Here is a 144,179-nt window from a genome sequence, read left to right on the forward strand (position 1 = left end):
CCCTTTCATTTTAGACACTAGCTAACACTAGATGAAAGAACAGAACATTAAAAAATTCTGCATTAAAGTCAGCAGAGTTTAGAAATCCTTCTTTGTACTTCTGTTTAAAACATACTTCTATACTTTTTAGTGTCTATCAATAATTATGTTTTGCATCAAGTATTAGAGATTTTATACAGTGATATTAACACCTAGCCTAAAATTATAGGCTCCTGACTATAATTTTATTACTATTAGATAATAGTAAATATTCTAGGTTACAAATTTGGTATGAAAAATTTTAATGAAAACATTAATCATACAAAAATTAAATAGCAAAACCATTTAAAATGACAATTCAAACAGATTTGGCTTACTGATATTTCTCTATCAGCTTGTTTTCATAAGAACTGATTACTTCCAGCTGAAATCTACTTACAGGATCATGGTAAGAAGAAATGAGAATAAGTATATAAAGCTCATAAGCCCTGTGCTCAGCATCTATTGCTCATATATACCAGGTTTTTTAATTATTACTTTGAAAAGACACATACAAGTTTTACAAAACATGCCAAACTTCAGTTAAATGCTTCTTACACAAGAAATAGCCACATGTGAGGAATCTAGCCTGGCTTTTTTTAAAAAACAATTATATTTTCCTCTGAGGTACCTACTACATAAAAATTTATTTCAATAACTGATAAAAATTCCTCACTAATAAACCAATTTCTAGAATCTAATTGTATAGCTTCATGTTACAATTTAAGAGGTCTTTTAGAGAATAATTAAAGTACAAAGTTACATGATCAAGAAAAGTACCTTTTAATAAGTAACGAAAACATTGTGACATATTCCTTTTGCTGCACATATGGCTCAGTTTCATCTTAATTTTGCAAAGAAAGTTGGTTTGAAATAGGAAGTGAAACAACTATGTTAACACAAGGAAGCACAATGAACAACTGACATGTTACCCGGCCACTGGCTGTGGCTTATGAGATATTTTACCATTTCAGTCATGCTTTTACTATTAAAAATGTTATATTGCCACTTCTAGTATGCTAATTAAGATAAAGCTTAACATTCTGTCCTTTTAACAACAGCTGGAAGAAAATACAGAGATGAATGTGAATAGATATGTTCTACAGTATACACTTCCTAATATTCCAGAATGAACAACTTCTCTAAATCCAATCTGAGGGATATTAACAGATCAAAAATTTTTAAGCCCCATCATGGACTATGTACCATGCAAACACTAAAACCACAACTGTACACGCTGGAAGGAGATAATATTTGTATTTCTGCCATAGCGTTAGCTCAACTGCCACTTCATCTTTTTTCCTGTTCTTCTTCCGACGACCTTTCAGTCTGTTTTCAAAAGCCTCCAGTTCAGCCTAAATCAAAAACCAAAACAGTATCATTTTTATTAAATTCAATACATACATTGACTTGAAATTTTCCAGATGAAAATAAATCAATGTGCCAAATGTTTTAATAGTAATGGTATGTAATAAATACAGTGATTTGATTTTTTTAAAAAACTCTATCCATTACAGACTGTATTCAACAAATTCAGTTTAGGTAAGCAGAAAGGGAAATGGGGGAGTAACAAAAGAGATTATTTCAGACAGTAAGCCTGACTTCGACATTATTTATTTTTATTTTTATTTATTTACTTATTTTAAGATTTTATTTATTTATTTTTCAGACAGAGAGAGAGAGAGAGAGAGAGCGCGCGCACGAGCACAAGCAGGGGGAGCAGCAGGCAGATGGAGAAGCAGGCTCTCCACCGCACCAAGCAAGGAGCCCAACATGATCCCAGGACTCTGGGATCATGACCTGAGCCAAATACAGACGCTTAACCGACCGAGCCACCCAGGCATCCCTATTTATTTACTTTTAGTTTTTTTAAAGGTTTTATTTATTTGAGAAAGAGAGAGCATAAGCTGGGTTGCGGGGGGGAGGGACGAGGGAGAGAGAGGGGTAGACTCCCCACTGAGCAGGAAGCTGGATGACAATGATGACCAGGGGGCTTGATCCCAGGGCCCTGAGATCAGGACCTGAGCTGAAGGCAGATGCTTAACCAACTGAGCCACCCAGGCTCCCCTGACACTATTTAAATATACAAACATCTGATTAAATCAGGGTGCCCTAAATATAGACATTAATTTTATACTTCAACACCATTAATCTGTTGGGTTTCTATAATATACAGCTTCTAGCAAGTACTAAGAGATGCCCAGTGAGATAAAAATACCTATAATTCTAGTTTTTTTACAATGCTGATAATAAACATTAATGGCTTGTATGAAAGAAATTCAAGTGAGTAGGGGAAAAAACTTCCAGATTATCTTTATCAAGTATATTTAAAAACAGAGTAGAAATTCTTCAGGGGAAAAATGCTTCATGCTTTAAACAAAATGACACTTTTAGAAAGCAGAATTATATAAAAACTGGTCCTAAAAAAGGATAACTGGATGATACTTATTATAAAATGTGGATTTTTATTCTACTGTTAAGAAGTTACTTAACTTTATACAGGATAATGTAACATGATATACTATAGTGCATCGTAACTAAAACATGACAGTCATCAACTAAAACATATATATGTAATATCCATGCAAGATTCTGTAATTGTTTATTTAACAGAAGGAAATATAAGTTAACCCTTGAGCAACGCAGGGGTCAGGTGTGCTGACCCCACACACAGTCGAAAATCCACATATAACTTTTGACTCCCCCAAAAGTTAACTACCAATAGCCTACTGTTGACTGGAAGCCTTACCAATAACAGTTGATTAACACATATTTTGTATGTTGTATGTATCATATACTGTGTTCTTACAATAAAGTAAGCTAGAGAAAAGAAAATGTTACTAAGAAAATCATAAGAGAAAATACATTTACAGGACTGTACTGTAGACACTGAAAAGAAGCTACACAAAGGTGGACCCGCACAGCTGAAACAGATTAAACCTGTGTCATTCAAGGGACAACTGTACAAACTTCAGTTAATATATCCATTACTTTGCCCATAAACCACATTTGAAGATGCCCTAATCCTATACTTAATTTAACACAAAGAAGCATTCTTCAATGAACCAAGATGTCAGAATACTCTCAAGTTGTTGTTGAAACGGAGAACAAGATCAAAATACATTAAAAGCAGCCAAACTTGAGAACTGACACAGTAAAATAACTAATGCTTTAATAATGACCCACAGTCATCATTTATAGTTTAAATTATGTTCCATACACTCTGTTTAAAAGGTCAGTAAATAGGGAATATATTTAAAATTTCCATCCAAATGGTTTATAAAAAGGGGAAGAAGGTTCACCCTAAACTATTCCTAATACGTTAATCTCCCAGGATTCCAGTCAATCCATGTTTTAGTGTAACAGCTCTGATAACTTATTTTGGAATATTCGGCAAATCAACTTTATAGAACCATATAATATCAGAGGTCATTTCAGCCCACCTTTATTGCTACCTAAATTGTTTCCAATGTCCTCCCCCGAAGTCATACAAATTGTAATTTCCTCATTCAAAAGACAATAGTTTGCATATAATATACCCTTCTTGCTAAGTATAAGCATCTCAAAATGCAAACTGACAAATAATTATATGTCACTATTAGAAAGTTAAACCACTCTTTGGAGTATATGACCAATATGGTATTTGAGCAAACAGGATATCAGGAATGTAGTTTTGTTTTTTTTTTTTAAAGATTTTATTTATTTATTTGACAGAGAGAGAGCACAAGCAGGGGGAGCGGCAGGCAGAGGGAGAGGGAGAAGCAGGCTCCTCACTGAGCAGAGAGCCCGATGTGGGGCTCGATCCCAGGACCCTGGGATCATGACCTGAGCCGAAGGCAGACGCTTAACGACTGAGCCACCCAGGCGCCCCCAGGAATGTAGTTGTTATCTCATATATAGCAAAGAACAGATAATAATCTTGCTAATAGGAATCTAAAAGTGAAATAAGGCAATATATTGTTAAAGTAAATGCATTGGTTAGTAAACAACACTCATTTTTACAGACCATCTGCAAGTCAGCAAAAACAGAACTCAAATACTTTTAGGTGAGTGAAGACATGGGCTCCAGGAGATGCCTTAAAAATGGATGCTGCCACACTCCAACCCCCATCCACCAACCAAAGGAGGAGCTAAAACTCTTATCAGTAAGGAATGGATGAGCCTGGCAAGGAAGTAAATTTGGGAATATACAAGATTTCATGCCTTTTCAGAGGTTCAGTATACTTGAACTGAAGTGAGTGAGTGGCTAATTTTCATTTTGTAGGAACTATATTATTTTCAGTCCAGGGAACAGTTGACTGGCTCCCGGTTTATCTGTGGAATATACCTTGTGCTTGCATAAAAACTAACAATGATACAAAGAGACATAAATATTTTGTTGAGTTACCTGTTGTCTTCGTTTTTCCTCTTCAAGAGCAGCTTTGGCTTCTGCCTCTTTTATCTGTTTATAGACATTTAAAAGCGAATTAACATTGTAATCATCAAATTTTATTTAGAATTTTAACATCTTCCCACCCAGGATCCACTAACCCATAACAACTTTTGGTAACTTTATATTGGAAATTACCTAAAGACATGTAAAATGTTACACTGAGGTGTTACCAAGGTTCTAACAGACTGTGAGGTGAGGGGAGGGATAGTTGTTGTCCTTTATATAAATATTTGAGCTTAACAACTTAATAGATATGAGATTACAATTCAAAGAATTACAAAATTGCAAAATGAAAGTGTTAAAACTGATTTTTTTCTCTTGAGTTACCATACTAAGTCTACAATAAATTATTAAATACCACTCTTTTTCTAGAGTTGAAATTGACCATTTTCCACAAATGCTCTATCTGGAAGGGACCTTAGTGTTAAGTAAAATCAAGAGTTTATTCATTAATTGGATTGATGGAGGGAAATAGTGACACTAGAGGTAACCCAAACAGCAAAGAATTCCAAAATCTTATTTTGTCTTATTTTATTTTTTTTTTTAAGATTTTATTTATTTATTTGACACAGAGAGAGAAACAGTGAGAGAAGGAACACAAGCACGGGGAGTGGGAGAGGGAGAAACAGGCTTCCTGTGGAGCAGGGAGCCTGATGCGGGGCTCGATCCTGGGACCCTGGGATCATGACCTGAGCCGAAGGCAGACGCTTAATGACTGAGCCACCCAGGTGCCCCTTACTTTGTATTATTTTAACCTAACTTTCAGGAGGCTTACACTAACATTAAGATGAACAACTATGTTCTGGAGCATATATACTAACTGGTGGTACAAGGATGGAAAGAAAATCTAGTACACACTAGACAATAAAGAGCACACTTGGGGATTCAAAATAGGTCTATAAAACTAGGCTTTCCTGGGGCGCCTGGGTGGCTCAGTCGGTTAAGCATCTGCCTTCAGCTCAGGTCATGATCCCAGGGTCCTGGGATTGAGCGCCACTTCAGGCACCCTGCTCAGCAGGGAGTCTGCTTCTCCCTCTCCTTCCTGCTTATGCTCTCTCTCTCACTCTCTCTTTCAAATAAATAAATAAAAAGTCTTAAAAAAGAAAAAAATAGGCTTTCTTATAAAAGCAAAAAAGATGAGATTTTGAGTTCTTTGTAATAAGCACATAAAGTAATGCACAAAATAAATAGGAAAAGGCCATTAATTAGCACATGAAAAATGACATTTGGGGTACCTGGGTGGCTCAGCTGGTTAAACATCTGACTCTTGATTTTGTCTCAGGTCATAATCTCAGGGTTGCGAGATCGAGCCCTGTGTCGGTCTCTGCGCTCAGTGGGGAGTCTGCTTGAGATTCTCCCTCAACCTCTGTCCCTCCCCCAACCAACCCTGTGCTCACTCACACTATCTCTCTTTAAAAAAAAAAAAGACATTTAACATGACATTACCTCAGATGCTTTCCGCTTCATTTCCTTGCATGTTGTGTCACATTCTATTGAAATCTGATTTTCACGTACTTTGTTGCACTGCAATTCCTACAAATAACATTTTTTTTAAAAATTTGATTTTAAAAGATTTTTAGAGTCCTCAGAGTCCTAACTGTATGCCATAAAAAAGCAAAATATCTGACAGTTTAAGGTTATGCATATTATTTAAAAGTCATGTTCATGAATATTTAATGATGTTACAAGTATTAAATGTCTTGATTCAAACAGTGATCATTCCTTTATTTACTCCTAACTGGAAAAAAGTGAATACCATAAAATTTAAAGCATCCATTTAATAATTATTTACTAAGAGCCACTATCAATTTGGCTTCAATTTCCTTTTCATTCTTTATTTTTCTTTATTGTTTTGTGCTATAAAATGCTCCAGAGTAGTACCACCCAACGCAGCTTTCTGAGACAATAAAAATGTTCTACATCTGTGCTATTCAAAGGAGGAACACTAACTCCACACGGCTACTGAAAACTCAAAATGTGGCCAGTGAAATCGAGGAAATGAATGTTTACTACTATTTCATGTTGATTCATTAAAATTCAAATTTGGCTGTATGTGTGCCAACAGATACATGCAAGTGTGCTCAATGTCGTTAATCACCACGTAACACAAATCTAAACCACGATGAGATAATCAACCCACAATTGTTAGAATAACTATAATTGAAAAGCCAATAGATAACAAGTGTTGACAAGAACATAGGAAAAAAAAAAGAAATCTTGTACAGTGTTGGTGGGAATGTAAATTAATATTGCCAGTATGAAAAACAGTATGGAGGCTTCTTAAAAAAATTTCAAATAGATCTAATATAGGTTCTAGTAGTCTTACTCTCGGATATATATCCAGGAAATGAAAAAAGTAAGAAATATCTGTGCTCCAACGTTCACTGCATCATTATTCACAATAGCCAAGATATGGAAACAACGTATGTGTCCATCAGTGGATAAATGGATGAAGAAAATGTGATCTGCCCACCTATCTACCAATAATGGAATAGTATTTAGCCACAAAAAAGAAGGAAATCCTGCCATTTAGAGAACATGGGTGAACATGGAGACAATCAGGTTAAGTAAAATAAGACAGATATAGATAGACAAATACTGTATGATCTTACTAATATGTGGAATCTAAAAAATTAGAAAAGCTACGAAGGGAATGGAGATTGCCAGGAGCTAGGGGTGAGGTGAAATGTGGAGAAATTGGTCACTGGGTAGAAATTTTCAGTGATAAAATGAGTAAGTTCTGAGGAATCTAATATATGGCATGCTTGCTATAGTTAATAATACTGTATTATATACTTTAAATTTGCTAAGAGAGTAGAATGTGTTCTCACCACAAAGAAATGGTAACCAGGTGGTAAATGTTAATTAGCTTGATTGCTGTGATCATTTCACAGTGTGTATGTATACACAATCATCATGTGTGCATTATTTTTTTAAAGATTTTATTTATTTATTTGACAGAGAGAGAGAGACAGCGAGAGAGGGAACACAAGCAGGGGGAGTGGGAGAGGGAGAAGCAGACTTCCCGCTGAGCAGGGAGCCGATGCAGGGCTCGATCCCAGGACCCTGGGATCATGACCTGAGCCGAAGGCAGATGCTTAACAACTGAGCCACCCAGGTGCCCCCATGTGTGCATCTTAAATATATACAATTTTTGTCAATTGTGCATCAATAAAGCTAAAAAATATTCAAATAAATAAACAGCAATATGTGGCTAATGGCTACCAACTCATGCAGTTCTAGAGAACTTTCTGGAGAGCTACAAATTTTCCTCTCAACCATTTAATTTTTTAAAAAGTTTTAAAATTTTTTAAAATTGGTCTAAAGTTTATGTTTGCACTTCAATGCCTCCTTAGTCAAACAATAAAAACCTAATCTACTCTTTTCTTGATGATGTGACATCAATCCTATAATCAATTTGTGAACTATTCGAATAAGTGGTCCTTATTTTAAAGTCCTAGAATTTGCTTTTGTAGATGTTTTATCTATCTTTTTATTGCTGCCAGATATCACTTTTGCTCTAAGTGTACCTATCTATATCAAATTCTCCTTTCTTACCAAACTCTCAGATACTATTTTTTTTTAGTTTACATTTACCAGAGTTAAGATTATGTGATCATCAATCCTATGAGCAAAGTACACATACTTTAATGAAAACACTTTATAGCATGGAATTTTATTATTTAGAGGGTTTTTTCCCTCACTTTAGTTCTTCATTTTTGGCTGAGGTTGTTATAAACAGAGTCCTCCAGGGATAGTCCAGACAAAGAAAAAATAACATATACAAACATTAAAGACAAAAATAAATATTGTGTTTGCAGTTAAGTCTATCAGCCTGAAAGAGGGATCCTACCCTTCCTCATTCCAAGGTACTTATCGAGCACCTATTACATGAAAAGCACTTTGCTAGGGACAGGGGACACGATAAGAAAAATAACATAATAATGTGGTAAGTAGTAGCAGCTATTATTTATTAAACATTAACAATCATTGTGCTAAATGCTATATAAGCATTACCTCTTTCATTCCTTTCAATAAATCTACGTATAAACTCTATTTTATGGATGAGAAAACAAGGTTACAGACATCCCTAGAATCACAAAGCTTTTAGTCATGAACCTAGAATAAAGAAAACTAAGCAGAAACAGCATCTAAGTCTTCGCAAGAGAGTCAGGGGAAGGAAGACCTTCCCAAACAAGGAAATGCTTGCACTGAGTACTAGCAGGATTCTAGTAAATGGAAAAGTAAAGGGAAAAAACTTGGCATTTTACAGAAAAGAAAGAATGTCTACATTGCCACAGATTAAAAGGGAGTATAGCATATATGTTAGGGCATTTAAGTAACAGAGTCACAGGATGACTGCTGGAGGATGAGAGCGGAGACAAGCACGCAAAGGTACCATCATGGATTCTCTTGAACGCCAAGTCTGTATGTGCATACATGTTTCTTTTAAATGCATATTTCTTCCCATAAGTGATGAAGAACCATTGAAGAACTTAGATTAGGGTAATTATTATGCTGGAGGCAAGGAAATCTGTTATGAAGCTGTTCTTAAAGTCCAAGAATGAGCTGTTGCCAAAGTTCTAGTGGGTGGCGACCGCACTTGGACAGTAACATGAGATGAGAGAAAATTTGAGAGACATCTCAGATTAAAATGGCGTGACCAAGCATTGATTTTCACATAAAGATGGTCCAGTTTAGGGGCACCTGGGTGGCTCAAGTAGGTTAAGTGTCTACTCTTGCCTCGGGTCATGGTCCCGATGTCCTGAGATCAAGTCCCGCGTTGGGCTCCCTGCTCAGCCCTCTGCCCTTCACCCTGCACATGCGTGCACGCTCTCTCTCTCTCTCTGATAAATAAAATCTTAAAAAAAAAATAAATCTTAAAAAAAAAAAAAAAGATGGTCCAATTTAAATATCTAAAACCTATGGATTCAACTCCAGAAGGGGTCAGGCCTATACATTTAAATTCAGAAGTTACCTATCCTAGGAAGTGAATAGAAGCTGTGAAAATAAATGAAAAGCAAAGATCCTCAGTAAAAGCAAAAGATTCTCAATAAATATTTGTTGGATGGATGAATACAAGAGTGAATTTAAAGAAAAGAAAAAGACTAGCTTTAGGGGATGACTGTAAGAACCTGAAGAAAAAAAGGAGTTGCAACTTTAACCAAGATAGCAAAAATCAGAGGTGGACAGTGTGAACAGGGAAGTCAAGGAAAAGGAGAACTGAAAACAAGACCACCCAGCCACTGACATCGGACAACAGTGAGCCTCTTCCTTTGTAAGCTTAGATGAACAGTGTGCAGTTTGCTTCCGTCGAGCTTTCCAATCATTAGTTTTGCCCTTTTAATCCTCCATTACCTCTATCTTAAAATGAATTCTCTCCAAGTTTGTTATTTTCTAATTTTATAAGGCTATGTATGTGAAGTCTCTTTAAGGCTATGTTTTCACAACTCGATACTGCTGGCAAAAACTGTTTCATAAACAAGAGCAACAAAGGTTAATTCCGGACCATTTCTTAAACCATGAAACTCACTTTATTACTCACATTGTGTTCCTTGTACAAAGACCTCAAAGCTAGAGCATATTGATTCTATCCAAAAAGGGCACTGAATTTGATTCCAACACAAGACAAAGTTCTTTTATGAATAAATTACAGAAAACTAAATTGCCAAACAAAGCTGATTTTTAAAATATTTACAGAAACAGGCTAACAATAAAACGATTCTAAAAAATAAGATCTTAAAAGGCAAAAAGCCAAAGAACTACCAAAACACAAAGAAAATTTTTACATAAAAAAGTCTTTTCAATAACTTAAAATATTTACCTTTTTAATTCTTTTACAAGGACATCTAAGTTTTACCTTCTGGTTGCAATTAAAGGGACATTCACCAGGATGACACATCTCTTTGCATCTGTGACCACAAGGAAGCTAAAATAAAACCAAAATAAGGCAATCACATATTTACATTCTAGTCAGACTCTGCAAACTCCCCTTCCTCCACAACTATTTTGAGAGAGAGTCTATTACAATAGGGTCAATCAACCCTGGATAATCATCTAATTTTTCAACTTTTTCTTTTAGATATAAATTACTTTAATTACACAGAAATGTTTCATATTCTCCCCAGTTCCACTCCAAGATACCCAAGAGTGTATCTTGGAGTGGAACATCACTATTGTAACTAGTTATAGCCATGTGACTATGTTCTGGCCAATGGAATATAAGATTAAGTGCTTTTGTGCCTTAAAGCATTTCAAGAGCACACATCTATGTCCTTCCCTTCCCAATGTGCTTTAAATGATGACATTTAGAGCAATAATGGAAACCATGTGTCAAAGAGAAGCAGAGCTGCCTGGCTTACTTGGGTTCCTGGATGAATACGTGGAGCACAGTGACAAAACATCTACCTTCCCCGTATGGTTATATGAGAAAGAAAGAAAACTTCCTTGTCCTTAAGGCACTGTATTGTAATACAACTGCTTAGCCTTTTAATCTAAATCATTTCTCTTTGCTACTATATATCAAAACATATTATATAGATAGCCAAACGAACTCAGTAACTGCCATGATATCTACGTGGCTCCTTGTCTTTACTTATTTACTATCTTCTTATCCCAGTCAAGCTTTCAGATGAAACGTTCTGACCTTCTTTGTATTCAAATCTTATCCAAATTTCAAGAAATGGCTTAAATCACCATAGAAGCATGATAGCAGTTTGCCTATATTTGAACAAATAATAGTAATTATGTAAGAAATATATTTCTAAACTATTGTGACATTGTTTGTATGGTCTTAAACTTAAAAAAAAAGCTTAGACACCTCATAGATATCTGTCTCTCCAACCAGACTGGGAATAAAAGATACCACTAGTTACTGGTTAAATTCCAAAGTCAGGCTGCCTGCAACTGAGGGCCAGCTTCCCTGTTTACCAACTGTGAAACCTTGGGCAAGCCCCCCAACTTTTCTGTTCCTCACATATAAAACTGGGAACAGAGTAACAGAATTTTGTATAGCTGTTGTGAGGATTATATGTGCTTGATATATTTAGCTATTATAAAATATTTAGCTATATAAAATAATAAGTTAGTTGAGGGCAATGGTCTTCTATTTCTTTGTGTCTCTTATACTCATTAACAAAGACACCTTATAAATAGTAGGCATCTTAATAAACATTTGAATTCTCCAACTTTTGATCTTTATGATTCAGTAGATTCATCCTTCCAACTCTTAACTCTACTCACTTTAAAAAAATTCACAAGTTTTTTCCAATGCCTTTAGTGTCGCTCTAGTGTGCAATTAGATTTCTTGTTCTTTCATTTTTAGCTGAGACATTCCTACCAAAACTAAATTTGGACACTCAGACTACATTTTCATCAATCCCATCGTAGGGCTGAGCTGCTAGAATGAGTTCCACACTAGCATTCCTGGACCACTTCAGTTTTGTTTCTCTCTACACCTAACGAGGCCCCGAACACTGCTTAATAAGCTCAATATTTATTCACTGTCATATACCTGCCTCACAGGGCTGTTTAAAGTCTTTGTCTCCTCAACTTCATTCCCACCTTCACTCCTGCCAGTGCCTCTAGCCTGACTTCACGAAGAAGACAAACATTCGGCATCAGCTGACCACCTAGCCTCTCTTCTTCTCAAAACATGTCTCTGTAGTCTCTTGTTCCTCCTTTAACCTGTGAGGTAATTACATCAGTCATCTTCTCTAAAAGTAATTAACCACTCTACTTTACTTTCAATCAATAATTCCAAAGGGGAAAGTGACTAGGGAAGCCTGTCACAATCAATAAAGATCTTTCTGAAATTACACAGAATCATGCCTATAATATTCTATCTTTTCAATGTGTTGGGGGTTGATGAAAAGCTACAAACCACTGGTCTGGATGTTATATCTTTCTGCCTCCTAAAAGACCTCATGGTCACTCTTCACAATTTCACTACCATCTTGAAAGTCTCTCTTGTCTCTAGCTGAATCTTCTGCCTTCAAAATGTATCTTTTCTCTGAATACTGCATTTGATCCTGTTACCCCATCTAACAATTCTTCCATGAATCTCCATGCCTTTCACCTCCACTGCTGGTAGAAGATACAGAAGACATAAATTGGGATGGCTACCTGGCTCATCACAATTTTCTCATGGCCATGGCTATGCTATCTGTTCTAGTCCCCTGTCTTTTGCTGCCTGTGCCAAGGGAGCCCCTCAACCTAAGGAGATCAATCAGATCTTCTCTCCTGATAATCTGAAAACTAAAAAGAAAGAGGTGGTGGTCTGAACAGTCCTCTCAGTACAGAGCCCCCTGAGCTCCTGCTGGCAAGCCCCTGGGGGCTGCCCAGATTCTGCTCTTCCCAAAGCTTGCTGTACAGCATTTCCTTCAGAGTCTATGAACTGGTCCCCAATATCCTCCAAATATATCTTCTTTTTGTGATAAGTTAATGAAACTGATTACTCTAGCTTACAAAGAGAACTGAAATTCATCCAGAAGTATACTATGCTGGTATCCAATATATGTCCCAGAGACAAAAATATTGCCATTAATCCTGAAAAAGTATTAAAAATCACTAGTAATCAGGAAAATGTAAATTAAAATAACAAAATGTCACAAGACTGGCAAAAATTTAAAACTCTGACAATACCAAGTGTTGGCAAGGATATGTCATGACAGGAACTTTAAAATACTGGCGGTAAATTAGAAAATTTACTGATAGTAAATTGTACAACTATTTTGGAAATCAATATGACATTAAGTTGAAATTATACATTCCCTATGACCAAGCAATGGCACCACCATATGCCTAGAGAAATCTATACACACATATACTAGAATGCACAAACAAGAATGTTCACAGCAATGTTCTGGAATAAAGTATGAGTCTGGAATTGGAAATAACTTAAATATCTACCCACAGTAAAGCAAATACAATAAGCCATAGTATACTCGTACAGTGGAAACAAGACTATAGCCACATGCAATAAACACAACAAACGTAATGAAGAACAAACTAAGGTCACAAAAGTTCATACTTTTGAACTTTTAGTATAAAATTAAGCAAACAAGGTTGTTTCCAGATACAAATATAAGTAGTGACAACCATAAATATAAGCAAGGAAATAGTTACTATAAAAGGCAGATGGAGGTAACAAATAGGATTGGGGGGGGGAAACCACAGCCAGAGAGGGACTTTAGTAGACTTCTGAGATGCAACAATACTGTATTTTTTGACCTGGGTGAAGTTATATGGTGTTGACTTTTTAACTATTTGTTAAATTGTCCATATATGTATTACGTACTTTTGAGTAGGTAGTAATTTCATTGTTTAAAAAAACCAGGTGTGCAAGTATGTGTTATCTCAAAAGCCAGATTATATTCTGAAAGAGCTGAAAAGCAGTTCCAAAGGAAGCTGATTAAAATGCATAATATATAATGACTGTACCTTCATTACAGACTTCACACCAAAAAATAGAGGTTTTTCTAAAACATCCAACCTTGATATTCATTTAAAGATGAGATGTCCTACTCTTTCCACTCAACGTGGGATGGTTTTCTTCTACTCTACTCAGCCCTTAACATCATTCTGCTAACACTTGCATATGTCATTTCAAACACCTTACCAAGAACCAATACTATCTAGTTCAAAATGTCCCATTTTAATCCCAACAATTAAAAAAAGCTTTTTAAAAATAAAGAGAGCTTGCAAAACAATACTGTTTATGGATAAATACCCATCCCATCATCACCATAGCTAGCACACATATAGCACTAAGACATTTACATATACTAAGACATTTACATTTAACTCATTAATACTCAGCACTCAGAAGTGAGTAGTATTATTGCCCCCATTTTATACATGAACAATTTGAGTTACAGACACATTAAATAATTTGCTCAAGTAAAAAGAAGAAAAGCTTCACAGGGATGATAAAACCAAATTCAGAAATAATTTTTAAAAGTAGAATTGTATATGTGGGGCACAGTTTAAAGGTGCAGTTCTTCATGGTATCTTAAATCTTCTTTTTGTTCAATTCAAACCAGTCCAGAAGATATACGGAGTATATATGAGAGCATCAGTGGAGCTAGAAGGATATGTCTATACCACTTCCACAGTTCAGTTTCATTCACATTCAAACATTTACCAACCACCTAATGTGTACAAACAGGGAACAAGGGGCTGGATACAAGGATAAATATGACATAGTGCCTGCCCCCAAGAAATCTATAGTATGGGGAAGGGAGGAGAAAGTAAACAAGAATTTATCAGTACATCAGAATTTATCATAATCCCATACCTTAACTCCAAGTATAAGATACCCACTGCAGATTCAAATGACACAGTTCTTGGTTGATCCTAAGTATGACTTCATTCTATAGCTTAGTGAGTCTCAAAGCCGTAATGCCAGACCAACAATATCACTATCACATATAAGATAAGAAATGCAAATTCTTGGGCCCCTACTCCAGGCCCTCAAAATCAGAAACTCTGGGGCAGGGCCCATTAATCTGTTTTAAGAAGCCCTTGAACTGATTGTTTGAGAAGCACTGCTGTAGTCTTAACAATGTCCAGAGGCCATAAACTAGAATAAGTTCTATTAGACACAAGGATATTCACCTGTTCACTCTTAGACTGTTTCGAACTATAACAGCTACTTGGATTGTTCCCAAACTAAGTCTATTTATTTCAAGAGAGCCCAAGGATACTCCAGCAATACTAGGGCTCCAGACGGGCCTAGAGTCCAAAAATCATGAGCATGGAAAACAAATTTTTATATAAACAGTGATCACTCATCTAGTCCCACCAAATGTCGTAACATTATCACAACTGAATCATAGCCAAGGAAATGCTAAACTGCAAATTAGCAATCCCTGAATTTAATTTTGTTATTTCGAAATACAATCTCATACCAAGTTACTGAATCATTAAAAATGTAACATTCTCAACCACTTATTACCTGGAATCTGAATTTGGACAGAAGAAAATTTATTTTAACAAGGAAGAAGTCAGGATTTGAAGAAATCAGAAAATTAAATTTGAAATATCCCAATGCCCTTAGTTTCACTTATATAACAAAGACAGCGTTCTTAAAATCATTTATTGCTTGAAATGGTCTCCCTTTTAATAATCTTACATAACTTTTAAAATACTCAAGTTCAATTTCCAATAGTTCTTAAACAGAAATCCATAAAAAGCATCCAAAGTTTTAGTTAAAAGAGGAAAAAAACGAAAGAAGACAAAACCAGAGAGGGAGACAAACCATAAGAGACTCTTAATCTCAGGAAACAAACTGAGGGCTGCTGGAGTGGAGGGGGGTGCAGGGATGGGGTGGCTGGGTGATGGACACTGGGGAGGGTATGTGCTATGGTGAGCGCTGTGAATTGTGTAAGACTGATGAACCACAGACCTGTACCCCTGAAACAAATAATACATTATATGTTATTAAAAAAAAAGGAAACATTGTTAACAAAAAGGCATATTATGCATTAATTTCTGTTTTTATTTAATCAAAGAGAATGACTACTATATTTAAGGCTTTGTCATCATCTCTCCCTGACTCTAAAGAGGATGAGAGAGAAGTGCATAAAGACAAAGAATTAAAATTAAAGTGGTACTGTTAGTACACCTGTAAGTCAAAAGGATTTCCTTTATAAATGTCCAACCAAATCAGATCACTGTCACTGCCGTACCTCCAACAACAAAGGAAATACTCTGACTTTTAAACTGACCAATTATAAAAAATAAATAAATAAATAAATAAATTGACCAATCACAGATAGACCACTTTGGTTTCCAAATTATCACCAAGATAAATCACCAGTGAGGTTTTTTTTTTACAACTTTATACTCTGAACAATTTTTCTAAACTATTTTTGATACTTTCAGGACAAATACAATGCATATACAAGCATCAGAATCTTTAAAAATAAAACTTTATATATAAGTGCTTTATATTAATTCAAGATAATAATGAACCTTAAAGTTCACACACACACACACACAAATATGCTTTTTAAATATCCTACTATGGATTTACTGCCTAACTGCCTATGACCCACACAGTTCTTTATCTGTTTATATTTTAAGGGATGGAGGGGTGAGCATTAGGTCAATACTTTATCATATAAAGTATATAAGCTAGCTTTAAAACTGCTTTTAAAAAATCTTCAAAGAGTCATTCCTAGTTCTAATACCCCAAAATTTCATAAAGAGATGTACATCTACAGTTAGTATATATTACATTTTTATAGACATCAATCACATTTTCCTCTCTGGACCCACATTTCTAGCAGGTTCAAAAAGACCCAAAATAAGAAGACCAAGAAAAAAAGAGAAAATCCAGAGAAACAATGCCCAAGAAATACAACTTAAAAGGTTCTATTAAAGCTTACCTCTTTAGGACACTGATTTTTGCAACAACTAAGGAGGTTCTTTTCATTTACATCAGCTGTGGTTATCTTTCTAAAAATAAGAGGAAGTTGTGATGACATTCAAACCAAAGTCCATTTTATAGCATAATCTCTCTAAAAATAATTTCCAACATATCCATAAAATTGTTTTATTTCACTTTTTCTTGAAAAATATTTTAATTGTGTATCATCTGTAACAACTGTCTTCAAATTACTTACCTGGTCTGATAACTGAAACCTTCCAGCCTTTTATCTATTACCAATAAATCAAATGTCAAAAGGGCAATCACTGCAAAAAGGAAGTATAAAACACACACAAAATATCATCTGTGCCTGGCCTTTAATAGGTCCTACTATTAAGGGGTCCCTGGGTGGCTCAGTCCCTTAAGCATCTGACTCTTGATTTTGGCTCAGGTCATGATCTCAGGGTGAGGGAATCAAGCCTCAAGTGGGGCTCCACGCTCAGCCCAGAGTCTGCTGGAAATTCTCTCTCCCTCTACCCCTTCCCCTGCGTGCCCTCGTGCACTCTCTCTCCCCAAATAAATGGGTAATTTTTTTTTTTAATTTATTCATTCAAGACACAGAGATACAAAGAGAGAGAATATGAGCAGGTGGAGCAGTAGAGGGAGGAGAAGAAGCAGGCCCCCCGCTGAGCAGGGAGCCCGATGCAGGGCTCCATCCCAGGACCCTGGGACCATGACCTGAGCCGAAGGCAGACGCTTAACCATCTGAGCCACCCAGGTGGCCCTAAATGGGTAAAATCTTAAAAAAAAAATTTCATATTATCTTCCCCTGTAGAGCAATCATTATTCATAACTATCATCTTCCTAAAGCTTCTACATAAAAGATTAAAAACTAATGATTCAATATATTACTTAAAAACTGACACAGAAAATGCTCACCCAGATTTTTTTTTTAATTTTTATTTAAATTCCAATTAGTTACATAAATTGTAATATTAGTTTCAGGTATACAATATCATGATTCCACACTTCCATACAACACCCGGTGCTCATCACAACAAGTGCCCTCCTTAATCCCCATCACCTGTGTCACCCATCCCCCCCCCCCCAAACACCTCCCCTCTGGTAACCAGCAGTTTGTTCTCTATAGTTAAGAGTCTTGTTTCTTGGTTTGCCTCTCTCTTTTTTTCCCTATGCTTGTTTGTTTTGTTTCTTAAAGAACAACAAAAAATTACTTCGAATTGAAGAATTTAGTAAGCTTATTTTAGGAAAGCTTTTTTGGTTTGTAAGCTATCAATGTTAGATATGGATTCATTTTAGACTTGATCATTTTAGATCAGTCTGTGTGCTTTTCTATTTGCTTGGTGGGCAATTCAGGAAAAGTCACAAACACCAAGGAATAAAACGACTTTGTCACAGACAGTTGAATATAATCACAATAGACACCCTTAAGATCCCTATCACATGTAGGTCAGTATTCTCTTCCCATTATCTTTCCTCTACTTTTGATTCTTTCTTTTCCTGCTTTTATTTCCCTTTATTAGACATAACTGCCAAAATATACCGTAAGTTTAGCCTAACTAACATCAAAACTATTACCTTAAGTATATGTATAAATTAGCATAAATGTACTCTAAGGTAACATATGCAATTTTCTTAGCAAAAATTCACTTAATAATATCACAAAGTCTTTATACTGGCTCTATTTTTTTTTTTTAAAGATTTTATTTATTTATTTGAGAGAGAGAGAATGAGAGACAGAGAGCATGAGAGGGAGGAGGGTCAGAGGGAGAAGCAGACTCCCTGCCAAGCAGGGAGCCCGATGCGGGACTCGATCCCGGGACTCCAGGATCATGACCTGAGCCGAAGGCAGTCGCTTAACCAACTGAGCCACCCAGGCGCCCTATACTGGCTCTATTAAAAGTCCTATTTTCATTCTTACAGGTATGGTGCTCACCTCTGAAATTTATTTTTTTTTTAAAGATTTTATTTCTTTGAGAGAGAGAGAGAGAGAGAGAGCACAAGCAGGAGGAGTAGAGGAGGGAGAAGCAGGCTCCCCACTGAGCAAGGAGCCCACTGCGGGACTCGATCCTTGGACTCAATCCTGGGACTCTGGGATCATGACCTGAGCCAACAGCAGATGCTTAACCAACTCAGCCACCCAGGCACCCCAGCTCACCTCTGAACTTAAGAAACTTAAGACTTAATATCATTTTGTTCCTTTCACTTTATAATTAGGAACCAACTAATTTTCCAACGCCTGTATCTCTTATATCTAATTTCTATAGAAGAAATTACATGAAGCAGAAAAGAACTAAAAAAGATAATATGAAATAATTCACTGAATTGAAAGTAAATGAAATTATCATAATGAATACTGAGTCTGAAGAATTCTCTATAAATACATACACTTCATGTTTTTGGAGGACTTTTAAAAACAGATTTATTAAGGTATGATGCAGAACACAATAATGTACACATTTGAAGTGGAAAATCTGGTAAGACTTGACATATGTTTACACCTATGAAACCATCACCACAATCAAGATAACGGACATACCCATCACCCTCAAAAGTTTCCTGTGTCCCTTTGGAATATCTTTATATTGCCCATCACCTGATAGGCAACCACTGATACGCTTTTTGTTGTATAGATTAGCTTCCACTTTCAAGAATTTTACATAATCAAATCATAGAGCATTAGTCTTTTTTGTTTGGCTTCTTTCACTGAAATCTTGAGATTTCACATTTTGAGGTTCATTCATGATATTGCAAATAACAATAGTTTATTTTTATTGTTGAATTTATTCCATTGTATGGATATACTATCATTTGTTTGTTTGTTTATTTTAAAGATTTTATTTATTTATTTGGCAGAGAGAGACACAGCGAGACAGGGAACACAAGCAGGGGGAGTGGGAGAGGGAGAAGCAGGCTTCCCGCTGAGCAGGGAGCCCGATGCGGGGCTTGATCCCAGAACCCCGTGATCATGACCTGAGCCAAAGGCAGATGCTTAACGACTGAGCCACCCAGGCACCCCCTACCACTTGTTTATTCACCTGCTGTTGGACATTTGGGTTATTTCCAGTTTTGGGTTATTACATATAAAAATATTATGAACATTCATGTACAAATCTTGTATGGACATACATTTCATTTCTCTTGGTTAAGTACCTAGGAATAGAATGGTTGTATCATATGGCGGGCAGACGTACAACTTTTTAAGAAACTGCTAAACCTTTTTCCAAGTGGCTGTTTCATTTTACATTCATATTAGCAGTGTATGAGTTCTAATTCTTCCATATCTTCTCCAACACTTAATACTGTCAGTCTTTTGTCTTTTTTTTTGTCTTTTTAATTTTAGCCATGCTAACAGGTACGTAGTTGTATCTCACCGTGATTTTTTTAGTTTTTATTTAAATTCCAATTAATGTACAGTGTAATACTAGTTTCAGGTGTACAATATAGTGATTCAATACTTTCATACAACACCTAGTGCTCATCACAACAAGTGCACTCCTTAATCCCCATCACCTATTTCACCCATTCCCCCCACCCACTTCCCTTTAGTAACCATCAGTTTGTTCTCTATAGTTAAGAGTCTGTTTCTTGGTTTACCACTTGCTTTTTTTCCCCCCCTTTGCTTGTTTTCTATGTTAAATTCCATATATGAGTGAAATCATGGTATTTGTCTTTGTCTGACTGACTTATCTCACTTTGCATAATACTCTCTACCTCCAACCATGTCATTGCAAATGGCAAGATTTCTTTCTTTTTTATGGCTGAGTAATATTCCATTGTATATACATATACATCTTCACCCATTCATCAGTTGATTGACATTTGTGCTGTTTCTATAATTCAGCTATTGTAGAACTGCTATAAACATCAGGGTGCATGTATGTCTTCAAATTAGTATTTTTGTATTCTTTGGGTAAATACCTAGTAGTGCAATAGTAGGATCATAGGGTAGTTCTATTTTTAATGTTTTGAGAATACTCTATACTGTTTTCCACAGTGGCTGCACCAGCTTGCATTCCCACCAACAGTGCAAGAGGGTTCCCCTTTCTCTACATCCTCACCAACAACTGTTGTTTCTTGTGTAGTTGACTTCATTCTGACAGGGTGTGCTGATATCTCATTATAGTTATGGTATTATAGTTTGGTATGCCTCTCCCTGAGGAGAGTGATGTTGAGCATCTTTTCATGTGTCTGTTGGCCATCTGTAGGTCTTCTTTGGAAAAATATCTATTCATGTCTTTGGCCCATTTTGTAATTCAATTATCCATTTTTGGATGTTGAGTTTTATAAGTTCTCTATATATTTTGGATAGTAACCCTTTTTCAGATATGTCATTTGCAAATATTTTCTCCCATTCCATAGGCTGCCTTTTAGTTTTATTGATTGTTTCCTTTGCTGTGCAGAGCTTTTTATTTTGATGAAGTCCCAATAGTTTGTTTGGTTTTGTTTCCTTTACCTCAGGAGACATCTAGTAGGAAGTTGCTACTGCCAATGTCAAAGAAGTTACTGCCTGTGTTCTCTTCAAAGATTTATTGGTTTCCTGTCTCACATTTAGATCTTCAATCCATTTTGAATTTATTTTTGTGTATGGTGTGAGAAAGTGGTCCCGTTTCATTCTTTTGCATGTTGCTATCCAGTTTTCCCAACACCATTTGTTGAAGAGATTGTCTTTTTTCCATTGGATATTCTTTCTGCTTTGTAGAAGATTAACTTCCCATATATTTGTGGGTTCATTCCTGGGTTTTCTATCCTCTTCCCCTGATATATGTGTCTATTTTTGTGCTAGTACCATACTGTTTTGATTACCACAGCTTTGTAATATAACTCGAAGTCTGGAATTGTGATGCCTCCAGCTTTGCTTTTCTTTTTCAAGGCTGCTTTGGCTACTGGGGGTCTTTCAAGGCTGCTTTGGCTACTGGGGGTCTTCTGTAGTTCCATACAAATTTTAGGATTAAGTGTTCTAGCTCTGTGAAAAATGCTGGTGGTATTTTGATAGGGATTGCATTAAATGTGTAGACTGCTTTGGGTAATATAGGCATTTTAATAATATTTGTTCTTCTAATACATGAGCATGGGATGTCTGTTTCTTTGTGTCATCTTCAATTTCTTTCATCAGTGTTTTATAGTTTTCAGAGTACAGGTCTTTCACCTCTTTGATTAGGTTTATTGCTAGGTATCTTATGGTTTTTGGTGCAGTTGTAAATGGGACTGATTCCTTGATTTCTCTTTCTGTTGCATCATTACTGGTGTATAGAAATGCTAACAGATTTCTGTATATTTTTGTATCCTTGACTTTACTGAATTCATTTAGCAGTTCTAGCAGCCTTCTGAGTAGAGCCTTTTGGGCTTTCTCTATAGAGTATCATATGCCTTCTGCAAATAGTGAAAGTCTGACTTCTTCCTTGCCGGTCTGGATGCCTTTTATTTCTTTTTGTTGTCTAATTGCTGTGGCTAGGAGTTCCAGTACTATTTTGAATAAAAGTGAGAATGGCCATCCCTGTCTTGTTCCTGATCATAGAGGAAAAGTTCTCAGTTTCTCCCCAATGAGGATGATATCAGCTGTGGGCTTTTCATATATGGCCTTTATCACATTGAGGTATGTTCCCTCTAAGTCTACTTCGTTGAGGGATTTTATTATGAATCGATGTTGTACTTTGTCAAATGCTTTTTCTGCATCTATCGAAAGGATCATATGGTTTTAATCCTTTCTCCTATTAATGTGATGTATCACATTGATTGATTTGTGAATACTGAATCACGCTTGCTGCCCAGGATTTAATCCCACTTGGTCACAGTGAATGATTTTTTTTTTTAAATGTTGGATTCAGTTTGCTAGTATTTTATTGAGAATTTCTGCATCTATGTTCATCAGGAATATTGGCCTGTAGTTCTCTTTTTTAGTGATATCTGTATCTGGTTTTGACATCAGGGTAATGCTGGCCTCATAGAATGAATTTAAAAGTTTTCCTTCCTTTTTCTATTTTTTGGAATAGTTTGAGAAGAACAGTTATTAACTCTTCTCTAAATGTTTGGTAGAATTCTCCTGTGAAGCCATCTGGTCCTGTACTTTTGTTTGTTGGGAGTTTTTCAATTACTGATTCAATTTCTTTGCTGGTTACCAGTATGTTCAAGTTTTCTATTTCTTCCTGTTTCAGGTTTCATAGTTTATATGTTTCTAAGAATGTATTCATTTCTTCTAGTTTGTTCAATTTGTTGGCATACAGTTTTTCATGATACTCTAATTGTTTGTATTTCTATGATACTGGATGTTATTTCTTCTCATTTGTGATTTTATTTATTTGGGTCCTTTCTCTTTTCTTTTTGATAAGTCTGGCTAGAGGTTTATCAATTTTATTAATTTTTTTCAAAGAACCAGCTCCTTGTTTCATTGATCTGTTCTATTGTTTTCTTTTCTATATCATTTATTTCTGCTCTAATCTCTATTATTTCCTTCCTTCTGCTGGCTTTAGGCTTCATTTGTTGCTCTTTTTCCAATTCCTTTAGGTATAAGGTTAGGTTGTTTATTTGAGATTTTTCTTGCTTCCTGAGGTAGGCCTGTATTGCTATATTCTTCCCTCTTAGGACCATTTTTGCTGCATCCCAAAGGTTTTGGACCATTGTGTTTTCATTTTCATTTGTTTCCATGTATTTTTTTCTTTATTTCTTCTTTGGTTTCCTGGTTGGTCCATTCACTGTTTAGTAGCATGTTCTTTAACCTCCATGTATTTGTGGTTTTTCCAGATTTTTTCTTGTGGTTGACTTCTAGTTTCATAGTGTTGTGGTAGAAAAGGTGCATGGTATGGCTTTAATCTTTTTGTATTTGTTGAGGCCTCTTTTGTAACCTAATATGTGATCTATCCTGAAGAATGTTCCATGTACACTTGAAAAGAATGTGTATTCTGCTGAAAAACAAACACTTCAAATGTATTCAAGGAAAGGAAAAAGGAACTCCAGACAACTGTAGTAATGGAAGCCACCTCAATCCATATATATCCACACATCCCCCCTAAAAATCATTCAGCTCATTAATAAAATCACTCAAATCCCATAACTTCCAAATAACTAGAAGATACAAATTTCTACAAATTTCAAAATTACCTATAAGTAGAAAAATAAATACCAATTCATAGCAGAGCTATTTCTCAAGCTCCCTCAGCAAATCATTTCAGAGAACCAGGAGTGTTCCGGAAAAACTGAGCAGAAAAGAGAAGAGGGTAACTGAGCTAACATCACACCAAAAAGAGAAAGTCCACCCAGATGTGAAAAATCTTGGTAGATCAGAGCACTAACTATGGGAAGAAACTTTAAAAAGTGTACAAGAATTAAGGAGCCAATCTTGGAAAGGCAACACTCTGGACAAGAAGGTAGAAAAGTAAAGTCACCCTTTGGAGACGGTATGATGAAGGGAAAAAGAAGTAAGAAAGGGAAATTCAGGCCCTGCAAGACCAAAGAAAATCTCTTTCCTCAGTATCCCTCATTAATAAAGCAAAATTGCCATCTTCACTTTCCCTATAAAACTTCTAAAGCTAAAGTAATATTTTATTCTTAAAATTTCAACAAAACAATTTTCATATTTAAAAAGAATGAAATTTGACTTTTCCAATTTAAGAAAACATGAGCCTACAGTATAAGTGACAAAAACAAATTTAAGGGTGCCTGGGCGCCTGGGTGGCTCAGCTGGTTAAGCAACTGCCTTCGGCTCAGGTCATGATCCTGGAGTCCTGGGATCGAGTCCCGCATCGGGCTCCCTGCTCGGCAGGGAGTCTGCTTCTCCCTCTGACCCTCCTCCCTCTCATGCTCTCTGTCTCTCATTCTCTCTCTCTCAAATAAATAAATAAAATCTTAAAAAAAAAAAAAATTTAAGGGTGCCTGAGTGGCTCAGTTGGTTAAGTGACTACCTTCAGCTGAGGTCATGATCCCAGAGTCCCAGAATCAAGTCCCGCATCGGGCTCCCTGCTCAGTGGGGAGCCTGCTTCTCCCTCTGACCCTCCCCCATCACGTGCTCTCTCTCTCTCGCTCACTCTCTGTCAAATAAATAAATAAAATCTCTAAGAAAATTTAATATTAACAGGCATTTCTCAAAAAGTACTTATGTTCAAAAAATCAGAAACAAAGTCATATTCCCAAATTTAACTTCAATAAAATACACTTACAAAGAGCCCACTTTACAAACTTGGGTGAATGAAGCTGAACAAGTTAGTAAATTATGTTAGATTGTGATTAAGTAGAAAAAAATGGGAATTTTTTTCCCCTCCACATAATCCACAAGCAAAAACATGCATTTTATTAAGTGTACATATTTTTTAAGTAAAGGAAATATAGAAGTCATAGCGTACTACGACAAATGCCATAACAGCTACATTTGTAATAAAAGTCCATAATTTAAAAATTATGCCTCAATAACTATGTGCACTTCAACTTTTCATCCAGCAAAATTCTAGTTTGACACTGTTATTCGAGCAATCTGCTATTATATTTTTTAAAGCAGCGATATAACCTTTTTCCTTAAAAAATCTTATACAGAATCCCCAAATGGAAAAAAAACCAGAATTGTCTTTGAATTGTATTGTCTTTTAATTGTATTTACAAGGTGAAATATTCTACGTTTCTTTCTTCAGGTCCCTACTGGAAAATCTAGTCTTCTAACGTCTACGGGCAACACTGAATAATGTTCCTTGAAGTACTCTTTATAGGGTTCTGAATTATGAAAAGATACTAGTTAAAAATACTTACAGTAAAACAAGAATATTTCTTCAGTCCACTTACCTACATTCCACATATAGGCTTGTGATCTTGCAGTGACATTTTATTCTAAGCATCTGAACACAAGGAGGACATTCTCCAGGGTGACATGGCAAAACACATGGATGGGGACAACCCAGAGGCCGTGATTTAGAGCACCCTTCTTCACACTGAAGGCATTCTGGGCCAGCCTGATAGGTAGAAAGGAAATAAATCATCTAAGTACAGAAGTCTAACATTTCCATATATTAAAATTATAAAATTTATGTATCCCATTAAAAGAAAGTACTTTTGCAGCTCTTAGGAATACAGTTAATAAAATGGTGCACTCTTAAAAATGGTTTCACTCTTAAAAATATTCAAAATGAAAAAAATACATATTCAAAATGAAGAACAGCAAGATTATCAATATGACCACTATTCACAAAGAGTTTTATGTCTACAAACCTCATTCAATCAAACTGCTTCATCTTGAAATTGTACTTGATTGCGAGTATTCCTACTAAAAATGTAAATTAGTTCCTAAAGAATAGCCAGTAGCAGAACAAAATAAAACAGTTTGTTTTTTTATATTTTATTAATTTGAGAGAGAGAGAAAGAGGGAAAGAGAGAGAGCACAAGCAGGAGGAGCGACAGAGGCAGAGGGAGAAGCAGGCTCCCTGCTGAGCAGGAAGCCCGATGCGGGGCTCGATCCCAGGACCCCGGGATCATGACCTGAGCCGAAGGCAGATGCTTAACTGACTGAGCCACCCAGGCACCCCAAAATAAAACACTGTTAATTCATTTCCACCCAACAAACATGATCACCATCAAACTAAAGAAATCAACACTCTGTTAATACATAAATAAAAATTCCCAAAGCATGCAATGTTCTGGAGACACTGCTCTCACCTTGCCAAAGAGAAACATGCATAAAGGGGAAAAAGGAGAATGACCAGCAGTTTATGTTTTAATGTACTTCAATGAACCAAAATTACATTACATTTACAAATACATGTATTTCTTTTTTTTTTTTTAAAGATTTTATTTATTTATTTGAGAGAGAGAGAGAAACCACATGAGAGGGGGGAGGGTCAGAGGGTGAGGCAGACTCCCTGCCAAGCAGGGAGCCCAATGCGGGACTTGATCCCGGGACTCCAGGATCATGACCTGAGCCGAAGGCAGTCACTTAACCAACTGAGCCACCCAGGCGCCCTACAAATACATGTATTTCAATGTAACTCAACAAGGCACATCTCTACTCTAGGAATTTAATAATTTAACTACCATCTACCTACTAAAGAAGTTTAAAAATTATTATTGCAGGCTATTACTTATTTTCACATGTCATACATGAGATAAAGTAAGAGAGCTACAGACAGGGATACTAAGTCTTAAAGTTTAAAAATTTTGTTATCATTCCTAAGTATAGCCATGATTACAAAAGAGTGATTATGTCAATAAAAATCTAAACTATTTTTGACATGTAGGATTATGTCAATAAAAATCTAAGCTATTTTGACATGTAGAAACACAAAAAGTGTTTCAATTATGAGACATTCTTCTAAAAATAATTTCTATTTTTTATTTTTAAAAGTACATTAATTTATTCTACATTCTTTCAGCATCATATGCCAGGAATTATTCACATGCTGGGAATATGCAAAATGGGAGAGATCCCTGACCTAAGAAACTTAAATTTAAGTGAGGGAGATAAAGAACATAATAGAATGTCTTCATAAATACTCTGAAAAAAGAAAAAGCAGGTTAAGAGGGAGTAAAAGGAGCAGTAAGAAGGAAGCCTATCTGATAAAGTTCATGTTTGAACAGAATAAATAAGGGAGAGAGCCATAAAAATGTAGAGTCCCAGAGAAAAGAACACTAAGTGCAAAGCCTCTGACGTAGAACAAATTTGGAATATTCAAGAAATAGCAAGAACAGAAGTAGAAATGAGCACGTGAGTGATGAGTGAAGAGGGAGGAAAGGTAGTCAGAAGTTAGATCATTATGAAACCTTATAGGCCATCATAAGGCCATTTGGATTTTATCCTAAGAGTAACTGAAAGCTACTGATGGGTTTTGAACAGGGAGATAACACACCTGACCTACATTTTTTTTTTTTTTTACTTACATTTTTAAAAGATGAATCTAGCTGATGCAGTAAGAGAAAAGTGGGAGTAGAGAAGTTGGCTGGGAGAATATTACAGACATCTCTAGGGAAGAGATGATGGTGGCTTGGATGAGGATGTTAGTGGTGGAGATTATAAGAAATGGTCAGATTCAGGGATGTACTTTGAAGATAAACCTGACAAGGATCTTGTGAGACAAGGACAATGAAGAAAGAAATCAAGAAATGTTCCTCCCTTTAATCAGCAGAACTGGGTAAAACTGGTAATACAACTTTCTGAAATGGGAAAGACTAGGAGAAAGATAGGCCGAGAAATCTCAAAATACGCAAATATAACCAAAGATGACACACACAGTCTGTTTCACTTGTTTTTTCCTGGCTATGTGGTACACCTGCAATAATCTTTCATTTAAATAACATGAACAGAAGAACATACTGGGCTGGGAGTTAAGACAGGGATACTACCACTCTCTGATTACTACTGTCCTGTTACACGATCATGAACAAGTCACTTGACAACCTTCAGTTTCCCTATCTGCAAAAGAAGAATTATATTGATGATATGAGGCTCCTTCCTTCCAATTACGAAAAAAAAAATCACTAAATCTGTACTTGCTAAGCTATCTTCCTGGATCACTTCCAATACAGCAAGCCTGGCTGTCAAATATCTTACACAGTTCTCCTTTAAAAAAAAAGAAAACAAATTTTAACCCAGGGAACAATATTGGAATAATCCACAATAATTCCCTTATCAGTCATATCAGCTTTTAAAATGAGTTTTTTTTCTGATTCATAAGACAGCTGGAAATCCAGAGAAGACAGCAATCCTAATTTTAAGCAATAAGATGATGAGAAGGAAAGCAGAATAAACATTTGGGTTACTTTACAAATTGGAAAATAAATCTTGATAGGTAAAATTCTTTTTTTCCCATTTTATTAACATATATTTGACATTTTGTAAATTTAAAGTGTTCAACATTTACGTACTGTAATAAGATTGTCACTGTAGCAATAATTAGTACCTCTATCACATTACAAAATTATCCCTTGTTTTTAACGGCTGGAATAATTAACTTCCAATCTCTTAGTGAGATTGATGATCGTAACAAAATTCTTTTTTTTTAAATCAATGAAACATCACACATCACACACATTGCCCTTAGCAGTGATTCTCAAACATTTTTGTGCATGATCAATCACTTGGCAATCGTTAAAATACTTAGGTGAGACCTGAGATTTTGCATTTCCAACAAGATTCCAGGTGATGCCCATCACTCAGACAACACTGCATGGCAAGGGTCTATCACATACATAATTACATAAGAAATATATGTGCCTATGTGTGATTATGTACATATATTTTCTTTTTTTTTTTTTTTTTGGTACAGATTTTTCCCAAAGAGAAAAGACTATCTTCATTATTTCTTCTTTCAGTCACTCAAAAATATTTGTACTCAGGTTTGCTTGGGAAATACACACACTTCATTTGCCATCAGTCTCACACCTTTCCCCAGTTAACCACTGTTCCACTCACTCCAGTCAATGAATTAGACAATAGGGATATATTTGTTGCTAATGGTAGCAATCAAAGGCACTGCTTGTAAGAATAGCCTTAATTGGACTGAGATCTGCCAGTAAGGCCAGGGAAAGAGACCAGAACAGAGATAAGAAGCAAAAGAGTTTTGATTCCAGTCAATTCAATAAACACTTTTAAATACCTGCTATGTTGTAGGCTCTGTGCTAGAATTCAAGGTAGAAACTGCGTTAGAATTCCAGAGCCATCTGGGTCAAGAGAGACATACAAGGAGATCTTCTCTAATGGGTCTCACTTGAGATGTTACAGTAAGGAATTCATTTTAAAGAGTTTATGAATTATTTCATTTTTAATATATAAATTATAATGACTGCAAAGTAATCCCCCAAATAATGTAATTTTCACTCACTTGCACTGCCTCAGCCTTCCATGAATGGGAGATAAAGATGGACTTGTAGCTAAATTAAGAACTGCACATAACTTATAACCCATATTTTACCACAGCCATTACCCATGAAGCAATGCTGGGATAATCCAAGATAATTCCCCAATCAGTGTCATATCAGCTCTTGAAGTGAGGTTTTTTTTTTTTTTCCAACTCACTTGATGTTCTGGAAATCCAGAGGAGGAAAGCCATACAGCACTATATTCTCACTAAAGTGGTTTTGAATTATTATGTTAGTATGATCTTATAATTCCAATATCTTTTTCATTTTATCATGAGTACATTTTTATTAAGGATTAAAGCATGGATCGATGAAGAAATTATAAGCTATACATTCACATGTCTGCACATGAACGAGAATGATACTATGGAGGCTTAGGTTATCATGCTTTACAATCACCAAATCAAAGACCCAAAAAATAACAATGCAAGTGAAATTTTCAATTACAATTCATATTAATAACTTAAACATTTGTAAATTTAATGTTAGTTAATAAAAAGAATCTTAAAATTTTTGCTTATTCCTCATTAAACACACTTGCTAATAGTATTGATTCCCTGAAGAATGGAAGTCTACAAAAAAAACATTAAATATTTTTAAAATATATAATTTTTTATGTAACAAAAGTTTATTTTTTATTCACACACCATGTCAAATGTAGCCTGGCAGGGGACTCTGGCAAATCAGTCATTCTGGGACACTGGAGGATGGAGACTTAGTTTTTAACTGTATCACATGGGACATAACAACCTCCTCAATCACAGAAGTAGAGAAAAAGTAGAGTGGTTAAATGAACAGACATTTCTGCAAAGAAGACATGGCCAACAGACACATGAAAAAGTGCTCAACATCACCTGGCATCAGGGAAATACAAATCAAAACCTCAATGAGATACCACCTCACACCAGTCAGATGGCTAAAATTAACAAGTCAGGAAACGTTGGCGAGGATGCAGAGAAGGGGGAACCCTCCTACACTGTTGGTGGGAATGCAAGCTGGTGCAGCCACTCTGGAAAACAGTATGGAGGTTCCTCAAAAAGTTGAAAATAGAGCTACCCTACGTCCCAGCAATTGTACTACTGGGTATTTACCCCAAAATTACAAATGTAGTGATCCAAAGGGACACGTGCACCCCAATGTTCGTAGCAGCAATGTCCACAATAGCCAAACTACGGAAGGAGCCTAGATGTCCATCAACAGATGAATGAATAAAGAAGATGCGGTATATATATACAATGGAATATTACTCAGCCATCAAAAAAAACGAAATCTTGCCATTTGCAACAACGTGGATAGAACTAGAGGGTATTATGCTAAGCAAAATAAGTCAATCAGAGAAAGATAAGTACCATATGATCTCAATGATATAAGGAATTTGAGAAACAAGACAGAGATCATAGGGGAAGAGAGGGAAAAATGAAACAAAATGAAACCAGAGAGGGAGACAAACCATAAGAGACTCTTAATCTCAGGAAACAAACTGAGGGTTGCTGGAGTGGAGGTGGGTGGGAGGGATGAGGTGGCTGGGTGATGGACACTGGGGAGGGTATGTGCTATGGTGAGCACTGTGAACTGTGTAAGACTGATGAATCACAGACCTGTATCCCTGAAACAAATAATACATTATATGTTAATAATAAATAAATAAAAAAAACTGAAAATATCAGTTCAAAAAAAAAAAGTAGAGTGGTTAATGATAAATAAAGATTTCCCTGACTATTTTTGGAGATGAAAAGCATTTCTGCCTATATTTTCTTGGCCAGAAACTCATATGGCCTAGGAAATTCAGAACAGGACACTATCTGTATCTCTGTTTTAATAGGAGTCTTTTATATTTTATTGCTATTGAAAATACTTTTGTTGTTCTATGTTTTTATGTGCTGACGAATTTAAATGTTCAAAAATAAAATTTAATATCATTTAAAATTTGATTAGCTACATTTATTTTTCCTTGTAAAATGGCAATTTTAGAGATCTTTCAATGGATGACTTCTCATATGCTTTAGAAAATGCTTTTAGTGAATTTCACACACACATGCCCTACATCTGTGATGCTATTTACTTTATTTCCAATGAACAATTGGGAATTTATTAAAATCGGAGGGGAAGACGAACCATGAGAGACTATGGACTCTGAGAAACAAACTGAGGGTTCTAGAGGGGAGGGAGGTGGGAGAATAGGTTAGCCTGGTGATGGGTATTAAAGAGGGCACGTACTGCATGGAGCACTGGGTGTTATACGAAAACAACGAATCATGGATCACTACATCAAAAACTAATGATGTATTGTATGGTGACTAACATAACATAATAAAATAAAATTAAAAAAAAAAATTGTGAAGATTGCCTATCACAGATGTTAGGTTTAAAAAATTGCTGAGAACACTAGTAGATAGGCTAAACATTCTGTACTTGCTTCAGATTTCTGCTAACTTGGCTTTTCCACAATAAAGCTGTATCTCCTGTTAAAAAAAAAAAAAAAAAAAAAAAAAAAAATTGCTGAGAACAAATGTTCCAGACTAAAGCCAGAGATATAAATAAACAGAAGTGGAAGTGATATTATTAACTACTATCTAAACAGACACATAATTTCTGTACTTTTATCATAAAATCAAAGCCTATGTATTAACACAGTACAGTATGTTGAGAGAACATTAAAAGGCTTATTATCATGAGTTAGCACAAAGATAAAGAGAAATATACACCAAGCTGTTAAAGCTGGTTGTATTAAGAGAGGCAAGGAAGGAGAAGGGATGAGGGCAAGACGGAATAAAAAAGTCCTAACAAAATGTAAAAATATTTATGGCACCATTATTCAAAAAAATGTTCCAAGCATACTAGAAGCACATATACATTCAACCTAAGGATATTACCTTGTTTTTGCCAACGCAGGTGTCAATTTCAGTTACTTTGTGGCATTCTTTCACACACGTGTGATTCTGACAACCTAAGGTTCGTCCACATACTCTCTTACAAGAGTAAGGTCCTACAGCATGGCATGGTAGTGGACTCACCTTAAAAAAAAAAAAAAAGAAAAAGAAAATTAGCAACACACACAAAACCTTCTGGACCCATGTTTCTGAAATGACTCTATTATCATTTGAGAACAAGTTTCATAAAGGTCTAACACATTTTCATTAATAATAGTTATATTCAAAATCAAAGTAACCTATCAAAAAATCCAAAAAATGAATGCCAATAAGCAAAACATTCTATTCCCAAAAGGGAAATTCAATACAACGATGCTATAGTGACCACATATACATTGGCTAATTCCCAAAAGCACAGTATATTTTAAACATCAGCAGAGGGGCACCTGGTTTGCTCAGTTGGTTGAGCATCCAATTCCTGATTTTGGCTCAGGTCATGATCTCAGGCTCTTGGGATCAAGCCCCATGTCAGGTTCCCTGATCAGTGGGGAGTCTGCTTCTCTCCCTCTCCCTCTGCCTCTGCCCCTTCCCCCACTGGCACACATGAGCTCTCTCTCTCCCACTCTAAAATAAAGTACATCTTTAAAAAAAAATTTGCAGATAACTCTTGTACTTTTTAAAGCACTAAAAAAATAATAATTATACCTTGTCATTTCTAACAATCCTCAATAGAAGAGGCATAAATTATAAGCTTTACTTAAAATTTGTGCCTATAACTCACCTCATGCTTCCCAAGACATTCTCTGCAAGAAAAAAATAAAATGAAAACGTTACAAATTCTTCAAAAAGATTATCTAAAGCAAAGGTGCTAAGTCTACTAGTTTTATTAAGAATAAAAAATAAACAGAAGTGAAGATAGAAAACTTGCAGGATACAAAGTTAACACACAAAAGCCAATTGCTCTTCTATGTACCAGCAATGAACAATTGGAATTTGAAATTTAAAACATACCACCATTTATATTAGCACAAAAAATGAAATAGATACAAATCTAACAAAATATATACATGATCTATATGTGCAAAACAACAAAACACTGATGAAAGAAATCAAAGACAATCTAAATAAATGATGAGATATCCCATGTTCACTGATAGGAAGGTGCAAATATTGTTAAAATGTTGCTTTTTTCCCAAATTGATCTAGATTCAACATAATTCTAATCAAAATCCCAGCAAGTTATTAATAGTGGACACCAGCAAACTGATTCTAAGGTCTGTATGGAAAAACAAAAAACCCAGGATAGCCAATACAGTACTGAAGAACAACACAGTACTGACACTATCCAACTTAAAGACATACTATAAAGCTATAGTGATTAAGACAGTAGGGTACTGTTAACAGAATGGAACAGAAGAGAAAGCCCAGAAACAGACCTACATAAATATAGTCGAATGATCTCTAACGAAGGAAAAAGGCAACCGAATAGAGAAGGGATAGTCTTTTCAACAAATGGTTGGTGCTGGAATTAAGACATCGACACAGAAAAAAAATCCCAACAGGCCTTACACCTTTCACAACAGGTAACTCAAAATGGATCACAGACCTAAATGTGGAGTGTGAAACTATAAACATAGGAGAAAATCTAGGTGACTTGGATTTAATGATGATTTTTTAGATTCAACACCAAAAGCATGATCTCCAAAAGAAAAATGGTTAAGCTAGACTTTATTAAACCAAAACATCTGCCTTGTGAAAAACACTTAAATGAAAGTGCTAAATGAAAACACATAAACGAAAAGCCACAGACCGGCAGAAAGTATTTGGAAAACATGTATCTGGTAAAGGACTTGTATCCAAAATGTAAACAAAATTCTTAAAACTCAATAAGAAAGCAAACAACCCAATTAAAAAATGGTCAAGATTTGAAGAGAGGACACCTCACCATCCAAAGAAGACATACAGGCAGCAAATAAACATATGAAAAGATGCTGAACATCATGTGTCATTAGAAAACTGCCAATTACAATGAGATGCCACTGCACACCTATTAGAATGACTAAAACCCAAAACGTGGACAGGAGCATATGCTGAGAAGAACACAGGGCCACAGGCACTCGCAGTGCTGATGAGAATGTAACATGGTACAGCCACCTTGTTGGATGGTTTGGCAGTGTCTTACAAAGAGAAACTAGGCTTACGATATGATCCAGCAAAATCTATACATCAATGTTTATAGCAGCTTTTTTCATAATTGTCAAAATTTGGAAGCAACCAAAATGTCCTTCAATAGGTGAATGGATAAACAAACTGTGGTACATTCATACAATGGAATATTATTCAGCAATAAAAAGAAATGAGCTACCAAGACACTAAAAGACACAGAGGAAACTTAAATGCATATTGCTACATGAAATATGCTGAAAAGCCTACGAACCGTATGATTCCAACTAGGTGACATTCTGGAAAAGGCAAAACCACAGAGACATTAAAAAGAGCAACGATTACCAGTGGCTTGAGGGAGAGAAGGTAAGAGATGAACAAGTATAGCACCAGACACATTTAGGGCAGTGAAACTATTCTGTATGTTATTGTAATGGTGGATAGTGGATACATGAGATCATGAATTTATCAACACTCATAGAACCGTCCAACACAAAAAGTAAACCCTAATGTAAACTATGGACTTTAGTTTATAATATTATTATTATTCAATATCAGTTCCTCGATTGTAAAAAAACTGTACCTCACTAATACAAAATGTTAATAACAAGGGAAAGTATGTGTGGCAGGATCATATGGGAACTCTGTACTGTCTGTGTAATTTTTCTGTAAACCTGAAAATCACCTAAAAAAGATAAAGTCTATTTAAAAGAATTTAAAAATAAACATTCCACTTCCCTTTCCAGGGACTGGTTTAGAAATTGTCTTATGATCCTATTCTGGCCAATGAAATGTAGAAGGAGTTTTGCTATGGGGCTTCTGGAAAAGGCTTCTCACTCTTTAAAAAAAGATGATGATGGTAGAAGGCATAAACAGTTTCTGTTTTTCTTTTTGGAAACTTCCTATCTGGATGGGAGGTTGATCAGAAAACCAAACAGCCTGACGGCAAAGATGACACACTGAGGATAAAATAGAATCTGGGCCTTTGATGATGTATCATTGCATTAACCAGCTTAACCAACCACGAAGCTGCTCTACCTCCAATCTAACCGTGCAAGGCATAAACATTATTATGTCACTTTTTATTTAGGTTCTTTATAACTTGAAGCCAAAGGCACTGCAAATGATTTAACACGTATGTTCAGAATTCTTTTACCACATAGCCAAATCATGATTAAAAGTCATGTTAAGGGACAAGAAGACATGAACATTCTACTCTAAGAAAGAAATCATACTACCTGGATAGTTCATGTGACAAGTAATAATTTTAACATATACTTTATAATAATTTTATTACACATCCACTGAAAAATCATTGTTATCAGAATTAGAAGGATCTTTATGTGTAGGTTTGTCTCCTTTTTAAAATTGAGATAAAACTCACATACCATAAAATTTATACTTTTAAATGTACAGTTCAGTGGTTTTTAGTATATTCACAAGGTTATGGAACCCTCACCAGTATCGAGCATATTTTCATAATCAACAGAGAAACCCTGTAACTATTAGAAGTCACTCTGTAGCCCCTGGCAACCACTAATCTACTTTCTATCTCTATGGATTTGCCTATTTTGAACATTTCATATAAATGGAATCAAACATTATGTGGCCGTTCATGTCTGGCTTCCTTCACTTAGAATACTGTTTTCAAGGTTCATCCATGTTATAGCAGTTATCAGTAATTCATGCATTTTTATAGCTGAATGATATTCCATTGCATGGATATACCACATTTTGTTTATCCATTCATCAATCAATAGATATTTGTTTCCACTTTCTGGCTATTCATAATAATGCTCCTATTATTGTAACATTCGTGTCCAAGTTTTTTTGTGAACACATATTTTCAATTCTCTCAGGTGTATACCTAAGAGTAAAATTGGTAAGTCCAAGTTTAGTTTCGTGAGAAACTACCAAACTGCTTTCCCAAGTAGTTGCACCATTTTACATTCCCATCAGCAATGTACGACGGTCCCAACTACTCCCTATCTTCACCAACATCTTCTTTATTTTAGCCTTCCTAGTGAGTGTAAAATGACACCTTAACATGGTTTTGACTTGCATTTCCCTAACAATTATTTGAGCATCTTTTCACATGTTTACTGGCCACTTGTAAGATCTCCAGAGGAACGTCTATTCAAAGATTTTGCCCATTTTTAAATTGGATTGTCTTTTTGTTTCTCAGTTTAAGAATTCTTTATATATTCTAGATAATATTCTTATAGAATATATGATTTGCAAACTTTTTCTCCCATTCTGTGGGTTGTCTTTTCAATTTTTTTATTGTGTCCTTGAAGCACAATTAAGAAATTGTGGTTAATAATGTCCTGACTTTATTTTTTCTTTTGTTGCTTATGCTTTAGGTATCCTATGTAACAAATCACTGCCTAACACAAGGACACAAAGGGTTACACCTATGTTTTCTTCTAAGAGTTTAATAGCTCTTACTTTTAGATCTTTGATCCATTTTGAGTTAATATTTATATATGTTGTGATGTAGAGGTCCAATTTCATTTTTTTTCCCTGTGAATATCTATTCTCTCAGCACCATGTGTTGACATGAAACATTCTTCCTCCCACTGAACTGTTTTGACACTCTTATCAAAAATCAATTGACCATAAACATATGGGTTTCCTTCTGGCCTCTCAATTCTATTCCATTGATCAATGTGTCTGTCCCTACACCAATTCTTAACTGCTATAGTTTTATAAGTTTAAAATCAGGAAGTGTGAGTCCTCTAACTTTGTTTTCACTTTTAAGAAGATTTTGGCTATTCTGGGTCCTTCACATTTCCATATGAATTTTGGGGACAATTTCTGCATAAAAGCCTGCTGTGGTTTTGACAGAGAGTATGTTAAATTTGTATATCATTTTGGGTAGTAGTGCCCTTAACATTAAGTCTTCCCATCCACAAACATGGGATGTCTTTCCATTTATTAAATAACTGTTATCAAAAAGTAACTAACTAACTTAGAAATAAATTCCTACATGTATGGCCAGACTCTCAATTCTATCCCCTTGATCCATGTCTATCTGTACGCCAGTACCACGGCCTTTGGTCTTCTTTAATTTCTTTCAAAAATGTTTTATAGTTTTCAGTGTACAAAATCTTAGATTTTTTAAATTAAATTTGTTGAATAAACAAGTTGCTTTTTTAATGCTACTGGAAGTAGAACTGTTTTCTTAATTTCATTTTCAGATGGTTCATTACTAGGGTATAGAATTGACTTTTGTAGACTAATGTTTCTTATAGCCTTACCAAAGCCATTGACTTCTGTACACTACATGATCTTGTATATGAAAAATCCTATCATCTCTAACAGTCTGTGTAAGGATTTTTCATATACAAGGTCATATCATTTAAAAATACAAATAGTTTTACTTCTTTATTCCCAATGTGAATACATTCTTTCTTTTTCTAGTCTAATTGCTCTGGCTAGCACCTCTAATACAATGTAAACCTAAATAGAAGGGGCAAGGGCAGACATCCTACTCTTTTTCCTGTTCTTAACAGGAAAGCTTTTGGTCTTTCACCATTAAGTATGATTAAGGGTTTTTCACTGATGTCCTTTATCAGGTTGAGGGAGTTTGTTTATCTAAGTTTGTTGAGTGTTTTTATCTAGAAAGTATGTAGGATTTTGTCAAATGTTTTTCTGCATCTATTGATTGTCCTTTATTCTTATGATAAAATAGTACTTTGATATTTTGGTTTTCATATGTTGAATCAACCTCCTATTTCTGGGATATATCCCTCTTGGTCATGATGTACAATCCTTTTTACATGTTGCTAGATTCAGTTTGTTAGTATTTGGTTGAGAATTTTTATATCTATATATAAAAGGAATATTGATCTATAGTTTTCTCTTCCTGTGATGTCTTTTTCTGCTCTTAGTATCAGGGAAATATAAGTTTCATTGAGTAAGTCAGGAAGTGTCTCCCCATAGTGAAACACTGGTGTTAATTTCTTAAATGTTTGGTAGAATTCACCAGTAAAGTCATTCATCCTCAGCTTTTCTTTGTGGTAGGCTTTTGGTTACTAGTTTAATCTCTTTACTAGGTATAAGTTTATTTAGATTTTCTACTTCTCTTTGAGTCAGTTTCAGAAGTTTTTGTGTTTCTAAGAATCTGTCCATTCCTTCATGTAAATTGTAACCAAAAGAGGGTAAATGTGGCTATACTAACATCAGAAAAAATAGACTAAGAAAAAAATTGTTTACTAGACACAACAAATATTTTTTTGATAAAGACCTCCCTCCAAAACTTCTCTCTTCCCCACTGACATCTTTGTAAATATCTTGAATATCCTTATTTTACAAACAGAGAGGATATATGACTTATTCATGGTAGTAGTTAGCAGGAAGCATAACACTGGACTCAAAGAGTCCTTACTCTAAAACACAATGTCTTAATATATATATATATACCCCTAAAAAAACCTTTCAGCAGCACATTCCAGTCAAGTGCAAAGGAAAGACTTTTAAAATTAATTCTTTAGGGCGCCTGGGTGGCTCAGTCGGTTAAGCGACTGCCTTCGGCTCAGGTCATGATCCCAGGGTCCTGGGATCAAGTCCCACATCGGGCTCCCTGCTCCGCGGGAAGCCTGCTTCTCCCTCTCCCACTCCCCCTGCTTGTGTTCCCTCTCTCGCTGTGTCTCTCTCTGTCAAATAAATAAATAAAATCTTAAAATAAATAAATTAAATAAATAAATAAATAAATAAATAAATAAATAAAATTAAGTCTTTAAACCTCTAGTAAACATGACTTAGTAATTCCAGGCAGTTTTTCTACCGTCATAAAATATTTAATCCAACCTAACATTTTGAGGAAATTAACTGAATGAAATAAGAGGGGAATATCTGTTAAATAATCCTCCTGTAAGACAGACTAAGGAATTCAAAGATAACTGACTACACTTATACAAACAATTTAAGTGACTATGAATTCCCCCCACCCTGACTAATCTACAGACTAAAATCACTATGTTGTAGATACAGCTCCCAATAACACTTTGCCTCCCAACCTGACTGCACAACCAATATATAAAAATATACATTCTACTTAAACTGAGAGGAAAGATGTGGAAGGACATAATGGGAGAGCTTTTAAAAGGAAATAACTGTATCTTTAAGCCTATGGCTCTAGAACTGTCTCTTTAAAAAGATACGCAAGACATACCAATATTCAGTTTGGAATCTTAATGGTAGAAAACAACCTGTTTTCTAATTTTACGTTAGTTCCCAGAATTCTGTGCTTCTTTTACTCCTATATTCTATAACCTCTACTCAAAGTATGAACCACTCCACGATTCATATTACCCTAGGGTTTGACTCCTTACAACCCAGTCCAGGTCATTACCTGGGAATACTACATTCCAGAACACTACTTTCTTTGATTTTCAATGTTTCCTTCAAGTATGCCTTACCTACAACCTGGCTCTCCTCTGTCCTCAAGTAGCTCACAGACTAGCATGGGTATCAGGAAAACTAACAGATGATGATCTCTTGGATGAATTATTCTAAGTGCGAGTTGCTATGGAAATTCAGAAGGACATTAAACTCCAGCTGGGGAAAAGACTCAAAAAAAGATATCTAGAGGTTTTCAAGCAGTATGTAAAATGTACTTAGAAAAGAATGAGGCTGAAGACAGAGAGACTGGTTTATGGACGAAGCCTGAAAAAAATGATGAACTGAACACAGAAAAAGGGGAGAAGGTAATTTAAGATAAACTTAGAACTATGTAAAAAAAAATTATTTTTAAGTTAAAATTCTAAAATACTTACGTAGGAATAGGAACTTGACATGGAGGACACGGTAATGCAGTCTGAATAAACTCTGGCTCCAAAGGCTGTTCCCAAGGGCCTGTAGGCTGGTGCTACAAGTAAAATACAAAACAATTTAAAGGCAGAGGAATTAAATCATATGGCCAATATAAGAATCTAAGAAAATAGTCCCACATATCCTCTGTTCAAGCAGGCTGAAATTTTTTCAAGTAACCAACAAATTGTGCTTACTGAAATATTTTATCCCATCTGTACTCTATCAGATGTTCCCCTCCACACACATCTGATGCTACAAATGAAGGCAGACTCCAGTTTTTAAATGGCAGAACAAAGACAAAGTAGCTTCCTTTACTTCTTATTAGCCAAAAGGGGAATGAGAAACAGCACTGTAAAATCCAACTTCCACCAGTAGAATGTAATCTCCATTATTTGTTCACTGTTGTGTCCCTAGCAGGTAGGAGAATGCTTAACACATAGTAAGGACTCAATAAATATTCACTAAGTGAATGAATCTTTGAGGAAACCAGAAGATATCTATAACCCTGGACCACAATATATGAAGGAAGACTGCCAAACTCATGTGTATCAGGATGATAACGTGATTATCACATGTTATTAGCAAACATCCGTTTACTGGTTCTTTTCTATGCCGTGAGCTTCTTAGGACAAAAGATCAAGTCATATTTACCTTGTACCCCAGCTCCTATCACAGTGCTTAACACCCAGTAGGTACTTAATCATTGCTTGTTGAATGACTAAGTAAAATTAAGAAAATATGACCCACAGAAATGCACTACCTCTTAATAATATATTCCCTTACCCTGCCAGTTTGCTTTATTAATGCTTGGTCATGACATGGAGCAGGACACAAGTGACCACATTTCTCCAAAACTTTCTGGCAAGGCTGATGACATGGAGGACAAGAGCCAAAGTGACAGCGATGTTTTTCTTGACTTGTATGATGGCAAGTTGGTGGTCGACTAAATCATAAAGTACAATTTTTTAAATTACTTTTGATTAATGAACAATTATATCTAAAGTGCAATTATCTATTTAAGTATCTTCTGATTCCATACAGAATAAGAATACTGTGAATATTAGTATTTTAGAACATTAATGCAAAATTTAAAATACTAACAATATTTAAAATCAATATGAATTTAAATTTGCTAAGACACCAGGTGTAAGTCTGTGCAGAACCGCATACTAACCTACATTGCTCTTTGCACTTGGGTGGTCTTGTGGTACGTTCCCGGCCACAGGGCACCGTCACCTTTGTATTCCCACAATTGCACTTCACGTCTACAGTTTCTGGGCAGGGATAACAACTGCCTGAAAAAAAGGTCTGAAACTTAAAAAGAAATGTCCTTAACTATTCAAATGACAATCAACAATAGGATCAATGAATTTGGTATTCACACAACTGGATACTCTACAATGAGAATAAAGAAACTACGTGAATGAACCTCACACACACAACACCAAGCAAAGGAAGCCAAACACAAGAGTATGTAGTATATGAGTCCGTTTACATATAACAAATAGAAAAAACTAATCTTACATATAACAAATAGGAAAAACTAATCTTACATATAACAAATAGAAAAAACTAATCTTACATATAACAAATAGGAAAAACTAATCTTACATATAACAAATAAAAAAAACTAATCTATACCGTTTGAAACCAGGATGATGGTTATGAAGGATACAAGGAGGGTTTTGGAAATACTGATAATATTCTGTTTAATCAGAGTTTTGGTTACCTGGTTATGTTCAGTTCGTAAAAATTCATCAAGCTATACACTAGTTATCTGTATACCTTTCTATATCCACACAGGTAATTCAATTAAAAAGTTTTAGAATTTTCTTTAAAATTTGCTAAAATTCTATTCTAAATAACATTTAACACATTACTCATTTAATCATCACTACACAAGCAAAATAGATTTATGTCTTGGAAAATCTAATGTTATCAATAATCTTTTTGGCTTATTTTCATACATACTTCTATTCAAGTACATTATTTTTAGATAAATTCCCCAATAAGAGTAATTTCTCTCATCAGGTTATTGACAAGTACAGTCAATTTACTATTACTCACACTTTGTGAAGGACTAATTCTAAACCCTCATTTTAGGTTATAATTCCCAAGTATTTCTCTTCTAAATATTTCAAAAGGAAAAGTTATTTGGGTTTCAGTTTTTTACCTTCTTTTGTTACAGGCTGGTAGGAATACACAAAAACAAAATGAAAGAAACTTTTTTAAACAGGCTATAAAATTCTCCCCAAGGCTCTGACATCATCTTCAGGGCTTTCTTCCCACTCTAGTGTTCCCACTAAGTAAGGTTCCCCACTAGAAATGAAATAGCAAGAAGGGAATAAAAGTCTCCAACTAAGGAGTGAGGATCGTAAAAGACTGCTGCCTATGTGTCAGGACCAAGCAAAATACTGAAGAGCAGTTAACCTGACCAGAAACAGACTAATGATGAAAAGTATCCTAGTTAAAGCCTCTTATAATAGTTCCTAAAAGGAACAGAAGGATTCTGATTCAAATAATGAACACAGAATAAGGAAATGAGAGTAAAAAGCAACACAGGGAAAAAAACAGATATGTATTGTACTAATGTACAAGTTACCAAATTTTTACTTCAGTGTTTTGATTAAGTATAATCCAGTGAAGTCTTTTCTTGATGGTAATGCAAGCCAAGTTATCCACATGATCAAATTTTATTTTATCTTTCCAAAAGAATGACCAGGTGTCATATTTTCTAAAGGTTAATAACGACCTTTCAGTCTGTTCTCATTCAGCATATCATTTTCCACACTTAACAATAATTTTCATTCACCTTCAGCAATTCAAACAGGAACTTACCAAACATAACACCTTTCTGCCACTCTAAACTACAGCATCACTTTTCCTTTTTTGAAAATTAAATCTTGAGAAAAATAAGGGATAATTTCTTTGAAGTCTTCCTACCGATCAACAGAATTTGTTACAAATTCCTGTACAACATGACGGATAAAGTAGCTTCAATGATAGTCTTAACATGAAAAATCAGCATACAGAATGCAACTCCAGTGACCAGTGGGTCAATAGCCAAAATGGGTACTTATCCAGTAATTCCAGAACCATAAAAACAGATGACCTTGAACTTAAAGAACTCTAAGTCAAACTTTCATATTCACAGTGCAAACATGAGTTTTGCATCCTCTTCCTATGAGTTACAGTATAACCTTGATCATGAAGGTGTCTCGAATGATGGAAAACGGTATGAAATAATGGTTCTATGTATCTTATGTTAACTGTGGATCAAACAAATGGTGAAAGCTGCACAACACATCTTCCACATACTTTCCATTAAGGTAAATTTTGTTAGGGGCTAATAAGATTCTTTTTTAAAAAAATAAACGCTCTGCCAAAAAAAAAAAAAAATTGAACCTGGATCTGATCAAACCTCTACATCCCACTAGTAATTTATAGGAAATACAGGAGACAATGTCAAATGATACCACAGAGACGCAATCTGTAAAACGCAGACTCTGTGACTAAATAAAGTAACCTCGTTTCTCAAATAAGAGACAAGGAAGAAGAAAAGGAGACAGAGGAGGGAAAGTATAGATTCATAGACTTTGGAGACATCAACCAATTGCAATATGTCAGTCTTACCAGGTTTTTCAGTCATACAAACTAAATTAAAAAATGAAGATATTTATGACACAAAATAATTTGAACAGCAGATATTTGCTGATATTAAGAAATATTTTAACTATTTTTAGGTAAAGAATCCACCTTTTAGAAATGAACACTGAAGGATTTATGGGACTTGCTTCAAAACAATACAAGGGTGAGATGTGTTTTGACACTCCTCCACTGAGTATGATGCTTGCTCTACCCTTCCTGCAGGTACTCTGTATCAGGTTAAGGACGCGCCCTTCAATTTCTAATTAAGTTTACATCAAATATGAATGTTGAATTTCATCAACTGTTTTTAGACATTTACTAAAATAGTTTCCCTTTTCCCTTAGACTATTAATGCAGTGAATCACATCATTAGATTTACTAAACTTAAACCAATCTTACATTATTGGAATAAACCCAACTTGATTAAGAAAGATTAAGGTTTTAGATAGCTAAAACTATCGTACTAGATAGCTGGATTTGAGTAGCAGTAACTTTAATATTTTACAAACATGTTTATGAGTTAGATTGGCCTATAATTTTCTCTTACTTTCCTTGTCAGATGATATAATGAGTTGGGACATGTTCCTTTTTTACATATACTCTCAAATAGTTTATGGAGAGACTGAACTTACATACATACACACACACATCTTAAATGTTAAAAATCATGTGTAAAAATCAACTAGGCCTGGTGTTTCCTTGGTGAGAGAATTCTAAACTATTGGATCCAATTTCTTTAATGGTAATACAACTAGTTAGGTTTTCTAATTAAAGTAAAGGCCAGTGTTTTAACAACAGTCAACAAGATCCTATACGTATTCTTTCTCCAGCAATCCTTTATCCCACCATCTCTTTGACCTCATCTCCCATCATTTGTCCCCTCTCAAGGGGGACACTTACTTCAGTAGTCTTTGTGAATTCTTTCAAATGCTCCTGTCTCAAGGCCTTTGCAATTACTGCTTTCTTGCCCAAAACACTATCCCACACCCTCTTTCACATGGCTTGTAATCCCTTCTTTTGGGATTCCTCTCAAACGTCATCTTTCTAGAGTCCTCTCCTGATCACACTAGAGTTTCTTTCTATAATTGTCACTACTTAATATTCCATATTAATTTGATTACTTATTTATATTCTAACTGAGGGGTAGTAAAAAAATAAGTTCCATAAGAGCAGGCACTTTGTCAGTACTGTTCACTTACATATTCCCAGTGCCTGGTACTTAGTAGACACATAAAAATACTTCTTTAATTGAATTAATGACTAAATTTAGAGTCTTAATAAAATCTAATGAATCAATGATGTAATATGACTTTAAAAAAAATAAAATTCTTTCACAATTTAAAGACACCAACAAATCAGAGAACACTCACAGGAAAAAGTCTATGGGGTTAATTCAATCTGCCACTTTTCCTAACAGGGAGGCAATGTGATAGGATGGAAAGATCATTAAAGTTTGAGTTCACATCTGACCCTGCAACTAGTTCTATGACCTTCGGCCAATAGTCTCTTTGCCTGTTTCCTTACTGTACAAAATAACAGTAGCACAATATACTTTTTGAACTTTTGAGAGGATTTAGAGATCAAGGGAGGTATCTAGCATCCACCTAATCCCAAAGGAAGATAATAAAAACAGTATAGTTTGTCCCACGTCATAATGCCAAGTTGCAGAGTCCAGACTTCAATCAGGACTTCTTACCCTAAAGTCCATGCCCTTCCCACTGCCCTATAAAATCAGTATTCCTTTTCATATCAACCTACTCCAAACAGGTCAAGTTAACTCAGTTTTCTTTTTTAAAGATTTTTTTTTTTTAATTTATTTGAGAGAGAGAGCATGTGAGAGACAGTGAGCACGAATAGGGCAGAGCTAGGGTAGAGGAAGAAGCAGTCTCCCCGCTGAGCAGGGAGCTGAGGATGCAGGAGGCTCCAGCCCAGGACCCTGAGACCATGACCTCAGCTGAAGGTAGACGCTTAACCAACTGAGCCACCCCATGCCCCGTTAACTCAGTTTTTAATGTCTAATAACTTCAGCAACCCTGAGACCCTTTCAGGAGGTCTAAAGGTCTCACATGCATAGAGTAGTTTTCCAGATGCCATGGGTCAAGTGGTATAATAACAAATTAAATGCAGAAGCACACATGTGAATTTTGCCTATTCTCCATTAGGTAGACATTAAAGACATCTGCAGAAATGTAAACCAATACCATTCTTCTCACTACATTTATTCAGTAAATAGTTATTTTTCACAAAAAAAAAGTTACTATATTAAGATGTAATGGGTTTATTATTGCTTTTTTTAAATAAAATGATAAACATTATTACATTGTATTTTAACTTCAAATACAATAAATACCAATAGATAAAACCAACATTAACAAAAAGTCATTGGTTACAAAAAGAATGTAAGAGGATCCTGAAACCAAAAAGGCTGAGAACCACTGGCTTAGGATACATCCAATCCCTTACTAGACTTGATTCCATATAAATGTCTAAAATTCAAAATAACACTGAAAAACCTAAGAACATATTAATTAATATAAAAACTATGTAAGGGAGGTTAGGAAGGAGTAAGGAAACAACATGGTGTTATAGAAAGAACAAAACTTTTATATTCAGAAGGCCTGGGTTCAAATCTTAGCTATACTGCTTTACTAGGTATTTCTCAGAGTAAGTCACTGAAGTATCTTCAGTTCAATCTCTTTGTCCATAAAATGGGTATACTGGTGACTGCCCTACCTTCTCAAGGTTGTTAAGAGTAAGATAATGAATGTAAAAACTTTCTTTATCAACTATAAAGCACTGTATCAATAGAAACATTAAATTACAGCTATTGTTAAATTTTACCTCTGTGGCAGACAGATGGACATTTATGGTTTCTACATCCTAAAGTCCGTCCACAGTTTTGATCACAAGGTGGACAGTTTCCAGGGCAACACTGAAGGGAAAGCAATATATAAAGAACAGGTCATTTGAAAACCACACATAATATGAATGTCATTACTAGTTATTCTCAGAACTCATGAAAAGCAAAAGATACTTCTTTTAACCTAAGAATAAAAGTATTCAAGAGGATCAACGTTATTCTAAATAGACAGACTGTATTAAGAACTTACAAATTTAAATAGACCATGACCTAATTTAATGAAATCAAGCTAAATTTCCTTGCCCTTTAATTATTCTGTAACTTAAAACAGTCCCATTAGATAATTTCATCCCTACTTATCTATGCAGAGATGGCCAATATTAACAAAAGGAATGGATTTGGTCAAATCTCACAGTCAATTCAGGCAAACAATTAAGTCTACCTTTTAAATTATTTAATGAAAATAAATCCATGTATGGTTCAATGTATAGATTAGTTTGGCAGTTATTTTCAAACCATGGCATCAAAGACTAACTAAAAGAGAGAAATAGAGAAAGACTAATTGCTTCTAACTTTATTTTCTCACCTCCCTGTCTTCCAATCCATTTGTGCAGACCTCCCCCAATTTCATTCATGAACACACAGCAACTGCTTAAAGCCCATCTTGCCATCCTAACTCCTTCCTTGACCTCTCATACATCCAAACTTTGGGGAAAAAATACAGACTACAACTGTCTTAAAGAAACTTAGAGTTGTAACCAGCTTAAGAACAAGTTTCAGTGTATAAAAATGGCTCAAAACAGAATATACACTATTGAAAAGCAACTAAAAGTCAAAATAGTTCATTCAATTAGGCAAATATTTACCAAGTAGTACTATGTGCCTATCACTCTGCCAGTAACAATGGGAGAAAAGAAAAAAAGAAAGTTATGTGGTCCATGCCTTTCGACATATTTCTGGTTTTGACCATGATGGAGTAATAATGATCAGATTTACTCTTCGCTTTTAAACAACCAGAATATCAGGCAAAATATATGAAGCAACAGTTTTTAGACATTAGACAATCAGGCAGCACAGGACAACCATCTCTAAGAGAAATAAACAAGGTGAGTTCTACGATAGTACTTGCTTAGACCTGGAGGTTTCCAGGAAAGAAGACCACAAGCAGAGTCTGGTGGTCTCACCAAGCTGAGCAGAAAAATTCATAGTTCAAACAGGTCAGTGTGGCTAGAATTTGTGGAGAAGTGGTAGCAGTACAGAGAAAGTTCTGGAGAACTCAAGAAAGGACCCCTTGAGTCCTCGGCTGAGTACTGGTCTTTACATAGGAAACTACCCAAACCTGAGAAAGAACCACTGGAAGGAGAAGGCACAACCATTTCCAGAAATTATTCAAGGCTAGGAATAGTTTGTGTTCCCTATGGACAGACTGGAAGAACCTCCTAATATACAGGCATTAAGTAGAGTACTTAGAAGAATTATTACCTCAGTAATGACACCAAATTAGCCCTAGATAAAAGGGTGGCCTCATTCCACCTAACAAAATCAAGCCTCAAAAGAACCAAATGATCTCTAAATAACTTGACTTCAACCCGGAATGAAGCTTAAAAATATTTAAAGGAATACAAAACAAGGGGTGCCTGGGTGGCTCAGTCATTAAGTGTCTGCCTTTGGCTCGGGTCATGATCCCAGGGTCCTGGGATCGAGCCCCGCATCAGGCTCCCTGCTCAGCGGGAAGCCTGCTTCTCCCTATCCCACTCCCCCTGCTTCTGTTCCCTCTCTCACTGTCTCTCTCTCTGTCAAATAAATGAATAAAATCTTTAAAAAAAAAACAAAAAGGAAGAAATACAAAACAAAACAAATCTCCAGCATCCAAAAATGTAAAGTTCACAATGTCTGGAAACTAATAAAAAATTACCAATCAGGAAACTATCATCCAAAAGGAGAAGAAAAATCAATCAATAGCAATAGACCCAAAAATGATAAGAGGACAGAATCAGTAGGCAAAGACATTAAGATGGGCATTATAAAAGTATAGCCCACCCACATATTCAAGAAGATAGAAGAAAGCATGAGCCTGCTAAGGACAGACACGGGAGATATAAAAAAGACTCAACTCCAATTCCCAGAGATAAAAAAGTACTACGGCTGAGATAAAAAAACACAGGAAGGGATAAACATCAAATTAGACAATGTAGAAGAAAATCAGTGAACTGAAGACAAAGCTACACAGGCTAAAATAAAACACAGAAATTAAAAGGACTAAATAATAAATGGAGCATCAGTGAGCTGTGGGACTTCAAGCAACATAACATACACATCATTGGAGTCTCAGAAGGTGATGCATGGGGGAAAAAATATCTGAAGAAACAAAGAATGAAAATTTCACAAATTTGATGAAAACTATAAACAGATCCAGAGAAGCTCAACAAAAACTAAGCTAAAGAAACAAGGAGAAAGCTATACACAGGAACACCACAAATAAACTACTGAAAACCAACAGTATAGGGAAAAATCTCTAAAAACAGCCAAAGAAAAAAGAGGCATTACATACAGTACAGAGGAACAAAGATAACAATCACAGCATACACTTTTTTGGAAAAAAAAATGCAAGCTAAAAGATAATGGAGCAACATCTTTAAAGTATGGGGGAAATGTTGTCAAACTAGAATTCTACTGTAGAAATATTTTTCACAATGGCTGAAGTCATTAAAGTTGAAAGACGTCATGACCCGCATTACAAAATATATTAAAAGAAGTCCTTCCAACAGAAAGAAAATGAAAATAGAAACCCAAATCTATGTAAAGGGATGAAAAGCACCAAAAATAGTGAATTTGATGATAAATATATAAGACTACTTTTCTTATTTTTTTCAAACTCTTTAAAAGATATCTGTCTATTTAAAGCAAAAGTAAAAACAATGTATTTGGGGTTTATAAAATACATGGATATAAAATGTGTGAGAATCCAATAAAGGAGTTAAAATGAATCATTGAAAAACAATACTTGATCAAATAGAAAACACAAAAGAGGGAAAAGGAACAAACAACAGATGGGCAAATAGAAAATAAATAGCAAAATGACAGATTTAAATCCTACCATCTTAAAGGTCACATTAAATGTAAATGATTTACGCCCAAATTAAATGACAAAGATTGTCAACATTTAAAGTGGAAGATATTATGAAATAATATCTAAATGTGGTCTATAAGAAATCTACTTTAAATATAAGTTAAAAGTAAAAGAATAGAAAAAGATATCTGTATTAACATTAAACAAAACAGTATCACTATATTTCAATAGATTTAAGAACAAGGAAACCTTACCAGAAATAGAGGAATAATTCATAATGATAAATGGAACTCAAAAAAACTACAAATCTACACTCAATAAAATACTCCAGTCCATCTTAAATGGAACCAAGTGTCTATAAATATGATTTGAACACTAGAGGTTAAGCCTCTACCACCAAATGAACTATCACTCTAACACTACTATAATGTTTTAAAATCCAGGCAACAGAAAACAGCCCAAGAACCAAGTTAAAAGGTTTATGCCCAGGACCAAAAAGAGACCCTGTCATTTAAAAACCTTGGTAAGATTTCCCACTAATATAAACAATTAAGATTAATCTAGAATATTTATTACTATTCCATATGGAAAGCAAAGAACATGCTTTAACATCTGAAGAACAAATCATGATGGCACTTATCACAGGCTCAAAAAGTACAAATTCAAGACAATTTTTAAATCTGTTTCCCAGGCTTACTACACATACCTTTCTCCTACACTGATGCTTCTGACAGTCCCGCATCTTAACACACTTAGTCTCACACAGATAAGGCTTATGACATGGCATTCGTTTTGTATGCTTTCCACAGCGACAATGCTTTTCCACTTCCTGGAAGAATCGAATGAATGTTATTAAAACTAACTTTTGTTGACATTTTTTTCCCACATTGCAATCTCTATTAATTAGTAAAGAATGAAGAAGGAAAGTTTTAAAAGTCTTTCATATAAAGGACTTTCCCAAAAATAAAGCTGAATTTCCTAAGACATTTGTTTGTATCTTACTTTGTTCCAACAAAGACTTCATAGAACTCCCACTATTAAATTTAGTAAAAATTGGATATTCAATAGTAAAACAACTGCACACATTAAAATAACATCTAGTTACACCATAACATCTGCACATCTTGTTTCAGTAAAACAAAAGAATTGGATTATTTAGTAGTATGGTCAAAACCAAAATGACATATATAACGTTATTTAACATCTCACTTCCAGGCATTTATTTCTTTCTATCATCACCAGGCCAACTTATCATTGCTTTGAATATCTTCTGAAAACAAACAACCCCATGCTAGATTATAAAAATGACAATGTTTAAACTTTTACCAAGCAAAATCAAACAAAGGGTAATTTTTAGATTTGACTGTTGGCATACTCTCCTGCTTCTCTACCATAAATATTAGGTCACTAAGCTCATACAGATCATCACATAGATGTTTATGAAAGTAATGGAAAACAGGCGCCTGGCTGGCTCAGTCGTTAAGCATCTGCCTTCGGCTCAGGTCATGATCCCAGGGTCCTGGGATCGAGCCCCACATCAGGCTCCCTGCTCAGCGGGAAGCCTGCTTCTCCCTCTCACTCCTCCTGCTTGTGTTCTCTTTTTCACTGTCTCTCTGTCAAATAAATAAATAAAATCTTTAAAAAAAAAAAAAGAAAGTAATGGAAAACAATTATAGCATAATCCCATCTGACATACTATGACAGGTGGTTTTTAAAATTAATTATTACAGGACATGACTAACTTGTCTGCATGTTTCACAAGGACCTCGGTGACAACGCTGTGAACATCTATGGATTCCACATTCAAGTACTTTGTCACAACTATCTCCACAAGTTGGTACATCTTCTGTACACGGCAAAGAAAACTCTAAAAGCAGACAAAAAGTCAAAGTTAATAAGATACATTATTATAAAGCACTAACAGCACGCCATGTTCTTTTGGCTCCCTAAAGAATGACAGCCCTTTCAGACTATGAATTTATGCATCTACATAGTTATTGGAAAGAGCTAAATTTAATGAAAATAATCACTAATAAAAAAGCTTGTTTTTTAAAAAGAATTTGACACATAACAAGTTACCATCCTGAAGACACATATGTTTATGAGCTAACTACTTCAGAAATACTTATCTAAATAAAAGAGTAAGACCATATAAACCTCTATGAAGACTTCTACAATAAATAGAATTATAAAAAGAAAATTTGCTCTTAACAATCTCACAGGATTAGAAAAAAAAAAGATGTAGACTTGAGAACATTATGAAACTGACCTTTAACATACATATATTAAGACAAGTGTTGGCAATAATCTTATAAATATGTGTGCTGGTACTGGTGCAGAGTTAAAGAAGTACACTCAAACTGCAACGTTCTGTGCCTTATTTCAAAACCAAATTAAATTCACCCATAACCTAATACACAATACAATGACGACAGTCTATGATTATGAGGTTTCCTTTATTGCCAGACACTACACCAAATACTTTATGCGATTTTATCATTTAATTCTCACTCATTTCATTCTCTTTATCTTATAAAGAAAATATTATTACTGCATTTTACTTGAGAAAACTATAGTTCATGAAGGTGGAATCTGAACCAGGATGTGCCTGACTCCAAAGTCTGAGTTCTTAACCCACTAAACTATATTGTCCCTTCAGCAAATGTAAAAAAAAAATCTAATATCAAATTGGTATTTTTACTGAAATTACATTATGAACTCCCACAGAAATCTAATTTAATTAGGAATGTACTCTAAGTGAACATGAGAAATAATCATATTCCATTAAAGGTTTAAAAAAAAAGTCTTACTTGACTTCTGACATGGACAGAACCTTTTCCCAGATCGAGGACATTCTCCACAAGCACCAACATGGCAAACTTGCTCACATGTATGATTACCACATGGCAGGGTTTTTCCACATACCTAAAATAAAATGCAATAAGCACGTAAGACTTAAAAGTTAACAATAAGACTTTGTGCATGACCTAATCCACTTTTCAATCATAAGCAACTTCTTTATGTTCTTCATATTATGCTTTGTATTTTATATAGGTATCACATATATAAACATAAACATATACACAAACATATACATATGAACATACACACATACATTTCCTATGTATCAAAAATAAAAATGTACCTTTAAAATAAAGGGAAAAAAGTACATATAGCTTCATATGGCCATCTACCAAAGATTTCCAAATGATACTAAAACCATGTTAATTCTAGGACAATCTACAAAATCCTACTTCCTCAACTGGATTAACTCAAGAACGAAGTGGTGTTAGTTGAAGAGAAGGGAAAGACAAGGAAGGAGAGATAGCAAGAAGCAGAGTACATATGTACTGAATCCAAAATTCAACAAATAGCTATTAATTTGAAAAGAAAAAATTTCCTCCAATAATTAAAATTACGTTAAATTGGAAAATAGTTTCCTAAAACATGAATATAATTCATTTGCTTTGCTCTTCCTCTTCTTTTATCCAGCTAAACTTCTTAGCATTTCAAATTGTTTATGTTTTCTGTATTCTTTACTACCCACCCCCCCAAATGCATATACACTCACGTGGTCACAGTGCCACAGTGGACTCGCACAGCTCCTTTCAGCTACTTGTTTCCCACAGACACACTTCTGTCTACTAACTCTTGGACAGGGCAGACAATTTCCTAAAATCGCAATGATAAATTAGCAAAGAAACATTACAAAACCAATAAAGACTGTTTTTTTACTTAAAAAGTCAGAACACCTAACAGGTATGACATTTGTACCTGCATGACAAGGATTTTCACATTTATGTTGTCCACAAAGCAACTTCCGCCCACACGGCAGCTGACAGGCCCATTCCTTAGCACTGCACCTACGAGGTACAGGTTTTGCTTTTTTACAGTAACAAGTAGTTGTGACCATCTTTGGACAAGGAGGGCAGGGACCTAGAATCCAATGAAAGGGAAAAAAAATCACCAATCAAAATTTAAAACTTTCAATTCCACACCTATCAGTAATTTGTAAAGCTTTCTTTACTGATACTTTAAAAGATATTCCCTTCTAATATCTTCTTATGTGAACTTAAGTTCTGAATTAAACTTTGACAGTTTTTTTTTCTGCCTCAACGTAAGAAATAACCACCCACAAATAATTAGAAATGTAATATTTAACTCACCTGGATGACAGAGGAGTAAACACTTATGGCCACAAGGAGGTTTAAATTCTCTCTCACATACTTGGCCACATGAATGAGGTACAAGCCATGGATCTAGAGGTGGATCTTCTACTTTTCCACAATAGCAATAGTACCTACTAGGTGTATCAGATCGTTTGTATTCAAACCTACATTTTGGACTACAAAAAAGAATGAAATTACTGAAATTCATTTCATTTTTAAAAGTGACAAGAGAAACAGGAATATAAACATACTTAGGAGTAGAGTACACTCAATTAATTCTATATTAATGCACCCTCTGCTCCATCTTTATGCTAATAAGAAACAAGATTTCACAAAAATCAATTTCAACCATCTAGAACGACTCTGTCCAATATAATTTGAGATGAAGGAACCGTTCTATACCTACCATGTCCAGATCAGTAGCCATTAGCCACATATGACCAGTGAGCACTTAAAATGTGGCTAATACATACAACTGAGGAAGAAACAGAATTTATTACAATTTTTCAAAATTTAAATAACCACATGTGGCTAGTTGCTACCGTATTAAGCAAAGTTAGAATGAAGCTACAAAAAGAAAGCAATATTAGCTTTCTACTAAGCAGATGAACTTTATTCTTGAGGTACTCATTCCAATTTTTATAAAGCTCAATGTTTTAAAAGTTTGGTTGGGTGACCTGCAAATAAGTAAAATATATTAGCAACAGCAAACAAAAGACAGAAACCAGATTATAGGTAGGCAATACAGCAGCAAGAGACATGTCTACAATTTAGAATTGAGGGGGAAAATAAATAATTTCTCAGTATCTAATACAAAATAGATACATAACAAATGTGCTTAAATCAAAGAAAAGTTCAAATATTGTTCCATTTTCTCTGCTACAGCAGAAAGATTTTTAGCTAGCACGGTTAAAATAAAACAGTGTCAACCTTCATCCCTATCAAATTCACTTGTAGATCATAGATTGCTTCATTCTAAAAAGATATTCTAACCCTTACTATTCCCCAGACAAATGAGTATAGTTAGTATACTATACTGGAAAAAGTCTCACGTCATCACTTTCTTTTGTATCATTTATATTTTCATTGTCCTGCGACCATGTCCTTTTTTTTTTAAGATTTTATTTATTTATTTGAGAGAGAGACAGAGAGAGTGAGAGAGAACACGAGTGGGGTGAGGGGCAGAGGGAGAAGCAGACTCCCTGCTGCCTGAGTCACCCAGGCGCCCCTGAGACCGTGTTCTGTTTCCAAATAAATGCCACATAAAAATATTCAGAATAACCAAAGATACTTGTTTTTGTAATCAAAAATCAAAGACAAAATACCATGTCTCATCTAGAATAAATAACTAATATTTTGTTGGAAGAGCTGTAAGAGAAAAATGTCTACATTCCTCTAAACTAACATGGAGGGGGATGTGTACTTTAAATTAGCCTAGATATGGAGGTCTAAAAAGTAACTCACAACACCCTAATAGTGCCCATCAACAGTGAGGCTAAATTGTTCTAGGAGATTGGGAGAGGTAAGGGCATTATGTGCAAATGCATGTGTTTTATTTAAAATAATGGCATGCAATAATGAAATGTAATTATGTCAATGTCATATATAAGCAAGCAATATCTTAGTAGAAACATTTAAACATTTTAAATGTTTGAATTCCACAAAACAACTAATTTAAAACTACTAATATTTGTATCAAGTTCTAGCTCCATCCTGATGAGGATTAAACAAATCCAAAACAGTCACTGATTTTCTTAAAAAATATAAAATATAGAATGCAAAAGTTACAGGGCACCTGGGTGGCTCAGTCGTTAAGCGTCTGCCTTCGGCTCAGGTCATAATCCCAGGGTCCTGGGATCGAGCCCCACATCGGGCTCCCTGCTCAGCGGGAAGCCTGCTTCTCCCTCTCCCACTCCCCTCCTTGTGTTCCCTCTCTTACTGTGTCTCTCTCTGTCAAATAAATAAAATCTTTAAAAAAAAAAAAAAGAATGCAAAAGTTACTACTACACAGCTGATTCAATTTTTTGTTCCTCAGATTTAAGTCAAGAGTAGAAGTTCATTCCCCTTTTAACTGGTACTTCCCAGCACTGTGGCAAAATGACCACTTAAAATAGAATGAGATGAGGGACGCCTGGGCGGCTCAGTTGGTTAAGCGACTGCCTTCGGCTCAGGTCATGATCCTGGAGTCCCAGGATCGAGTCCCGCATCAGGCTCCCTGCTCAGCGGGGAGTCTGCTGCTCCCTCTGACCCTCCCCCTTCTCATGTGCTCTCTCTCTCTCTCATTCTCACTCTCTCAAATAAATAAAATCTTTAAAAAAAAAAAAAAATAGAATGAGATGAGCAAGGGTGATAAAAAGTATGCATAAGGTTTAGATCTCTAAAATTAAGTCTGAATATCTAGTTTAATTTTGTACCTATTGAACACTGACATCCTCCCACAAATAAATATACAGTAGCAAAACAAATATAGACTCTGAAATTTTAAACTGTTTCAGAGAAGCTAATATTCAATGCAAACAAAACAAATAATATCTCTAAAAATAGTATTATAAGAGACAACTCAGAAAAATAGAAAAAGCACTGAATTTAGAAGTTAGAAATCCTAGGTTTCAAATCCTGGCTTCACTACTTAAGAGTAAGAGAAGCCTGAACTTATCATTTTGCTTCATCAATTTCAATATCCCATTAACATGGGAATAAAAACCCTCACAGAATGCTGAGAATTATTTTTCCAAGTAACTAGTATGTCTAAAATGTTTTTGAAAAACTACACTACCACAGGGGCGCCTAAGTGGCTCAGTCAGTTCAGCGTGGAGCCTACTTTAAAAAAAACCACTACACCACCAAAATTTTACAAATGTATCAGTATTTGTGGTAATAAGGGGAGGTCTGATATGGATCCAGGTTTTCTGAGATCTGAATCTTAAACAATTTAGGGGCCTCTGTTAAGAATCTAAAATTAGTTACAAAAGTGAATATTTATATGAACAAAGAACCCCTCAAGTTTTTTTTTGTTTTATTTTGTTTTAAGATTTTATTTATTTATTTGACAGAGAGAAACAGCGAGAGAGGGAACACAAGCAGGGGGGAGTGGGAGAGGGAGAAGCAGGCTTCCCGCCGAGCAGGAAGCCTGATGCGGGGCTCAATCCCAGACCCTGGGGTCATGACCTGAGCCGAAGGCAGACACTTAACCAACTGAGCCACCCAGGTGCCCAGAACCCCTGAAGTTTATGCTTCATTACCTTGACAGTAAATCTACCCTCTGAGCTGCCAGTATGGATAAATTTTTTATTATCTTTATTTAGCAGAGATATAAATTTTCTACTCCCCAACTCTTTCTAGAAATATAACAAGTTCATAATCAAATATTCATCAATAATAAGCCATACTAATGAAATTAATGTGGAAAAAGTGGTAAGATTGAATAATATATACCTGCAGTTTGAGAGATTTCAAAGATAAAATCAGGAAGCCTATGATCAAAATACATTAGATGGCAGTCTTGTACAATGTGATAGTAACTAATGTACACTAACAGTAACTCCAGAAGAGAAGTACCAGAATTATGAAGGATTCTAGTCATACAGCATTTTAAAGAAATGGAAGTTCTTTAAAAAAGATAATTAAGGAGGTGTTTTGCAGAAGAAAAAGTAAAGTCTGAATGATTTATTGGTTTTTGAAAGTAACAAGTAGTTATACAAACCGGAAAAAAACAGAAGCCATTACCAAAGTACTATAACTTCACAAACCAAACTAACTGAAGGCCCAAAACGGATACTGAAACTGCCAATACGGCAACTTAGGACCTACAATTTTCATTTATTTTACAACTTACTATTCCAACTAAATTAGCAGAAAGTTACCATGGCCAAGGATAATCTCTCTTTCCAAAATCGTCATCCGTCAAAGGAGAAGATACCAGAAACTGGCTATCTTTAGCCCACTTCTGGATACAGGGCATGTGAAATATACAGAAACATCCTGAACAGCTCCAAACCTAAGACAAAGGTATCAGAAATTAACATGTATCCAATGACTAATACTTTAAAGTGAGCATCACACTAAATTATTTTGAAGAGCTACCTAAGGACTAAAGAAAAAAATTTTTCCTTCCAGTCTAATAGAAGAAATGTTCTTCATAAAAATTTATTTAAGTTTAGAACATTTTAAATAAAAATAGTAATTACCCAGAGTCATCTAGCTAGAAATAACTAATAACATTCTGAATGATCTCCATTTGGAGATCTCCATTTGGAGATATTTGGTAGATATTTCACACTTTTTAAAAATAAGGTCATGCTGTACTAATTGATATATAACTTCATAGTCTTTTCTTTAACATACTATAAGCACTTGCCATTATTAAATATGTTCATACATGATATTTATAGCTGTATATCATGTAGATTTACATATCCAATTTCTTTTTGGACATTTAGGTTATTTCCAATTATAAATAATGCTACAGAGGAATCCTGAAATATATTATGTACATATATCTGTACATAGCCCTTTTGTTATATAAAATCTATTAGTCTAGCACTTAATGCTAAATTCTAAAAATTAAATGAGCAAAAAATATATATTTTTTTAAACTTAATAATAGTAAATTAATTTTTAAAACCTGCCAACATTTCAATGACAAAAATCAGTTCTCCTTCCATTATAACATATTACAGCTGTTCAATAAAATCACACATGTAGCACAATGCATAAGCTGGCAGAAGCATTCAAAAAAAGAAGGCAACTTCTTAGTTTGTTACCCCCGAAGCAGTGCCTGAGAAAAGAACTGGGATGCAACAATGAGGGAATAAGGTAGGGAAGAGGAAAGGCCAATAAATGGTATATTGTTGAGCTGATTATTGCTAAGGGCCAAAGTTCAGTCCTGTTATGGACCCTCTGAAGAACCATGTAAAACACATCTCAGACTACCCCGGCCCCAACTCCTACCGGAGAGAAGGCTGGGACACTCATCCGCCAATTAATTCCATGTGGGAAGAAAGTTGCCCCAAAGGACATTAACTCCCCGGTGCTTGTGCACGATGCCTATGTACTAGCTGAGTCATCCCAAGGAGAAAGCATTAACGTTAACAAAAAAAAATAAATCTACACACACAGCAAGTGTTTAAGGTGGGAATATAACCACATGCCGCGAGATTATTCATCCACTGCAGCAGAAATCAGAGTAAGCCAACCAGATGTGACTCTAGACACCAAAGGTACATGCATCCACATCTATCCTATCCAATGTATGTTAAATTTCTGATTCACTCTACACGACCAACTCAATTCATCTGGCCTGATTTTGTCTAGGCAATGCTGCTATAATAGCAGGTTAATCTCAGTCTAAACACTGAGTCTACCATATTCAGTCTTTACTTCCCCTTAATTGCTTCTTTAATGCCCTTTTAAATTTACATATGGATAACTTCACCATTAGACCATAGCACCTCCAAGTACATGAGTTATATCTGAATCCATCTCTCCCCAGTGACCCTAGCCATTTTCCACAGTGTCTTCAACACAAGAAACACAAGAGAAGCTCACTAATAAACTGCTGAGTATCACGGCTAGGTTCTACTTCCTTTAAGGCAGGAACTCTCCCTTTTTTAAAACCTGTTGAAAGTAGTGAAATATAGTGTATTTTAACATTTCAGTATTGTGGGAATCTCTAAAGTGCAGATGCTATGCTTTATCAAATTGACATGTATATTAAAACTGAAGATAATTTGCTTCACTTATATTAACAGTGCTAAAAATACTGGCTGCTCATTTAGAAGTAATTTTTTCAAATTACAAATTTACAAAATGAAGATCAATTCATAAATAAAATTCTCAAATGAAGCATTTTTGAACAAAAATAAAAGAATAAATGGTTACATATGACAAATGCAAAATAAGATATTTTGGGGAGATGCATTAATATAGATAAAGGGAAGAACTTACTGCTTGGTTTCTCTTCACCGAAGCAATACAAATCAAGCATGTCATAGCCCCTGCTTGGAAAGCTTCATGGACATACTGTCTTGTTCGCTCTAATTCACGCATATCTCCATCTTGAAATTTAAAAATTGAAAACTTCATGTTAAGCAACATCCGAAAATAACACAAACCTACTAATAGTACCACAGTTAGTGACAACTGCAGCCAAAAGGTCAGAAAGTCCATGCATTAAATCTTATGTCCTTAACTCAAAAACAGTACATCGGCCCTCTCTGAGAACATACTTGCTTTCATTGCTGTTACGGTCCTTAACAACTTTGGTGGGGGCAGAGCCATGGGCAAGAGCGGCAAGATGTTAAGTAACAAGGGAAAGCATACCTAAAAGCAAAGTGAAAGAACCTGCAAAGTCAAAGCTCAGCAGAGCCGTTTAGCCTAAATATAAATGTGTGTGTTGATACATAGCATATTCTTACTGAAAACTTGTTGGATGAAGTGATCCTGAGGTCATTACACAATAATCACCTTGTTTCATTAAATTATATTCATTATTTCTACTTAAAAAGGTAGCATGAACTTCTTAGAAAATATCACTAAACCGTAATTTTCTGTAAGCAATTATTGAGCATTTATTTGCTAGGCACTGCACGTTTTTCATTTCAGTGGGATTAAATGAGCTATTCTTATCTTCATTTTACAGAGAAAATGAGAAAACTGAGACAAGAACAATTAAGTAACTTCAGTCTGACTGCAAAGTGAGCCCTTGTCACACTATGTTATGCTGCGGCAAAAGGTTACTATAAGAATATCCAAGAAATAACAGGTGACAGCAAAATGAAAGCCTGAAAAACTACCCACAAGCATACAACACCGAAAAAGCAATAATCTGAGTCACTTTAGTGTAAGAGAAATAAACCTACATGCTTTTAGTATAATAAAGATTCCTCAATAGAGGAACTGAGTCTCCAATAAAAGTAGACTAACAGCATCAGCGATCCTGACAAGAAAATGGTTCAAATCAAAATTTAAGTCACCAAAGAGAAAAGTTAAATAAACAGGACATTTGGCTAATTCTGTACTTTCTAAAATCATCTAAATAAACCAAGTACTTACAAACACTTGCTCTACCATAATATAAATATAATTCAGGATATTAAACAAAATACACATAAAATCACTCCCAAAACTATAAAGTATTATAAAATTATTAAAGACAATTGCTTTATTTTAAATAAACATTGAAGTTTAGAGAGTATCCTTAAAAGCAGACTTAAGAAACCTATTGTGTGGGGCGCCTGGGTGGCTCAGTCGTTAAGCGTCTGCCTTCGGCTCAGGTCATGAATCCAGGGTCCTGGGATTGAGCCCCGCATCAGGCTCCGTGCTCGGCAGGGAGCCTGCTTCTCCCTCACCTTCTGCCTGCCTCTCTGCCTGCTTGTGCTCTCCCTCTCTCTCTCTCGTCAAATAAATAAAATCTTTAAAAAAAAAAAAAAAAGAACCCTATTGTGTGCTTGCTTTGCTCTTCAACATAGTTGGCTTTAACAAAGGTATAGCTGACCCTTAAACAACCATGCAGTCATAAATATGCATGTAACTTTTGACCCCCTAAAACTACTAGTTGGTAGCCTACTGTTGACCAGAAGCCTAACAACATGAAACAACAATATTTTGTATGCAATATGTATTATATGCTGTATTCTCACAATACTGTAAGCTGGAGAATAAGAAATGTTATAAATACCCAAAAAACAAATAATCCAGTTAAGAAATGGGCAGGAGACATGAACAGACATTTTTCCAAAGAGGACATCCAGATGGCTAACAGACACATGAAAAAATGTTCAACTTCACTCATCATCAGGAAAATACAAGTCAAAACCACAATGAGATGCCACCTCATACCTGTCAGAATGGCTAAAATTAGCAATCCAGGAAACAACAGATGTTGGTGAGGATGTGGAGAAAGGGGAACCATCTTACACTGTTGGTGGGAATGCAAACTGGTGCAGCCACTTTGGAGAACAGTATGGAGCTTCCTCAAAAAGTTAAAAACAGAGCTACCCTACGACCCAGCAACTGCACTACTAAGTATTTAACCAAAGGATACAAAAATACAGATTCAAAGGGACACATACACCTTGATGTTTATAGCAGCATTATTAACAACAGCCAAATAGGGAAGGGGCCAAATGTCCAACGACTGATGAATGGATAAAGAAGATGTGGTGTATTTATACAATGGGATATTACACAGCCATCAAAAAGAATGAAATCTTGCCATTTGCAACAATGTGAATGGAACCAGAGCGTATTACGCTAAGCAAAAACAAGTCAGTCAGAGAAAGACAAATACCATATGATTTCACTCATATCTGGAATTTAAGAAACAAAATAGATGAACATATGGGAAGAAAAAAAAAGAGAGAGAGAGAGAGAAGCAAACCATAAGAGATTCTTAGCTACTGAGAACAAACTGAGGGTTAATGGAGGGAGGTGGGCGGGGGATGGGCTAGCTGGGTGATGGGTATTAAAGAGGGCATTTGTTGTGATGAGCACTGGGTGTTATATGTAAGTGATAAATCACTGGATTCTACTCCTGAAACCAGTATTGCAATATGTGCTAACTAGAATTTAAATAAAAATTTGAAACAAAAAAAAACAAAAAAGGAAATGTTATTAACAAAATCATAAAATAAAATGCATTTACAGTACTATACATACATTTATTGAAAAAATACATGTATAAGTGGACTTGCACAGCTCAAGCCCATATTGTTCAAGGGTCAACTGTATAACATTTTAAATTTCACCTAATTTAACAGCTAGCACATAAAATAGAATTTGGGAACATGATGGAATGGGCTTTAACAAAATAAAGTACAGGGGCGCCTGGGTGGCTCAGTCGGTTAAGCGTCTGCCTTCGGCTCAGGTCGTGATCCCAGGATCCTGGGATCGAGCCCCTCATCGGGCTCGCTGCTCCGCGGGAGGCCTGCTTCTCCCTCTCCTTCTACTGCTTCCCCCTGCTTGTGCTCTCTCACTCTCTCTGTCAAATAAATAAAATCTTTAAAAAAAAACAAAAAAACAAAAACAAAATAAAGTACAACCTTATATTTATAAAATTTATTTAAAATTTCTTTGAAAATTGTATTCAACTTTGGCTACAGGATTAACTACACTGCCTAAGATGTCATAGTGGATAATAGAGCCTAGCATCTGAAGTCACACATTCTAAAAAGATCACTCTGGCAACTGAAGAAGGATGAGTCCATAGAGGCCAAGACTAGAAGCCTAAAGTACCAGTTAAGAGGCAGTTACAGCAGATAAAGCAAAAAACAACTTTAAGCAAGTTACCTATTTCTCAGTTTTCTCATCTTTAAAATAGTAATAATAGCAATAGTAATATCTACCTCATAAAGTTATATGGATTTAATCCACATATTAAACAGCTATAGGAGACTGAATTAGGCAATAATAGTATGTGGGGAGAGGAAGGGTAGAGTTAAGAAATTTAGGAAGCAAAACTCAGCAGGACTTGGTAACAAGTAGATTGTGCTGCTTTTAAAAGCTTATGTTCATGTCGACATTCAAAGGAAAGAGTGATTTGTTTGATGAGATGTCTGACACAGGCAGAGGGGAGGATAGTACAGGATGAGACACACTCATGTTATGTTTGCGCCATTACTCACCAGGATTTCTGGCTTGGGTGGGTGATTGGGAAAATAGTGGTGCTACTAACTCAGGTTAAAACAAGAAATAAGTTATCTTTAAACCTACGTTTGATGTGTCCATGGGCCAACAAGATAGAGACACCCATCAGGAAGTTAACCATGCAAGTCTGAAATTTGAGAGAAGGGTCATCAAAGTACAAAGGCTGGGCTCAGACAAAAAGAAACTCTTTGGCAAAGTTCTGGTGTTTAATCCACTAAAGTGAGATGGGAAACACTTCATTACCCTAACATTTACTGTTCTTAAATCAAGTAATCAGATTTCCTTACAAAGTAGAGAACAAAAAGGCACAAGAATCAAAATATTTATGGACTGGACAAAAAACAACATAAGAAAAATTCCTTACCACCTTAAGATGAAAGCCAGACCAAAAATTAATAACCTATAAAAAATTAATAACTTATAAATGATAAATTTTTAAATAGTAGGAAGAAATACTGAGTTACAGTATTAAATTTCTTATTTAAAAATAAAACCTATCACTATCTAGAATAGTTTAAGTGAGGTCCTCTTGAAGCAGGAAACTTCTTAAGGTTACTTTCTATAGAGAACTCTAGAAGCAAGAAACTTCCTAACCTTAAAGTAACTCTTGATCAACTTACCTGGCTGAGCCAGTTGATAAAGGTCACACTTTATCAACCTACCTGGCTGAGCCAGACTTCAAGCTTCCTAATCTCAATTCTTTAGCAGATATGGTCAATTCCTTAGAAAATCTACTTGACAATATGTGCCTGGCCCCATGATGCCATCAGAATACTCAGACAAATAACTAATGTTGATAATACATGCAAGCCTATTTCTAACAATGACATTAAGTATAAAATATGAAAAGTGTTAAAACAGTTAAGTTTAAAATAATCTACTTTTATACTTAATACCAAATCCTTCATAGCGACATCAATTTGGCCCTCTCACTCGTAAACAAGTGTGGTATTAAGAGTAACCCAGATATACACATTTAATGACGCTGTACACATCAGCCAGAGAAGACTTAATTTAAAAAAAAAAAAAATGAAATCACAAGTTGTAAGATACAATATAAAGGAAGAAAGTCAAGAAATGAAACTGACTTCAAAACACATTTAATATATGATGAAAAATGAGGAAAAATGAAGAATAGATTTAAGCGAGTATTCAAAGTTGTCAAGCCCAACCAAATCATAACTGGGGAAAACCTGACCCCACACATTTCAAGGAGCTCTGGCATCCCCCTCCCAGATGCTAATGAATTGCCAATTACACATACAGAACTTCTAAGGCTATAAGGGACACTGCCATTCTATTTGCTCTATGGAAAGATTAGTGTTCTACAACATGTAACTCAAATAGTAAAATGCACAAAAATTCAACTCTGCAATACAAAAATGCTCATTCTTAAGAGGCAAAAACTATTCCATATAGACTAAAAGTGTTCTTTAAAAGTCAGGAATATATTTTCATTGATGTCAAAACAGTCAAAATTTAGGGGTAAGCTAAGATGGCGGCAGAGTAGGAATACCATAGGCTTGTCTCTTCCTTCAAACAACAGATAACTATCAAATCATCCTAAATACCCCAGAAATCAACCCGAAGACTGACAGAATAAACTCCACAAGTGAAGGGAGCGAAGAAGCCACAACAATGAAGCTAAGAGGACAGAGATGTGGTTTAGCCAAGAAACGGATCATGAGTGCCACGGTAGGAAGGGAGCCATGGTCGCGGAGAAAGATGCGAGAGAGAGGAGCACACGGGAACGCACAAGAACATTTCCCCAAAGCCACTGGCTGAAAAAACAAGAAGGGCTGATTTTTATGAGTTCTTACAACCAGTGGGGCATAAAGACTGGAGTTTTAAAGGTCAGCGGGCCTGGCTGGGATAGAGCCCTGAGGGCCTTACACTGCTCCTGAACAGAAGGCAGGCAAACAACCCTGGGGCAGACAGCATGGAAACCAGCGGTCTGAAGCGTGCCTGGGGCACACAGGGGGAGATTATTCTCTCCCCTTAGAGTGCTCGCTGAGAGGCAGTGTTCACTGGAGATGCCTCTCTGGGGATAAAGGAGCCAGCCGGTGCCATTTCTCTCCCACGCCCCTCAGTATAAACACAGAGCCACCTGTGGTAAGCAGCACAGCGCCGACACTGGCCCCCTAACCTGCTTACACCAAGTTCCACAACCCTGCACTCTGGTGGAGCTTGCCTCAGTCCCAGCACAGCACGCCCCTTCCCCAGAGGACCAGCAGGAACCCCTGCCCACGCCACATCTCCTGACCAGAGTTCTGCAGGGCTTCAGGTCTAGCGGAACTAGTATCAGATCTCATTTAAACCAGCAGACCAGAATACACCTAGTTAAAACTTGCCACACTCAGGCCAAGGACCAAACACTACCCACTGCATGCAAGGAGAGCCTCTGCAGAGGACTGGCCTGAAGGAGAGAACAGCCAAAACACAACAGCAGGGCGCACGCAGCACATGCAGCACGCACCAGAGACACCGCCTGAGGCGCCAGGCCCTGGACACTCACTATCTGACCTCTTCTTCAGAAATCCATTATTCTCGGGGCGCCTGGGTGGCTCAGTCGTTAAGCGTCTGCCTTCAGCTCGGGTCATGATCCCAGGATCCTGGGATCGAGCCCCGCATCGGGCTCCCTGCTCGACGGGAAGCCTGCTTCTCCCTCTCCCACTCCCCCTGCTTGTGTTCCCTCTCTCGCTGTGTCTCTCTCTGTCAAATAAATAAATAAAATCTTTAAAAAAAAAAAAAAAAAAAAGAAATCCATTATTCTCAGGAGAAGGAAACATAATGAACTTTTCTTATACACAGAAGAAGGCAGAGACTTAGACAAAATGCCAAGACAGAGGAATTAATCCCAAACGAAAGAACAAGATAAAGTCACGGCCAGAGATCTAAGCAAAATAGATATAATATGCTTGATGGAAAATTTAAAGCAACAATCATAAGGATACCACTGGGCTTGAGAAAAGAACAGAAGACATCAGGGAGACCATTATAGCAGAGATAAAAGAGTTAAAAAAGAATCAGTCAGAAATGAAAAATACAATAACTGGGATGGAAACAGGCTTGATGCAATGAACACAAGGCTGGAAGAAGCAGAGGAACAAATAAGTGACATAGAAGGTAAAATAATGGAAAATAGTGAAGCTGAACAGAGAGGAAGAAGAATTATAAAATATGAGACTAGACTTAGGGAATTCAGTGACTCCAACAAATGTAATCACATTCGTATTATAAGAGTCCCAGAAGAAGAGAGAGGAAAGGGGGCAGAAAATTTATTTGTGAAAATCATAACTGAAAACTTCCCTAATCTGGGTAAGGAAACAGACATCCAGATCCAGGAGACACAGAGAACTCCCAACAAAATCAAAAAAAGCAGGTCAACACCAATACACATTGTAATTAAATTTGCAAAATATAGAGATAAAGAAAAAAATCTTAAAAGCAGCAAGACAACAGAAGTCCTTAACTTACAAGGGAAAACCCATAAGGCTAGCTGCAGATCTCTCAACCGAAACTTGGCAAGCCACAAGGGAGTGGCATGATACACTCGAAGTGCTGAATAGGAAAAATCTGCAGCCAAGAATATCCAGCAAGACTATCAGTCAGAATAGAAGGAGAGATAAAGAGTTTCCCAGACAAACAAAAACTAAAGGGGTTCTGAACCACAAAACCTACCCTGCAAGAAATATTAAAGGGGACTCTTTGAGTGAAAAGGAAAGACCAAAAGTGACAAAGACAAGAAAGGATCAGAGAAAATCCCCAGAAACAATGACAAAACAAGTAATAAAATGGCACTAAATACATATATATCAATAATTACTCTGAATGTAAATGGACTAAACACACCAATCAAAAGATACAGCATGTCAGAATGGATAGAAAAACAAGACCTATCTATATGCCACCTACAAAAGACTCATTTTAGACCTCAAGACACCTACAGATTGAAAGTGAGGTAATGGAGAACCATTTATTCTGCAAATGGACATCAAAAGGAAGCCAGAGTAGCAATACTTATGCCAGAAAAACTAGACTTTAAACCAAAGACTGACAAGACATGAAGAAAGGCACTACATCATAATAAAGGGGACAATCCAACAAGAATATCAAACAATTGTAAATATGTATGCACCCAACATGGGAGCACCCAAATATGTAAAACAGTAACAAACATAAAGGAACTAATTGATAATAATACAGTAATAGTAGGGGACATTAACACCCCACTTACATCAATGGACAGATTTAACAGAAAATCAACAAGGACACAATGGCTTTGAATGACACACTGGAACAGATGGATTTAACAGATATAGTCAGAACATTCCATCCTAAAATAGCAGAATACACATTCTTTTCAAGTGCACATGGACATTCTCCAGAACTGATCACATACCAGGACACAAATCAAGCCTCAACAAGTACAAAAAGATTGAGATCATACCATGCATATTTTCTGACCACAAAAAGAAACTTGAAGTTAACCACAAGAAAAAATGTGGAAACACCACAAATACATAGAGGTTAAAGAACATCCTACTAAAGAATGAATGAGTCAGCCAGGAAATCAACAAAGAAATTAAAAAAAAAACCACATGGAAACAAATGAATATGAAAACACAACAGTCCAAAACCTTCAGGATGCAGCAACAGCAGTCCTAAGAGGGAAGTATATAGCAATGCAGGCCAACCTCAAGAAGCAAGAAAAATCTCAAATAGACAACCTAACCTTACACCTAAAGGAGCTAGAAAAAGAAAAGCAAATAAAGCCTAAAGCCAGCAGAAGGAAGGAAATAACAGAGATTAGAGCAGAAATAAATGATATAGAAAATAAAAACAACAGAACCTATCAATGACACAAGGAGCTGGTTCTTTGAAAAAAATTAATAAAATTGATAAACCTCTAGCCACTTATCAAAAAGAAAAGAGAAAGGACTCAAATATATAAAATCACAAATGAGAGACAAGAAATAAACAACACCACAGAAATACAAAGAATTATAAAAGAACATTATGAAAATTTACATGCCAACAAATTGCACAATCTGGAAGAAACGGATAAATTCCTAGAAACATATAAACTACCAAAACTGAAACAGGAAGAAATAGAAAATCTGGACAGATAACCAGCAAAGAAATTAAATCAGTAATTAAAAAATCTCCCAACAAAAGTCCTGGGCCAGATAGCTTCACAGGTAAATTTTACCAAACATTTAGAGAAGAGTTAGTACCTATTCTTCTCAAACTATTTCAGAAAACAGAAAAGGAAGAAAAACTTCCAAATTCATTCTATGAGGCCAGCATTACCCTGATAGCAAAACCAAATAAAGATACCACTAAAAAAGAGAACTATAGGCCAAATCCCTGATGAACATGGACGCAAAAATTCTCAATAAAATACAAGCAAATCGAATCCAACAGTACATTAAAAGAATCAGTCACTGTGACCAATTAGGATTTATTCCTGGGCAGTAAGCGTGGTTCAATATTCACAAATCAATCAATGTGATACACCACATTAATAAAAGAAAGGATAAGAACCATATGATCCTCTCAAGAGATGCAGAAAAAGCATTTGACAAAGTACAATATCCATTCATGAAAAAAACCCTCAACAGAGTAGGTTTAGAGGAAACATACCTCAAAATGATAAAGGCCATATATGAAAAGCCCACAGCTAATAGCATCCTCAATAGGGAAAATTGAGAACTTTTCCTCTACGGTCAAGAACAAGATGGGGATGTTCACCTTCACAACTGTTATTTAACATAATATTTGAAGGCCTAGTCACAGTAATCAGACAACAAAAAGAAATAAAAGGCATTCAAACTGGCAAGGAAGAAGTCAGACTTTCAATATTTGCAGACAGCATGATACTCTATAGAGAAAACCCAGAAGACTCCACCAAAAAAATTCTAGAACTGATACATGAATTTAGTAAAGTCATAGGATACAAAATCAATATGCAGAAATCTGTTGAATTTCTATACACCAATAATGAAGCAGCAGAAAGAGAAATTAAGGAATCAATCCCATTTACAATTAGACCAAAACTAGTCAGATACCTAGGAAAAAACCTAACCAAAGAGGTAAAAGACTTGTACCTGTTACTCTGAAAACTATGAAACACTAATGAAAGAAATTAAAGATGACATAAAGAAATGGAAAAACATTCCATGCTCATGGACTAGAAGAACAAATATTGTTAAAATGCCTATATTACCCAAAGCAGTCTACACATTTAATGCAATCCCTATCAAAATACTACCAGCATTTTTCACAGAGCTAGAACAAACAATCCTAAAATTTGTATGGAACCACAAAAGACCCCCAATAGCCAAAGCAACCTTGAAAAAGAAAAGCAAAGCTGGAGGCACAGCAAAGAAAACAACCAACAAAATGAAAAGGCAATCTTTGGAATGTAAGAAGATATTTGCAAATGACAATCTGATAAAAGGCTAATATCCAAAATATACAAAGAACTTATAAAAACCCAACACACAAAAAACAAATAATCCAATTAAAAAACGGGCAGAAGAACAGATTATTTTTCCAAAGAAGACCTACAGATGGGCAACAGACACATGAAAAGATGCTCATCATCACCTGCCATCAGGGAAATGCAAACCAAAACTAAAATGAGATACCACCTCACACCTGTCAGAATGGGTAAAATCAACAACACAAGAAACAACAGATGTTGGCAAGCAAATGGAGAAAGGGGAACCCTCTTGCACTGTTAGTGGGAATGCAAACTGGTGCAGCCACTCTGGAGAACAGTATGGAGGTTCCTCAAAAAGTTAAAAATAGAACTACCTATGACCTAGTAATTGCACTACTAGATATTTACCCAAAGAATACAAAAATACTAATTCTAAGGCTACATGCACCCTGATGTTTATAGCAGCGTTACCTACATTTGCCAAATTATGGAAATAGCCCAAATGTCCATCGACTAGTGAATGGATAAATAAGATGTGATATATATACACAATGCGATATTAGCCATAAAAAAGAATGAAATCTTGCCTTTTGCAATGACATGGATGGAGCTAGTGTATTATGCTAAGTGAAATAAGTCAGTCAGAGAAAGACAAATATCAGATGATTTCACTCATCTGTGGAATTTAAGAAACAAAACAAGCAAAGGGCAGGGGGGAAAGAGCAAATGGTAAGCCAAGAAACAGAAGACACTTAACTACAGAGAACAAACTGATGGTTATTAAGGGGAGGTGGGTGGGGAGATGTGCTAAATAGGTGATGGGGATTAAGGACTGCACTTGTTGTGATGAGCATTGGGTGATGTATGTAAGTGCTGAATCACTAAATTATATACCTGAAACTAATATTACACTGTAACTAGCTGGAATTTAAATAAAAACTTAAAAAAAAAAAAGTCAAAATTTAAAAGACCATACAGCACCTGTCTGAGTAGTGTAACTTGTAAATGTATTAGCAACTATTTTCCCCCGTTTTCCTTCAAAATCTTCATCTCCTTCTTCTTCAGAGGAAGAGCTAAAGTGTTCTTCAACAAGTTTTTTGGCTGCAGCTTGATTGGCCTTCTTGATTTCCTCAAATTTCCTTTGAGACATTAGCTCTGCTTAAAAGAAAAAAAAATTAAGTTCCATTTCTGCAAAACAATCTCTAAGCACATAGATTTAAAAGTCATCCTTGGAGCATTCTATCTTACTATTATGCACAAAAAAAAGTATTTTCAAGTTTCTTGGCAAACAACTAAAGAGAATAATACCACAATGAAAACTTTCACTTTTGTTAAATATCCTGCTAAATGCAGCAAATTGTCCTAGAAACAGTGATTAACAAATCAATTTAAAAATTATAAAGATATGATAAAGTATCAAAAAACTATTAACCTCAAAATAAGGATGTTAATAAAAATTAAAATGGCATGTTTAAAAATAAATCATACACAGTGATTTTTGAGAGGTGGGAAACATGCCAACTGGGAGCACAACAGAATCCGTTAAACTGGGTGCTTTCTCAAACAATCCTCTTCCACACTACAGCCCAGCCTGGCCTGACCCACCAAAGATTTTGCACAAACAATATTCACTGTATACCCATTATCTTTATAATCTGCTCTTAGAAAGGTCAAGGACTTTTTGCCTTTATTAAAATGTGGTCACAAAACCTACGTTTTGTGAATGTTGCCAATATGGAAAACGTGGTTCCTACAGCACCTCCATTCCAAAAGAAATGTTAAATAAATTTGGATTAGTTCTTCCACTATTCTCTTTAGCACTGACTGTACTTCTCATTTTTTTACTTGGTTAAATAATAACACAAAAAGAATTAGATTACTTCATAGCATATACCCAACTCCTTAAGGGCAAGGACCAGGGAAATTTTCTTCAAGTACTAACTATTAATAAACTCTTATGATCAGCAATCCTAGTTTTAAGAAAGGAGCCACAAACGTACTGAATTGATCTGAATTTATTAGTGCCCATATTGAGAGGATTTTAAATTCACTAATTAAAATTGTAAATTGCTAATTTAAGTTCACTTTATGCTTAAAACCAATGAGCCACTACCCAGATAAGCTTTCTTAATCTTGGTTGTGCATTTGTACTTAACGACGTTTTATCTTTTATTTCCCTCATGAAATGTTTTCCCTTTGTTGTTGCAGCCAGTTTAGTTGGGGATTATGCAGTATTTCAGGTAAAACTGAAAGAAAATGTATACAGGGCTTATATAGGAATCTTTTGAGTATTAGGAGAAAAGTAATGGCTATAAGATATATGACTCAAAACTTGATATGCAGTAAGAGAGATGATAAATGTCATTAATTGTGAAAAAACAGCACGTAAAGATACATTTCTTTAAAGGCTGAGTTAGAAGACATAATAAAAACATCCATAACCCTATCAACATATCCACATAAGATCATCTCAAAGAAAAGTGACAAAGCAAACTTCCTATATATTATTTCTTACAGACAAATCTCAATTATCCAGGTGAAGGATGCTTGCTTTTCTGCTATCCACAAAATCCAAGAAACTACCAAAACTGTTCTTGGTCTTCAACTTGCACATTTCACCACCACTTGTATCCTAAATTCATAACTGCTACCAGAGGGGAGGTGGGTGGGGAGATGGGTGAAATAGGTGATAAAGATTAAGGAATGCACTTGTGGTGATGAGCACCGGGTGATGTATGGAAGTGCTGAATCACTATACTGTATACCTGAAACTGATATAACACTGTATGTTAACTGTACTGGAATTAAAATATACTCAGTAACTCCAAGCTAAGAGAATACCACCTAACTTTAAAATTAGCTTAGGGAAAAAGCACTCAGAAGCTCAACTTGCTCCTCCCTCAAAAAATATATTCAGGGGACGCCTGGGTGGCTCAGTCGTTAAGCGTCTGCCTTCGGCTCGGGTCGTGGTCTCAGGGTCCTGGGATCGAGCCCCGCATTGGGCTCCCTGCTCCGCGGGCAGTGTGCTTCTCCCTCTCCCACTCTCCCTGCTGGTGTTCCCTCTCTCGCTGTGTCTCTCTCTGTCAAATAAATAAATCTTTAAAAAAAAAAAAATATATATATATATATATATATTCAGAAAAATACATTCCAAACATTAAAATGATTTGAGGGATTATTCCCTTGGCCTCATGCAATCCTCCATTAGCATGGACAATTCAGAGTTGCCTGTGTGTTCTCAGGCTACACTAAAACACAGCCTTGGATGAAGGATAATGACATGCCAGAGGAGGCCACATCAGATACATCAGAAAAAGGACATGAAATTTGTGAATAGGAACCACAGTTGAGAAAAATACCTCAAGCTCAAGGGCTTACAGGGCATATTCACTTAAAGTTACTAAACTAAGGCAATCTCGCAAAGATGGAAAAAGACAACTGGCCCCCAGGTAGGAGAGACCACGTGAAATGGAGTGCCTAAACCCAACCTAAACGGAATTTCTGGAACTGGCGGTTGCCATGGGTAAAGCCACACGCTCCTATTTTACAAAAAAAAAAAAAAGTTGTTAACGAGATTTTTATGAGATTTTAAAAAGAAAAGAAAAACAAAACAAAACAAAAAACCAGCTGGCAACCAATTCAGATTTAGAGGATTGTGTTAGCCAAACCAAACTACAGGCTAAATCAGTATCCCGGGCCACAATTTGCAACTTTTGGTCTAGGGATTCAGCAGGCAAAAAAGAATAAAGAGAAGAACACTGGACAAAGAAGTAATGCTGATTGATAGTAATTAAAATTAAGGTGAAAGAGTTATGCTGGGAATCTGCCTAGAACGCCGAAATGAGTAGCTTCCTTGAAGGTTTGAGAAGTGGGGGCAATAATAAACTCTCCAAGGAAAAGTGAATGAGAGCAAGGGCGGGGAGGCAGTTCTGACTAGCAAGTGCCTTAGTAGGTGACACCGAGGACGGGAGCCTTTCTCACCACATGCTACGGAAGTCTGCAGTGCTTCAGATCCCGCGGGGCTGCGCCTGGCTGAACTACCTGCAGCCGCAGGGGTGGCGGCTCCTCTGGGGCTGGGGCCAGGTCCAGCAGCGCCCGCTGAGTCCTTCTCTCGCCCTCCTCCGGCGCCGCGGAGATGGATTCCATTTCCTGAAGAAGGGGCCGCGGTGGCCCGTCCTCGGGCTCGGCCTCGGCCACCGGCCACCTGGCGCCAGGAAGCTTCCATTCCTGCAGAGGAAAGGAAAAAAAAAAAAAAATGAGTGGAAGGAGCGTGAGCGCAGCGGGTGCCGAGGCGGGGAATTAGGGGCAGTGGCGGAAACCAGTATGAGCGGCGCAATGAGGAAGGTCCCCGCAGGGCAAGGACCGGGTTTGAGAAGGTCGCGGCCCTGTCACTAGGAGGGTGAGTCCCCGCTAAGCCCAGGTTTTGGAGATGGACCGGAGAGGCAGAGGACTAGGCAGAGAAATGGACCTCAGGGCAAGGAGCACCCAGCTCCAGAGTGGGAGAGCCCGGGGAAACGAAAGCGCCTCCTCAGCCTCAGGGGGCGCGCGGTGCAGATGGAAGTACACACTGACCGCTCGGCTCCCGCCGGGAACCAACTGCAGTAGCGGACCCCAAGGAAATCTACGTCTCCTTACCGACGGCGCCCGCTCCCGGCGACTACAACTCCCAGAAGCCCGGATGCACTGCCCGCAGAACGCGTGGCATCACTGGCCACTTCCTTATCCGGGAGTGTTGGGGGTGGGGAGGGGGGCGGTTAGCGAGAGGAGCTCAGAACGCGTGCGCTGACTTGGACCGAGTCTTCGGAAACTACAATTCCCAGCGTGCTGTGGGGCTTGGGTGGGACCGTCGCCCAGAAAGGGTGGAAGGTTGGGGAGGTGGGCGGACTGTAAGTGTTCTCGACTCCAGACGTTGCTGGGGCTTCCCTATGGATACCTTAAACCCATTTGGGTGTCAGGATTTTGTCAGAGTAGCCATAATTGACTGTCCTCCAGCTTTAGCATTGACCCGAGCTTTCAGGTGGCAGGAGGGTTCTCATTGACGGAAATAAACAATGAAAACACTTCGGGGTCGGGGAAGAGGGAGGAAGAGCTGGGGAGTATTGCGGAAACGTGGCTGGAGTGGAGAAAGCGCCCTTAGGAATTGCTGAAGCGATGTAGAGGATACGTCTCTCATAGTTTGTATAGTTTACAATAAGGTTTTCCTGAGGCAGGCCGATTTTTACCTACGTGACAGCTCCCTGAAGTAGGTTATATTACGGAAAGTAGTTGAGAGCCATGACCTAAAGCTGACTTTGCCGACTTTTCCAGTAAGATATGGATAAGTAAATAAATTTCAAAAAATTGGGGGTCTGTCTGGGATTGAGAAATATATTGATTGCTGTTTGGAACGACACAGTCTTTATACAACTCTTCAACTTAATTTCTCTACATTAATAATAAATACCTAATGTTTAAATAGCATTTGCTAAGTGCCAGGCACTATTCAATATGTCTCATGTATTAACTAGTTAGTTAATTAGTTATTCACGATAACACTATTCCCGTTTTACAGCTGAGAACACAAAGTACAGAGAAGTTAAGTAACCTCCCTTGCTCATATAGCTATTGTTATCATTGATACTATTTTTAAACATGATTTTCTTATTCAAAATCCTAGCACAATCAGAATCACAACTGAGTAGTATGATTCCTGGCCTCTATTTTTAAGCACCATGCTATATAATTACTGTATAAATGTATTTAATATTTACCTAAAAATTCCAGTTACTTTTAGAGGACCTAATAAGTCATATAACTCATAATCAGAATTTTCCCCTGCCATATTATACAATGAAAATTTATAATCATAATAATTACTTTGGAATCAGAAAGAATCTTATGTGTTCTCTGAATTAGGAAACTGTTATAGTATGACAGTAAAGTTTTGCAGTAAAAAACTGTGTATCATGTAGAAGCATAGGTAAATTGAGAACATTTTCAGAAGTGACCATTGCTGTTGTTTTTACTTTGAAATTTTAGATAACATTTGGAAGAAACGAGGGTTTTTTGTGTGTTTCTCAAAAGGGAACATGAGAAATATAATTAAATATAAAGATATAATTAAAATTATAAAGATTGATAAATATTGTGCAAGTCCAATTAATTTTAATTCTTAAAAAATAGTACTCAGAGGAATAGCTAAGAAAGGCTGACAATACCAAGTGTTGGCAACAAGAACTCTAATACTTACTGGTGGAAGTGAAAATTGGTTCAAAGACTTTCAAAAAATGTAGACAGTATCTACTAAAACTAAACACAACCTACTACTACAGCACCATGACCAAGCAATTCCACTTCTGTATACACACCTAAAAGAAATAAGTGCATAGTCCACAAAAACTCACATTTAAAGCAGCCTTATTCATAACAGCCCAAATTAGAAACAACCTTAATGTCCAGGAGAATAGAAAAATAAATGTGCTGTATTCATATAATGAGTATATATATGTATGTTCATTATATATACCTGGGTGGATCTCAAAGACATCATATTAAGCAAAAGAAGCCAGACACAACAAAGTCCTTACTTGTGGTTCCAATTTCATGAAATTCCTGAACAAGAAATAGAAGCCAGAGTAGTACTTGCCTCTGATGGGGGTAGGACGATTTTAACTGGGAGGAGGAGTGAGGTATCTAAGTGGTGGAAAAATTGTATCTTGATCTGGATAGTAGTTTCACTTGTGTGTACACATGTAAAAACAAAAAAATATACATTTATGATTTGTGAGATTTACTATACGTATGATACACCTCAATTCTGAAAAGAATTCTAAAATAAATATAGAAAAAATAAGATATCTGAATACTGCCATTGTCCGGCCACTTGAAAAATGTGATTTAATTATATTTATTTGTCCATTACTGATATATTATCCTAATGTGGATTCTTTTTTGCCAGAGTATTCACACAAAATCCCCCAAATACATTTACCCTTGACAAATACATATATACTTAGGTAAACACTGTGCCAGTTATCAATTTATTGCCTCTCAGCTCCAATTCACCCTTCAATATGTCCTCTGTAATAAAAGACAGAACTCTTTCAAGCATCTCCTCTGAGAGCGCCACCTTATGTTTTCCCAGCAGAGGGTGCTAGAGAGACATTGCAGGAGAGAACTGTTTTGGTGGGTGTTTTCTGCTACTAGGGGTTGGGTCAGCAACCTTGCAGCCTCTGCCTGGCCTGCAGTTAACCTTCTGGCCAAACCTCTCAACATGGAAACTGGCCCCAAGGCCCTCTGCTCATTCCAGCGCCCTGAGTCACCATGTACTTTGCAGCCAACAGCTCCCATGCCCTACACCTGGCACCGTTCTCTGTAGACCACGGCACAGGTCCCCTGTGCCCCAGCCTCCATTCTCTCTGCAAGCCCACCTCACTGGTTTCTGATCAGCTGCACTCCAGAGGGACTGCAGAACATCTGTGTCCAGAACAAACCAGCAAGCTCCTCTGCTATCCAATGAGTTGAACTATACCTTCTCCAATAAGATCTGAAACCAGCCTTGGGGGAGGGGAGGCCCTTCCAAGCTTCTCCTTTTTTGGATATTCTCCCTCAGCGCTAGAATACCATATATGGTTTCCTTATAGTCATTATTTTATCAAAGTTTATTCATTCTTTGTATTAAACTTAACCCACTGCGTAGTTTCTATTCCTGACTGGGCACTAAGTGATACGGGCACTGTAAACATTTTAGATCAGCTTTCCTTGACATACTGGATATGACCCAATCAAACTGACAGCAACAACAACAACAAAAATCCTCTGGAAAACAGGATGGAGGTTCCTCAAAGAGTTAAAAACAGAACTACCCAGGGCGTCTGGGTGGCTCAGCCATTAAGTGTCTGCCTTCGGCTCAGGTCATGATCTCAGGGTCCTGGGATTGAGTCCCGCATCGGGGTCCCTGCTCAGCAGGGAGCCTGCTTCTCCCTCTCCCTCTGCCCCTCCCCCTGCTTCTTCTCCCTCTCTTTCTCTGTCAAGTAAATACAATCTTTAAAAAAAAATAGAACTACCCTACCGCCCAGCAACTGCACTACTAGGTATTTGTCTAAATGATACAAAAATAGTGATTTGAAGGGGCACATGGACCCCAATGTTTATAGCAGCAATGTCCACAATAGCCAAACTATGGGAAGAGCCCAGATGTCCATCGACAGATGAATGGGTACAGAAGATGTGGTGTATATATACGTACACAATGGATTATTACTCAGCTATCAAAAGAATGAAATCTTGCCATTTGCAACAACTTGGATGGAACTAGAGGGTATAATGCTAAGCGAAACAAATCCATCAGAGAAAGACAAATGCCATGTGATTTCACTCATATGTGGAATTTAAGAAACAAAACTGATGAACATAAGCAAAGGGAAGGAAAAATAAAATAGGATAGAGACTCTTAACTCTAGGAGACAAACTGAGGGTTGCTGGAGGGGAGGTGGGTGGGAGGATGGGGTAACTAGGTGATGGGCATTAAGGAGGGCACTTGATGTAATGAGCACTGAGTGTTATATGCAAATGATGAGTCACTAAATTCTACCCTGAAATTAATAATACACTATATGTTAACTAACTTGAATTTATATTTTAAAAAAGGAAATAAAGGATACGACACAGAGTGCAAAATATACCACCAAAATAAGTAAAAAAAGATGTTCTGCCATATGTAGGATCAGAGGAGAACAAGAAAAATTAATAATCAGATTGTTTTCCTAGTCAGGTTAAAATGTATATAACTTTAGGGAACTGATTCCTTTTTTCCTTTTGTTAGTAATAATCAGAATTGAATAATAAAAATAGTACTATATAATATGAATTTCATGAAAATGAAACTAATTTTTTTACCTTTATCATTTTACTTTTTCTAGGAAAACCTTCATAACAGAGACAAAATCAACCAAACATTTATTCATATTTAATGTAAGCTGTTTTCAAATATTCAGCTTAATAATCCATCCATCCATCAATCAATATTTCAATCTAGTGGATATCTAATACTGTCAGGTACTGGACGTATGTACTCAGAGATGGGAGGGATTCACTGTAAGTAAAGTACCAAGATAGGAATGAAGAGGCTCATGAAGACCCTAAGAACTAAATGAATTATTAAGGTCAGGATAAGATTTGAACAGGATGGAAAGATGCAATCTGAGTGGCAGGGACACAGCATAAGCTCAGGTTTAGAGTGAAAATAAACATGGCATGTGTTTTGAACCAAAAAAGAGAAAATTCTGTTGAATCTTAAGGCAAGGGTCATAAATAAGGCTGGAGAGCACCTTGAAAACAGAAGGAGAAAAATCTCAATGTTGGCAATACGTAACCACTATGAGGTTCAAGAAAGAGGAAATGATATCAAAAAAGGAATGGTGTTTTTTAAAATCTGATTTGGTTTTTAAAAGATCACCATGGCAACTCGATGGAAATGGACTATTGGGGTAAGGAGAGCAAGAGTGGAATTAGACACTGGTTAACAGTATACTGTAGGAATTCCGGTGAAAGATGGTGGTATGGATGAGCAGTGGATGTGATGCGTTACCGTCACATTCAGGATGTATCTTGAAAGTTGAGCTGACAGCATTCACCGACAGATTAGAGAACAGGTTTGAGATGAAGAGTCAAGAAAAGATGACTCGACTCAAAGTTTTTCACCTGAGGACCTGGGTCAATGGCAGCGCCATTTTCAGACATAGGGAATACTGGGGAAGAAACAAGTCTGAAAAAAAAGTCATGAGTTCTGCTTAGGACACATCAAATCCTCACTAAAAATAAAACCTCCAGCTTCTCTCTATGCACAACGACACTCTGGCACCAGATGCGTAGATTCTTCCACACAAAATAATTCAGTTTGTGGAATATACCAACGAGGTGTCCTACATTTAACCCAGTTCTGACACTAACTGCCTGGAGAGCCCAGGCCCCACAGGTTAAGGGCTCAGTCCTACAAGACTGTCCCCCACACACACTTCAGACACCAGTTCAAGTCTCATGTTGTCACCGGTACTTGTGGCAAACTAGTTATAAATGGGAGGTCCCCGTGTCCGTCTCCTCATGTTCTATAATTGGCTAAAATGGCTCACGGAAGCCAGGGACACAGTCTACTTTTGATTATTGATTTGTTATAAGTGATACAACCCAGGAATAGCCACATGGAAGAGATGCATAGGGCAAAGAATGTGGGAAGGGACACAGAGCTTCCATGCCTTCTCTGGGGGGCACCACTCTCCCAGCCCCTCAGTGTGCTTACCAAGCCAGAAGGTTTCCAAACCCCTTGAATTAAGGTTTTATTACTAAGGCTTCATTACATAGGCCTTGTTGATTAGATCATTGAGTGTTAGGGATGAACTCAACCTCCAGCCCCTCTCCTCTTCCCAAAGGTCAGGGGCTTTCCAAAAGTTACCTCATCAACAAAAACTCAGATGTGGTTGAAAGGCACTTGCTATGAATAGCAAAAAAATGCCTTTTAAAATTTTTTCACTCTGGAGCTGTCTCAGGAGCCAGTGACAAAAACCAAACATAATAAAAGATGTTCCTAGAGCTCTTATCACTTAGGAAACTACAATGGTTTTTAGGAGCTTGGGCCAGGAACCAGAAAAAAAGGCCAAAATATGTGTTTCTTATTAAAGCACATCTACCAAAGGAGATACCAAGTGCCTAGTTGGATACTTAAGTCTGGAGTCCGGAGGAGAGCCTGGGGTTATAAATTTAGGAGTTGTCAGCATATAGATGCTTATAAAGTGGCATGGGATATATGAGCTCAATTAGGGAGTGAATATTGTGGCCCTGGGACACTTTGGCCTTTAAAGATTCAATGAGGAGGGGAACCAAGGGAGATGGAAGTCCAGAGAAGTGACTGAAAGCCAAGTGTCTTGAAAGGCAAGTGAAAAAAATGTTTCAGGAAAGGTGGTGATTGTCTCTACCTAACACTACTGAGAGGTCTAGTAAGTCTTGGACTCAGGACTGACCATTAGATTTGGCAAAGCAGGGGTCATCAGCGACCTTGACAAGAGGCTTCAGTGGAGTGAGAGCAGCAAAACTTAACTGTGTCAGGTTCAAGGAAGGCAGAGAAAGAGGATCTGTGAAGACAGTCCTAGAGAAGAGTTTTACGGTAAAGGAGAGTAGAATGTGGTGTTGACGGAAAGCAGATACAGGGTCAAGCAACAGATGTTCTTTTAAGATCTGAGCCATTGCACATTGAAGGGGACAACCAATCCACAGAGGGTGGGGGGGATGATAAAGCACGATGGGGGGGCAAGGGAAGGGGGAGATCATTGTAACAGCAAAGTCCTTGAGTACAAGAGAGGGTCTAGGGACCTGTGCATAGGAGGACAATGTCATTTCTCAGACAGGTATTTGGAGTGTTTGTCCATTGTAACAGACTTAGCTCAGACATTCTTCAGGCTTGCTCCCATGCCTGATGCTAGAGTGAGTGGCAAGCCCTAGGGTGTAACATGGGGTCAGTGCACTCTTTGGGGCATGAGACTCTTCTGGAGGCTAGGCACTCCAGGTCTGGGATCCAGCCCTCCCAGTGTTCAGCTTGGCCATGTCCTCTGAGGGACTGCTATAGCCTTGGGGAGCACTCAAGGAACCAAGAGATTTTTTTCCTTCTCTCAGCCCAGAGTTCAAGTCTAGCAGACATCCTAGTTCCGAGCAAACTCAAAACACCTTGTAAAATGTTGTTGCCGTTCATCTGTGATCTAACAAAAGGTTCACTATTTCTCTGAATATGTTGAGAGGAGATTGTCTAAAACTAGAAGAGAAACCCCTGAAAGTAGAGTTGACATTTAGATATCACCTTAAAAATAAAAAAGATAATGCTGGGTGCAGGATAGTTCATTAGTTTATAATGGTCTCAAGAAACAATGGATTTATCTAGGCAGGTATCCCACACATGGGATATATATAAATTCAGGGGTTCTATTGCTAAGGAAAGAAGATAGGCATTTCTGCTAGACTTTAATGTTATATCATATATAACATTATACACTAATATATATTGTTTATATTTATATTATTTTATATTATATACAATATAATTATTTTACATATATTTTATATGGGATATATCATGTATATGATATAGTATATCCCATAGTAAAAACTATGTTGTTTCAGCCTCTCTCGCTCTTAGGTGTAACCACACAACCAAATTTTTGTCGATGAGATGTAAGTGAAAGTGGAAAGTGTCCTGAAGGGAAGCACAACGTACTTCTTCCTGTCTTCCTCTTTCCTGGTGCCTAACGTGCAAATGGGATGGCAGAAGGTGGATTAGCCATCTCAGACCATGAGGTGATCTTGGGAGAGGAGACCTAGGGAATGAAAGGCAGATCTATAGAAACATCCAGAGAGGAGCTAATTTCCCTGAGGACTTCTTTGGAAAATGTCATGGCAGCCCTGTTCTGCCTGTGTCTGGACTTGAGCATGAGAAGTAAATATAGATCTATCATGTTTAAACCACAGTTCCTGAATTTCACTAAGCCATGATTATCTTCTGCATGCAACTGAACCTACCTCTAAACTCCTACAATACACAAATAATCCAGTTTTGTGGAGGAAAGTTGATAATTCCATTTCAATAAATTTTATATAGATCTGTAATCAAAAGTCATTAAAAGAATTTGAAAAACTTTCCAAGGGTAATGAGATGGTTGTCAGAGAATCGAATCATCAGCTTAAAAGAAATGATAAAATTTTAATTCCTTAAGGCCTTTGAAAGTGCTTAGAAACTATTCTGTTAGATATTACTCAGGTGAGCTCAGCAATAATTAACTTAACATCTGAAGATCCTTCCCAGGCTTGTTATTGGATTATTCTGTTGCGTTTACTTTTCCAAGGTTTGCATCAATACTAGAAACATGTTAGTTAGTTCCTAATATGGAGTGACAGTGTGCCAAACAGCGCCTAATGCTCCTAAAGTTAGTAGGAGAATTCATTTCCACAACCACTGTGTTCTCTTGAAGAGAAAAATAAAATCTGAAAATCCTACTTCTGAGTAGATTCGAGGCACCTTGCAAAACGTTCTTACCATTCATCTGTGATCTAGGAAAAGACTATTTCTCTGAATGTGTTGAAAGAAAATCTTCTAAAAACTAGAAGAGAAGCTCCTGCAAATGAGTTTGACATTCAGATATCACTTTTAAAAAAAAAATGATGGAACCATCTGGCAACAAGGTAATTCATCCGTACATTATGGTCTCAAGATATAACAGGCAACCACTCTAAATAAGCTATGTTTCATTCCTAGTGACAGCACTGTGAGGAATTATTGTCTTAATGTTTTACATAAAGAGGTTTCCAGAACCTCCACTGCTGTGTATTTTTCCCTCTCCTTCCCCATTACATGATTCTCCTCACCTCTGCCTAGTTTAAAGTGAATTCCTCTTCCAGGCAATCCTACTTAACCTTTTCTGGAAGAGTGCTTTTTTTCCCCCAAACTGCCAGTAATGGCCCATTAATTAATCATGAAATCAATTTAGTAATTGGCAACAAGCATTTTTTCAAAAGAACTAAAATAGGATAGATGGAAGAAGTCCTCGAATACACTGCATGTTTGAAGGGGAAATATTCTTTTCTGAAAAGTTACAGCTGCGAGTTTCGTGGATCGCCATCAAAACGCATTTTATATGGGCCATTTATTATGGTCATAATCTGGGAAGGTTGAACAGATTGCCCTAGAAACAGTTACCCTCATTATTGTACCTGGCCTTTCTCAGAGCAGAAATATTTTTTTTGTTTTCCTCAAAACTCTGCTCAATAATTCACTTCTAAGAATCATCAGCTCCCCAAGGAGAAGAGCCGTCCCGGAGCTTTGGCACCACGTTATCTGCTGTGCGACTGGCAAGTGCAGCAAACACTCAGGAAAGTCCAATCAGTAAAGAAATCAGAGGCTACTGGATCACTCTGTTTATCTTACCCTTGGCTTCAGGACTCGATGAGCTTTAAGGTCTCTTTCCACTGTGAGACTAGATGTTCCTTTTCTCTTAGGCATCAGGGACAGGTTGGGGAATCATCAGCTTCTGAAAGCACTTTGTAGATGAATTCATCCATATTAAGTCTCTCCATGCTCTTCATAATCATCTAGGTGACTGTTTGTTGTTGCTGTTGCTGTTTTTTTAAGCATATTTCTCTCAGCCTTGGTCTTTCTGGGCTGGAGTCCCACATTCCCTCCTGCCCCTCCATTCATTCACATGTCACGCTCTTACTCATTCTTGAGAGCCCATCCACCTCTAATAAAATATATTCAGGGATCGCTCAACAGAATTGCATACAATTTTCTAAGTTCAGATGCCTCGTGATTTTCTACAAAGGCAAGAAAACGATACTTCCTAAAACTTCCTAAAGAAACCCAGCCTGTGATTTTTTTTTTTTTTTTTTTTTGGTAATTCCTCCCTGGAACATTACAGGCTACAGAACTCCTTATGTAAGACTTTACTGTATTTGATTGCTTAAAGCCAATTATTTAAAAATTTATCATTTGAAGTATTTGACTCCAGTGGAACTTATCTCTACTGAAGCTCTTCCATTGGTTTTAAGATCATATTTAAAAATGTTACGTATAAGTGGTCCCATCAGGATCAGGACATAGAGAATCTATTTACCCTTACCATTTATTGTGTGATCTTGTTCTAAACGTCATATATAATTTAATTAATAATCGTCATTGTTATGATAAATTTTTGAAAGTTCAAATAAGTGATATTTACTGATTTCCTTTTGTCCACAAATCTATGTACAGCTCAAATAGATGATTTAGTTATGGCTTCCTGTTCTCAAAGATCGCATAACCTGAGGACAGCGATCTTAACTGGGCTCAGGAGCAAACACTCTATCCACGTTGTCAGTACCTTTGGCATACTATATTTGATTGCAGATAAGTGTTTGAAATACGGTTAAGCTATATTATGTATTTTTAGATCCTTTGTGATTTATTTTTGACCACCCTCTCTGAGCTACAAAGAAGCAAGGCTTTCTGGTTTGGCATAGAGGCCAGGAGAGCAGGCGCCCTCTTCAGGTAAAACAGGGAAATGAAACTAGGTCAGTGGTGGGAAACCAAGAGGTCTATATTCAGAGATTTAGTACCAATATTTTAACTAAGAATTTCTTCTTTTTCTTAAAGATTTTATGTATTTATTTGACAGAGAGAGACACAGCGAGAGAAGGAACACAGGCAGGGGGAGTGGGAGAGGGAGAAGCAGGCTTCCCGCTGAGCAGGGAGCCCTACGTGGGACTCGATCCCAGGACCGTGGGATCATGACCTGCGCCGAAGGCAGACGCTAAACGACTGAGCCACCCAGGCGCCCCTTAATTGAGAATTTCTAACAAGAGAGGAAATAGTCATTATTTCAGCTCAGTAAAAAACAACTCTCACTTTTCTGTCGCCAAAGAGTCTTGTCTCTCTTTAATCAATGAGTTTCAAATGCCCGATTATTTTAGACCTAAAAATAAAAGAAATATAATTGAAGTATATTTCATGTTACTTTATTGCGGCACGTTTTCTTGGTAATTTTATATATTTTGTGCTTTGGGGGCATTTTGAAATTATATGTGAATGGAGCAGTAGAAATACCTATAATGTAGATCTATTATCAGTAGTTTTTGCAAACAAAAGAACTAGGGGGAGTGACTTATTACATTCAAAAATGGGTGGGAAAAAATTGCATTCCTGTTCTAGAGCCTCCTAGTAATGGTAGGCAAATGTTCATCCCTGTGTCCTGGGTGTCTCACTGGTCACTCTTTCTGCCGAGAATAAGCAACAAGGCCACTGGAGGATATCATGGAACACCATGGATTTTGGTGCCACCAGAATACTGTGCTCCTGGGCATCATGAATCTTTGTGACAAACCCAGGGAACAGGCTCAGTGATATCTGAAGAACTAACCCAAGTAGCTTCTTGGACTAAGTCCAACTGGCTAAAGCTCAACCCAGATAGAATAAAAATGAACCTAACTAAAAAGAGGAGAAATTGGAGATCTGACAAGAAACCCAACATTGTCAGGCTAGTGAGTAATTTTGTGGTAAATTGCTATTTTCAGAACCCCAAAGGAATGCATTGGTGAAAAATGCATTCTTTCACCTCTAACTCATCAGGAAACCAAGAGCCAGACATGAAGTGTAATTCTAGAAAGTATTGTCTCAAATTTACTCAGTTTAAAGTGAAAACGTACAGAGAACAGACATGTTATCACCAACTAGAACCCCATAAAGCACTCACCTTGGTCTGTGTAGAAAGCAATCAAGTACAACCTTTTAGTGAAGTAAACACTGAACCAAGGGTCAAAAGTCCAGGCTGTGTCACTAAACTAGCTGTGCGGATTTATGCTTACCTCCTCTACTCCTCTTTTCTCCTTCATTTGAAATAGTGCATATATACCAAAATTATAGAGAGACTGCATGTATTTGTACCTAGGTTTGTCAGATCTTAACATTTGGACTTATTTCCTTCAGATTGTTTTTAAAAATATGAAACAGCAAAGACAGTTGAAGTCCTCCGAATGTCTCACTCTCCTCACCCTGCACTCTCTCCAGCCCCACAAGTGTAAGCACTGTTCTGATTCCTGCTATCATTCCCATGCCTGTTATTAAACTGTCACTTCAGAGGTACAGATCCATAAACACTACTCAGGATTGTGCTGTACGTTTGTAAATTCCGTATAGAAGATACGATGTGTACATACAAAGTGAGCGCGAATGCCAAGATTAAGGGCAGGCACTGTGAAGCCTCACTGGGTTCAAACAGCAGCTTACCACTTCCTTCCCATGGGCCTTGGGCAAGTTACTTAAACTCTCTATGCCTCCCTTTTAAACAGAAAACACAGTGAAACCTATCTTATAAGTTATCATGAGGATTAAACGCATCCAGAAAGTCCTGGTACAGTGCCTGGCACAAACTAAACACTAGGTGTTATCTGTTATTATTCAAACATTTTACAGTATTCCATTATATGAATAGATTCCAATTTGTGTAACTGGCCTCCTCTTGATGGACATTTAAACTGTTTCCAATATTTTACTATTATAAACATTCTTCAACATATCTCCTGTTGTATGTGTGGCCAATTTTCGGTAGTGAATGAAATTGCTGGGTTTTAGATGAGCCCAACCTTGGCTCTAGCAGATAATTAGCATATGACTCTCCAACATGTGGTAAAAATTCTCACTCTTACCCCAAGTTCCTATATCCTCACCAATTTTAGTGTTGCCTGATCATCATTTCTGTATTTGTAAAAGGAGGAGGGGTGAATTAGATGATCTCTGGAGTCTTTTTGCATTTTCTATATTCTCTGGTTTCCTTTCCATGCATTTCCCACTTTCTCCCTTCACCTAGAAATAAACTAGTCCAGTGAATAGCAAGCTTTTCTTTTGAGTCTATAAGCCTGCTGTTTGGTATTTTATATTCCGAACAGTCTATAAATGAAGACATCCAAAAATACCATTTCTGTAGTCTTGGAAGAATATTACCTAAATTGACAGTGTTTTCGCCAAGCATACTTCCAACACTGTTAAAACAGGTCAGTAGTTGCCAAACTTTTTAAAGCAATGGACTTCTTTTTTTTTTAATAAAAATATAACCTGAATTTCAATATAAATGCTGCTTGCTCTTTTTTTCTTTTGCTTACCTCTAATACATATCTTACAGAGTGGCAAGAGCTTGTAATGTAACTGTCATTATTGCTTTGTTAAACTCTCTGAAATTAAGAAATACTACGATGCTTCAATTTGTGTTGTTGCTTTATCCATTAAATTTGCATATTAAATTTTATTTGATCATGTTTTTTTAAAGATTTTATTTATATATTTGACACAGAGAGAGCACAAGCAGGGGGAGCGGCAGGCAGAGGGAGAGAAGCAGGCTCTCCGCTGAGCAAGGAGCCCGATGCAGGGCTCGATCCCAAGACCCTAGGATCATGACCTGAGCCGAAAGCAGACGCTTAACCGACTGAGCCACCCAAGCGCCCCTTGACCAGGTTTTAGTTTTAGACTGGCATATAGTGTGCTATGCTAAAATCTTCTGGAAATCTTCATGTTAGGAAAAAAAAAATGCCCATTATTGTCAAAGAGCTCCGATTTTACTACTACCTATAATTTCTGTGAAGAAAAGTAAGTTTCCAGCTTTGGAGGTTGTAATTATAGACCAATATTGCCACCTAATGGTAAGAAGTTGAATCACATCATATTTCAAGTTGGAAAAGTTCAGGTTTTTTTTAAGATACATGCAAAACTCTGAAGTGATCTATTCCTATGAGAACATTATAGCAGAGTTGGGGGGGGAGGGTGCAGAGTAAACACTTATCAGACACGCTTTCAAGACTAGCTGATTGGGTTTCTGCTCCCTCATTGATCTGCCATCAATGAGTCCCAGAATTCTCTCTCATCTGCTCTCAGATGCAGTTACTAAAGATCTCCAAATTTCAACCAGCCCTCCCTTGTCCTTATATCAAGCCTGTCCTAATCTTAATATGTTAAGACAGCCAATTGGAGTCTGGAATCAGTCTGGAATATGGGTGGTTTTTGGATTACTAAAAGGCAAGTTCCTGCTTTGGCATTCACCTGTACCCAGGTCAGCATCCTTACCACGAGTCTCCCCAAAGCCCCATATTTCTTGTTTCCTTAAAAGATTTCCGTATGAAGCCAGAACCCAGTTGTGAACCTCTGCATTGCAGTCCAGGTGTCTAAACTGGAACCCCGCCACCACCTGTCAGAGCCTCCACCTGGAGGACTCATGGAAAAGGAGTTGGCTAAGTCTTCCTGATTCCAAGTCTTTGAATCAAGAATCTGCCACCTGTCCAATATAAAGCATCAGAAAGACTCATAGAGCCGGGGGTCAGAGGTCCTGAAATCAGAACCCTTGGATGGCTCTAGCTGAAATCAGACTCAAAGTACCCACCCTCCTGGGTGCAGTGATGGGGGCTGCTCTCCTCGGGATCCGGGCCCTGAGCCAGGTGTGTAACTCACTCATCCCTACCTTAGCAGATCAAGCCTCTTCACAGTGTCTTAGAGGTGTTTACAACAGGCAACAAACAGAACAAAAAATAAAATGCGTGTGAGGGAGAAGGAAGAAGAAGAAGAAAAAGAGAGTTAAAAGAGCAGTTGTCTCAGGCAGAAACCATGTTCTATATTAATGACAACCCACTCACTCCAGAACTAGTCATTTCCTCTGTAGTGGAGAAATACCTGCTAGCTGATATTGAAGAGATAAAATGTAAAATGCCAACACGAGACTGCAAACGCCATGTACAGTTCAATGAATATTCTATTGGTAGAACAGAATATACTCTACCACAGACATACACTGATCAAGGTCCATAGAAATATCTGAAATGTCAAATTAACAAGATGTCATGTTAAGTCATATTATTATAGGCAGAGATAGAAATTTTATATCAATTCCAGTGATCTCTGTTAAGAATTTTTTTTAACCACATCTGGGTTAAGTAGTAGAAAGCTGTATGATTGATTAGCAATGTCTTCCACAACCACACACTTGTCATACAGTTCCCTTTTCTGAAATTTCTAGAACAATCCCATTAACTCCTTCCTGGTTCTCTAGTTAGGTGCTTCTCAAGCTTTAATGTGGGTGTGAATCACCCAGGGGTCTTGCTAAAAAGCAGATTCTAATCCAGTAGTCGTGGGGTAGGGCCTGAGATTCTGAATTTCTAAGAAGTTGCCCACGCTGGTCCATAGAACTTACACATCTCCTTTCCAGACATTACAATAATTTCCTTTGTTAATCATCCAGCAATGGAATTATTTTTATATCTTTTCTTATTGCTGGCCAGTCAGGTAAGGAAGATAGTAGCCATTGCTATCAGGCCTTAATAATCAGAGAATTTGAAAATTTTATTATAAAAGTACAAATTGAGGGTTGCTGGAGGGGAGGTGGGTGGGGGGATGGGATAAATAGTGATGGGCATTAAGGAGGGTACTTGTTGTAATGAGCACTGAGTGTTACATGCAAGTGATGAATCACTAAATTCTACCCCTGAAACTACTACTACACTATATGTTCACTAACTTGAATTTAAATAAAATCTTGAAAGAAAAAATTCACTATAAAAGATTCCTACATTTTATGATTTTTAATGTTACATATTTATATATAAGCATAGATATGTGAAGTCTGATTTGTCACACTTTCATTGTGAGAAGTTTCTCTTCACCACCCTTCCTAAGTCCTAGACTACAACGATTAATGTCCTTAAAATGACCCTAAAAGAGCCTAAAAAGGTCTAAAAGACCTTAAACTCCCTACTAAATTATCAAATAAATAATATTCACTATAGTTTTAGGACTTACTTTACTTTATTGCATTCTAATTCTTTTTAAAATGGTATCCTGAACATGACGTACATGGTAATTCCCAGTTGCTCCTCCACAATGTAAAATGCCTGAAAGTGAGGGATACTTGTTCACTTTTATAAAGAGTATTACATAAAAGGAGCATATATGAAAAAATCAGAAGATATAGATACTGACAAGTTAATCATTCTATATCTTTGCACATTATCCATTCTGAAAAATCCTAAGGACGATGATCCTTTAATCACAGTACCTCACAAGTGAGTGTGTGGGCCTTGTGCCCTACACCCAAGCACACTCTCCTTATGGAAAAATTCCCCCAGCTGAATCTTCCTCTTCTTCCAATTTAGAGTTGCTTAATCACATCACCAAAAGGATCATGAGGCATGTCCTCCTTAATGACCAGCTTTTCAGTCCTGTGTGGAGTCCAGGAGCCCACTTTCAACTCCAGATCCTTCAAGATCTGAAAATTCTGTGTCAATAAGTGGTTTCAGAAATCTCTCAACTTTGGTTAGTCTTTGCTTCAGTTTCTGCTGCATTGACTCATACTCAGCCAGGATCCGAGCAAACCTTGTTTGCAAGAGGTCTACTGACCCCTCCATTCGGGTGACCTTCTCTTCAAGATCTTTAGGATCACCTCCAGCATTTGCAATATTTAAATCCAGTAGACCATCTTTCATCAAGATTTGCTTTCCCTTCTCTTCTAGCATAGTTTTGGCATCTGGATACTCAGTGAGAGCTTCCATGAGGTCATCTTTGGAGAGACAGAACAGATCTGAGTAGCCAATACTTTTAATATTGGCTGTTCTTCGATTGCCAGCTTTGCTACCTTTAATGTTAAGGATACTGATCTCACCAAAGTAGCTGCCATCACTCAAGACCACAAACTGAGTGATTCCGTCATCTGCCACCACGGCGAGTTTGCCTTCCTTGATGATGTACATCTCTCGTCCGATATCCCCTTTCTTGCAAATGTAATCTCCAGGACTGTAGACTTGGGGTTGCAATTTCAAGACCAACTCCACCAAAAGACCAGCTTCACAGTCCGCAAAAATACGCACTTTTTTTAAAGTGTCTAAGTGAACGTTGATGGCAATCTCTGCTCTCAGCTTATCAGGGAGATACTTCAGGACTTCTTTCTCATCAACTGTTTTTTTGTTGGTCCACAGATAGTCAAACCATTTGATAACTCTCTTTTCCATATCTTTGCTTACATTTCGAAAATGCATATATTGCTTGATCGCATCGATTCTTGCTTGAAATTCAGCTCTGGCAGCATTCATGTTGGAAATCATAGAACCTATGTTACCAACGATGGTAGCAAAAATTAACACTCCAATTAAGAAATCAACCACCACAAAGACATATTCAGAATCCCTCACAGGAGGTGGTGTTTCACCAATTGTGGTCAAAGTCAGTGTAGACCAGTAAAGGCTGTATACGTATTTTCTAGCCAAACGGCCAAATTCAGGATCATTAACATCAGGATACACCCATGTATCATTTCCAAATCCAACAGCTTTGGAAATAGAGAAGTACACACATGCATTCCAGTGGATAATGATGACAATATACATAACAAGGTTAGAAATCCTGAAGATGTTTGGGTAGTTTGTTCTTGTTTCTGTTCTCTGGAAGAACTCAAACATTCGAGAGATCCTTAACAGTCTGTTTAATCTAATTTCTGGATAGTTCCACCCCAGCTTAAAATACAGTAGATCAGTGGGTATCACTGATAGAAAATCAAGTTTAAATTGCAAGTCTGATTTGTATTTCTCTATGAGTTTAGTTTCTTCCTTCACCAGCAGTCCTTGTTCTAAGTAACCTAAAATAGAAAAAAAAAAAAAAAAAACACACAATTTAATGTTTTTTCATTTTTATGCCATTATGAATTTTTCTAAAGTAACCCTAAATGACCTTCACTGAGTTCAGAACAAGAGTTCACTTCCAATAGGGGCGCCTGGGTGGCTCAGTCAGCTAAGCATCCGACTCTTGGTTTCGGCCCAGGTCATGATCTCATGGGTCATGATCTCATGGGGCATGAGATTGAGCCCCTCACTGAGTCCCGCATCGGACTCTGCGCTCAGTGGGGAGTCTGCTTGAAGATTCTCTCCCTCTGCCCCTTCCCTCACTTGTTCTCTCTCTCACTCTAAAATAAATAAATAAATAAATATTTTTAAAAAATAGTTCATTTCCAATAAACATGCTTTTAACAATATAATAAGATATGAGTACTGATCAACATATGGCTATGGGAAATAATCTCTTGAAGAAATAAAAAATAAAATTTTGTAAGTGCAAAAAGTGAGAGCTTATATGCAATGTACTCATACATTGTATATATACAAATCTCTCTAGATCCAGTTCTCTACCCAGGTAAAGCCATTCCTTTTATGAACAGTGTTCTTGGAAATCTCTCTAAACACCCTGGCACTGTACCTAACGCCTCACGCCACTCTCTTGTCAGAACCCCAGCCCCACCCCTGAAGTTTGGGTACCTGCCTTACTGCCTATTATGTGTGTTCTTGCCTTGTCCCTTCAATGTGAAGAATAAATGTCCTTCAGAAGTTCGTTTTCTCTCTCCTTTTTGTCCCCCAGACTTCCTTAGTCATCTGGGATCTTCCCTTCTCCTACGTTGCCACAGTGGGCCTTGAATTTCAGCATTCTGATACATTTCACTGGGCAAAGAATTTGTTCCTCTACCTATACCAGCTACCAGAGCTGTGAGTAGGACACAACAATGGGAGCATTGCCCCAGCACACAGATATATAGAGCATGTCCCTATTTTACATAATGATTCTTTAATGCTATTCTCTGTACAGCGGTTACCTTTGCACACAGAGCGCAGTGTAGAAACAATAAGCTTATCTACTTACCAAGAATACGTAAGGGGAAGCTATCAGATCCTGCCCCCTGGTCAACAATGCCTCACCATGACCACAAAGTTGGATTAAGGATTTGTGTACTCTTACAAAATTTCTAGTACAGCTCTGCCGGACACAGTGATATCCCCCCATGCCTCTTCATGGTATCTCTCTGTTAGGTAGCAATTACCCTTTCATCACAGAGCTGGCAGAATATTTCTGTTCTCTTTACTCCTCTCACATGGCACTAACCCAATGGACAAGTTAGTGGGAGAAAGCTACCAATCCACATTCAAAGGTTGCCTAATAAAGTGAATCGGTTGTAATGACCTAAGCTTGTGGGTAGGCATATGGTACTCTTGCTCTCAACAGTGCCTTTTCCTCTAAAATAGATTTTTGTGAGTTTACTTTGAAGAATACTTGAATTACAAAATTTCAAGTTATACTATAGAGATAAAAGCACAAAATTACAAAATATCCAAAGCTGAACATATTTACCTGTCCTTACTCGTACAAACATATCAAGAAGATAGATTATGTCTGATAGGTAATCAAAAATGAGCCAACATTCTAGGTAATCAGACTGAAGTTCATCAAAACATGCTCTGTAAAAGAAAAACTTGTGTAATTAAAATGAAATGGGGGCAAGTTTAAGTAAATGTCCTCTCTGCATAATTTTTATCATGATAAGAGATCTAATGAACTAAGACTAAGAGGGTCCTTAGAGTCCATAGAGTCCATTTAATCAACCATGGCTTTTCTGAATCTAAGTGGTTGGATTTAGTTTTCTCCTGCTTCTGAATTCCAACATTCTTTCCATTATACTAGTTCACATTGTGAAGACATCAAATAAAAATAAATGGCCTCAAGCTAATGTCAAAATACATTGGGTTATACACATGGATAACCAAGTTCTTATTGACTATCTGCACCCAAAATGCTTCAAGGAATTGTGCTTGGTTCTGCATGGCTGAGATGTTTACTGTCTAAAAGACAGAGAACCATAGAAATCGCTTGGGAAACACATCTTGCTCTAAAACAACCTAGATCTTTGATCTTTCTCCACTCTTGGCAACATTTTTTTCTTAGAGTCCAAAAAATAAAAAAATAAAATAATAAAGTTTCTCCCAAAATTCTAATTAAATAGTTCAGCAATCAAAAGTTTAAAAATATCCCCCTACTCCCCATCCCAGTACTGGATTTCTAAGTATATTGGGAACCAAAGCACCTACTCCTGATTTAGGAAAACACATTGAAAATAATGTAACCTCTTTACAACCTGTGGTGGAGAAAAGAGGTATGTCCCGAAGAGCCCTTGACCAAACTGTTAAGTCAGGTAACTTAGAAACTAGAAGCAGGTCAAGATCCCCAAAAATATATAGATACCTTGCAATAATCATAGTCCAGTTGTACATAACAGGTAAAGTGATGCAAAACAGCCAGTTGTAATACATGTTTCCCGAGGGATCAATAACCTTGACTTCTTTCTTCTCCCTAGCAGCAATTAGAAATAAAGTGGGAGGTTACCAAGGAACAAGGACATTTTTATTTCACATATCAAATACGACTCTGTCCATCACCCACAATTAATGAAACAGAAGTAAGCTGGAGAAACTCACTCTACAAGGAGAAAACTAGCTTGGCATGACTGTGGTAGACATAAGGAATTGCTTAGTGAGGACTGGATAGATAGTTAAAGTACTAGTCTTACATTAAACCTTACGTTAGACTTTTTTTTAAAGCCCTTGTTTTATTGTGATGTTGTGGACATTTCTACCAATCCAGCCACTGAAAAAGAATAGTGGCACAGATCATGCTAAACTCTGGAATAGTCCATTGACCTCTTTGGTAGGTTATGGGGTGAGAGAATGGGGTGTTGCCCCTCCCCTACCAGGTAACAGAACAATCAGGAACTATGCTGTGAGAGGGAACTCATGGCTTCATTCTCACCTGTATGGAAAGAAGAATATAACACAATCTAATAAAAAATCCTTGTTCATAAGCATCTATGAAGGATGAAGAGGCAACAGAGGGCAGAGGCAAGGAAGGAAGGAAGGGAGGAAGGGAGGAAGTAAGGAAGGGGGGAGGGAGGGGGGAGGGAGGGGGGGAGGGAGGGAGGAAGGGAGGGAGGGAGGGAGGGAAGAAGGAAGGAAGGAAGGAAGGAAAGGAGGGAGGGAGTGAGGAAGGAAAGGAAAGGAGGGAGGGAGGAAGGAAGGAAATATACGGTCAAATGGAAAATTTTTAAAATTTTCTAGTATCAACCTTATTTAGGTTTTTTGGGGTTTTTTGTTGTTGTTGGTGGTGGTGTTGGTGGTGGTGGTGGTGAGGTTTTTTAGGGTTTTTTTAAGATTTATTTTTAAGTAATCTCTACACCCAACATAGAGCTTGAACTTACAACCCCAAGATCAAAAGTCACATGTTTTACTGACTGAGCCAGCCAGGCGCCCCAAGCCCATATTATTAAGGATTTTTCCCTTTGTAAAAACCTCAGCAGCTTTCCAGCAGGCACAAATAAGTGAATACTATCTGGTAACGAGTTTTCTTTACGTTTAGAAAACAATTTTCCCTTTAGTAAAAAGATAGCTTTGAAAATATCACTCAGCCTTACCCTCGTGAAATTCTAACCCTTAAATGTTTGTTTAAAAAGGATCTTTCAGGGGCACCTGGGTGGCTCAGTCGGTTAAGCCTCTGCCTTCAGCTCAGGTCATGATCTCAGGGTCCTGGGATTGAGCCCTGCTTCGGGCTCCCTGCTGAGCGGAGAGCCTGCTTCTCCCTCTCCCTCTGCTGCTCCCCCTGCGTATGCTGTTTCTCTCTCTGTGTCAAATAAATAAATAAAATCTTTAAAACAAAAGGATCTTTCAAATGGCTGGTATTTTGATAAGCATTTGTACTGCTCTCAAAACGAAGCATGGGTTTTGCAAGGAAATTTGCTTACTTTTGGAGTATTTGCCATACAGTATTTATGACTCAGAGATGTTAATAAAAGTATTAAATATTTATTTCAACTTAAAAAGATTAATGTTAAGACCCTAGAAACCCAATTTTCTTGAAACCCAAATATCTCCCAATGGTAAATTTATCTTAACCAGAGCTCGAGGAAGATAATTAACCATAACATTGAAAATTCTTGATGAGAAAACTAAGAATAAAGCTACCCCTGCTCATTTTAAGGAAATTAGAAAAAAAATTTGATTCACATTTTATAATAATGTATTTCGTCTTTTACACAGGGTTCCATAACTATAAACTTTCAGGAAATAACCCTGCATCCAAAATCCATTATAAATTCGTTTCTAATTTCAATGCCACTTACTCTTCTTTCTTATCTTTGCCTTTCTCCTCTTTCTTTTTCTTCTCTTTTTCCTTTTCCTTCTTCTTTTTCTTCTCTGAGTCCTTTTTATTTTCATTTTTATCACCTGATTTGCTGAAAAGTGAGAGATGTAGTTACTAACAAGATACGAAAATGTTATGGGCCAAAAAATCTGGAATCACTCATGCCGAAGTCAAACTTACCTCTTCTTTTCTTTTTTCTTTTTCTTTTTTTCTTTTGGTTCTCTAAAGAAGAAATAATATCTAAGTCACATAATCAAATTACATTCTGACTTCCATTCTTACTTACTTTCTTCACTCTCGAGCAAGAATTCTGGGCCTTGCGTTCAGAGACCTGCCCCCATGCTCAGGGACCAGAAATCTGGTCTTCTAATGGAGAGTTCTACAAAAATGGACATGCACCCAGATGATAAAACAAACAAGCAAAAATTCCTGGGTTAGAGCATGTGGAAAATTGAAGGAAATGGAGGTCGATAAAGGCATAAACCCAACAAGGGAAATTTAGGAAACAACAGCCCCCAAGGGTATAATTTCAAAGTCTCCATGTCCAAAAAAATTATTATTTAAAATTTAAGCTTCTTGATATCACTTAACTATTATTAAGAGCTTTGAGAATTTCAAGAAAATGCGATCAATTTTCTTTAGGGGGGTAATCCTGAATGCAGCAATTTTTTATGAGTAGTCAAAAAGCTCCACACAGTGGAATCCTAATTCTTAGAATCATTTACTGGATTTGAGATCACCTTTTTCTATATGCTATTTCCTCTGGAGTGGAGATTATGTGATTAGAGGCCTCTTTGTACAGCTGGCTCTCTATCAGCTGAAGAATGGATTCTGGAATTAGGCGGACCTAAGGTCAAAATAGGCTGCCATTGTTGGCTCAAATGTCTTGGGAAAGTTTACTATTCAGACATGAATGAACAGGCATCTGACTACCAGGAGCGTAGTCAGAGAGGTTGTTAAAGGGCGGGAGATAGGTCTAGGCCTCAAAGTATAGGTAAGAGTTGGAGAAGTTGAGAAGAAGCGTGAGGATGTTAATGGGAAGAAAATTTTCAGGTGCCAATGTACAAATGAATTTAGTCTGTATATGAATAGCCTAGCAGAAGCGGAATGCTGCTACTGAGGAGAAATGGGAAACAGAATGGATAAGGAGGTGGGGCTTGGAACCTAAGGTTGTCATGTACAAAGGGGAACGGAACATAAAAGGCTTGTCAGGGTACTGTTTAACATATATAGTCAAGACAGATCAGGAATGGATAATCAGGAGATTGAGAGCAACTTAACCCAATAAAAAGTCACAACCTCACGAAGAGTTTCTAAACCTGAGCCAGTTCTCAGAAATGAAATCACTGACTGAAGAATGAAATCACTGACAATATATGACTTTTGGGGCTTCCACTGGGTCTCAAGACCCACCACTGGGGTCATTTCTCCAGTTCCTCAGTGTAAAAGTGGAATATATATATATATATATATATATATATATATATATTTGGTCATTGGTAGAACCCTCATCCCTACTAGTGCCTTGGCTTGTAGAGGAAGAGCGACTATAATGGGGGAGGGCCAAGTGGAAGCCCTCGAGCTGCCCCCCACCTGCTGCCTGAAAACAATACTGCATCCTGGACAGGAAAGAAAATGTAATCCTTAAAGACCTCATGTGTGCAGGGGTGGTGGTTCCCCACCACCACCATTTAACTCAATGTCTGGTCCCTATGAAAACCACATGGATACCAGTGGCCGGCAGTAGACTACTGCAAAATCAACCACAGAGTAGCCTCAATTGCAGCTGCCTTGGCAAATGTGAAAAACGATGCACTCACGCAATCTAGACCATATACCTAATGTTCTGGGTCAGTCATGGTGAGTGTGTGATTTTTTATCACTGTCAGGGAAGAGGATCAGAAATAGTTATAAGATGGAAAGCAGCACACATTTATAGTCTTTTCCAGGGCTATGTTGTCTCTCCTGCTCAATGTCATGACACAGCCTAGAGGGACCTGGACCATCTGGACATTCCTCAGCACATTGATCCACTATATCAATGGCATCATGTAATAGGGCCTTGAAAGAGGATTAACTAACCATGGGACAGAAAATGACTACTGACCATGAGCTGGATTCTGTCAGAGTGAACAAGTTATAAAGTTGTACAGCAATCCATCACATGATAAAGTGGTATATCTGGGATCAAGCATGTGGCACGGTACCCTCCCCCCATGTAATCTATCACTGTTGTATCAGCACCTATCCCTCAACTCTCCACCATGGCCATATGCGGGGGTCTTACAGGAGCAGTTGATGGAGCATGGTCTATGAATGGGTCAGCCTGACATCAGGATGCAAGTCAAAATGGGCCATGTCTACACTATAGCCCTACTTAGAGGTGACCCTAGAAGATTATGGTAAAGTTAATCTTACCAGTGGCACAGCTTCAAGCAGTGCACCATCATCCACTTTGTGTGGAAAAAGAAATGACCATGTATGGGTCTGGGAACGAAGGAGTTTCAGTAGGAGTGACTCACATAGGGAATGTGTCCTTCTCATCCCCACAATTTTATGGTCTGTGGATCTAGAGGTTTCCAGATGGATCACGTGTCTTCCAGGCAACACAGTTAGGGTCCCATTAAACATTAAGCTATGACTACTCCCCAGTCACTTTGGGCCCCTCGTGCCAAAAAACCAATAGGCAAGAAAGGGAGTCACCATACTGGCAAAAGTAACTGACTTCTTTCATCACAACTAGATAGTGTTGCTGTTATACAATGGGGGGGGGGGGCGGTATATTTGGCACATAGGTGATCTGCTCTGGTGTCTTTGGTGTTCTCCAGCCCAGTTTTAGTGGTCAATGGACAAATACAGCAGCTATAACTCAAAAAGGGCATGGTGACCAGGGGCCCAAATCCTTTAGGGACAAGAGTCTGTATCATTCATCCCACAAAGCAAATCATCTAGACCAGCAGAAGTGCTGACCAGAGGTGACAGGATTCTAGAATGAGTAGGAAAGGAGGGCGTAAGCTATTTCAGTTAAAGCCTCAAGACCAGCTGCAGCTGTCAGGGACCTAGGTTTATCCCATTAACCTTCCTCCTATAAGATTCCCAAGGAAAAAAGATCAAGACTCCTGGAGGAGGTATATTCCTACATAGGGTGAATTTTCTATATGAAGAAAGCGGACCTGAACAGTGCAAGAAATGTGCTGTCTGGATGCAGTAATGCACAGAACTCTGGCACTCATTCCCCACCGGCCAAGAGTATTGGTTGCTGACAGCTCACAGTCTTCCTCTCCTTTGGCTGGCGTTGGCCTAAGGAAGCCACCATGGGGGCATCATGTTCAAAGCTATGTGCCCCCATCCTAGGGGCTCCCCTCATCCAAGACTGTGCCTGTGCAAAGGCCCAGTCCTACTGCCTAACTATGACACAACTCTGAAGGGGCCCCCCTGCTCTAGAGCTCCTCATATCAACTCTAGCCTCTGAAGGCCAACTTCTCCCTCTGCCCAGTCCTGCTCCCCTAACTCCCTCCTAGGTATCATTCCTAAAAGCACTCGCAATAAACCTTTGCACACAAATCTCCCTCTCAGAGATTGTCTCATAAGGAACTTGACCTAAGACACATTGGCTTAGAATAGATACTGATATTTCATTTATTTTTGTCCACAAGGAGGGGCACTTGCATTTACACGCTAGACAACGGTTTTCTGTATGCATTCAAACACATACACATACATACATACATACATACATACATACATGCTGCTTCTAATATGGGTAGCCACATTTTTCAGAAGTAAATAAACCAACGACAAAAATAACAGAATACCATTGCTATTGTATTAGATAGTTTTCCTAATAAAGATCTCCTCTCTAGCAGCTTCAGATATATTCCTACCTTTTTACTGGTGGTCTTTAAAAGCAAAGCTTTGGTTTTTTATTGTAAATGTACTTACTGCTCCTTATTGCTGCTGTTGTTAACATTGAAAAGTGCAAGGGCACCAGGCGGGTACTGCTCCCTGGAAAATGAAAATCATCATAGTCACCATCTGTATAATGTCCATGGGAAGCAAACAGTCTTAAAGAACAAATTATTTTCGGTTACTAACTACTGCCTAGACATTTTTTTTAAATTTAGTTATTCATTTGACAGAGAGAGACACAGCGAGGGAGGGAACACAAGCAGGGGGAGCGGGGGAGGGAGAAGCAGGGAGCCCGATGCGGGCTCGATCCCAGGACCCTGAGATCATGACCTGAGCCGAAGGCAGGTGCTTAACCGACCGAGCCACCCAGGCGCCCCTAGACCATTTTTGAAAGTATAGAGCTCCATGAAGCTTGAGTTGCTAAACATCAGTGCTGTGAACCAAAGTGATTAGTACATACTTACTAATCAATGTTAACACCAAAAATCAGCATCCTCCATGGCCTCAAGTGAGCCACCTTGGATGCCGCCAATTGCCAGCAAGAGATCTAAGACTTAGACTGTCAGGGAAAATAGGAAGAAAATAAAAGACAAGTAAAAACAGAGGGAAAACTAAAGGTGGTCAGTGGGAAAAGAAGTAAGAGAGAGGAAAAAAGGAAGGAGAAAAAGCAAAGAAAAAGTAAGTATGTTGTACAGGGTGAGAACTCCTGACCCACACCAACGCCACATTCCTCCCACACCCTCCAAGTCACGTGTGGGACGTTTTCAGGAGAGCTTCATTTCCTACTAAGGACGTTTAGCTTTTCTTCTCTAGCTACACACACTAGTGCTCTACTTCCCTGAGAGTAGGGTCAAATGGGATTCAGCATTTTAGAGGATCACAGCCAACCCCTCCCAAGTACAATTGCTTCAGGACCCTGAAAGAAGGATCAGAAAGAAGGAGGAAGTCAGAGAGGACTGGGGCATGAGGTTCTTAAGGGACAGAGACAGGTCTCAGGGAAAATGACCAGCAGGAGCGTTTGTGACTTAAGGCCCCTGTGGACATGAATAATCATCAGGCTGTGGCAGTTTTCCAAGAGAGGAAAAGGGTAAGTAGCAAGTTACTCGCAAGATCCTGAGAAGTGGCTGGGTAGCAGGAATTTGCCAAGCCCACTAGGTGGAGGAGTAGAATACCTTTCTTTCATCTAAGTACTAGTTTAAAAAGATCTGGAGGGCTGGCGCCTGGGTGGCTCAGGTCATGATCCTGGGATCCTGGGATCGAGCCCTCATCGGGCTCCCTGCTCCACGGGAAGCCTGCTTCTCCCTCTCCCACTCCCCCTGCTTGTGTTCCCTCTCTCGCTGTGTCTCTCTCTGTCAAATAAATAAAATCTTAAAAAAATAAAAATAAAAAGATCTGGAGGAATAGATCGAAGTGCTCACCTCTGTGATGGCCCCACTCTGTGTGAGTTATTTCTATAGGAATCCCTTGCATGGCAGTTTTCATTCTCTGATTCTTCAAACATGGAGACACTGTCATCATCATCATCATCCTCATCATTATCAGAAAAGGAGCTATGGTCCAACAGGAGGCAGAGATGAATTAGATCAATGTTTTAAACCATTATGAAGGAATAACATTTCTCATTAGGAGGACCATTGCTTCATCTTCTCTCCTTCCCTCTCAAACTAACATATAACCCTTTTTAATTAGAGTGAAATGAGAATTTTCAGAATACATGGAATTAGATAAGGTATATGCACATTCAATAAAATGCATGTAATTAAGAAACTACTGTCTAGGTCTTCCATATTTCTTTTATTTGATTCATTGATTAATGTTAATATTTATCAAATAGAAAGTATGAATCTGTGCTTTAGATCACAGTATACATTTGTATGAACAAACCTGTAATAACATTTCTTCCCTCAAAAAATAAATTCAACCACATTTATGCATGTTCTATTCATTTATAAGGTAACCATTTTATTTATTTTATTTAAGAGCAATTAATTAACATACAATATATTATTAGTTTCAGAGGTAGAGGTCAGTGATTCCTCAGTCTTATATAATACCCAGTGCTCATTACATCACGCACCCTCCTTAATGCCCATCACCCAGTTACCCCATTCCCCCCACCTCTCCTCCAGCAACCCTCAATTTGTTTCCTATAGTTAAGAGTCTCTTATCATTTGCCTCCCTCTCTGATTTCGTCTTATTTTATTTTTCCCTCCCTTCCCCTATGTTCACCTGTTCTGTTTCATAAATTCCACGTATGAGTGAAATCATATGATAATTGTCTTTCTCTGATTGACTTACTTCGCTTAGCATAATATAGGGTAACCACTTTAAATTATACTTTTAAAACATTTAGCATTTCACACTTTGTATTGTTTTCACATTCATCTATGGCAATGCTATCTCTGCAGATTTGAAATGTCCCATAAGAAAAGGCCTTGCCAATGATTAAGGAACTATATGGCATAAGTGCTTCTAAATAATGACCACAATAATATCTATGTTCATTTGTGAGACAAGTTATGCTGTTCCAAAGTATAAATAAATTGACGAAATTAAATAAATTACAAAGATCAAGGTCACAAATTAAAAGTTAAACTGAAATTAAACCTAGTTAAATTTAAGAATGGTGGCTGGTATTAAAAATGCATGGAGGGGCGCCTGGGTGGCTCAGTCGTTAAGCGTCTGCCTTCGGCTCAGGTCATGATCCCAGGGTCCTGGGATCGAGCCCCATATCGGGCTCCCTGCTCAGCGGGAAGCCTGCTTCTCCCTCTCCCACTCCCCCTGCTTGTGTTCCTGCTCTCGCTATCTCTCTCTCTGTCAAATAAATAAATAAAATCTTTAAAAAAAAAAAATGCATGGAAAAAATGCATGGATTTACCTGCCTGCTGCATTTTCCATCCTTCTTATTTCCTTTTCAATATCTGGAGCAACCACATTGGGAACGTTTACAAAAGAGTACCATGTATTGATAATATGTTTCCTCATGGTTAGTTTAATATCTGGGGAGAAAAAAAGCTTATTAGTAAAAAGACTTTATATATTTATATATATAACCAAAAGTTTCACTCTACCATTCATCTAAGGCTGTCATAATGATTTTATGTGGGAATTATTCTTTAATAGAATACAGATGTGGCCTAAACCCTTAATTACCACTAGCTAGTTTTTTGTGTATTTTTTTTAAATTCAAGAATATACCAGAGGTGAGGGCGCCTGGGTGGCTCAGATGGTTGGGCGTCTGCCTTCAGCTCAGGTCATGATCCCGGGGTCCTGGGATCTAGTCCCGCATCGGGCTCCCTGCTCCTTGGGAGCCTGCTTCTCCCTCTGCCTCTCTCTCTCTCTGTCTCTCATGAATAAATAAATAAAATCTTTAAAAAAAAAAAAAAGAATATACCAGAGGTGCAGAATTTTTTTTTTTTTAATTTCGGATTTATCCCAGCTTTAAAATATTCAGGCAATGTAGGCATAAAACAAAACTATAGGGACCACGCATACACATCAAACAAGTAACAATAAAAAGTAGTAAAATAAAATACCAAGACGAATGTAATCTGCTGTGAATGTCTACAAGCATTCAAAAAAAGGCGGGGGAGGGGGTTGGGTTCTTGAGCGATATTCAAACTTTGGAGTGAAAAAGGTTGCGACTGATCCACATTTTTAGCAAGTCCCCTAAATTATTCTGATACATATCATGCTCGGCTTCCCGTGCTACCATTTCAGGCGTCAGGAGAATGCCAAGAACCAAGAGATCCTGAATTCCCTCAGGTATGTCCGATCCCGCGTGGGTTCGAGCCCAACTTCTTGCTCTTGCAGAGGTGCGCACACCGCTCCTCGCCTTCCGGGTGAGGCTCTGCCCGGACCCCGAGACCAGGCGACTGCGCTCGGGCCCGACTCACGTTCACCCCCTGGTCTCGGGTGTGCTGCAGCCCCGTCGCCGGGAACTTGGAGAAGTTCCTGGTGGACAAGAACGGTGTGCGACCCTTGGCCTCAGAAGCCCTGCTGTCCCATGGGGCCCAGCTGTGCCTAGGGCGCCTCTCCTACCCCCGCTTGCTTGACGTCACAGCGCTGCCCTCTGGGGAATTCATCCCTGATGGTGTTTCCTCCAGATGTGCATGGAGGAAGCCTGAGGTCCAGGAGAATCCCTCGAAATGGACACTGAGTGTGCATCCCAGCCTCCCCTCTTCCGAACAAGGTTCCTCACTCCCTTAAAGTGTCAGGTGTCAGCAGGAAAAAAAGAAAAATCAGTGTCTAGTCAGGGGCTCCAAGAACAGTGCCACTGTTTACCAGCTCTTGTGCTGAAGGTGCATGCCGTGGTCTGCTGGTGAAGGCACAAAAAGGGCCGACGTGCTGGCAGTATGATTGCAAGGTGCTGGCCAATTTCAACACCTCCCATACCTCCGCCTTATCCTTCCTGGACAGCTGGTCATCTATCCATTACCACCACACACACCTACACACACACACACACACACCACGCACCTGGCCTACCCTCCAGGTTTTTATTATATGGCTTGGGGATTTTTCCTTTGTTATTTTTCGACCATGATTTCTGGATTTGGGCAACAAACTTGACTTTGTTATTAATAAGCAAAAACCAAAAAAAAGAGAGAGAAAAGCAATCATTGGATGTGAAAAAATGCATAAAAGACACTTCATTCTTTATAGTAAAATACGTTAAAGAATGACTTGCTTTTCATAAAAAGTTAAATCTTCAAGTGAGGATAGCAGTCAATGATGCTCTATATTTTACTCTAGTATTCAAACAATGATGAAAATAACTAGCAGCCGGTAGTCAAAAAATAAATCAAGAATTTTTGTGATGTTAATGAAATGTATATGTATTTTAAAATATAATTAAATTTGACTAAGAAACAGCACTTTTTAGGAAGAAAATTATTTTATTGACTCCTTTTCAGCATCAGAATGGATGTGACTAATCTGGTTATATTTATAGCATGTGGACTTCCTATTGGCATCAGTGAACACTCTCTCTGAGAGACTTCATGCCTCATGACAAGGAAAGGGAGAATATATGCTTGTTTCATCCATCACAAAATAGAAAAATTTATGTGAGTTAAAGGTTAAACAAGGACATAAAATATCCAATATGTCAGAACAAACCAAGCCTGGACCTTGTTGTACCTAAAGAAAAAAAGAATCCATTCCCTTATCCTATAACTTCTTGGCCTAAGGCTTCTATATAGGAAAAAACATTTGTTTTTAATTGCACAATTACATTTTTAATACATATATCATATTTAATATATATATCACTCTATTGACACATATTTCTCTCTAGGAAAGAAAGGAGAAAATATAAATAGAAAAATAAAGATACTCAAAATTCCACTCCAGACCTTATAATTATTTATCAACATATTTTCCCAAATGCTTTTATGGTTTCCTTTTTCACATTAAAAATTTTAATCTACCTCCAACTTATTTTGGTGTAAGGTGTGATATAGAGATTTAACTTTATATTTTCTAAATGGCTAGCCAGTATTCTAAAATGGCACTTAATAATCAATAGTCCATCTTTTCCCTACTGATTTGAAATGTCATCATCCTAAACTTGCCTGTCAACCATAGAGATTTTGATAAAGATTTTATTTATTTATTTATTTATTTATTTATTTATTTATTTGAGAGAGAGAGCACAAGCTGGGCTGGGGGGGTTGCAGAGCAGAGGGAGAGGGGGAAGCAGACTCCCCGCTGAGCAGGGCCCCGACTCAGGGCTTGATCCCAAGGATCAGCAAAATGATTGGGAAAATCTTATGGACAGTTCAGGCAAAATTAATTTGGAACATGAACTATGAATGCCCAGGAAGCTGTCCATTCTATTGTTTGACATCAGGCTCTAATAGGGGTTCAAATCCTGACTCTACCACTTACTAGCTGAATGAACTCAAGTGAGTTTTTTGAACCTTACTGAACCTCAATTTTAACACCTATACAGTCAGATTAATAGTATCTCTTTTGTATCAAATAACAGAAAAGATATGCTGCATACCCTCCATCGCAAATCCACACATGCAAACATAATTAACTGTGCGTCCGTGGTTCTCTGAATTTAGTAGGAATGATACCTATGAAACTTGTTTAAAACGCAGGTATCAGGGGCGCCTGTGGCTCAGTCATTAAGCATCTGCCTTCAGCTCGGGTCATGATCCCAGGGTCCTGGGTTCGAGCCCCGCATCGGGCTCCCTGCTCGGTGGGAGGCCTGCTTCTCCCTCTCCCACTCCCCCTGCTTGTGTTCCCTCTCTCGCTGTGTCTCTCTCTGTCAAATAAATAAGTAAAATCTTTAAAAAATAAATAAGATAAAATGCTGATAATCAGGGTCCTGCTCTCAGAGTATGAATGAAGTACGACTTTGGGCACATGAATCTACAATTTTATCAAGCACCGTAAGTAATTCTGTTTCAAACGATTCCTGAATCACACTTAAAGAAATCGGACTTTATGCGAGGGGCCCCTGGAGCACCACCCCAGCCACATCTGTAATGCCGGGTAGAGCAGTGGGAGAGAGGAAATCACGGTCAGGAAAGGCTTGCAGGGTGCTGTTACCTCTCTGACATTGCAGATCTACAAATCTGAAACCTTTAGAATCAATTCCCGAAGACAAAATCGGCAAACAACTACTATAACAAAAAGTCAATTTCATAACTTAAGAAATACAGACTTTAATTTGAAAAACAGTCTATAAAATTCATTATATTAATAGAAAAAAGATGAGAAGAATCATCTGATAATTTCAACAGATGAAGAAAAGGTACTTGACAAAATTCAACACCTATTCATAATACAAAACCTTAGCAAATTAAGAATTGAAAGAAACTTCCTCAACCCAATAAAAAACATGTACAATAAACCTGTAGCTAGCATCATACTTAATAATGAAAGGCTGAACATGTTCCCCCTAAAGTCAAGAACAAGGCAAGGGTATTTTAGAGGTATTCAACATTGTCCTAGCTCTCTTGCAATAAGCCCCCAAAATATTTTAAAATAAAGAATAAAAGTCATCCATATTGTGAAGAAATAAAATTATCTTTATTTGCAGATGACATGATAGTGTATTAGACAATCCTAAAGAACCTACAAAAAAATTAGAACAAATAAGTAAACTTGGGAAGGTCTCAGGACAAAAATCAATGTAAAAAATGTATTTTCCTTCTGTATGTTAGCAATGAATAATTAGAAAATGAAATGAAAATGAAAATGTACATAGCAAGCAATTAATGTCTATGTCCATTTCGATGAATGAATCTTATTTACAAAATTCTCTGCCAGATGCTGTAAGAAAGAAGCCCAAAGATGAGTATGGCCTGAAACAGCTTACAACTAGTAGCAGAGAAGAAGACAAGAGCACCACACTAAACACATGGTTTGGGCCCACGAAGGGAACTAAAGTAAATATTTATAATTGCCGATAACCTCTTCAATTTCCAAGATTATTTCTTCTTTGTTTCAAAATTAGCAGACATTTTAATAGTATCATATTATAAGAAAAGAATGATAGCTGGAATATTTCTTAAACTCTAGGAGGGTTTTTAAACTCTATTTTTTAAACTCTGGCGGGGGGGGTTAAAAAATTTAAAAAAATCCCTTGCAGCTAAATTATGAAGAGTTTTGTGAGGAAGATGGCACAGTACAGAAGCATGGTCTACAATCAGGGTCCAAGCAGAAAAATGGTGAAATCAGATGGTTCAATAGAGAGAAATAATATCAAAGGCATTGGAAAACCTACACAGGGAAACTGAGAAAACCCGGAGATGAGTGGTAACAGGGCCCTGCTCCCTGTCCTAGAGCAGGAGAAATGCAGGGAAGAGGGAGATGATTAGAGCGTAAAGCCAGGGCTTCCAGGCTGGAAGACAGAACCACTGTGGGAGATGCCCCCAGAGGCAAAGACTGAGTGGGAGAAGTGACTTCACCCCTCCTTTGCCCTCCATCTTCCACAAGTGCCTCCCAACAGCTGAATCCAAACAAAGCAGTGGAGCCTGGAAACATAGGTTGCAGGGAAGAGGAGGCAAGGATCCAAGCTCAAATGGAAATGAGTGCATGAGCAGGTTGGATTGAACAAGTGGAAGTGGGCTGGTAAAAAGACCTTTCTTTCTGGGTAAAGGGAAATTCGTGAGCAAAGTCAGAAGGGTAGGAAGGATGCTGTCAGGAGAATATAGATTCATCTAAGTTAACTAGAGGACACAGAGAACCTGGGGGAAATAAGTATGGGGAAGTAAGAGGATTTTGGCAAAATAGGTGCTCATTCTTCATTCCATAGGAAATAGTCATTGAAGATTTTAAGGCATGGAATGACATTATCCCAATGTACTTTAGGACAATTAATCTGTTAGCAGAGTACAAGACAAATTGAATTAGAGGCATTATAAATTCTTGCCGTGGAGTCTCAGCTTGGCCTTTAATGCTGCTCATCAGTCGTCTTCCTATAACCACAGAAGCTAGTCTGAGCCTCCTCCATTAGCTTAATGCCCTACTTCCAACCCCACCCCCCAAGAGATATCCCCTACTTTACTAAACTCTAGACACATTGGTCCATTCACTGATACAAATTGCTGGAGGAATGAGCCACGTTTGAATTACCACACAGCATCCAGTGAAGATGTTTGCACAGAGCAAGCACAGGAGAGTATCTATGGAATTGACTCCAAGCCTGGGAGAAGAAGTTGAGGCTGTCAGAAAACTGGGTGGCTCAGTCGTTAAGCGTCTGCCTTTGGCTCAGGTCATGATCTCAGGGTCCTGGGATCAAGCCCCGTATCAGGCTCCCTGCTCTGCGGGAGGCCTGCTTCTCCCTCTCCCACTCCCCCTGCTTGTGTTGTGTCTCTCGCTGTCAAATAAATAAAATCTTTTAAAAAAAAAAAAAAAAGAAAACTAAAGTAAGATGAAAAAAGCCACTTGGTGGCTAAAGTCCTTCCATTCTCTCTTCCTTCCTCCCATTCTCCCTTCCCTCCCACCGAAAATGTTTATTCAACATCTACTAGCAGCAGGAAATGTGTTAAGTGCTATGCTATAGAGATTAACAACATGATACATGCTTAAAGAAATGCATAGTATGGTTAATAAAACAGATAAGATATTTAATAGATAAGTAACACATTTGATGGAGGCTATCTTTCGAGTCCCAATAGAAAACAAAGATACACTCAAAGTGGGGTAATTCCTCAAGAGGTTTATTTCCAAATGGACTGTTTACAAAGGTGTTCATGTAAGGGGAACACAAAGCACAGTGCAGTAACCGGGGGCTACTAATGGCCAGTTACCACCCCTAGGCTCCCAACACAAGCAGAGGGAATGGTCACCAGCCCCGCAAGGAGAGGGAGCTGTGCAGAGTAACGAGTCATGAGGCAGTGACTTACCACTGAAGGACACAGTCGGCACAGGGCAAGCCCACAGGAAGGCTGCCACCAGGGCATCCAATACTTTGACCTCATGGCTCCCTACTCCCCCGCCCCTGATGGGATTCTACACTGGGTGACCTCAGAGAGCATGTAAATGCTTCCATAAAGGGCAGTTCTCTCCTCCAGAATACAGAATGGGGAAGGGGTGTGTTATAGATTGAATTGTGTCCTCCAGAAATGATATCTTGCAGTCCTACCCCCCAGTACCTTAGAATGTGATCTTATTTGGAAATTGGGTCTTTTTAATTAGGTGGGCCCTAATCCAGTATTACTGATGTCTTTATAAAAAGGAAAAATTGGGACACAGATACCCCCACACCCACTATGGAGATACACAGAACACTGAGAGGATGGAGGGTTGGAATAATGCATCTACAAGCCAAGGAATGCCTGTGGCTACCAGAAAGTGGGAAAGAGGCATGGAACGGATGCTTCTAGTGCCTTCAGAGGGAGTATGGCCCTCGTAATACCTCGATTGGGTGCTTCTGGCTGTAGAATGGGGACAGTACATTTCTGCTATTTGAAGCCACCCAATTTGGGTTAGTTTGTTATAGCAGAGTCCTAGGAAACTAATACAGGGTGGAAAGGAAGCCAGGGGGTCAAACAGCCAATATCCAGCACTTAGAGGTAGGTCAGGGTCAGAGATGCCCTGGCAGCCAGGAGGAAATGCACCTAATCTTCTGCAGGGGCTGAGATAAAGCTTCCCAAAAAGGCAAGGCTGGGGCAGCCTTGGAGACAGAGCAGACATCTGCCAAGCCTATTATGATGTGGAACAAGATTCTAGGCAGAAGCTGTAGCAAGTAGGAAAAAAACAAACACGAGAGAGCGCGGTGCCTTCAGGTAACCCCAGCAGACCAAAGGTTTTCACACCCCGGTGCGACAGATTTAGGCAGGATGAGAACAGGCAAGTGAGAAAGAACTTCTGTGTGCTGTCCATTCCCTTTATCACTGGACCACTTTCCGACCATAGGAACAAAGAGAGAAAGGAAAGAAATGTTTGTTGAGTCTCTGCTATGAGTCAAGCCTTACGTTAGGTCAGCACATTTAATCCACATGAGAATCTGAGGCATGGCCTTCTGTTCTTCATTTCACCGGGGCGGGTATGAAGCGCAGAGAGGTTAAAGGATTTGCTCAAGTTCATATGACTTTTATTGTGGAGCTGGGATGTAAAAACACCACAGCAAAGCTCAAGCCCTTGCTGCACATCTCAGAAAACGCATCATATGGGAACTCGGTCAGATGCCCCCAAGCGACCCTTGTTTGTCCTGCTTCATTCCTATCAGTGTGGTCTTCTCCATAAAAGTGTGCCTTTGGGTGCGGCCAGTTACTTACAATGCAGTGACATAAATTCAAAAAGCATGTTAAAATATCAACTTAAGCAAAGGGGTGGTAACAGAGGGTTTTATCTTCCAATGATAGCCCTTAAGGATCCCCAACTCACCCCCAAATAATACCTTTTAAAAAAACAGTAGATTTAAAATAAGTTTCTAGCCCACCTTCTCACCTAAGCCCCTACTATGTAGGAATTCTGAATCTACTGCTGTCCTTAGGAAAAATACCAGAAAGGATTTTTCTATAATTTCTCTCAATCAGTTGAACAGCTCCTTAAGGGAAGGAATAGTTTTTGTTTGTGTTTTGTCTGTGTATCTGCAGCATTTAGAGCTGTTCTTGGAACCTAGCAAGTACCCAGGGATGTTTGTGGAAAGAATGAATGAGTAAATGAAGAGACGAAGGCCTGAGGCCACAGAGCAGAAAATGGTGATGGAATAATTCCTGATCATCTTTGCTTCGCCAGGACTCCGAACTCTTTACTGAAGTCCCCTTCCCTGTCTCCTCTCTTTATCGCTTCCTCCCAATCCATAAATCCTGGTGCCATGAGTTAGAGTTGTAAGGACACTCGGATCCGATGATCCTGTGGCCACCAGAAAGGTGGTGTGGGTATGGATCTCATTTTTTCATCAATCAGTAAGTTCTGGGCCACCAAAGCTCCTGGGTGAACCAGACAAATGCCATCTTGGACAAATCTGCCGCAATGACCTGAAAGCTTCTGTGACCTGAAAGCCTTCTTGAGCACAGCCCCTCACCCCACATTCTTTCTTTTTGTTTACCCACACCCTTAAGCATGCCCTTGGCATAATGTCCTTGATCTGCTGTGGAGATAAAACTATGACACACCTGTTCTTTTTTTTATTTAAATTCAATTAATTAACATATGATGTATTATTGGTTTCAGAAGTAGAGGTCAGTGATTCATCAGTCTTATATAACACCCAGTGCTCATTCCATCACATGCCCTCCTTAGTGCCCAACACCCAGTTACCCCATCCCCCCACCCCTCGCCCCTCCACAACCCTCAGTTCGTCTCCTATGATTAAGAGTCTCTATGCTTCGTCTCCCATCCAAGTACTAACCAGGCCCGACCCTGCTTTGTCTCCCTCTCTGTTTTTCGTCTTGTTTTGTTTTTTCCTCTCTTCCCCTATGATCCTCTGTTTTGTTTCTCAAATTCCACATATCAGTGAGATCACATGATAATTGTCTTTCTCTGATTGACTTATTTCACTTAGTATAATGAACGCGCCCGATCTCATCTGATCTCAGAAGCTAAGCAGGGTCGGGCCTGGTTGGTACTTGGATGGAGGACACACACCTGTTCTTAAACATTCCCTTCCCAGTGGTCCGCCGACAGCACTCCCAGCCTCTAGGGCTGTAGAAGCAGGTCTCAGGGGAGGTGGGGCTGCGGAGATGTGCTGGTCTTTCGGCCGCCCAAGACACACTTCTGCCCAGAAGTCTCCTTAATAAGCCATTTCTTGTCAAGCTGGACGTGTCAGCCTTTTCCTTTGGTCTTATGGCTGCTTCAGCCTTTGGAGGTCATTTCGCATGTACCTCCTCCTCAGAGAGCAGCTCCTGAGCGTGGGACCTCTGCCGGCCCCAGCACCTGTTCTCACAGTGTCCTTTCATCTGTAGTAATAGTACCGCATAGGATATATATTCCAGATCATACATAGAGATTAGTATTGTGCACAGTCCCACACTCAGCATCCTGCGCTGCTGAGGAATTGAGGTGCTCAGACTTTCGCCCATTTTCTTGCATCAAAGTTCAACCTCACCTCTAGGCCAGTATCTCCCAATGCACATATCCAGTTCTGACCGCCTTCCCTAGCTCCTCTGCTACGTCTCATTCATTAATTCATTCCAAAGGTTTTCAATACCTCCCACTAGCCACACCCCTTTCATTTAAACCCTGAAGTATTCCCTTCAGAGCCCCGTGTCCAGTGTGCCTCCAAACAGATTTCCACTTCTTTTCCTATCAAACCAGCTCTTCTTCCTGACTTTCCTATTTCTGTTCGCAGAATTGCTGTTTGAAATTTCAGTCACTTAAATTCACTTAGAACTCAGAGTTAGTTATCCGGGATTCTTTCCTTCCTGCCCAGGAATTTGATCGAGTCTTACATATTCTGTTTTGCGATTATTCTTGCCCGGACTCCCACCATTTCCTTCTAATCACCACCAGGATTTGTCAGGTGCTTGTTACCCCTTGTCTTAGACTAGTCTGTTAGCTGGTTTATTCATCCCCAACCTCACCCTCCCTCCAATTCATCCTGCAAAGTACTCCCAAATTAATCCTCTTAAGGAGCATATACTATCATGTTCTTGTTCTAGAACCTTTCAGATTTCACCCTTGTCTACTGAATTATTACCCTTTTTTCTGCAGCAGGGTCCCAACCTCCCTTTCTCCTCTCTTCTCCCTTCCTTCCTATTCTTTTAATGCCTTCCAAAAATATGTCCCATAGGATGAAATACTCTGCAGTCATTAAAATAAGAAGGCATTTCTGTATGAACAGGTATTGAAAGTCCTCAAAGTTTTAATGTACTACCAGGTCCAGGAAAAAAGGATGTATGTATTCGTGTGTGTGCGTGTGTGTGTGTGTGTGTGTGTGTGTGTGCAGAGAGGGAGAGGTGTAACAAGAACGTGGTACCAGGGATTACCTGCCTCTAAGAAAGGGAACTATGGGTGGGACTGGCAGTAGGAGTGCAAGAGGGAATATTTTGTACTTTTTAAATTTTGTATCATGTAAATTAATGAACGGATACGCATAGGGACCCTCATTTCAAAATGCAAAACAGTATAAAAATTGTATCATCCATAGTTCTACCATCAGGAATTAATTGTGACCTTCTGTCTTTTGTCAAATTCATGTCCATGCCTTTTATGGCGTATGAAAAGCAATAAAACTTTATCCCTAAAGATAAAGCCCTGTAAGAAACTGTCACCTCCCAGTCCCGTTCTTGTTGTCCCCCTTGCCTACCTCCCAGAAGCAACCACCACTGTAAATTTGGTGTGTATGCTAGCAGCCCATCCTCCCTCCTTTCATCTGGCTACATAAACATCCATAATCACTGCACAGTTTGGGTCATGTTGTTTAAGCATATAGAGCTGTGGCTTCATCTATGTATAATTTCACAACTTGCTTTCTTCACTCAAAATTATGTTTTGAAAATTATTTATGCTAACACATATAGAGCTATTTCATTTCATAATGCTGTTTGTAAATATTGCAGTCTCTATATATCACATTTTGTTCCCTTTTTCTATGTGTGTTTCCTCTTTCTATTAAGGAAAGATTGGTTCTTTCCAGTCTTTTGCTATTGTGAACAGTGCTGTAATAAAATCCTTGGCATGCTACCTTAGACACCTGTGCGGGAGTGGTTCTCAGGTCTATAACCAGAAGTGGAATTGCTCATTCTAGTGTCAGGTTAGTAGAGCTGGCCAAAGTGCCACCCAAAGTAGAACATCATTTTATATATTCTGCCAGCCATATACAAATATGCCATATCCCCACCAGCCTGGCCAGCCCTTCATGTTGCCAAATTTTAAGGTTTTCCCCAATTTGATGAGTGAAAACTTATTTGCGCTGTGGCTTTTGATTCACATTTATGAGTAAAGTTGCAAATTTGTAACTTTCTTTGTAAATTTTTCTTCAGTTGGGTTCTTTCATCCATTCAACATGTCATGTATATTTATTAAATGCCTGCTAGGCACCAGCATTATTACTATCCCCTAAGTGAATATGCACCCCTGGTTCTCTATTAATTGTATTTTACTTTTACCTTGCTGAAATCAAGATAAAATTCTGTCATCTACTAATGTCATTGGTGTAGTTTACTAATCTGTAAGTCCCTTAAATCGCATAGCAACAAATATGTGTTTATCAGTTTATGGCTTACAAAGCAATCTGACTCCTGTAATCTCATTTAACTACCATCACTGCTATGTTGTGATCTATAATAGGCTGTATTATATCACCCAAGCAGGGAACTACTTCTGGATAAAATTGAAAACTGAACTGTGAAATTCATTTTGCAAGGCTGATGTAGTACACAGACTTTAAAGCATCATCTTTAAACAAGGATAGTTATGGGGCGTCTGGGTGGCTCAGTCGGTTAAGCATCTGCCTTCAACTCAGGTCATGATCCCAGGGTCCTGGGATGGAGCCCCACATCAGGCTCCCTGCTCAATGGGGAGACTGCTTCTCCCTCTCCCTCTGCCTGCCGCTCCCCCTGCTTGTGCTCTCTCTCCCTCTGTCAAATAAATAAATAAATAAATAAAATCTTTTAAAAATAATAAAAATAAACAAGGATAGTTCCATGTTATGCAGATCAGAGAACCCACACCACTTAATTATTCGCAGATGGCCAAAGATGATTCAGCATGTATAAGGATTCCTGTATGTTGGTGCTTTCTAGAGTGGAATTCTGTGTGAATGTTCCAAAAAATTATTATAAATGATATATTTGGTTTTTGTATGTTATTTGTTATACTGACTCTAATAAGTAAAATATGTACCTTTAAAAATAAATGATGCTCTCTTCTGCTCTCTTCTCCATCAGGGCAAAGCTTTTCTAAAGAAGGTGCTCTAATCTGCTAATGCAACTAGTAAAATTCAGACTTCATAGAAAAGTGCAGAACTATATGCACTAAACTGTAAACAACAGTTACCTCTGGAGTACTCCATTGTTCTCTGTGTTGTTCGAATTTTATATAATGAACATGTATTAATTTTATGATAAAAGGATAAATTTTGATATTTTTTCTCAAAAGAACACTACTTAACTTGTAGAAATGTTCATGATACAGTGTTATGCAGAAGAAACAGATTGTTAAGCAATATTTATAGTATCATCTAATTTTATTAAAAATTGTGTATATGTGCATAGAGAGGATAAATGCCTTAATGTTAAACATGTTAAGTTTTTAGTGGAAAGATCATTAGTATTTTTACTTTCTTCTTTGTGTTGTTCTGTATTTTCTCCTAGTTTATTTTTTTAAATATTTTATTTATTATTTATTTAAAAGAAAGAGAGGGAGAGAGCACACAGTGGGGGTGGAGGGGCAGAGGGAGAGGGAGAAGCAGGCTCCCCATTGAGCAGGAAATCAAGTTGGCAGCTTAACCAACTGAGCCACCCAGGCACCCCTAATTTATTTTTTTAATGGGAAAAAAATGGTAGTGTTTTTAAATGGAATTTTTTCAATAACAAAAATAATTGACATCAGCACTTTTCCTTTAAAATAATGTTTTCCAGGGGGCCTAAGTGGCTCAGTTGGTTAGGTGTCTGCCTTCAGCTCAGGTCATGATCCCAGGGTCCTGGGATCCAGCCCCGCATTGGGCTCCCTGCTCAGCCAGGAATCTGCTTCTCCCTCTGCCCTTCCCCCCTGCTCATGGTCTCTCTCACACACACACTCTCTCTCAAATAAATAAAATCATTAATTAAAAAATATATAAATAAAATAAAATAATGTTTTCCAGGGGCGCCTGGGTGGCTCAGTTGGTTAAGCTGCCAACTCTTTATTTCGGCTCAGGTCATCATCTCAAGCTCGTAAGATCAAGCCCTGCATCGGGCTCTACACCCAGCAGGGAATCTGCTTGAGATTCTCTCTCTCCTTCTCCCTCTGCCCCTCCCCATGCTTTGTGTACTCTGTCTCTAAAATAAATAAATACATCTTTAAAAATAAAGAAAGAAGGGGCACCTGGGTGGCTCAGTCATCAAGCATCTGCCTTCGGCTCAGGTCATGATCCCAGGGTCCTGGGATCGAGCCCCGCATTGGGCTCCCTGCTCCGCGGGAAGCCTGCTTCTCCCTCTCCCACTCCCCCTGCTTATGTTCCCTCTCTCTCTGTCAAATAAATAAATAAAATCTTGAAAGAAAGAGACAGAAAGAAAGACAGAAAGAAAGAAAAGAATGTTTTGCAGTCCTTGCCCAACCTCACTGCTCAGTTGCAGAGCTAAGGTTGTGTCTTCATATTCGACGATGCTCCCAGAGTTGTGTAACCACGCAGAACAGGCTTTGCGGGCTCCACCACCGAGAGGCAGCCGGCGCCTGCCAGCAGCCACCTCCTGCTTGGTAAAGACATGGGTTCCACCCCGGCTCTTCCCCAAATTGCCAGTGAGACCTCGGCAGAGATCTGTCTGAGCTTCGGTTCCCTCCGCTGGGGCGGGGCGGAGGGGGAGGGGGAGGGATGATAGTGCCCGCCCTGCCCATTGTAATGGTTCTCTATGGAGAGCTAGTGAAAACAACGTATCAATATATATAAAGCAATAAAAATAATAAAATATATATAAAGCAATATTGAGGGGTTATACAAATGCAAGTTGATGATATTATTATATAGCCCCCAAGCTCACAGAGGCAAACGTCAACTTTCTCATGGAGACAACAAGAGTTAAATGATGAAAACATCTTTCTTTAACCCCTCCCCCCTTGAACTATCCCTTTGAGAGGTCAAATTTGTCAGAACAACTATTTAATAATTATCTTTATAGGATTAAAAGCAAGCGGTAACTCCCATGAAAATGAAAACAGAGCTGACACAACACTGTTGCTGTTTCTGTCCTTAGCATGCACAGGGACCTGTCAGGCTCGCTAAGTCACTTGCTAACAACTCATGAAAAAAACACAATCTTTTCTCAGGGAGAAACAATTTCACCAAGGAGGCCATAATTGCCATACTTATTATCACCACCTTCACAATCCAGACAATTCACAAAGTAGCCATCATAAAATAAAATCCCGATTGATCAAAAGCCAAGAACAAAACCATTAAATAACCAAATACATCTTCCAATACTTCTTTTTTTAGCCAAAACATTTTACAAGAAAACAGTGATATAACAGAGTGGTTTAATGCCAGAAAATGTAAGCATGTAAGAGCAGAAAATTCTGTTTTGTTCACTAATACATTCCCGTTGACTAGAAATGTTTTTCAAATAAATTTAAAGACTTGATTTTAACTCTAAAATCATATATATTATGATGTTGGGGCATTGCAAGACCCTAGATCATTGAAAAAAGTTTTCTTTAAAATCAATACATTCAGAGCACCTGGGTGGCACAGTTGGTTAAGCGTCTGCCTCTTGATTTCAGCTCAGATCATGATCTCAGGGTCGTGAGATCGAGCCCTGCATCCGGCTTGGGATTCTCTCTCTCCCTCTCCCTCTGCCCCTTGTCTTTCTCTCTCTCTCTTTCCCTCTCTATAAATAAATGGACAGATAGATAAGTAGATAGATAGATAGATAGATAGATGATAGATAGATAGATAGATAGATAGATAGAGGATAAATACATAAAATCGGTGTGTTATACTGATCCAGGGTAAGAATAAAGACTTTCTGCAATCATTGGAGGTTTTAATGTGTTATCTTTCCACTTTCTCCTTTGAATCAGAAACTATTCAGAATTCTAAAAACTGACCCCCCAAAATTAATAAATTCTGATTAACCGAAGGTTTCCTTGCCTCTTATGTTAGGATATCTCACCCCAATATCTGTTTCACAGTGGAATTCCTCAGGAAATGCATACGATGAGAGGTATTTGTGGAAAGTCTTAGAGTTCCATCTTCCACAAAATCTACTGTAATTTCACCATCCATGAGATATAGATATATATATATATATATATATATATATATATAGACTATATTTTAAATCATTCCTTTGGCCCTAAGCACTTACTTTATTGTATATACATCTATGTTTGCATGTGTATGTCCCATTTCCTGGAGGTTCTCTAAGCTTCTGAAGGACAGAGAACTTCTTTTTCTCTGTATATGCCCTGGGACAACACAAATACAAACTTTTTATGGAAATCATAAAAGTGAATAAACATATAAAAAGGCAAATAAATACTTAGAGTCCAGCACTTCAGGTCCCCTGGACTCTAATTACATGGAGATTTTGTCAGTCACAATGAGTATTTGAAATTTAGGATAATTTTTTTCCTTCTTTTCTTACAAATTTATACCTTATACCCAAAAGGAACACATTAAGCGTACTGATATTTTTACTTGCAAACAATTTGCAGATAACAATCTAATCTGCACTTACTATTTTTGCTTCTCAACATTTGTTGAGCTCAAGCTGTGTAAACAGAAGCACCATGTGGCTTGCTGAGGTGTGAAGGCAAGAAAGAGAAGAGAAAGGATGGATTATTGATTAAGACAGGCTTCCAGCCTAAGAGAAGTTGGTAAAGAGAACCCTGTAAGTAGTAAAAATCTAATAGGACAATTTTGTGTGTGCATAGGCCAACTCTATACAGTTGGGAGATTCACAAAAAGCTTTCCAAAGCAGGGGATATGTAACTGGATCTTGAAGGATGAGTAGGAGTTTGCCAGGCAGCAGAGGAAATGAGCATTCTTGGCAAAGGAAACACCATGTGATAAAGGTAAAGAAAGAAGGAAAAAACAAATATTTCTAATGGCTGGAATTAGAATGCCTGGGTGCCTGAGGCCCCCCTCAGCACTCACGTAATATGGAGCACTTAGCATCAGTGCACTGACGCATTCTTTTATTATGATCCATTTACAGCAGTGTCTTTCCCACCAGACTTGAGAGCAGGCACCAATGAGCACTGACTTTTTTATGTCTACAGAACTTTACATAATGTCTAGCGCATAATAATGCAAAAAATTGTTTTACTTTTGTTACTTATTTTATTGCATAAACACTAGGTCTACACCACATGTAGTGGTAATAAACATCTACACTCCATCATCATTTTAATGACTATATTTAAATAGCTATTTCTATGACAGTACAATGTGTACATTTATTATTCCCAGTTGCCTTTAGAATAATTTTATCATGTTCCCTAGAACACAATGTGTTTTAAAAAGAGATTTCATCAGATGTATGAATTTTGGGAGACTCATATGCTTAATATATTAAAAGTTTTAAAATCATATGACAAGGGACATCTCATTTATTGATGGCTTTTAAAAATCTACTTTGCATATCTGTAATTTTCTTTAAATAAGCTACGCACATTTCCTATTAAATACACTCTACGCATTTAAATTTTTTATTTGTAAATAAGATCTATGTTTATTGTATTGACTAGTTATTACTGGTTTATAGGAGAACAATTAATTTATATATTTATTTTTGTAGCCTATTATCTTGTTGAACATTTTATTAGTTTTAATAGTCTTAAATTAATCCATTGAAGTTTTTTTGAGTAGACAATCATATTATCCACAGGTAATATTAATTTTATCTCTGCAAACTGTATTCTTTACTTCTGTTTCCTGTGTGACTGTGTTGAGTAGAAATCATAGAACAATGTTAGATGATGTATCAGCACCCTTTGTCTGTCTTGGTCTCTAGAATTTCTCCTATTTTTGCCCATTGATTTCAGATAAATTGTCTTTATTATGTTAAAGGTTTTTATTACTAATTTCCTATTTTATCAAAAATAGATGTTGAAATTTATCGATTACCTTCTCATCAACTAAAGCCATATGAATTAAAGCTAAATTGATTTGTTCTTTGGAACATTTGTACATTTAAGGACCATTAGGTATAATTATAATCACTTGTCCCACATAGAGTGGCCAGAGAACGTAGGCTGTGTACTTTTTTGACTACATTAGCATAGTTCATAGCATAGCTCAAAATCTTCACACAGCAGTTGTCTGCTGAAGGGGAGGTACATTATATTTCTTCTTTAAGGGGATGTAGTACCAGCTGTGGAAAGTTTGGTTAGCACCACAGCCAAAACTTAAAATATGGCAGCCCAGTTCCCATGTACTCTTACCCAAGGTGAAAGGTTCTGGCATTATATGGATTTATTCCTTTGACCTATTGATGGGGACACAATAGGACAGTGCCTGGAACACAATAGGTACTAAATAATATTTGTTGAATAAATTAGTAAGTAAAAAATATTTAAGTTACAAGTGGCACTTTTTGGAAGTAGTTCTTGGACCCTTCTTTCAATTTTGCCTGTAATTTTTCATCAATTTAATTTTTACTTCTAAAATTAAATTTTGACATTTATTTTTGTAGAAAATAATCTATTTTATCCATACTTTTTACACATATTGACTTCACAGCCCAAAAAAAATTACCTCCCTGAAAAAGAGAAAGATCTATAATCGCTGTTTTCCTATCTTCACTTAAAGACTATTTGACGATTCTTCCCCGCCAACCCTACCTCTGCTTTTTTTTTTTTTTTTCATTACTAAGGGGTAGGGTCTTTAATTTTAAACTTTACTTATTATTTCTAACTTTGACTGTGGGCAGAGAATGCAGCCTGTATACTTTTTTTTGCCTTACTGAGATTATTTTACGATCAGGGTTTATAAACATTCCAAGTGTAGAGAAAAGAGGGTGTATCCTCTATGGTATAGAAAGTATAATCAATAACTATTAGGTCTTCTATTTACAGTTACTCTGATACTCCACCTCACCCTATCCTCTTTTGTCTGCCTGCTTGATCTAACAAAGACATGAGTGAAAGAGGTGTATGGAAAGAATGCTAAGCAAAGGAATGAATGTAACTGAACAAATTAAGGGGTATATAAACAAAAAGATCAAAATGTAAAAAGCCAATTATAAGACATGTTTATTGATAGGAACATTTTAAAAACTTAGTTTAGTAATGTCTAACTTTCTAATATAGAATGAAATGACAAGTATTTATAATCCTGTAATCTTGGCACTATAAAAAATGATAAAGAGTAGGTTTTTTTTAAGATTTTATTTATTTATTTGAAAGAAAGAGAGTACAGTTGGGGTGAGGAGCAGAGGGGAAGCAGACTCCCCATTGAGCAGGGAGCCTGATGCGGGGCTAGATACTAAGACTCTGGGATCATGACCCTAGCAGAAGGCAGATGCTTAGCCGACTGAACCACCCAGGTGCCCCTAAAGAGTAGTTTTTAAATTTATAAAAATAAAACATGACAGTAATGAAAAGTCTAATTAAAATATACATGCCTATCATGGAGAATTAAAAGAAGGTAAGGTGATTTCAGTTCTGGCTCTGTCACACACCAGTAGTATTTTGCCTTTAGGAACCCACTTAATCTCTTTAGACCACTTATTTATCTCTAAAAGGGGGATGTGCAGGTTGCTATAATAATGGTTATAAAGTACCTACCACTTAAGAATCTCGATAGGTTCATATTTTCAGGAGTTAATTTTTTATTAAAATTTATATGAATTTGGGCACCTAGGTGGCTCAGTCGTTAAGCGTCTGCCTTCGGCTCAGGTCATGGTCCCAGGGTCCTGGGATCCAGCCCCGCATCGGGCTCTGCTCAGCGGGAAGCCTGCTTCTCCCTCTCCCACTCCCCCTGCTTGTGTTCCTCTCTCACTGTGTCTCTCTCTGTCAAATAAATAAATAAAATCTTTAAAAAAAAAGACTTATATGAATGTAACGGTATTCAATCTTCAAACATTTTAAAGAGAAAGAAAACCCAGTATATGATACTTCCTTTGCAGAAAGACACATCTGCCAAAGTTATTATTTCTGAATTCTAAAAATGAACTTGAAATTTGCAAAAAGGAGGTAGTATTTACTGTGTTGTGATATTCAGATTAGTAGAATCATATTACCAGGTCTTTATTTATTATTATTTTTAACTAAAAATGTATTTTAGTAGAATATTCACTTATCTGTGAAAAATACAAGCAATCATCGGCTGTAAATAGAAAACATGTAAGATAGAAAACAAAGCAAATGCTGATACTTTAATAAATCAAAACAGAGTTATAAGCCTATGTGAAAATACAACGGTAATTATGACTGGTTTCTTACCTTTAGTTGCTTAAGCAATATATCTGTGTCTTCTAGAAATGGAAGTCAGTGGTATATCCAAAATAAACAGGGATATAGTGTAAATCTTGACATTGTCAAAATCCAGGTCCTAATTTTTTTATATAATAAATATGCTGATCTTTTTCCTTTCTGTAAACATGTGCAAACGGCTAGTTTTCCTAATCATTCCCAAGGAAAGAAACAGTTCTGTGGCATTGTCAAAGGAGGATTTTCATGGGTCAGTATTGGATTTGCGGATTTATATATGGATGAAAATAACAGCAACCAAATCACCATTATCCTTAGCTTGACCCGGACCTTATTAATATGTATAAGAGTTAGGGATAAAAGGGGGTTGCTCAGAATTACACCTCTTAACAAATCTGAAAGTGAAGTTAGCCAAGGGGAATACTGCCTAATGGATTTTATTAAAGTTACACTATCAATTCACCGAAGGTTATAATCTTGAAAGAACTGTATAGGTTTTTACAATGTATGATTAAATTTCTAAATACAGTGCCATCATATTAAAAACTATTAAAATATAAATAGAGTGAATTATTTATTCATTGATCTGTTTATTTAGTATTTTGTGAAAGAATTGCATGTGTGAAACATATCTGGTCAAGAGATAAAACAGCATGAGTCTGAGCTTGCCTGAAAGAATAATTCATACTTTAGCTGTGCAAAAAACATTAAGATACGGCAGTTAGCACCTAAGTGTTATTCTAATGACCCCAAAATAAATTTCCCTAAGAATTTTTAGTGCAACGTTTGACAATTTACATAGTCTCAAAACTTCGGCTTGTGACCGAAAATTCATGAACAGCATGAAATAAATACGGTCTCCATTTAGCAAAACTGCTTTCATTTCAATCTATCAGCTCCAAAAATACATCCTTTTTTCTCCAATACTTGAACTATTTGTCCTGCGGACTAATTAGCCGTTGAACAACCCAGTAATGTTTACTGTTTCTGTTGAATGACCTCAGCACCCAGTGGGCTCCAAGGTTCTCAAAGGGGAGATACCCCACGGCACCTGACAGAGAAAATTAGCAGAGTGAGTCCTCTCTTCTTTTGGAAAGTTGACTTTTGGGCTCTAGAATTTTAAAAGTAATATTTAATTTCTAATTATAAAAGAAAACATGTTTCATGAAATGTGGGTTACTATAGAAAAGAAGAAAATAAAACTGAAACGTTTACTCATATTCTTATCATAATCAATATTAACATTTTGGTTTATACTCTCATATGTATAGTTTTTATATAAAATCATTCTGGTTTTATTTAATATTATGTTATCATTTTTATATTACTAAATACATACCTAAAGTGTCCTTTTGAAGACTGCATCAGATTCTATCATATTCCATTATTACATAATTTACGGATTGATTTCCATTTCATTGGACATTTTTCCTCTGATCTCAATTTTTCAAAAGGAATGTTCTTATTTTTAAATCGTTATGTATATCTGTGATTACTTATTATTTTCTTAGGAATGAGATTACTAGATTAAAGTGTATTACCATTTTTATTACTTATATTGCCAGAATAATTTCCAGAAAATCTGGTTACCTGTTTGACTATATAACATTAAGTAAATGACTGTCATTTGTAATTTGTTGACTTCCTTCAATTTTTCAATCAGTATGTTACCAAATATACTATTTTAACTTACTTTTTGTAACTTAGTTAAACACATAGCCTTTAAACTGCTAGAATGGGTGTTTTTGATAAATCCACTCTGTAACAAACTTCCTCCAAACTAACCAATGTAGTCATGTAGGTCGCAATTTAGTTTTATGCTAAAATGTTATGGTGTCAGTCTCTTTAAGCAGAGTTACATAATCTACTTAGGAAAATAAGCCCCTTGCTTTGCATAACATGGAGGTGTCTTAAACCCATCTCTATGAAATTAACTGAAAACATTCCAAAAAGCACAGAATGGTAGTAAATGTTAAAATCACCCATATAAAGGATAGTAAATAGTGAAGAGACACACAAAGAGAACTTCTCAAGACAGAAAGGAATTTAACTTTTCTCTGAGCTATATGAATATATGAAATCCTAACAGTCCTGTGAGGTAGATACTATACCTACTTAATTTTATGAAGGAGGAAATGAAGGTTTGGAGGTGAAGTAATTTTCCCAGGGACACAATGGCTAATATTGTATCAGTTAGCTGGGATTTACACCCAGATGGGCTTCCCAGAGTTAGCAAATGAAAATACAGTGTAAGTATATCCCAAATATTGCATGAGACGAACTTACACTAAAAAATTATTTGATGTTCATCGGAAATTCAAATTTAACTGGGTGTTCTGTATTTTTTTCTCTGGCAACCCCGCACCAAGTCCTATCTGACTCCAGAGCACCACACCACCCTAGTATCTGGAAGGTAAAAGCATGAAAAATCAGATCAGGTCACCCATTTCAGAAAGGTGTCTCTAACAGCAACAGCAGAAGCATTGTAAATGGAAGAACACGACTGTTTGCACACGCCTGTAAACCCCTTAGCATATTACCTGCACATAAGTGCTCAAAAATGATAGTTTTTAACTATTACTTTTTGCATTTTTAGTATGCTCTTCACATCTAAGAAATTTTCTCCTTGAAATATTTTAACTGTCTTAATCATCCAATTTGCATCTATCAGACAGGAAAGTTCTCAGACCCTCTGTGGACCTTTTTAATATTCTTGGGAGTAAGGTTTTTCCGAAAATTGCTACTTGTTGTCTAATACGGAAGACTCTTTTGTTCTTAAATCTAGTCTTCACTTTGCCCCTGCCTCTCTTATGCCAATTATCGCTACCCACTTCTGCGGGGAGGTGAATTCTGTGACACCATGCTAGATTTAAATGCAGAGGTTTCCAAGTCACAGGCCTGAGTTTGAATCTCAGCTCCATTGTTCACTGGCTTGCGATTTGGAACATGGTAAGTGAACCTTCTGGGCCTCGGTTTCAGTTTTCATAGAACGGACATGATAATACCTTGCAGATTTGTTATGAGGATTAAAATGAGCTATCGTAATATGAAGAATTTATTTTACAGTTCCCGAAGCATAGTAAACACCTGATAAGTGGCTGGTATTATAATTTTTAAAAGACAAATAGCAGAATTAAGCTTTATTTTATAATAATTAGTTTGCTGTCATAAATTTCCTGGTTTCTTTTAAAAGTTGAAAAACATTTTTCTGGTTAGGAAATATACTAGGTTTAATTAGAGCAATCTTTTTCTAGTCTTTTTTTTTTTTTTATGTTATGTTAGTCACCGTATAGTACATCTTTAGTTCTTGATGTAGTGATCCATGATTCATTGTTTTCGTATAACACCCAGTGCTCCACACAGTACGTGCCCTCCTTAATACCCATCACCAGGCTAACCCATCCCCCCAGCCCCTTCCCCTCTAAAATCCTCAGTTTGTTTCTCAGAGTCCATATAAGTGAAACCATATAATTGTCTTTCTCTGCTTGACTTATTTCACTTAGTATAATCCCCTCCAGTTCCATCCATGTCGATGCAAATGGTGGGTATTCATCCTTTCTGATGGCTGAGTAATATTCCATTGTATATATGGACCACATCTTCTTTATCCATTCGTCTGTTGAAGGGCATCTCAGCTCTTTCCACAGTTTGGCTATTGTGGACATTGCTGCTATGAACATTGGGGTGCATGGGCCCCTTCTTTTCACTACATCTGTATCTTTGGGGTAAATACCCAGTAGCGCAATTGCTGGGTCATAGGGTAGCTCTATTTTTAACTTTTTGAGGAACCTCCACACTGTTTTCCAAAGCGGCTGTACCAACTTGCATTCTCTAGTCCTATCTCTTATGTGAAAGATAAAACTAAAACAAATACAACTAAAAATAAAACAAGATGACAACATTGGGAATTTGTTCCCATATATAGCCATGGAATATTCATTTTCTCATGGATTGTTTCTTATTTGAAACTTTCTAAAATGATTTAATGAATTAAATATTTGGAGCAATAATTCTGATAAAAATTTCTTCCTCCCGGCAACTTAACTTCCAGTTGACATCATGAAACTTCATAGAACTTGTGATTATAAAATAGCTCTTGCCCCAATGAACCTCAATGCGAGGTCATCACGCGCAATGGTCCAGAAAGAATTCTTGAGACATTTACCATGCTACTTAGTAAATTCATTTAAGTAGCACAGAGACAGGTCCCTCGGGCAAAAAGAGCTGCACATTTTGCCGTGTGAGGCTGGTGGTTATTGACTTAGTAATCAAAGGGAAGGGGGGGCATGCAGGGAGTATCAGATTACAAAAGTTTCTTTGAATTTCCACTCCTAAAGCTACTTTTGTAAGATTCCTGTGCTGCTTATCATTCAGTTCAATATTAACTATTGGTGAGATATACAGGCAGTGGGGAGACCCTTAAGGAATGTAGCAAACAGCCCATATTTGTTCCTCATCCAAACTATGCAGGCTTTAGGTCAGCCTTTCAGGCTGAGGGTAAACATTTTCCTGCTTCTGTCTCTCATCAAATCGCTCAATCAGTCTCTCTCTCTCTCTCTCTCTATCTCTTTCTCTCTCCTCCCCCCCCCACTCTCTCTCTCTCTCTCCATCTCTTTCTCTCCCCCCCCCACTCTCTCTCTCACATAAAATTCTTTACTTCTTTGGAATGATTTGTTTTATCTCAAAGACATCTTTCTTTACCAGCTCTCACACTCTTTCTTGTACCTTTCCCCTCCCAAACCATAATTAAGGATGGACTGAGTATTACCGATTCTTGGGATAATGCTCACTAGCTGTGTAGTCTAGAGAAAATGACTTAATCTTTCTGACCTTCAATTTCCTTATCTGTAAGATAAAAACGTAATGTCTACCTCGTTAGGTTTTTGTGAAGATAAATGGAGCAAGGTTATAGGGTATCACACACTTTCGGTACACACGGTAACTGTGCTCTCACTCTCCCCTTTCCTCTGAGCTCTTGGACGGCATCTAAACCAGAGCTCTGCAGCACCAGGCTGAGGCCTCCCCTGTTGTCCCACATGTTGTCATGGGACTTCTGGTACCCAGGTATGTGCAGCTATTAAATAGCTAACTTAGGTAAAGCTGTAGAACCATTATTTATATCTTGTTTCTAAATAATTTATTATATAATTCTAGTAAAGTAGTAAAGTATGATCAAATGAAATAATTCATTTTTTTAATGAAAATCTGTATTTTATGTGTAGAACACTCAACAGTGTGAACTACTAATCCTTCATAAAGGCAGAGAATTCATTCAAGTGTTTATTTGTTGGTTCAATATATAATTCCTGAGCACCACACTGTGCTAGGCACTGTTTGAAGGTCTGGGAGCACACACAAGCCTTTTCCTTAGAGACAGTAACCAGGAGGGAGACAGGCCAAAGAAGAGATGTTTACAATACAAGGTGATCAAGAGCTGAGGAAGCACTTACAAGGAACCCTAAGATTTGGGGAGAAAAAGGAGCTAGACTGGAAGACTGCCAGGGGAAAATTATCTCTGCTGAAATTGAAGGTAAGTAGGCATGTTGTTTTCACACATCAAACCTACTAGGATATTTTTCTGATTTATTGAAGCTTAAAAGGGTAAGAGTGTGTTTTATTTTGTTTTCCCTTCCAAAGTGTGATTAGCTTGACCTAGTCCATCTATCAGTGGATTTCTTTTCCTGAGACCTGCAGTAACCTTGACTGATGGAAAGAACATAGCCACATTGGATTATCTGTTTAGTAGGCTACTTTTAGTCTGGTTCGGGTCTTGCTTTGTCAGCGCCCTCTAATCTTTATAATCCTATTTAAACTGCCTCTAACTATAAATGCTCATTTGCATGACATTGACTCCTGTATTTTCATTTCAAAAATCATGTGATTCCAGGGATTCTGGCTCTTGACCCTAAATTATTAAATATTTGATAGTCTATCTTCCAGCCCACCAAGACTTTTAGGCAGAGTGGTCAGTGATGTCTCCTCAACATTTATAACCATAATAATTAAATGTCATGTAATTAACTGTTTAATGTTTGTCTTCTCTGTAAGAAATGTATCTCCATGGAGCCAGGGCCTGTGTCTGTGTTGTTCATTACTGTATCTCTACTGTCTACCGTCATTCTATAGTAACCGAAATTACAAGACCCCCTCATAAATTATTATGCAATTTTTTTTTTAAATTTTATTTATTTATTTGAGAGAGAATGAGAGAAAGAGAGAGCACATGAGAGGGGGGAGGGTCAGAGGGAGAAGCAGACTTCCAGCTGAGCAGGGAGCCCGATGCGGGACTCGATCCTGGCACTCCAGGATCATGACCTGAGCCGAAGGCAGTCACTTAACCAACTGAGCCACCCAGGTGCCCAATTATTATGCAATTTAAAATAAATAAAATGTTTATTATTATGTCTGATTTTAACTGGCCTCAAAAACTTATAGAATTTTGATTAATCCTCTTATATATAAGGAGAAGTTGAGTAATAGAATTTTAGCACCTGATAATAGTTGCTTAGAATATTGGAAATAATAGACTTTGGAGTTAGACTAATGTAGACTTGCATCCTTGGTCTTGGGCAAATTATTTAACTTCTCTGAGCCTCTGTTTTTTTCATCAGTATAATGGGAGGGCTTCTTTGTATCAGGTTATGGTAATTAGAGATAATCTACATTAAAACTCTTCCCACAGTGTCTGGCACAAATCAGGTCCTTGTTATATAACTATTAAGATTATTATTATTTTACTGAGAAATAGTTCCTGAAGCCCACTATTAGTAATTTGCTGTTAGAGTATCGAATTTCTAGGTAAACAACATAATTAGATATAGAAAGGCTCCAAAGGATTCAGAGTAGGAATGAATCTGTCATGGAGAAGTGTGTGGTTGTACCAGAGGATTTTAAGTCTTTTAGGTAAAGATGAAATTTCAAATTTTGTAAATTTGTACCTTCAATATGCTAGGATTTTTGTAGAATCTACAGTGGGAAATATGGTTGCTTATTGCCCTTCACAAAACTGGCTTTGGATTCGGCTTTCAAATCTTCTATATGATAACTAATTTTTTTTTAATTTGGTCACTGTGCCACTTCTCCCACAGGCCCACCCCTAACAGTAGCAGGACTGAGGCAAGAGAACAAACAGATGCCTATATACCACATGCCTAAATATTTAAAACCAAGCTAATGAAGTAGTAAATAAAATGTGTTTTGTCTTCACCTTGAAAAACATACCTTTGTAACAACAACAAAAAAAATCAAATCTGTAGAATAGATTGTTTTAATGTGATTGAAACTTGGCAAAATGTCAAAGACAACTGGATTTAATTATTGTACATGTCTGGGTGGGTCTATTGATGGGCCAGGGATGTTCATATAAGTAATAAAATAAAGATATACATAAATGGTAAGTTATTATATATTACATACAATTTATTTTTCTGCCTTATAATAATCAAGATTTTACATTATCTGTGTTCTATTGATAGTAGGGCCAGGTTCGATAATACTTTTTTTTTTTCTTTCTTAAAGCCTTTACTTAAGACATGATGGAAAAATCTTACAGGTACACATGGAAAAGTAAGACGTGATCACAGTTAAAAGTGAAGCAATCTAACTAGAAAGCTTTAATGCCTGTTGGCTAGGTGTGGAAGCTAAAATTCTGAGTGTGACATGTTGCAGGGCTGAAAGGAATAGTAATTAGTATTCTTCTCCTACTTCTTCACCCTCTCTTTCAACAGAATCCACACCAACCTCCTTATAATCCTTGTCAAGGGCAGCCATGTCCTCACGGGCCTCAGAAAACTCTCCTTCCTCCATGCCCTCCCCCACATACCAGTGAACAAAGCACGCTTGGCATACATCAGGTCAAACTTGTGGTCCAGGCGAGCCCAGGCCTCAGCGATGGCTGTGGTGTTGCTCAGCATGCTCACAGCTCGCTGTACTTTGGCCAGGTCTCCACCAGGCACCACAGTGGGAGGCTGGTAGTTAATGCCCACTTTGAAGCCAGTGGGGCACCAGTCCACAAACTGGATGGTACGCTTGGTCTTGATGGTGGCAATGGCAGCATTGACATCTTTGGGAACCACGTCGCCACAGTACAACAGGCAGCAAGCCATGTATTTACCATGCTGAGGGTCACATTTCACCATCTGGTTGGCTGACTCAAAGCCTGCATTGGTGATCTCTGCTACAGTCAGCTGTCCATGGTAGCTTTCTCAGCAGAGATGATGGGGGGGTCGGTGGCCAGAGGGAAGTGGATGCGGGGATAGGGCACCAGGTTGGTCTGGAATTCTGTCAGATCAACATGCGGGGCTCCATCAAATCTGAGGGAAGCAGTGATGGAGGACACAATCTGACCTATCAACCTATTTAGATTAGTGTAGGTTGGGTGTTCAATATCGAGGTTTCTCTGACAGATGTCATAGATGGCCTCATTGTCTACCATGAAGGCACAAGCAGAGTGTTGCAGGGTGGTATGGTAGTAATGATGGAGTTGTAGGGCTCAACTACAGCTGTGCAAATTTTGGGGGCGCTGGGTAAATGGAGAGCTCCAGCTTGGACTTCTTGCCGTAATTAGAACAGAGAGACATTCTATCAGCAGGGAGGTGAACCCGGAACCAGTTCCCCCTCCAAAACTGTACAAAACCAAGAAGCCTTGAAGACCTATGCCCTGGTCAGCCAATTTCTGAATTTGGTCCAAGATAAGGTCAATGATCTCCTTGCCAATGGTGTAGTGCCCTCAGACATAGTTATCGGCAGCATCTTCCTCGCCTGGGATGAGCTGCTCAGGGTGGAAGAGGTGGCAGCTGGTGCCACTGTGAACTTCATCAATGACTGTGGGTTCCAGGTCTGCAAACACTGAAGGTGTTGAAGGTGTGCTTGCCAGGACCCATCTCACTGAACAAGGTGTTGAAGGAGTCATCTCCACCTCCAGTGGTCTTATCACTTGGCATCTGGCCATTAGGCTGGAGGTGTTCCAGGCAATAGAGTTCCCAACAGGCATTGCCAATCCGGAAACCAGCCTGGCCAACATGGATGGAGATACACTCATGCATGGTGGCTACGGGATAGCAAGTGCAAGTGACAGGAACAGACATTAGTCCCAGTTACCATCCCTGACAAGCTAAGAGTCGAGGTAAGTAATGCACTCAAATTAGATCATTCTTCTTGAGTCATCACCGAGTTTACATCATTTTGTTAATTTCTATGTGGGCAATCTTTGTACTGTTTATCAATACAACTCATAAAATGATACTTAAATTCAGAAATAAATCATAAATTTTACATGCCATGTTCCAACATTGCATTTGGCTCCTATAAGTCACCTGTACTATGGACTTAGCTTTGGCTCATGACAATGTAGCTTGATTCCAAACTGGACAAAAGATATGAAACAACTGTCTTCAAAATACTAGACAACAGCACAGGAGTGTGATACTTGAGAGAAGGGGAGAAAAAGAGTTGAACCCTGCCCAAAAGCAATTTCTGAACTGTGACATAAGAACAAGGAAATAAGGCAGAGCCCAATGGTCTGGCTTAGTTGAGGAATCTGAAATATGATCTTGGAGACCAAAGTGGCTTGAATTGCAGAACAGGGTTGCAGTGAGGAGGAAGCTGTGCAAAGAGCTCCAGAAATCTGCAAAGGGGTCTTCTCCAGTCTTTGGTGGAATAAAATAAAATAAGATGCATCTTTATGTCATTTACAAGAAATGGCTTTTTAAAAAAGATTGTATTAAAAAAATTAAAAAATAAAAAATAAAAAAGGGGGGCGGAGCAAGATGGCGGAGGAGTAGGAGACCTGGATTTCGTCTCCTCTCAGGAATTCAGCTGGATAGGGATCAAACCATTCTGAACACCTACAAACTCAACAGGAGATCAAAGAAAAGAAGAGCAACAACTCTCTGAACAGAAAAGCGACCACTTTCTGGAAGGTAGGACGTGCGGAGAAGTGAATCCGAGGCAATATTCGGGAGGATAGACGGCGGGGGAGGGGCCTCCGTCGGCCGCTTCTGGCAAGTGATAGAGCCACGGAGCACAAAATCGGAACTTTTAGAAGTCTGCTCCGCTGAGGGACGGCACTCTGGTGGCGAAGTGGGGGGTGGAACCCTCGCGGGACAGTGTGGTCTCAGGACCCTCGGGGTCACAGAAAGACCGGGGGTGCCTGAGTGCGGCAGAGCTCCCAGGTATCGGAGCAGGGAAGCCGGCTGCAGAGACGGAGCCCAGGCGCGGGCTCTCAGCTCGGGGTTGCCATAAACCGTGATCCGCGGCACAGTCGGGCCACAGCTCCTCCAGCAGGGACCGGGAGATCCGGGGAGACTCACCTTCTTCCCCCGGGAGGAGAGGTGCGGGAGTGCACCGTGGGGATCTGCTGGGTTTGGAGACTCCACCCGGGGTCGGGTGCCAGATAGAAAGGCGTGGTCACAGGCCGGGTGAGCGCGGAGTGCAGCCGGAGACCGGGGAGACGGGAGTGACTGACGGCTTTTCTCTGGGGGCTCGCTGAGGAGCGGGACCCCGAGTTCTCGGCTCCGCCGGGGCGGAGACTGGGAGGCCACCATTTTCACTCTCCGCCTCCAAAGCTGTACGGAAAGCTCGCAGGGAACAAAAGCTCCGGAGAGCAAACCCGAGCAGATTACTTAGCCCGGACCGGCAAGGGCGGGGCAATTTTGCCTCCGGCAAAGACATTTGGGAACCACGGCAACAGGCCCCTCCCCCAGAAGATCAGCAAGAACAGCCAGCCAAGACCAAGTTTACCGATCAATGAGAACGGCAGAACTCCAGCGCTAGGGGAACACTGCACATAGAATTCATGGCTTTTTTACCATGATTCTTTAGTCTTTCAAAGTTAATTATTTTTTTTAACTGTGTTTTTTTCTTTTTTCCTTTTTTCTTTTTTTTTGAATTTTTCTTTTTCCCTTTTTCAACCAACATCTTATCAATCCCTTTTTTAAAAAAAAAACATTTTTATTTTTCATTTTTAAAGTCATATTCTATCCCTTCATAGTAGTTACCCATATTTTTGGCATATATATATAAGTTGTTCTCTCTTTAAAATCTTGAGATAGTTTCTTCTAACAGATCAAAATATACTCTAAATCTCTAGTGTATGGTTTTTTTCTACTCCCCTGCCTGATCACATTCTCTCCCTTTTTTCTTTCTTTCTTTTTTTTTTTTAAACCTCTTCTTTCTTTTTTCAAACAACTTATCAAATCCTTTTTTAAAATTTTTTATAATTTCCATCTTTACAGTCATATTCCATCCCTTCATCATATCAACCCTTATTTTTGTACATATATAAGTTTTTCTTTCTTTAAAATTTTGGGAGGGACTTTCTTTTAACAAACCAAAATACACCCAAAATCTAGTGTGTGGCACTGATCTATAATCCAGCCTGATCATATTTGATCACATTCTGTTTTTGTTTTTTTTTGTTTTGTTCTGCTTTTGTTTGTTTTTATCTTTATCTTTTTCTTTTTTCTTTTTTTCTTTCCTTTTCCTTTTTCTCTCTTTCCCTTTCTTTTCCCACTGCTTCAGGTCTTTTCTGATTTGTTTAGAGTATATTTTCTGGGGACGTTGTTACCCTGCTAGCATTTTGTTCTCTCATTAATCTATTCTCCTCTGCACAAAATGACAAGACGGAAAAAATCACCTCAACAAAAAGAACAAGAGGTAGTACCGACTGCCAGGGACCTACTCAATACGGACATTAGTACGATGTCAGATCTAGAGTTCAGAATCATCACTTTAAAGATACTAGCTGGGCTTGAAAAAAACATGGAAGTTATTAGAGAAACCCTTTCTGGAGAAGTAAAAGAACTAAAATCGAACCAAGTAGAAATCAAAAAGGCTATTAATGAGGTGCAATCAAATATGGGGGCGCTAACTGCTAGGCTAAATGAGGCAGAAGAAAGAATCAGTGAGATAGAAGACCAAATGATGGAAAATAAAGAAGCTGAGAAAAAGAGAGATAAACAACTACTGGATCACGAGGGCAGAATTCGAGAGATAAACGATACCATAAGACGAAACAACATTAGAATAATTGGGATCCCAGAAGAAGAAGAAAGAGAGAGAGGGGCAGAAGGTATAATGGAGCAAATTATAGCAGAGAACTTCCCTAATTTGGGGAAGGAAACAGGCATCAAAATCCAGGAAGCACAGAGAACCCCTCTCAAAATCAATAAAAATAGGCAACACCCCGACATCTAATAGTAAAACTTACGAGTCTCAGAGACAAAGAGAAAATCCTGAAAGCAGCTCGGGAGAAGAGATATGTAACCTACAATGGTAGAAACATTAGATTGGCAACAGACTTATCCACAGAGACCTGGCAGGCCAGAAAGGACTGGCAGGACATATTCAGAGCACTAAATGAGAAAAATATGCAGCCAAGAATACTATATCCAGCTAGGCTGTCATTGAAAATTGAAGGAGAGATAAAAAGCTTCCAGGACAAACAAAAACTAAAGGAATTTGCAAACACGAAACCAGCCCTACAACAAATATTGAAAGGGGTCCTCTAAGCAAAGAGAGAGCCTAAAAGCAACATAGACCAGAAAGGAACACAAACAATATACAGTAATAGTCACTTTACAGGCAATACAATGGCACTGAACTCCTATCTTTCAATAGTTACCCTGAATGTAAATGGGCTAAATGCCCCAATCAAAAGACACAGGCTATCAGATTGGATTAAAAAACAAGACCCATCGATATGCTGTCTGCAAGAGACTCATTTTAGACCCAAAGACACCCCCAGATTGAAAGTGAGGGGGTGGAAAACCATTTATCATGCTAATGGACACCAAAAGAAAGCTGGGGTGGCAATCCTTATATCAGACAAATTAGATTTTAAACCAAAGACTGTAATAAGAGATGAGGAAGGACACTATATCATACTTAAAGGGTCTATCCAACAAGAAGATCTAACAATTGTAAATATCTATGCCCCTAACATGGGAGCAGCCAATTATATAAGGCAATTAATAACAAAAGCAAAGAAACACATCGACAACAATACAATAATAGTGGGGGACTTTAACACCCCCCTCACTGAAATGGACAGATCGTCTAAGCAAAAGATCAACAAGGAAATAAAGACTTTAAATGACACACTGGACCAAATGGACTTCACAGACATATTCAGAACATTCCATCCCAAAGCAATGGAATACACATTCTTCTCTAGTGCCCATGGAACATTCTCCAGAATAGATCACATCCTAGGTCATAAATCAGGTCTCAACCGGTACCAGAAGATTGGGATCATCCCCTGCCTATTTTCAGACCACAATGCTTTGAAACTAGAACTCAATCACAAGAGGAAAGTCGGAAAGAACTCAAATACATGGAGGCTAAAGAGCATCCTACTGAAGAATGAATGGGTCAACCAGGAAATTAAAGAAGAATTAAAAAAATTCATGGAAACCAATGAAAATGAAAACACAACTATTCAAAATCTTTGGGATACAGCAAAGGCAGTCCTAAGAGGAAAGTATATAGCAATACAAGCCTTTCTCAAGAAACAAGAAAGGTCTCAAGTACACAACCTAACCCTACACCTAAAGGAGCTGGAGAAAGAACAGCAAATAAAGCCTAAACCCAGCAGGAGAAGAGAAATAATAAAGATCAGAGCAGAAATCAATGAAATAGAAACCAAAAGAACAGTAGAACAGATCAACGAAACTAGGAGCTGGTTCTTTGAAAGAATTAACAAGATTGATAAGCCCCTGGCCAGACTTATCAAAAAGAAAAGAGAAATGACCCAAATCAACAAAATCATGAATGAAAGAGGAGAAATCACAACCAACACCAAAGAAATACAAACAATTATAAGAACATATTATGAGCAACTCTATGCCAACAAATTAGATAACCTGGAAGTAATGGATGCATTCCTAGAGATGTATCAACTACCAAAACTGAACCAGGAAGAAATAGAAAACCTGAACAGACCTATAACCACTAAGGAAATTGAAGCAGTCATCAAAAATCTCCCAAAACACAAAAGCCCAGGGCCAGATGGCTTCCCAGGGGAATTCTACCAAACATTTCAAGAAGAATTAATACCTATCCTTCTGAAACTGTTCCAAAAAATAGAAATGGAAGGAAAACTTCCAAACTCATTTTATGAGGCCAGCATTACCTTGATCCCAAAACCAGACAAAGACCCCATCAAAAAGGAGAATTACAGACCAATATCCCTGATGAACATGGATGCAAAAATTCTCACCAAAATACTAGCCAATAGGATCCAACAGTACATTAAAAGGATTATTCACCACGACCAAGTGGGATTTATCCCTGGGCTGCAAGGTTGGTTCAACATCCGCAAATCAATCAACGTGATACAATACATTAACAAAAGAAAAAACAAGAATCACATGATCCTCTCAATAGATGCAGAAAAAGCATTTGACAAAGTACAGCATCCTTTCTTGATCAAAACTCTTCAGAGTATAGGGATAGAGGGTACATACCTCAATATCATAAAAGCCATCTATGAAAAACCTACAGCGAATATCATTCTCAATGGGGAAAAACTGAGAGCTTTCCCCCTAAGGTCAGGAACGCGGCAGGGATGTCCACTATCACCACTGCTATTCAACATAGTATTGGAAGTCCTAGCCACAGCAATCAGACAACAAAAAGAAATCAAAGGCATCCAAATCGGCAAAGAAGAAGTCAAACTCTCACTCTTTGCAGATGATATGATACTTTATGTGGAAAATCCCAAAGACTCCACCCCAAAACTGCTAGAACTCATACAGGAATTCAGTCAAGTGGCAGGATATAAAATCAATGCACAGAAGTCAGTGGCATTCCTATACACCAACAACAAGTCAGAAGAAAGAGAAATTAAGGAGTCGATCCCATTTACAATTGCACCCAAAACCATAAGATACCTAGGAATAAATCTAACCAAAGAGGCAAAGGATCTGTACTCAGAAAACTATAAAATACTCATGAAAGAAATTGAGGAAGACACAAAGAAATGGAAAAACATTCCATGCTCATGGATTGGAAGAACAAATATTGTGAAGATGTCAATCCTACCTAGAGCAATCTACACATTCAATGCAATCCCCATCAAAATACCATCCACTTTCTTCAAAGAAATGGAACAAATAATCCTAAAATTTGTATGGAACCAGAAAAGACCCCGCATAGCCAGAGGAATGTTGAAAAAGAAAAGCAAAGCTGGCGGCATCACAATTCCAGACTTCCAGCTCTACTACAAAGCTGTCATCATCAAGACAGTATGGTACTGGCACAAAAACAGACACATAGATCAATGGAACAGAATAGAGAGCCCAGAAATGGACCCTCAACTCTATGGTCAACTAATCTTTGACAAAGCAGGGAAGAATGTCCAATGGAAAAAAGACAGTCTCTTCAACAAATGGTGTTGGGAAAATTGGACAGCCACATGCAGAAGAATGAAACTGGACCATTTCCTTACACCACACACAAAAATAGACTCCAAATGGTTGAAAGACCTCAATGTGAGACAGGAGTCCATCAAAATCCTAAAGGAGAACACAGGCAGCAACCTCTTCGACCTCAGCCGCAGCAACTTCTTCCTAGAAACATCGCCAAAGGCAAGGGAAGCAAGGGCAAAAATGAACTATTGGGACTTCATCAAGATAAAAAGCTTTTGCAAAGCAAAGGAAACAGTCAACAAAACCAAAAGACAACTGACAGAATGGGAGAAGATATTTGCAAATGACATATCAGATAAAGGGCTAGTATCCAAAATCTATAAAGAACTCATCAAACTCAACACCCAAAGAACAAAGAATCCAATCAAGAAATGGGCAGAAGACATGAACAGACATTTTTCCAAAGAAGACATCCAAATGGCCAACAGACACATGAAAAAGTGTTCAATATCGCTCGGCATCAGGGAAATCCAAATCAAAACCTCAATGAGATACCACCTCACACCAGTCAGAATGGCTAAAATTAACAAGTCAGGAAATGACAGATGTTGGCGGGGATGCGGAGAAAGGGGAACCCTCCTACACTGTTGGTGGGAATGCAAGCTGGTGCAGCCACTCTGGAAAACAGTATGGAGGTTCCTCAAAAAGTTGAAAATAGAGCTACCATATGATCCAGCAATTGCACTACTGGGTATTTACCCCAAAGATACAAAAGTAGGGACCCGAAAGGCTACGTGCACCCCGATGTTTATAGCAGCAATGTCCACAATAGCCAAACTGTGGAAAGAGCCAAGATGTCCATCAACAGATGAATGGATAAAGAAGATGTGGTATATATATACAATGGAATATTATGCAGCCATCAAAAGGAATAAGATCTTGCCATTTGCAACGACATGGATGGAACTGGAGGGTATTATGCTGAGCGAAATAAGTCAAACAGAGAAAGACATGTATCATATGACCTCACTGATATGAGGAATTCTTAATCTCAGGAAACAAACTGAGGGTTGCTGGAGTGGGGGGTGGGGTGGGAGGGATGGGGTGACTGGGTGGGATGGACACTGGGGAGGGTATGTGTTCTGGTAAGCGCTGTGAATTGTGCAAGACTGTTGAATCTCAGATCTGTACCTCTGAAACAAATAATGCAATATATGTTAAGAAAGAAAAAAAGAAGAAGAAGAATGTAGCAGGAGGGGAAGAATGAAGGGGGGGAAATCGGAGGGGGAGAAGAACCATGAGAGACGATGGACTCTGAAAAACAAACTGAGGGTTCTAGAGGGGAGGGGGTTGGGAGGATGGGTTAGCCTGGTGATGGGTATTGAGGAGGGCACGTTCTGCATGGAGCACTGGGTGTTATGCACAAACAATGAATCATGGAACACTAAATCTAAAACGAATGATGTAATGTATGGGGATTAACATAACAATAAAAAAATTAAAAAAATAAAATAAAATAAAAAAATAAAAAATAAAAAAGATTTTATTTATTTATTAGAGAGAGTGCGTGAGCTGGAGGGAGAGGGAGAGAGAATCTGAAGCAGACTCTGTGCTGAGTGCAGAGCCCAACTTGGGGCTCAATCTCCCCACGACAAGATCATGACCTGAGCCGAAACCCAGTCCACTGCTCAACCAATGGAGCCACGCAGGAGCCCCATTTACAAGAAATGTTTTAAATATAGAGGTAAAGGGATAGAAAAATGTAGAACATGTAAACTCTAGTACTAAAACAGTTGGCTTAGCTATATTAGTATCAAAGTAAATTCAAATAAAAAAATATTACTAGAAATAAATAAGAACATTTAATAATGATTGAAGTGTCAATTCATTAAGAAGACATAACAATCCTACTTGTATGTGCACCTAATGACAAATCTTCAAAAATTCATGAAACAAAAACTGGCATCACTAAATTTATAGACAAACTCACAATTGCATGTGATTTTAACACTTTATTCTCAGTAATTGATAGAACAAATGCAAAATTCAGTAATAAACTAGATTTTGAGTAACCAATTTAACCTAATTGACATTTATACTATACCCAACAACTGCAGAATTTATATTCTTTTAAATTTTACTTGGAACATTCATCAAGATAGGCAATATGCTGGGCCAGAAGTCAAGTCTCAATAAATTTCAGAGGACTGTAAGTATAAAGAATATATTCTGTGTTCAAAACAGAATTAAGTCAGAAATCAATAATAGAAGGATATCTGGAATATCTCCAAATATGTGGAAATCAAGCAACATACCCCTAAATAGCCCATGGTCAAAGAAGAAATCACTAGGAAAGTTTTAAAATATTTTTAACTAAATGATAAAAAAAACAACACATCAAAATTTGTTGTATGCAGCTAAAACAGTATTTGAAGGCAAATTAGTTTTAAATGCTTGGGTTAGAAGGAATAAAGGTTTAAAATCAATGATCTATGTTTCCACCTTAGAAATTAGAAGAACAGTAAATTAAAGTCAGTGTAGAAGGAAAGAATTAAAAATAAAATAATAAATATACATATTAAATACAGTAGGAATACATAATAATAATAATAGCAGAAGCTAATGAAATTTTAAAAATTAGTAAAGAAAATAAATAAGGGTAAGAGTTGGTTCTTGGAATAATTAATAAAGTTAAAAACCTCCTAGGGGTACCCGGCTGGCTCAGTACGTGGAGCATGAGACTCTTGATCTCAGGGTTATAAGTTCGAGCTTCACATTGGATACATAGATTACTTAAAAATAAAATCTTTAAAGAAAATAAAATATGAATTGAAACCTCCTAGATAGACTGAGAAAAAAATAAGGGATCACAAAGTCTCAACTGTAGACTTAGCACAGTCCACCAGTAAGCCAGTTGGAGATTTTTTGATGCTCTTCTTTTGGTTACATAAACACCATGCTTTGGAGCACTGGGTGTTATGCACAAACAATGAATCATGGAACACTACATCAAAAACTAATGATGTAGGGCGCCTGGGTGGCTCAGTTGGTTAAGCGACTGCCTTCGGCTCAGGTCATGATCCTGGAGTCCCTGGATCGAGTCCCGCATCGGGCTCCCTGCTCGGCAGGGAGCCTGCTTCTCCCTCTGACCCTCCCCCCTCTCATGTGCTCTGTCTCTCTCATTCTCTCTGTCTCAAATAAATAAATAAAATATTTAAAAAAAAAAAAAAAAAAAAGAAACAAAAACTAATGATGTAATGTATGGTGATTAACATAACAATAAAAATTTTAAAAAAAATAAACACCATGCTTTTGGGGGGAATAAAAATCCCCAAAATTAATGTCACTCAAGACAGTCTATGGTGCTATAACAGGGTAATACCCAAAATCATCCAGAAATAGGCAATGAAGGAAAATATAAAGTTCTGCTTAGGCAACATTTAAACTGAGAAAACAAGGATCCTAAATAAGTTTAAATATTTTTTTATGAGTGTTTTTCTCCTTATTTTCAGAACTGAAAAACAAGAATTACAGCAAAGTGCCTCCTACCTAAAACAGTCCTTAATAAGAAACTGGAATCCAATTTTTACAAGAAATTATCTGGGTGGTACATTTTTAGTGGGTTTGTTTTTTCAAAAAAATATCCAATTAGCAAATAGGTTAAGAGCACAGACTCTGAAGCCCGACTTCATTAGTTAGCATCCCAGTTCCCCCACTTGCCATCTATGTGTCCATAAACAAGTTACTTAGTTTCTTTTTTTTAATTTTTTCATTTTATTTTTTTTATTTTTTAAAGATTTTATTTATTTTTTTGACAGAGAGAGACATAGCGAGAGCAGGAACACAAGCAGGGGGAGTGGGAGAGGGAGAAGCAGACTCCCAGCTGAGCAGGGAGCCCGATGTGGGACTCGATCCCAGGACCCTAGGATCAGGACCTGAGCCAAAGGCAGACACTTAACGACTGAGCCACCCAGGCGCCCAAGTTACTTAGTTTCTATGTGCCTCTCTTTCCTCATCTGTAAAGCAGGGATTAATAATATTATTGCCAATCCATTATGAATGATTTAAAAAGCAAATATTTATAAGTGCTTAGAATAGCGCTTGCTCACATAAATGCTATATAGGTGCTAAATAATTAATAAATAAATACTACTTTGGATCACATTTACAATCATCATCAATGTTTAATAAAGGCAAAATTTTCAAGTCTGATGTTCAAACAAAACTTTTAAGTAGAAATCTGAGTTTTAAGGCTTATTATCCAAATTTGGGATAAATCTCCCTCCCTTCCAATTTTCACCTATTCTTCCCATGCTCCTTCTCCATGAAGTTGTCCACACGTGAAAGCATGTGCCTTGTATTGTTGAACTGACTGTTTTTAACTCTTTATCAGCCTAAGAACAAGAAAAGCAAGATTGAGGCCACTGCCATGATATTCTTAGGTAATAAAGTTAATTGCACTGTTTATACTACCTAGAGCAAAGGCAAGGTGAGCAGAGGAGAGACTTTTCTTCATTGTTGAAGTCCCAGGGCACAGAGGCATCCCATTTCTGCGGCAAAGGTTTTAGCAGGAATTATACCCATTTCATATGGGATAATGACCTACTACCAAGCCTTTCACTAACTAGTTGGTTAAGTTACTTAACCTTACTCTTTGCCTCTGATCCCTCATCTGTAAAAAGTGGCCATTAATAGACTAGGTTGTGAGATATAATGAGTGCCTACATACGCATGGCAAAGCAAGAATATCATAAATGTTAGCTATTACTTTTTTGTGGGAATAAGTCGTTTCATTTTGAGCATTGCTTCTGCTTTAGGATTTATTGCAAATAACTGCAAGACTTAGAGAAAAAAGGCTTTTGGGGGACATGAGTTTGAAGCCGAGGGACCGTGGGGGAGAATCTGATAGCACCAGAAGGGCAAAATCTGTTAGAATCAACTTTAGCATGGTAATCAGAGCAGAATCGCAATGGCCAGCAACTTCCTTACAAAGCCGCCAACATTTGCAGCAGGGCCCTCAGAAAGACATTTTTGGAGCTTGGAAGAAGCCAGAAGGGGTGCTCAACACAGCCTTTACTCCACTAAATTGCCGGAGAGTTGGCTCGGCGGCCTCCACGCTCCGAGGAACACTGAGAAGTGTCCACCGCGCAGCTCCAGCCGCAGACCCGAGAGGCAGCTAGCGCTCCCGCCAGTCCCACGAGGGACCAGGACCTGCAGCCGCGGTCCTAACCCAGAGCACTAGTTCCCAGCCTCAGACCTCGGGGGCGTGGCTCGCGCGGAGGTCCATCCATCCCGTCCGCGGAGGCTGTCCAGGGGCGGAGTCAGCGCTCACTCATCCGGAACCCTACAGCTCCGCCCCATCGCGGGCCCTTGGGGAGCAGGAGAGGCTCGGGTGGAGGAGGAGCGAGGGCCTGCTCCGAGAAGCCCCGACTGGGGGCCATGGGGGGACAGGTGAGGCTACCGCCTGGAGAGCCCTGCCAAGAAGGTGAGTGTGGGACCTGGCATCTGGGTGGTGATGAGACCGGGTGGGC

At 37.7% G+C, this 144,179-nt stretch overlaps 3 protein-coding genes and 1 pseudogene across 10 annotated transcripts in view; 1 reads left to right on the forward strand and 3 right to left on the reverse strand.

Annotated features, from left to right (window-relative positions):
• Window positions 1-264: 264 nt before the first annotated feature.
• On the reverse strand, window positions 265-75,091 carry NFXL1 (nuclear transcription factor, X-box binding like 1). Of its 8 annotated transcripts, none has more exons than XM_078068575.1 (23): window positions 74,998-75,091; window positions 74,404-74,589; window positions 71,344-71,517; window positions 60,216-60,325; window positions 58,133-58,266; window positions 54,267-54,445; window positions 53,875-54,036; window positions 53,672-53,772; window positions 52,911-53,025; window positions 51,843-51,967; window positions 50,807-50,929; window positions 47,012-47,102; window positions 41,697-41,817; window positions 41,306-41,465; window positions 40,486-40,577; window positions 33,324-33,345; window positions 32,546-32,686; window positions 25,611-25,777; window positions 16,843-16,912; window positions 10,275-10,379; window positions 5,897-5,983; window positions 4,406-4,459; window positions 265-1,373 (listed from the first exon to the last, which is right to left on the reverse strand). In XM_078068575.1, the coding sequence occupies exons 2-23, from the start codon at window positions 74,585-74,587 to the stop codon at window positions 1,200-1,202; spliced, it is 2,691 nt and encodes an 896-aa protein (XP_077924701.1). In that variant the 5' UTR covers window positions 74,588-74,589; window positions 74,998-75,091; the 3' UTR covers window positions 265-1,199. The 8 variants fall into 8 exon arrangements, with proteins under 8 accessions (XP_077924701.1, XP_077924700.1, XP_077924699.1 ...); XM_078068574.1 differs by having other exon boundaries at window positions 71,344-71,520; XM_078068573.1 differs by having other exon boundaries at window positions 74,344-74,589.
• A 16,007-nt stretch (window positions 75,092-91,098) lies between these two features.
• CNGA1 (cyclic nucleotide gated channel subunit alpha 1) lies at window positions 91,099-103,780 on the reverse strand. The gene is made up of 8 exons (XM_036096664.2): window positions 103,674-103,780; window positions 102,214-102,345; window positions 100,829-100,891; window positions 97,067-97,108; window positions 96,867-96,977; window positions 94,940-95,047; window positions 94,052-94,158; window positions 91,099-92,513 (listed from the first exon to the last, which is right to left on the reverse strand). The coding sequence occupies exons 1-8, from the start codon at window positions 103,778-103,780 to the stop codon at window positions 91,099-91,101; spliced, it is 2,085 nt and encodes a 694-aa protein (XP_035952557.2).
• Window positions 103,781-130,951: 27,171 nt separating this feature from the next.
• Window positions 130,952-132,324, reverse strand: LOC118538613 (tubulin alpha-1A chain-like; annotated as a pseudogene).
• Window positions 132,325-144,014: 11,690 nt separating this feature from the next.
• Window positions 144,015-144,179, forward strand: part of NIPAL1 (NIPA like domain containing 1) — a 24,685-nt gene continuing 24,520 nt past the window's right edge. Inside the window, exon 1 of the mRNA XM_036093002.2 lies at window positions 144,015-144,133. Coding sequence (XP_035948895.2) covers window positions 144,088-144,133 — 46 coding nt within the window. The 5' untranslated portion in view covers window positions 144,015-144,087. The remainder of the gene's footprint in view (window positions 144,134-144,179) is intronic.

The sequence above is a fragment of the Halichoerus grypus genome, chromosome 3, assembly GCF_964656455.1.
Source record: "Halichoerus grypus chromosome 3, mHalGry1.hap1.1, whole genome shotgun sequence".
Lineage (NCBI taxonomy): Eukaryota > Metazoa > Chordata > Mammalia > Carnivora > Phocidae > Halichoerus > Halichoerus grypus.

What these genes read in the sequence shown, in the direction of transcription:
- NFXL1 (XM_078068569.1), bottom strand. Translation starts at nt 74,587, where the DNA reads ATGGAAGCTTCCTGGCGCCAGGTGGCCGGTGGCCGAGGCCGAGCCCGA. An exon ending in AGAGATTATCCTTGGCCATG is followed by an intron (nt 54,446 to 58,132) that starts GTAACTTTCTGC and finishes TCTTTTTTGTAG; the next exon opens with TCCAAAATGTAGGTTTGAAT. An exon ending in CTTGTAAAAGAATTAAAAAG is followed by an intron (nt 5,984 to 10,274) that starts GTAAATATTTTA and finishes TGTTATTTGTAG; the next exon opens with GAATTGCAGTGCAACAAAGT.
- CNGA1 (XM_036096664.2), bottom strand. Translation starts at nt 103,780, where the DNA reads ATGAGGAAACATATTATCAATACATGGTACTCTTTTGTAAACGTTCCC. An exon ending in GGCAAAGATAAGAAAGAAGA is followed by an intron (nt 95,048 to 96,866) that starts GTAAGTGGCATT and finishes AATTGCTGCTAG; the next exon opens with GGAGAAGAAAGAAGTCAAGG. An exon ending in TGGACTATGATTATTGCAAG is followed by an intron (nt 94,159 to 94,939) that starts GTATCTATATAT and finishes TTTCTTTTACAG; the next exon opens with AGCATGTTTTGATGAACTTC.